Source organism: Toxorhynchites rutilus, chromosome 3 (genome assembly GCF_029784135.1).
Source record: "Toxorhynchites rutilus septentrionalis strain SRP chromosome 3, ASM2978413v1, whole genome shotgun sequence".
In the NCBI taxonomy this organism is placed as follows: domain Eukaryota; kingdom Metazoa; phylum Arthropoda; class Insecta; order Diptera; family Culicidae; genus Toxorhynchites; species Toxorhynchites rutilus.
Window position 1 is genome coordinate 137,876,814 of NC_073746.1, and position 144,179 is coordinate 138,020,992.

Here is a 144,179-nt window from a genome sequence, read left to right on the forward strand (position 1 = left end):
AGTACAGAGCAGTGTTGAGAATAACACCTGAAAAAGTGAGAAAACTGTTGGATTTAATTGCTCCACAAATATAACGCCAAGATACACTCATGAAGGATGCTAAACCTACAAGAGTGAAACTAGAAATGATGTGCCTTTCTTCTGGAATATCGTTCAGATTATTGTCGAAATTTTTTAAAATCTCGAAAGCATCCATAGCTAAAATAATTCCGAAAGTATGTGGTGCTCCAAATGGCAGTCTAAAAGATTTTTCAAAATTTGATTTATTTCGCCTTGACAGCAGCTTCGTGTACCAATTTGTGAAATAAAAATGTTAGTAGATTTGCAGGAGCAATTAATACGCCTCAAAAACTAAAATAATGAATGAAAATCTACTTTTTCTAAATCGAATATGTATTCTGTTTCTTAGAACAATACTTTTTTGCAAGTTTTGAGTGAATTTTGAATTAAAATCGTGCCCGATAATGATTTTATATTTAGATCCCCAAGAAAACTATTTTTAAAAAACGTGCCCCGTCAGCGTGCAAAACTAAATAATAACGATTCCGTTTAGAAACTATGAGGGTTTAATTTGTTCTTCCAATAATTTTCAAGTCTATAAATATCTTCGCATATTTTCAAATATCTTAAAAATAGAGAAATGTAAAGACAATGTCAAGATTTGGCATCCCTGATTCGAGCGCTAAAATCTGTTTTTGACGTTTTGAGGGATGCGAGTGCGAGTAAATTCAAAAAACTTTGAAGTAGCTCGCACACCGAATCACACATGACACTAGCTGGCATGATGTGTTCACACGGTGTGAGTAGCTGCACTGCAGTAACTGACTAGACCGACTCGTATGTTTACTCGCACCGTCTGAACCCGGCTTAAGCCGAGCGCGTTAGTACCAGTGCACCAATCCACCTAGCCGGCGTTATATAGTTTCGGCCGCCGAAGTGATCGAGTTAGCTGGTAAAGCTGCTCGCGACGATAAGAAAACCCGCATTCGGAACAGAACACATTCGGTTCGGTGGACATCAAGACAACAGGCAGTTGCAGCGAGTGGCGAGTGGCAAACGCAAAACGACATCAGGTAGCAGAAGAAAAAAGTTTGTTCTTTATACAAACTGCTTTGGTGGCAAATCCAGAACAGGGCGGCATCGAGGGCGTTCGAAATGGGTTTTTTTCAAAACCACGAGTACTAAGTTTTCTAAATTGGAACCATTCCATAAAACAAGGCGCTTTTCAGGGACATTAAACCTTCCAAAAAAGAGTTTAGGAAATACAGTTCAATGCTTTCTAAAACATACAAAATAATAATAAAACACAAATTGATTTTTTCATAATTTGTTTGCCAGGATCTGATGAGTATGTGAATTTGGCAGTTGTTCTGAGCTTGTTGATAGTTGGGGACTTTCCTGATTATTCAATTTTCACCAATTCTTAAATTGCTTCCAGATTGAAAGTACAGTAATTTACAATTAGTTCGACATTTAGCTAATTGGACGGACATGTAATGCGACTTATTTAGTTGGACATTTTTGTAAACATAGAGATCCAAATTATGACCCCACATTGAAAGTCGACACTGTACAACTGTCATCGCAAATGTTCAATTACAGGTTAAAATCGCCTCCAATGCGACACTGAGTGGCGCTTCGGCACGTCGCATTGAATGTAATTTACTGTACAACATGTCGCAAAGCTGGATGGGAAGACATTTTCCAACTGTGAAAGCTGTGGCGAGTGGCAACAAATCGCTAAACAGGAAGGTTTAGCCGAACAAGATGGGGATATCGAGTGATAACAAAAAGTGTTGTGTTTTTGTTGTTCTTTTCAGAACCATCAACATGTTCATAAAGAGTAAACAGTAAACTAATCCATTTTTCAGGTAGATAGGTAGGTATTCACGTAGGAGAAGAAAATAAAACAATATATTTAAAATATATATTTAACAAAAGCTGTCCCCTTTGTATAGTCCTACGTCACTCCGGTTATGTCCCCGACATTACCCACCCGTCTTTTTTTATTACAGAGTCAGTTTGGACCTAAGGCTAAAGTTACTTTGGATCGGAGTACGCACGAAAATTTGATTGTACGAATAGGAACAAACAATTTTGTTCGATAGAAGCTAACGAACTCGAACGAAGCAAGGGGGAAGCAATGTAACCACACCAATAGAACTCAATGTGGTTGTTTACATTCACTATTGCATACAATTCGTACGACCACTTTCCTGCATCCAGTGTCACCGCCGCCTAACTCAGTTTTAAAAACGAATTCGTTATTAGTAAAATAGTTGGGGAAATGAGGGTAAGACGGACATATTAAGAAGAACTTTAATTGTATCTTTGGAAGCTAATGTTTTCCAAAACTTCGAAATAATTGGCCAAATGTTTAAAAAAATTTGTTTTTCTATGTGTTTTACTGAAATTAAAACAAGCCGAAATAATTGATAATTTACGAAGTGCAAAAGTTTATCGCTCGCGAGTGGAATAATTTCGCTCTCTCTGTGTTTGTGTGTCCAGTAACTGAAATAGAACAAAAAGAGAAAGCAATATAAAAATGAGTTTAATATAATTCCCTTCACTGTCCATCATGCATTGGATGTGATTATGTGACTGTCCATTTCAACCCCACCGGTGGATTATTTCAATAATTCAAATTTACCACTTGCGAAAGAATTTCTTTTTCCGTACGTACCTAATATCGTTTCTCCGTCAACTCACAAACATATAACCATCATCGAATTCAATTTTGCAATTAAACCACTCAAAACGCTTAATATCGAAGCCGGAAAAGTTACATCCACACGCGTAATCATGTTTGATTTTCGGTTTTTGTTCCTCCATTCCACTTTTGATCGGTATTCATTGTCATAGGATGGTTTAAGGTGAAGGTAGAAGCTAGCCATTGTAGTAGTATAGGTTAACACAAGTGTAAAAATGGGGTAATAGTGATTGTGAGAGAAGAGCAAAGCACATGTAAATAGATCAATTCACTTATCAGACTGTGTGGCACTACATTGACACGAGTCTTTGAATACTTTTGAAAAAAAAAAATAACAATTCAATACTGAAGTTAAATGTAAGAACGATATGTTCCGATGAACAATTGCGAATATAAATATACATAGAAGGTGCATTTGCATATGAAGTAAAATTCTGATTATACGCAAGCGTAACATGATCAAATTTATAACACATGCGAATTGGAGCTCTTTTGGTATTAACAAGTTCTTCCGCATAGTAACTCGATATTGATAATTCCATAATATTTTCCTTCGTTGATCTTATTGTTTTCACATATTCACGTAGGAGAGCTTTAACCCTTCTGTTCGTTCGCCGAGGCATTTTGATTGAATGTAATACTTTTCCGTTTACTGTTTTTGAAAGCATAGGCAGCCGTGGCAGTGTTCCGAGCTCTGCATACATTTTTTTTATCCAATGTTAAAGTTGCTAAAACTTACATAGTTAAACGTAAAAATAATAATTGTATTGATATCAACACAATTTTTTTCTATTGATTATCATGACATGAAACGCTATGACTCAGGAATAACATTTTATTGAGTGGTTTTTATAACTGTTTCGATGATGTTGTCTGGCATCAGTGTAGAAAAAATTACGATGCTTTCACCAATACAAACAAAACCATTGTCGAAGATTGAACAATGAAAATTTATCTTTCAGAGCACTTGCTCGATTTTTCCGACGTTTTTCACTATACAGTGCGACAGCAGATGAAAACTTAATATCTTGTGAGTAATCGATCAGAGTTTGGTTGATATTACTTGATGGGAAGTGTGTGAAAACGATCATTTTCTTCACACTGTTTCGCAAAATTATTGATTTTCGGGCGATGGGTGAGGGAGGGAGATGAAAATTTGAGGCATTCATGTAAAGGGTGTGTCACATCAAATTGCATCACGGAAAAAACGCTGTAGAAATTAAATTTTTAGGAATTATATCTTCAGCTTTCGCTTATAATCAGATAAGAGTGTATTGATCACGTTGGCCATGCTTCACTGTTAATTTTTCGTAAATTTGGAAAAATGTCGCCGAACGAAAAAGAGCGTCGTGAATTAATCCTGCGCACTCATTTCGAGAATCCGGAGTTGTCACATCGGGACATCGGTAAGATGCTGGGAATCGTCCAATCCACGGTCAGCAGAGTACTAAAACGATACTTCGAGAACCTAACCATCGACCGGAAGGTGAAGAACGGCAAAAATGGATGCTCCGTCAGTGAAAAAGATCACAAGCGCGTAGTTAAGCAGTTTAGACGTGATCCGAGAAGTTCGGTCCGGGATGTCGCCAATAAGCTGAATTTGTCAAGTTCATTCGTCCTGCGGACCAAGCAGCGGGAGGGCCTGCGTACATACAATGTCCAGAAGGCTCCTAACCGCGACGAAAGGCAAAACATGGTGGGGAAGACGCGAGCCCGGAAGCTGTACACCGAAATGCTGACGAAGCCGCATGGCCTGGTAATGGACGACGAAACCTACGTCAAAGCGGACTTTCGTCAGCTGCCGGGCCTGTTGTTCTTCTCCGCAGAGGACAAATTCAGCGTTCCGGAGGAGATTCGCAAGCAGAAATTATCCAAGTTTGCCAAAAAGTACATGGTGTGGCAAGCGATCTGCTCTTGCGGAAAGCGGAGAGCCCCCTTCGTGATGACCGGCACGGTAAACGGGCAGGTTTTCCTTATGGAGTTCCTACAGAAGCGCTTACTACCACTATTGAAGCAGCACGAGGGCCCGATCATCTTCTGGCCGGATCTCGTCTCGTGCCACTATTCAAAGGACGTGTTGGAGTGGTACGAAGCCAACGGGGTCACCTTCGTACCAAAGGAAATGAACCCGCCGGAGCTTAGCCCAATAGAGAAATATTGGGCGATTATGAAGCAGGCCCTCCGGAAGAACCCAAAAGTTGTCAAATCGGAGGCGGACTTCAAGAGAAAATGGATTTCTGTTCAAAAAAAAACTACAACCTGACGTTGTACAGAACCTAATGGACGGAGTAAAGAGGAAGGTGCGAGCATACGGGCTTGGGCTCGAAGTATGAATAAAAAGAAAATGCCATAAGTTGTTTAATAGTTTTTATTTTACTGTCTAAAATTTTCAAAAGGATCGGTCTACTGGGCGACTTTCTACAGTGTTTTTTCCGTGATGCAATTTGATGTGACACACCCTTTGTTTACTGTAAAGGTTCCTCAATGTCGTCAGTATAAACCTACAGTGAAATCACCCGACACAGGGAATAAATATTGAGTATGACTTACCGGCTCGACAGTTGTCTGTTGTGAGAGGAAATGATGCCCAATGTATGGCTCACTAGTGCTGCCAGTATATACTGTCAACATCACTATTATACTGTCAACAGCGAGGGATAGGACGTTGTGTCTTTCACGCACCTCACAGCTAGTTTCCACCTTCACCATAAATTATCGCGATTAAGGTGAAGGTGGAAGCAAGCCTTTGTAGTAGTATAGGTAAAACCACGTGTAAAAATGGGGTAATAGTGCTTGTGAGAGATGAGCAATTTGTTTCGTTTGTTTTGATATTTGTACGTAAATAGATCTATTCACTTATCAGACTGTGCGGCGCTTCACTGATACGAGTCTTAGAATACATTTGAAAAAAAAAATAACAATTCAATACTGAAGTTGAATGTATGAACAATTGCAAACATAAATATATATAGAAGGTGTATTTGCATATGAAGTAAAATTCTAAGCGTAACATGAGCAAATTTATAATACAAGCGAATTGGGGCTATTTTGTTATCAACAAGTTCTTCCGCACAGTAACTCGATATTGATAATTCCTCAATATTTTCCTTCGTTGATCGTATTCACATACTCACGTTGGAGAGCCTTAACTCTTCTCATCGTTGGCCGAGGCATTTTGATTGAATGTAATACTTTTCCGTTTACTATTTTTGAAAGTATAGGTAGCCGTGGCAGTGTTCCGAGCTCTTCAATACAATTTTCTTAACCAATGTTCAAGTTGCTAAAACTTACATTATAGACCCATTAAACGTAAAAATAATAATTGTATTGACATCAACATAATTTTATTTTATTGATTTTCATGACATGAATCGTTATGACTCAGGAATAACATTTTATTGAGTGGTTTTTATATCTGTTTCACTTGTGTTGTCTGGCATCAGTGTCGAAAAAATAAAGATGTTTTCACCAATACAAACAAACCCATTGCGGAAAATTGAAAAGTTAACTATCAGAGCACTAGCTCGAGTTTTACAACGTTTTCCACTATTCATTGCGACGGCAAATGAAAATTAAATATTTGGTGAGTAATCGATTAGATTTTGGTTAATATTACTTGGTGGGAAGTGTGAGCAAACGATCATTTTCTTCTCACTGTTTCAAAAAATTATTGATTTTCGGGCGAGGGGAAACGGAGGGAGATGAAAGAAATGAGCGCCATTGTGGCAGCCATTTATGGCTAGCTTCCACCTTCACCTTAACATGCTCTGCTAATTTTTTCTATTCAGAAACATGACAAGAACATGTCGAATGCGAGAATTTACAAACAAAAATGTAATGAGTAAAACATAATTTTGTTAAGGGGCCTCCATACCAAAATGCCCTATATCAAACTATAAAAGATAGAAAGTTAACGTCTTCGACGAAAGTTCATATTTTAATAAGATCTAAAACTTTGTCGAATACACTACATTTGTTGACTTTAAACAAAATTAGGATTAGTTGTAATTTCATTTATAGATTTTTGAATTTGAGTTCCAAACATCATACACACCAGATGGGCCAACCAGAAAAGCCCGTCGGGCCGCAGGTTGAGTATCGCTGTTCTAGGGGATAAAAATATTTCGATTGTGGTGGGGTAAAACTCAAGGAAGGAATCGTTCGATTTCAGATGTCATCATTTTATTATTTTTTCTGTATCAAACCGAACCGATCTGGCGTAGTGGCGTAGTACATCCGTACCTCTCACGTTCAAGGTCAATTCTCACTTCCGACATTCTTCCGAAAATGGAATTGGAGTGATGAACCAGCCATTTATAGTAAATAAAATTTGTAAAGGGTCAAAATAGAATCCATGGACGTTCGCCTAGTAAGGAAACGTGAACATTTGAAAGTATTTATAACAAAAAAAAACTGTTGTAGACTACTCGAAATGTATAAAAAAAATAAATAAATTAAACACGAGTACAAACAAATAAAATACCACCATCATCATAGTCTAATGATAAAAAAGACAAAAGCACAAAAAAAAATTATAGGAGGTTGTGTCCAAGATACGACCGCATTGTTGACGTAGAACAACGCTGTTATTTTATATAAGTCGCTTATTTATTCTTCTTCTTGAATGGCATTAACGTTCCCTGTGGAACTTTTGCCGTCTCAACGTATGCATCTAGCGTCATTTATCAATACATAGTTGAGATTTCTTATTCCAAATAACACGTCTTGAATGTATTCCGAGGGGCAAGCTCTAGAATACGCGTGACCACAGTGCAAGTCGAAAGAAATTTCTTTGACGAAAAACCCCCCGACCAGAACGGGAATCGAACCCGAACACCCGGCATGATCATGTGAGACGCTAACCACTCGGCCACGGGTGCACTTGCGCTTATTTATACCTTCGGATATTATTCTATAATGTTATGAAACGTTAGAAACAACTGTTACGTTGTTGTTGAAAGTTGCATTACTTTTTCATGCTCGAGAGAAGCGCAGCTGTCACCCTTAGTGGAGGAAGTTTTGCAACTGGCAAGCGAAACCTAATCACATACAAAATTCCAGAACGACATTTACTTTCTTGGTGACTATTCAAGCGAAATAAACTCTTTTTGTTAATAACCTCGAAAACAGTAGCAATGCTTCATTATGATCAACATTAGCGCAAATGCAATCCTAGTTGAAGGCAGTTTTGCGACTGGCACGCGAACCTAAATAACTTATAACATTCCAATAAGACATTCAAGATGTTTGGTATTCCCTAAATATTTTTTGACACACAACCTCAACGTCTGCTTCGCCATAACGTCAGTTTAATGCATTGATGCATTCTCAAATGCACCAACGAAGCCCTTCTGATGGGGGAGAACAAACAATGTTAACTGCTTGGGAAAAGACTGAATTATGCCACGCAGCTTGTACTCTGCCCATCGATGCGAATTCGCTGATGAGTTTATCAAGAGCGGCCGCCTTCTCCACCAGCGAGGAGAGCTTGATTTTGGTTGCTGCCTGGGTAACGGCGTTTACATTTTCGACCAACGCGCCGAAATCGCCTACTTCGCTGTTGTTCGATGCGGTGTCACACTCGCGAAGGCTCGGTTCAATGCGAGCGCTTTTCACTGCACCAACATCGCGTGCATCATAAGATGACGCTTGCCTCGAAATTTTATTGCCCCTGGCAATGCGTTCGTTCTTTGCAGGGCTCGAGCCTGCCTTCCTCTTCTTCGTGCTCATCACACACTACGCGAAGCGTCCAATTTATGACGCGGAAAGAAAAACACAATACGAATAACACGAAAAACGAACAGAAAAATCAAACGACGATTTCCAAGTTGGATTACCACTGGTGAGGTCCAATCTTAGATCGAAGCGCAGCGAAAGCAAAGTGAACTGGATTACTCAACAGTCCGATGCCGAATGGAAGTTTGCCTCAGCGAGATCCACTGTTTATACTCTAGGCAAGTATTCCCCTTCATTCTTCTTCTTTTCTTTTTTTTTAACGGAGGGGAAATCCTACGATTTCCCCTCCGTTAATCGTCGATAAGTTGCTCGTTATTGACATCTCTGTTCGGGAATGTAGAGATGTTGCACACAAATGAACAGAACAAATGTATGGGAAAATGGAAACGCTTAAAGTTTTCATGAATTTAAACCATTTACAAACCAGGGGATTCTAATGTATAGCATAATAAACAAATCTTACGGAATTTTCGATTAGTTCAATGTGTAAATCGTCAAAATCCGTTCGCGGCAAAAATAGTTATTAACGTTAACTTTATTTCATGAAAACGTGACCTGTTTTCTGATTTGGCACCCTTAATGAAAGACGTAGTTCTACGTCAAAAAATTAATCCGTCATAGCTTCGTCATCTTACATACTAACATTGATTACACACCAGGTCAAAAATCTAAATCATGCTTCAAAAACTCTACAAATACTACGAAACATTCGAAGGCTTGTTGCTGTCTTTGCCTCATTGGGTAAGGTATTATACAGTCGATATCCCTTATAAAAAATTGAATTTTGGGTACACGACATTCGGAAGTTCATGGTTCTGAGGTCGCTTGCTTGTCTTGTATTATATCGATGCATGTCTTTTCCATACATTATAGTGTTTCGTAGGTAATTCGGCGTCATATTATTAGTCATTTTGTATATAAACGTGAGCGTGCAATATTTAATACGCTGACTGACTGACATCCATTGTAGGCATTCTAACATGAATCTCCGCGGAGTTCGTCGATCACATCTCAATATCAGGCGCATAGCCTTGTTTTGCAACATTTGCATTCTTTGCATCTGTCTCTTATTTGCAAGAAATAGTACAGATGCACAATAATCAAAATGTGGAGCGATCAGCGCTTTGTAGATCGTTATTTTGCTTTCAAAAGTCAAGAAACGATTTATTCTACAAAGCACTCCATATTTTTGAGCTGCCTTCTTTATAGTATAATTAATGTTCTCTTCAAAAGGCAGCGTTTCGTCTAGAATAACGCCAAGATATTTGATTGATGATACTCTTTTTACGGATTGCCCATCTATACTTATACTTAGACTGCCACTATCAAGACTGCGTGTCGATACTACCATGTATTTCGTTTTACTTATATTTAATTTCATTTTTTTCCATTTTAACCAGTCATCTAAGTTTTGTAGTTCAAGATTCATTTTTCTGTAACAGTCTTGCAATGTATCTGCCACAACAAATATCGCTGTGTCGTCAGCGAACAAAATTCACGTCGCTGTCATTTAACACCTGTTTGATGTCATTGATATAAAACAAGAAAAGTAACGGCCCCAGAACACTTCCTTGAGGCACACCCAGATTCACTGATCCCGCCAATGATTTACTGTCCCTATAACTAGTGATTTGTGTTCGCCCGCTTAAGTAGCTTTCAAACCACGTCAATACAGGTCCAGTTACATCATAACTGGAAAGCAGCTTTATCAATTTACACCGGTCTACTGTCTCGAAGGCCCTTTTCAAATCAATAAATACCGTCAAAATAACTTTCTTCTTCTCTATAGCCTGTTTCCATTTTAGAAGCAACAAATTAAGAGCCGTTTCACTCTCCTTACTTGCAATATAAAAATGCCCCCGACTTTCATGTATTTGCAATGCCGATTTCCCCTAGGCAGCTTGGTTTTGATGTCTCTGTTAGGGAACCGCCGCATGTGTCGTCAATTTCGACCAATCAAAAGTGGGTATTTCCGTTAGGATAGGGGTTGAGATTTTTCAATTGTTTGATAGTTAGTTTAATGATATATATTATTTTATTCAATATAAAAAATTGTTATGGAGTGCCGAAATCGATTGACGCAAAAATTTCATCAATCCATCATGAAATGACTGAGCAATAAGCGTTTGAAATTGGACAATTTTCGCGATGTGCTCGATTCTCGATTTTCAATTTGTACCCCAATATGTTCCCGAAAGACGTAATCCTACGTCAATAATCCTACGTCAAAAAACCATTTTGGGCGAGACGAATTTTTCAGGGTCATCTAGTTGTATATAAAAACGAATTTCGGATGAAAAAGCTTAGTTTGAGTTTGCTTAAAATTTAATTTATAATACGTTCATTACAATCTTTTTGTTTGTTTTATTACGCTTCCGTATTAAATTATATATGTTGACATGAGGATGGGTCGATTCAGCCGCCGGGACCGAATGATGACCAGCAGAGATCTTAGTTTATAACGATTGGTTCGTCGTCATTGTCAGCGGCTGAAACGCGCGCCTTCTTCGACGATGGACCTTCAATCTCTTCGATTTTTCGCTTCTCCGTGAAACTGCTGCTAGGGCCGGCGCCGACATCTGATTCGCCCTGTTTCTCCGATTCATCCTCAACAATACACATATCGTCATCATCATCATCATTGGCGGCTCCATTTGCAGCAGCTGCCGGAGCCTTGCCGTTGCCATTCTGTCCCGAAGTAGAAGGTTCCGTACCATCGGCGTTCTTTTCTTCATCCTCCTTCGGTTTGAGTGAGTCCGGATCAGCAATGATTTCAAAGTTAGCTTCGTCGCGGGCCGCGTCTTTGTGGATAATAGTAACCGTGAGCTCATAGTTCTGGACGAAATCGTCAACTTTCAAGATGCAACCGTCCACAATGTGCAGATCGCAAAGCTTCTTGTCGTTGTTGCAATCTGTTTCCCCTTCCTCCGATGATATCACAATCGTTCCCTTGCCGTCGATGATCACATCGGGATCAATCATGTTTAGCGCCTTGATGAGAATGTCGTTTCGCAATTCTTGGACGGTGACAACTTTAGTATCAACCTTCAGGGTAACTTCCGGTTTCGCTGCGCATACGTAACATTTTGGATTGGGGGGATTCAGTGCCCGATCGGGAACAAACAGTTGATTGCGAGCGTTCGGTCTGAGACGCATGTAAACCGATTGACACTTGTCAAACTCTTCCTTCAACACGCGAAAAGCGTGCATAACTACGACACCAGCCGTGATTGCATTGGTTGTGGCAATGGCCGGAATAATATTACCCGCCATTGATTTTATCTCGAAACGACTTTTTCTGGGGATATTGAAAATTTGCGCTCGAATGTTGGCACAAGCAGCCACGAAGTCCATCGCGTGCTTGTCATCCTTGTCCCACACGAGATGATCACCATCAGCAAGTTTGGCGAAATCATTTTTCAAAGCACCAATACTTTCCGCAAACACTTTTGCAGATTCAGCCAGACTGAGCACCTTTTGATCGCGTAGAACTGTATCAATCGGAGCCTTCTCGGGATTGTCTTCCAGCGCATTCCACATAGCTGGATTCGGCGGTGTGCGACTCTTCCATAGGTTTGACATACTCAAAAGATAATTGATATCGTCGTAGAAAAGTTTGTTAAAAATTTTCTCTGGATCATATCCACACTGTTGAGCCCAGGTTCGGGTATTCACACGATCTACGTTACCCTTATCATTTGCTTCAGCGGCAAGTGCACTTTCACCCGCTTCTGCTCCTGCCTCCGGGTCTGCCGTGTCCGGTGATACGTCCTCATCCTCGTTGCTTTCACCAAACAATTGACTGAAAACACACAAAATAGTGATAAATCTGCTTATCATTGTTTATACCGTATATCTTCTTACTTGAACAGATGTTTGGCCCACACAATGCAATGGATCGGTTCCGAAGGAGTGTTTCGGATCGTACAACCTGGGAATGTTTTTTGTGCTGCTTTCGGCGTACATTCGTAGCACTGAGTCATGCCTCGCTTGATCAATTCTACCTGTCCATTATAACCGGCGGTCCCGGACTCAATTAACGGTACATCTGCCGTTAAACAAAGCCGATTTACGTGATTACGAGCGGCACGGTTGTCCAACGCATTCAGAACCAGCTTAAACTGCTTGAAGAAGCTAACGCCATAGTTGGTGCTGTAAATTATGTTCAAATTAATCACAATGTCTTTTTATCAACGGAGAAAGAATATTACGTGGTAACACTGTCGTGATATGCTTTAATCTTTACATCCGGATTAAAACTGAGCGCGCTCTCACGTGCCACATTTGCCTTGGACTTGCCAACATGTTCTTTGTGGAATAGGAACTGCCGGTTCAGATTGCTCACATCAATCGTATCCAAATCAATCTGGAAAAGAAAACCGCTTTAGTTGACAAAATCCACCTGATGCCCTTCTGGTACACTGGGAACACTGGAAACCCAACTGTTTTCAGGTTATTCCCAAAGCTACCGCAACGATGACGCTAAGCATCAACAGCACTTACAATCTCTATGTCCTGAAATCCTGATAGAACCAAGTTTTTGAGAATCTCACATCCAATTCCTCCAGCACCGACAACCAGAATTTTGGAATTCGCAATCTTCTCCTGCAAATTCGGTTCGAAGACGCCCGCAAGTTGAGCCGCCATATTTGACTATTCACTTTGAATCGCTAGAAATGTTAGAACATTAATTCAACTATTCCGCTCTAAATTTCGCACCAATCAACTAACCAAAACAAAAAACGAGCTATTCCACAGATCGAGCTTTCGAAACAGAGCGTGTTTAAACTGCAACTTTGCGGAAGTTTGGTGATAAACTGAGCCGAATAAACAACGCACAGCCACAGGACACACTTGGTACGGGAGAAGGAATGGCTTGCAAACAAAACAATGTTTGACAGCTGCTGAGGATTCAAAAACTGAATGACTCATAATACAGGTATGCTTTAAATTTGATGCCTGACGGATAGAATCCATCTCTTATGCACTCTGCTCCATAGTAATAGAACCTCTTATTTTTTCCGTTTCCAGAGATAAATAAGAGCTCGCAATGGTGTACGTAGGATGGGATACAGGACACGTCTCCTTTATAAAAATAGCTTATCCTTTATTATTCCAATCAGGCGCAAAACATTTAACTCTCCTGTACTCGCGCGCAAAATCATAACTCGTATACTCGCGCACTGTGTTAAACTTCTCTGTAATATTGCTATTTTATATTTTGACGTAGGATTACGTCTTTCGGGAACATATTGGGGTACAAATTGAAAATTGAAAATCGAATGCTTCGTGAAAATTGTCCAATTTCGAACGCTTATTGCTCAATCAGTTCATGATGGATTGATAAAATTTTTACGTCAATCGATTTCGGCACTCCATAACAATTTCTTACATTGATAAAAATATAATTGAATGAAATTAACTATCGAACAATTGAAAAATCTCAACTCCTATCCTGACAGGAATACCCACTTCTGACTGGTCGAAATTGACGAAACATGTGGCGGTTCCCTAACAGAGACACCAAAACCAAGCTGCCTGGGGGAAATCGGCATTGTAAATACACAAAAGTAGGGGGAGCTTTTGCTCCCACCGAAATGTGTTCCCTAACAGAGACATCAAAACCAAGGTGCCCGGGGAAAATCGGCATTGAAAATATATGAAAGTCGGGGGTATTTTTATATTGCAAACAAGGTGAGTGATACGATTAATTATAGCAAATAAAATTTAAATTTGAAACATTAATGTAGGCTTCGCAGTTGTGTTAAAAATGACTTGATATATACAACGATTTATTTCAAACTTTTTCTAATATTTCTTCACTTTTCTAATTTTTCTCGCCGCATAAACTTTTTTTTTGGTGAAAATAAATACAACAAAACAGACAGCTTAAACCAAACGACCCGTTCTCGAGCGGGAACACACCTTGGTTTTAATTTATGAATTAAATAAATTAAATTAAAGGTGTGTTCCCGCTCGAGAACGGGTCGTTTGGTTTAAGCTGTCTGTTTTGTTGTATTTATTTTCACCAAAAAAAAAAGTTTATGCGGCGAGAAAAATTAGAAAAGTGAAGAAATATTAGAAAAAGTGATTGCTCTACATATAGTATTAGGTGTTGTTAGTCCAATTAAAATTCGCATTGGGATGGATAAACACCCCGAAAGTAAAAATTATAAAAGAAAATTACCTTTTCGATTTCAGACATGTTTTCTCTATAATAAAGTAACATGTTTTTAGTGATGAGAAAAAATGATGATTGTGTTCGGTATTGGTAAGTATCTTATATTACATTAATGAGTTTTTTTTTTTCATTTTTTCTATACCCAGTTCCTGGCTAATCGAGCGAGTGCTCACATGCCGGTCTACTTGGATAAATTCAACGATTTTATCGGTTTCCACGATGATTGGCCTACCAGTACGGGGTGTATCTTCGACAGCCAATACACCAGAACGAAATCGACCAAACCAACGCTGTGCTGTGCGAATCGTTACAGTATCGGGGATAAACTACACGATTTTTTTCGGCCGCCTTCGATGCAGTTTTACCTCGCAGGTAGTAAAAACGTAAAATATGGCGAAGCAAGAATGCTTGGTGGACTCCATCTTTGACGCGCTATAACTTGAGACTGAAAAGGACAATCACAACACCGTCAAAACGACGCTTGTAGTACAGATTGTCGTCTTTAAATAACCGTATACTATGACCCGATGCGATAAGTGCAACACAAGATATGTTTAAGTGTTGCCATATATTGACAATATACGACATTTCTTTTTCCCCAACCCAATATTTTTCTCAGCTAGTCACGAATGATTTTGACTCCGAAATTTGGAACTAAGAGATATGTTGGCATGTGTACGTGAATGTTTTCATAACAATTGCATGGTAGAATAACTGACGTAACGGAACGTGACGTGGATGTTGTATGTGAATCGTACTTATATCGACGAATGATATTGTGAACTCACTTGACTATTGGATTCTGAGGTCTTTTCAGCTTCCGATTCAAACCGTCGCTTTCTACAAAGGGTGATCAAATTCGTGGAAAACACGTTATAGCGAATTCGTTTTTGTTCAGTTTCAACCTCAGTGCCGCACCAACTGCTGTCAAAACGTTTTTTTATTTACTCAGTTTCGCACTCAGTGTCGCACTGGTTCGCCCCGAAAGCTGTTAGTTTCGCACTGAGATGTTTCACGGGTTGGCACTCGGGTTCACCAATACAACTATAGTGAACTGTCAAGTTCCGAGTATTGTTTTGGAAAATCTAAAAATAAAAACTATGAAGATGAAAAACCTGCTGCTTTTGCTTTTGTATTATTGGAATCGTAATCCAATTCGGATTCTGATTTTGAAAGTATATTCGAGCAGACGGCATTAAGCTACGTGTGCTTTCATTGGGAGGCGAAAATAATGATGGATATTCAGGTGGAATAAACCTGCTTTCAAAATCAAAATTATGAATGAAAATTTACTTTAACGTATCGAATATTTATTTCATGTGATGAAATAAGAGGTTTTTTTCGATATCACAGAAACATATTGAACGAAAACTATGGCTAATGATGATTTTATATTATAATAGTAATAATTTGTGGAAAAACCAGGAAATGCATCGACAAATGGTTAAGTAAGTGTCAGAGCTACATGTTTTAAGTAATAAAACAATATGAAGTGAAAACATTCATTCAAACTTTTATATTGCACTTGGCCCTGTTGATCTGATAGAGAATAATTTACCTCCCAAGCATTAATATCGCCATTAGACGTCGACACTGTACATTTATCGTCGCGAATATAAACAAATCAGACTATATAACGCACACCAACAAAACATCGCATTCGTGAAACTGAAAACGTTTTTTTATTACAGAGTCAGTTTGGCACTGACTCAGTTTTAAAAACGAATTCGCTATTACTGATCACCCCTTTAACTATGTTTCAAATGTCAAAATACAAATGAAAAACAAATCTCAAATACATTGAGCTGGTGAAATAGTTTACTAAAAACTATAACTTTGCTATATTTTTATTGTAATAATGATCGGTCTTAGCTTCCCAGAAGATGGATGACATTCTAAACGAATTCCCTGACGCTGAATTCCATGATTTGGAGATCCTGAAGTCAGAACATGACAGCAACGACTTTGAACATACCAAGGGAAACAAAGAATTGTCCGAAACATATCAAATAAGACAAAACAGGAGCGCCACGCTACTCATGAAATTTTCGACTGCATCGAACTGTTGAGAGCAATGCACTCGCACTACACTGCGCTACACGCTTTGTGGTAAAAGTGGGCGAATTACATCCTTGTACAACCGGAATAAGTGAATGACAGATGCTTCACCTTTCACCTTCACCTTTTTCAAACTGTACCACTCTTAGAAGGAAACCAACTTCAAGCAACACTCCATGGTCTACCAGTGACCTAAAATATCAACGAGAGTATTTCGTCATCTACCGATATTTTGTGTTAACGAATTGGCTTCCTCATTATGAGTTTTTTGTGTGTTCATGCCCAGATATGCGAACTCATAGCTCATATGAGAAATTCTCGCTCATTGTTGGATGTATTGAATTCTTCGTTGCCACCAGTAGAAAACGAATTCAGCAGAAATTTAGCATCGTTCGTTTTCGTTACAGATGCTAACAATAATAATCACTAAATATAGTACTAATTTTCTTGATGAACCAAATGAAGAAAACATTTATCCTTCCTGTACTTTATTAAAACATTACCAAAGACTTGAATTTATCGCCAGAAGTCAGAATCTGACTAACAACTATCCCTTCCATGATAAACGCTAGGGAACCACGCTATAGAGGCGACCCTTCTGGCGGCGAATATCATAGTAACATTCCTTCCCTTCCCCTGGTGACTGTAAGGACGTGGCCGGCGTCGTTATTGACCATTTAAAGCTCGAATCACCGATAATTGCACAACGAGAATGATTTGCTAGTTCCAAGCGTCATTCTGTGTGTTCTTTGTGCAATTTGGTTGGTTCAGGTCAATCACGGAGAGCAACTACGAATTGTACAGTCTACCCAAGCTCAAGCTCAAGCTCAAGAAGTATATAAGGTAAATCTGGTAAGTGCGGCTTGAACAGCACTCTATAGCGGCATGTTATCACTCTTATCAACATGTTGAGCCCCGCGTCGGTCCCTAGGGGCCGACGTTGAGCTTTTTGGTAGGAAAGCGCTGACTGACTGGGACTAACAGTTGCAAAATAAATAAATAAAAATATATGTGATTTGTTTTCGGATGTTTTACAAAATGTGACTTCTTTCGTAGTCGTATTTCTGACTTTTTTTTTTCTATTTATACAATAAGTATCTTTGGGAGCTGAGGCCGACACTAATATTGTGCAAACACCCTTGATACGAGCTGAATGGATAGCGCAGCAAGAAAAATTCGGGACTCAACATGTTAAAATTATTTTTCAAATATCTCTTAATGAAACCAAACTTCAATTGTTTGTTATTCACATCACAATGGATGCGAGGATCATCCATCACTCGCACTGGAAAATTACCAGGCTATGATCGCATTTTGCCGTTGAAAAGTCATTTTTCGACAGCAATCGAAAAACTATTGGCCCATCAATGTACTCTCTGTAACTGAACTTTCTACTATTGCCCTATGAATTAGAGACACGAAATTGTTGATTTCGGGCAAATTTTGACGTAGGACTACGTCTAACCGGAAGATATAGGGGGTGAAATGGAAATCTAGGCACTGAACAAGTAAGAAAAAATGCAAGATTTGGAACGCTTATAACTCGAGCATTTCTCAATAGATCGCAAAGGTTTTTGCATCAATTGATAGGAAATATATCTACGCATCTATCATAACGAATAACATTTCATTTTTCTTGAGATAAATAATTGAATAATTGTGAAATATCAAGCATTGTTAAAATGCACTATGTGCCCATTTTTGATTGGTCCATTTTGTGCTCCTCAAATCGTACCGACCAAAACGGGCAACCAGAGCAGCAGCGAAATAGAATGAAGCACGATTGGAAAGGAAAAAGAAAAAAATGAACGACACATTGGTCGCAGTCTCACACATGCGTAATTCTCGAGCCAGCCAGTCAGCTTAAAAATCCTCGCTCCGCTGCCGTAACGATCCATTCTTTGTGTGGACACCGACTGGACAACATCGTTGCTGGACGGGCTGGACGGCGAGGGATCGAGTGCCTTTCTCAAGGCAAGAGGGCGGAGGTGGTAGCGCTGGAGTAGAATGGAGTAGAGTTTTCAAAGGGCCTTTCTCAAGGCTAGAGACGAATGAACTGCAAAAGTTTAAAGTCTCTATAATACAATACCTTCCTTCCGTCACGATCATTCTCATTCAAACCGTACACCACATCGGTTCGCATCACAACACATCAACAAACCAACCCAAGCACCCATGTCTGGACATGGTAAAGGAGGAAAAGTGAAGGGAAAGGCAAAATCCCGCTCGAACCGTGTTGATCTGGAGTTCCCCGCAAGGGTAGCTAGGCCGAGCGCGTTAGTACCAGTCCACCTAGCCGGCGTTATATAGTTTCGGCCGCTGAAGTGATCGAGTTAGTTGGCAAAGCTGCTCGCGACGATAAGAAAACCCGCATTCGGAACAGAACACATTCGGTTCGGTGGACATCAAGACAACAGGCAGTTGCAGCGAGTGGCGAGTGGCAAACGCAATCACAAAACGGCATCAGGTAGCAGAAGAAAAAAGTTTGTTCTTTATACAAACTGCTTTGGTGGTAAATCCAGAACAAGGCGGCATCGAGGGCGTTCGAAATGGTTTTTTTTCAAAACCACGAGTACTAAGTTTTCTAAATTGGAACCATTCCATAAAACAAGGCGCTTTTCAGGGCCAAAAAAGAGTTTAGGAAATACAGTTCAATGCTTTCTAAAACAATATCCAAAATAATAATAAAACACAAATTGATTTTTTCATAATTTGTTTGCCAGGATATGATGAGTATGTGAATTTGGCAGTTGTTCTGAGCTTATTGATTTTCACCAACTCTTAAATTGCTTCTAGATTGAAAGTACAGTAATTTACACTTATCTCGACATTTAGCTAATTGGACGGGCCGGTAATGCGACATATTTAGTTGGACATTTTTGTAAACATAGAGTTCGGGGTCCAAATTATGACTCCTCATTGAAAGCCGACACTGTCATCGCAAATGTTCAATTACAGGTTAAAATTACCTCCAATCCGATACTGAGTGGTGGTAATGCGACGTGCCATTGAATGTAATTTACTGTAAAATATGTCACAAGCTGGATGGGAAGAAATTTTCCAACTGTGAAAGCTGAGTCGAGTGGCAAATGCAATCGCTAAACAGAAAGGTTTAGCCGAACATGAGGGGATATCGAGTGACAACAAAACAATAAACTCTTTAGATTGAAGATAATTTTGTGATCCTGAAAAGGACCCTTTTTAGCCTGCATGTGAATCCAACGAGCGAACAAATCGTAATGAATGTATTTTTTTGCCATCGCTCCCTTTTGACGCTCATTCGTTCGTCTCGTTGGACTCGCCCCTCTGGCTGAGTCTGCCGATTTGTCTCTATCCTGTGAGTGTGTACCGCTAGAGTATAAAACACGCGGACCCCAAAAAAATATCTTATTTTCTTTCAAACCGTAAACCCGTGTGATTGTACGGCATCGGCATCGTGGACGTAACAAAGGAGGACAAGTTAAGGGAAAGGCAAAGTCTCACTCGAACCGTGCAGGTCTCCAGTTCTCTGTTGGTCGCATTCACTGATTGCTCCGCAAGGGTAACTAGGCCGAACGGATTGGTGCCGGAGCACCAGTATACCTAACAGCGATTATAGAGTTTCGGCCGTCAGAGTGCTCGAGTTGGCTTGCAAAGCTGCTCACGACAATCAGAAAACCCGCATCAAGAACAGAGCAGCTTCGGTTCGGCGCTCATCAAGGCAACAATTAGTTTCAGTGAGTGGCAAAGTGTTTCTCCGGCATGTCGCATTAAATGTAATTTACTGAACAACATGTCACAAGCTGGATGGGAAGAAATTTTCCAACTGTGAAAGCTGTGGCGAGTGGCAAACGCAATAGCTAAACAGGAAGGTTTAACCGAACAAGATGGGAATATCGAGTGATAACAAAAACACAACACCAAAGGTTCTTTTCAACCCTCAACATATTCATAAAGAGTAAACAGTAAACTAATCAATTTTTCAGGTAGATAGGTAGGTATTCACGTAGGAGAAGAAGATAAAACAATATATTTAAAATATATATTTAACAAAAGCTGTCCCCTTTGTATAGTCCTACGTCACTCCGGTTATGTCCCCGACATTACCCACCCGTCTTTTTTTTCTGAGCATTAACTTCTGTCCTATAATTCCGTATCCTCGGTTGTGCATATCTCTCTGTTGGCAACTTCATCAAGAAACAAGAGTCCTATTGAAAACAGCTTAAAATATCCTCCGATATCTACTTGGTGTATCTGCATAACTTTCATATCCCAGGCTTTTCAAGTCATTCCATGCGCATGTAATATTTAATAGATTTAAGATGCGCTGATTGAGGCTCCAAAGTGCAAAGCAAATTGTTTTGAAATATGCAAATCGGGATGAAATGCAAAATGAAACACTCGCAAAAAAACTAGCAAAGAAGATAGCACTGGCGTCTTTCTGGATGATGGGCTCGCCGTAGAGTTGCGCCAGTTTGTGATACGTTCTCCTTCTCCATACTCCGTTTTCCTTTACACCACCGTATATTATTCTGAGCACTCGGCGTTCGAGAACACTAAGTGCTTGTGAGTCCTCTTCAAGCATCCATGCTTCGTGCCCATAGAGAACAACCGGTCGAGTTAGGGATTTCGTACCCTAACGTACGGGGTCGGAGTTTGTTGGACCTCAAGCATTTGCGGAGCCCATAGTAAGCACGACTTCCATTGACTATGTGTCTTCGAATTTCACGGCTGTTGCTGTTGTCAGCTGTTTCGTCGTCGTTGTTCACTGCACCGATGTAGTCCTCATCAACGCCGTCTTGGTCTCCTGTCTGCGCGCCGTTCAGGTGTCGTAGTGCTGCCTCCATCTTTCGATTACCTCGCGTTCGTTCATTGAGATGCATTCTTCCGTGTTCCTGCATATTTCGGTCCGCAGCATAAAGCATTTGTGCGAGGCGTTCAGTTTCTTGAAGAACTTCCGCGATTCTCGAGATCGATGAGGCAGCTCCATTTCTTCCCACTCTTTCTCTTCCATGCGGGCCGTTTTTCCCCGAAAGAGATGTGTTTGCTGCTTTTGCTTCAGTCTGTATCATTCCTCGTTTTGTCGAGTCGTTTGTTGTACCATGGCTGCGCGTTCTGTATACTTCTCGTTCAGAAGCCGTCGGCACTCGACGTCAAATTATTCGTTCGTTGTCCTCGTTCATACCCGATGACGGTCTCTGCTGGACTGCTAATTGCTGCTTTCAAGGTGTTCCAACATTCATCGAGGGGAGCAGTATCCAGTTCGTCTACCCCCGGTAACGCAGCTTCAAGACGCTGCGAGTATGTTGCAGCAACGTTCGGCTCTTGCAGTCGTCGTAAGAGGTACCGTGGTGAGCGCTGGTGTCTTATGTTATTGACGACTAAAAATTTAGAATGCAGTTTGATCATCACCAGTCTTAATCGATATTAGCTCCACGATAGGTTCATTGATGAAGTGCCAACCGTCGATCAAAACGTGGTCAATTTGTGTTTCTGTTTGCTGAGGTGATCTCCATGTGTAACGGTATTGGAAGCTGCATTTCCTCTAGAGACGGTGAATGACCTGAAAGCCGGCTGAAATAAACTTAACAAAATGATAATAATAATAATCACATATTTTCCTTCATTCTGTTCGAATTGATGTTTATTTCCTCTATACATAAATGTACTTAAAAACGAGTAATGACACTGTCGAGAATCCTTCTCCAAACCTAACTAATTCCCGTAACCTCCATTTGTTCGTTTTCATGGCACGCGCGATGCTTCAGCAGCACGCCTTTCCTCGTGAATTCCTTATCACAATCGGTGCATTTGAACGGCTTCTGGCCCGTATGCTGTATCATATGCCTTTTCTTGTCGGTTGGATACATGAAACTTTTATTGCAGAGCTCACACGAATAAGGACGTTCCTGTGTGTGGGTTCGAAGATGCAGCCGCAGATTTGATTTGGCTTTGAATTTGCTCGGACAGAGCGTACAAGCGAACGGTTTATTCTCGCTGTGAAGCAATGCATTATGATGTTTGAGGTAACTTTTTCGACTGAATCCTTTCTTGCAAATATGGCATACATGTTTGGTATGTTCTGGGATGCTGGAATGGAGTTTGACATGCGATAAAAGATTCGACTGAGAGCCAAAACTCTTTGGGCATACGTGACATGCGAAGGGTTTTTCTTTCGTGTGGGTTAATTCATGGTTTGCTAGAATCACACGATTGCCGAATCGTTTGCCACAAATGGCGCACTGATGATGTTTGAAAGCGAGTGCGCTTCTCCGATGTAGTTTCAACCCTCGCTCGGATGTATAGCGTTTGTAGCAAATTGCGCATTCGAAGGGTCGTTCTTCGTTTAGAGATTTTTGATTCTCATGCGTTAATTTTGAATGCTCAAGAAGAAGTTCTCTATTTTCAAAAGCGATGTCACAACCACAACAAACGTATTTTGAATCAGAATTCACAATAACATCTGCATCATTTGAGGTGCTGATGACTTTTTTCGTACTGTTGCAATCATGTTTTCGACTGACACAATCTGAGGGAGCGTCGTTGAGCTCCTTCAAATCTATTTTGCAACCAGTTTCTGCAATGCCTTTGGATATGTCAACTCGTTGTTTGAAAGGCTCCACAATTTCTTCATATACAATATGATAACTTATTTCAGCAGTCCCAACTATACCGTTAGTTGTGTTTATGCTATTCTTACTGGAATAGAAGTTTTTTTTCGTTCAACAGCATCATCCCTGATGTGCGTATACTCACGTTTTGTTACTGTCCAAAAGAATTCGCAATGCGGCATCCGACTCCAAACATTTATGTTTCAATTTTATCGCAGCTTGTAATTCGGCCACACAGGTACAACAAGCAACATCAGGCAGACCGTCGTTTTCCGATATCTATGGGATTTACTTTATATATGTTTGATAAGTTTGATGAGGATTTTGAATGTTACCTGTAGTCCACATATTTCGTTGATCATTGCAGCGAGCTGTTCGGCTCCTTCGAAAATCGAGACGGCAGCTTCCGCTATATCTTCCGCACATATTCTACAAAAGGTCATTATTCAATTTCAAGCGGTTTCTTGTATTTGTAAACAGTTGCTTCATTACGGTGCGTGGAGTATTTTTGTTTATCTGTCAATCCATACAAAATATCAAGGCGTTGCACTATAGGTGGACAGCAATGACAAAATTGGTGTTCGGCCCAAGCTAGGTAGTGCGGAGTGAATCAAAACGGCTGTCAAAAAAGATCCAATTGAAATGTCAAAAGAGATCCAACGATCAGGAGTGTTATTTTTCTTATGATAATCAACACTATAAAAGAGGTATTGTTGTCAAGGGCAAAAATAATTAAAATTATAAAATGAACGAATTACATTTTTCCGTCAATTGTTTAATTAATTATTGCATCTCTGGAAGAGCATCTCAGCCTTCCACTGAGCAACGCATTTTTAATATCCCCTTTCTTTGACATAACGTTTTCCCGAACGAATTAAAAACAAACGAAGTCAGAGTCACGTAAATGTTTACACCTGCGATTTGAAAATATTCGATAAAAAGTGGAAGGAAGAGATGCCAGATGATTTAAAAAAAAATCTGTAAAAACATGTGAATGTCTGTAAAAGTGTGCAAATCTATAGAAATGTCTTTTAACGTTAATTTTCACATATTCATTAATACTTTGTACAGCGCGATGCACGTAAGATTGTATTTTGTATATATATATATATACAGTCATTCCATGCCAAACCAATATAGTGGTTCTCAGATCTTCGTCAAAAGTGGTATTTTGTTCTTTATCGCAAAACATTAGACTCGTTTTTTTTAAAGTTTTTCATTTGGGTGCCCATTTCCATTTTAGGGTGATCCAAAAAATCAATTTCTTTCAACTTTTTCCCAAAATGACTTTTTTCAAAAATTTATAACTTTCGAACCACTTAACCGATTTAGATGATCGACATATCAAATTGAAGCCAATGAGCTATAATTGAAAAATATTGAACTTGCAGAGAATATGGATCATATTTTCGTAATTATTGATTGTAGTCGTTTTTTTATGTTTTCATGGGTTTGGACTAGGGGGCGCTATATTTTTAAATATTTTTTCTTGAATGCTGAGATTTTTTTACATAAAATATCTCGATATCAGAGATGTAATTTTTTTCGCTTTTGAAATATGATTTTTCAAAACTAATCGATGATTCGAAAAACAATTTTTCCTCATTTTTCCCACTACAAAAAGTCATAACTTTTGAACTATTGGACCGATTCATATCATCGACATATCAAATTGAAGCTTACGAGTTATTTTTCTTTGTAAAAATATTACTTTTGCGAAAAAAAAAAGAATTTTTGTTTTTGTAATTATTGATTGGGGTAGTTTTTCATAGTTTTCTCGGTTAAAGATAGGAGCGCTATATTGTTTTATATTTTTTATGGAAAGCTGAGGATTATTCACCTAACATATCTCTATATCAGAGATGCTATAATTATCGTTTTTAAATCATAATTTTGTAAATTTAACATGTTTTAAGTCTTCGATCAATATTCCTATGTGACTAAATTAGGCATATGCGACTAGAATCCAATCTTCCTGCAAGTGTGATATTTTTTCAAGGAAGGCTTGTTTTAGCTTATTGGCTTCAATTTAATATATCGATCATCTAAATCGGTTCAGTAATTCAAATGTTATGATTTTTTGCAGAAAATTATAGTTGGACAGAGGGGCAAAATGATTTTCAAATCACAAATCAGATGCACGAAAAAATTGCATCTCTGATATCGAGATATGTTATGTAAAAAATCCCAGCTTTCAAGAAAAAATATAAAAAAATATAGCGCCCTCTAGTCCAAAGTCATAAAAAAATAAAAACGACTACAATCAATAATTACTAAAATATAATAATTTTTAAATATTTTTTAATAAAAGGCTTGGTCATTAGTTTCAATTTTATATGTCGATTATCTAAATCGGTTCAGTGATTCAAAAGTTATTAATTTTCAATTGTCATTTTTGGGAAAAAGTGGTACAAAAATGATTTTTCGGACTACCCTAAAATGGAAATGGGAACCCTACTGAAAAAATAAAAAATACGGGTCTAATGTTTTGCGATAAAAAACAAAATTACCACTTTTGACGAAAATCTGAGAACCACTATATGGGTTTTGCACGGAATGGCTGTATATATACCCGGCAAACGTTGTTCTATGATAAAAAATATTTCTAGTGAGTATGTTAATTGTAAAATAAAAAATAACTTATGTGTTGTAAGTGCGTTTAAATGTTTCAACGATCTACACATACATACATACACATACACACACGTTGTTAATTTTTATAATCATTATAATCAGTATTTCTTCGTTGATATGTTGGACATCCACCAAGGCTTGCGGTCTTGTCGTTATTGAAATTAATAAGAAAATGCAGTGTATATTTTCCATTCGCCATGAAAGGCTATACAAGCTTTAGATCACCACACGGCCATGAACCATGTCTGTGGTAACAATATCGAACAGTAACCCATATTTCGTCATAAGCAGACCCGAAAGCAAATGTAAGTTGTTGAAAATAGAATAAAAATTGTTATTCGATGTCGTTAAATACTTAGAAAACATAGTCCTGACCCTAACTTAACTATTTTTCTATAAATCTCCTTGAATTTCAGCAAAACAATCTTATCCAGAACAGAAAATAATTATCAGAGACAATTTTCGTTCAAGATTTTTCCCTACCTGCAGAGGAAGCAATTTTTCATTAATTGGGAATAATCGTATCCTCTCTTTCGTCTGCAATGATGTCAGGGCAAAAGTTCTTATGTGTATGAGTTCCAAACTACATACACACCAGATTGGCCAACCAGAAAGTCTGCCGGGCCGCAGGTTGAGTATCGCTGGCCTAACGTCATGTGTATTGATATAAACTAAATATAATAACTTTTCTGTATTTAGTTGAAATGTAAATACATAGAAGTTATAAGATAGGTTTAAGAATTGAGTGTGATGAGTGTGAGTGAGAATGTGAGTGTGAACATTGTCAACATATCCTTATATCCCATCCTATTCCTGATAAAAATATGTCACCCTTCTAAACTCGAGTCTACCGCGAGTAATCGGTTTTCTACCTTATTAACAATAGAATTAAGGAAAATTGTTCATAGATATATAGATATAGTTAATATGTTTAGTTAAGAATTCAGCTCCATTAAACTTATGTGACTGAGATTGTAAAAATAAACGAATTAATGAAAAATAAGTTTTCTGTATTAAAACTATGGAAAATGTCATATGGTGAGTCGAATGTCTTTGATGTGATGAATAGAGCCTCTTATTTTTCAAAAACCTGTGAAATATTGTTGTATCCAAAAAGTCTACAACAAAAATAAAGTGTTTTACAGATATGTCTGTAAATTTACAAACATATTTGTAATTCTGGCATCTCTGGTGGTCTGAGAATTTATTGCAAGAAATCGCTTGAAGGCATGCATGAATTTGCTTGAAAATGAAGTGAATTGAGTCCGCACCACCTAGGGCCCAAGGAGCTGGAATTGACAGGTGGTTCGTTTTCGACAGTATGATGATAAGGCGTGGATGATGCGAGGGGATGAAAAATGACAGCGGCTTTTTTTGTTTATAAACAAAGTAGATCAAATCTTTATGCTACATAGCGGTCCCCACCAACATATACCTACGCTGGACTGGTTTCAATCGAACTAGCTGTTGTGTCTCACAACCCGAACGATCAGGCGAGTCTTCAGCTAAAGCAATACGGCACAAGCCCACCGGTTATTAAGAGCCACCTCTTTTATATACCCACTAGCAAAGCTCCCACAATCGCTGAGTTTCCAATCCCAGCAGCAACGGCAACAACCCTCACGTCCCGTAGAACAGCAATAGTGGAGGCGATCTGGCGTTGTGGTAACATCCATGCCTCTCACGCTGAAGGTCACGAGTTCAATTCTCACTCCCGACATTCTTCCAAAAATGGAAGTAAAAGTGACGAACCAACCAAATGAGTTGAAAATCACTATAATACAGATAAAAAAAAAAAAGAACAGCAATGCAGACAATAACTTGCAGCAGTCACCGAAACACTACAATGATGCCAACAGCGTAACCAAAACCAACATTTATGCGCAGCAAACACATAGCGGCATGCACTCCTCATTGCATGCCATTTGTTATCCTCTTTCTCGGAAAACTCTAGCCGTTCGTTTGGCCGCTGTCAATTCGAACTCAAGTAATGGCTGAACAGCAGTTCTGACATAACGTTCCACCTTATTATACGCCTTGGTTCGGCCATTGCTCGTGAAAAAAATAAATTTGTTTACAAAACAAATCGTGTCTATTGGTGACAAATGCATTCGTTGGAAAAATAGCTGCTCGCGCTTTACTGTAGCTAGGTAATTTTCTGGATGTCTATTATAACAATGTCTCATGATTGCTTCTATTTTTTTTTTCAGATATCTACAATAAGCGGTCGAATCATAATACAGTCGAATTTCACTCGTTGCACTAAGCTCTTAGCCCAATTTGTGAAAGACTTTCACTCGTTGGGCTGAACTGTCAAAGTCGAAAATCGATCGAGGGCCACACCGATTGTTTGTTGTTATGGGAAACGCAGAAAAGTTTTCACACCACTGACGTTTATTTCATTCGTGGTTGAGTTTCGTTCTAGGTTGGATTAATTGGTAAGTTCTTAATGAAGTTTGATATTAAAATTAGCGTAGATTTAATATACGTTCATTTCGATCGCCAGGCTCAAAATGGATGGTTTGCAAGGATCCAGTACGAACGTTAACCGGAAACGGAGGAGCAATTTCCTGACGCTGGTGGAGAAGGTTCGCATAATTGAAGATTTTGAAGCAGGAGGTGGTACGCATGACTTTCTTGGGAAGAAGTACGGCGTAGGATCTTCTACGGTCACGAGAATAATCCAAAAGAAAGAAGCAATTCGTGAGGCGGTGGACAAGTTCAAGGAATATGGTGTAAATAATCGAAAAACATTGAAAGAGCAGACGTTCCCTTTGCTGGAAGAAGCTATTTACATCTGGATTTTACAGCAGCGGCAGTCCAACATTTTGTTGACAGTGGATATTCTTAAAGCAAAGGCGGAGCTACTGTTTAAGATGTTCCAGGACCGGGGGCTCTATGCGGTGCACGGTTTTTCTGCTTCGGATGGCTGGATGCATCGTTTTAAGCAGCGGTTTGGATTGCGCGTGAAAGCCGTAACAGGAGAAAAGGCATCGGTAAACGTTGAAGCGTACCTAAATTTCAAGAAGGTTCTACAGAAGAAGATTCAGGAAATGCAGCTATCACTATCCCAAGTCTTTAATGCAGATGAATCTGCCTTGTTCATCAAGCTCCTAGCCACACGCTCTATCGTTACCTGTGATGAGACCGTGGCAAGCGGACGGAAGCAAAACAAGACAAGGTATACATTTATGCCTTGCTCCAACATAGATGGTTCCCTAAAGCTTCCGTTGTATTTCATTTGCACTGCTGCAAAACCACGAGGAATCAACATCGAAGAACTTCCCGTTTCATATAATCATTCCAAAAAGGCTTGGATGACCAGACTGTTGTTCCGTCAATGGTTCCACGAAGAGTTTGTCCCCGCTGTTCGAAAATTTTCGGCCTAGAGAGGATTGGAGCCAAAGGCATTGCTGGTTCTTGATAATTGCACCAGTCATTATGACGTTGACGAATCTCTACAGAGTGACGATGGACTGATTCAAGTGATCTACTTCCCACCAAATGTAACTGCTGAATGCCAGCCGATGGACCAAGCGGTCATCAATGCAATCAAGCGAAAGTATAAAAGAAAACTGATGCTCGCATTAATTCTGGAAAACGAACACTTAAGGTAAATTTCCAAATATTAAACATTAAATTTTTGTAATTAATTCCAAATATAAACACAAAACTATGCGCACGATAGTTTTTCGTCTGTGATTTTTCAAAATTTAAATTCAAATTCTAATTGAGGTTTTATTTATGTACTTTCCTCTTTAGTTTCGATGAACGATTGAAGAAGATTAATCTTCAACAGTGTATTTCGTGGTTGGCAACCTCTTGGGAGGAGATATCTGACAAAACTATACGTAATTCGTGGAAGAAATTGATCGATGGTTTGCCGGAGGATGCTGTTAATGTAGACTCGAAAGCGGCCGATGATGACTTCAAAGCGCTTGTGTCCAGGATTGACAGTTTGGCAGGAACAAAAACATCTGAGCAAGATATTGATCTGTGGATCAAAGATCAGGTGTATGATGCTGATCATAATCCAGATTGGGTAACCAGTGAAGTGTTCTCTGATGACGAGATTTTGTCATCAGTTCTCAAGAAAGATCAACCTGAAATGCAAGAAGAATGGTTGGTAGACACAGAAGATGGAAGTAATTCGTTTGATACTTCCATTACTAGTACCGGAGATCCTGATTTTGGCGATGCAATCAAGTCAATTGATTGCCTAGTTCGCTATATGAAGCATGATGTTGCAGAAGTATGCCGTTTGAACACGCTACGTTCGAAAATCACTGAAGTTGAATGGCTAAAACGAGCATGTTGAAGAACTCTACCATTTTGTTGAAAATGAATTTACGTGGTTTGTTTAATTTTGTTTGAAACGTTTAAAATAAATATTGTTTTTGTTGAATAATATTCGATTTTATTTATTTCAATGATTCATTTAAAATTTATTTTAAACCTAAAAACACCATCCACGAGCCCCTCGAAAAAAATTTTACGTTGTCAGAATTGACGTTTGTCTTCGATTTAGTTGGGCTATAGCCCAACGAACGGGAGCCCAACTAAAGATAGCCCAACGAGTGAAATTCAACTGTAGTGCAGAAGGATGTTTGGTACTTTCGTATTAGCGTCACTGGAGCCGAAATAAAATAGATAGCAATTTCATTGTACACACTGGCACTCAGATATCTTTTGTATTGTTGCTGTCTTGTTGTTTGTAGTGTTTTGTCATTTCTAATTGTTATGAAAATGTGATTTTATGATTTGCGGTATTTAAGTATGAACGCCACAGGAGCGCAATTTTCATTATGTTTTTTTCGTAATGAAATTTATTCTGAGAGCAACGTAGTGGGGATGTAGTCATCATCAATCGAGGATAAGGAACAGAGGCGGCCCTAAGCCACCGAGGTGACGCAATCCGAGTCGGCCGCCGACCCGCCCTTGGAAGCGGCGGCCTTTCGCTAGCAAACCTGTGTTCCATCGATTGTCCGGTTAGTTTGAAACATAGGAGACGATCCTTCAGTTAGGTCCGACCAAGCGTTAGCGAGCGTCGGACGACATACATTTGCCCGGTTAATTTTTGTACTGAAATATGAATGATATGTTTCGAAGCGAAACCTCACCGGGAAAAGGTATGCCGTCCGACGCTCGCTAACGCTTGGTCGAATCTAACTAAAGGATCGTCTCCTATGTTTCAAACTAACCGGGCAATCGATGGAACACAGGTTTGTTTGTGAAAGGCCGCTGCTTCCGACGGCGGCCGACTCGGATTGTGTCACCTCGGTGACTTAGGTCCGCCTCTGTTTCTTATCCTAGATTGATGGGGACTACGTCTTCCTTACGTTGATCTAAGAATAAATTTAATTAACAAAAACCAATTCATAATGGAAATTGCGCTCCGGTGGCGTTTATACTTAAATAGTACAAATCCCAAATACGCATTTTCGTAGCACTAAAAAATGACAAAACACTGCATACAACAAGGCAGCAACAATACAAATTATATTTGGATGCCAGTGCGAACAATAAAAATGCTATCTATTGTATTTCGGCTCCGATGACGTTAATAGGAAAGTATGTTTTTAGTATATCTTTTCGCTTCTAGCCGCGTAATCAATGCCTTCCTTTCCAATCAAGATGTAATTCTGAGTGGCTCCCATCGGCGGGGAAAAGAGTACTATCAGCTTACGGCGATGGTGACAAGAAATAACGCTGATTGTGGCTCCTCTAATTTCGCTCAGGGAGGAGGAGAATTCTATGTATATACCGGGAAGGAGACTACCAGATCCAGAAGATCCGGAATGAGCTGTTACAAGTAATTGGTTTTTGTATAAATGCTAGAGCAAAAGGAGGTTGACAATTATTGCAACAGGTTCGTGTTTACTTACTAAATTATAGCGAATTCATTTTTGTTCTGTTTCAACCCCAGTGCCACACTAACTGTTGTCGCAACGCTGATAAAGAATAATTTACCTCCCAAGAACTAATATTGCCACCAGACGTCGACACTGTACATTTGTTGTCGCAAATATAAACAAATCAGACTATATAACGCACGCCAACAAACCACCGCATTCGTGAAACTGAAAACGTTTTTTATTACAGAGTCAGTTTGGCACTAACTCAGTTTCAAAAACGAATTCGCTATTAGTTGTCTTTTGTGTTGCTAATTTGCCATATATTACAGGAAAGTAACCACCCAGTAAACATTAAATCGCATAACAAGCGTATATATAACATCATATGCCCTAAATTTCGGTAGGCATATAATGCACCTAACTAGCATATGCATGCAAAAGTGGAGGCCATATACATGCATGGCAAATGTTTACCGAATTAGTTTGGATGAATATGCAACTTTGACCGACTATAATAGCGATTATGTTGAAATTGAATTGCGATCTAATATGAATATATTCATGAATTGTCAACGCACCTAATATGACTTTTGCCATACTCATATACGATTTATTACAGACATAGAAAAAAAAACAAATGTAGCAAAATATTTTCGTAAAATTTTTATTATAGCCTCACGAATCGCCAATTTTATAAATGAGTATTTATATTTGTAGAAATAAAAATTATTAAATTTACTTGTGTTGTGAGTGGATAATAAATGTTCAAAATGGCACAGATTGATGTTTGGAGAAAACTGATCCGATGTGGGTTCGAACTCCTGTCGTCTGGATTATCATCCACCAGCTATCTCGCGCGGCTATCTAAAATTTAATTCAACAGCGGTTAAAACTCATATATATGATTCGATATGATATAACCTAATACATTCTATGCAGTAGGATCAGTCATTCCTGGTTTCCGAGCCATATAAGAGCCACTTTTTTTAAATTTAATTATTTTATTCTTTCGTATGTGTTCAGACATTGCTGTTATGAAATGATACTTGTCAATGTTAGAGCATTTCATTGACATTTCAATATGATGTAATATGTTCTTTATTAGGAGCTAATATGATTTACTGTTTCATGATTTTCTTCAGCATGCAACACGATTCACTGCAGTACTGAATCGATTTAAATTATACGCTTATACGACACACAAACTGCATCAGCGTAATATACGCATATGATGCGGATTAAATATATTTTATGACAATGTACATCATAAAACTGATTTTTATTATACCGAATTGCGACTTAATTTGATAATGATAATCGAGTTTTTACATTTTATGCGATTTCAAATATAAACGATACATACTTTGATTGATATTATTTGCGATTATGATTTATTCTGATTTCTTATAATACTTAGCACGTGCAAAATTATACGATTTAATGTTTGCTGGGCAGTTGTGTTGGATGTTTTAATCAAGGGAAATACTGAGCCTTGAATTTTGTGTTTTTTGTTTTGTAAACACCGTGGAAATACTGCTGATATTTGAGATATAAATTAGATTAGGACAGTGCACTATTTTTCACGAATATATTTTTGCACATATTCTATATATTTTTGTATTTATCTTGATCGCAACCAACACAAATTGAGCGCTGGCAGTAGAGATGGGCAGAATCTAGGTAGTGCGGACTGAATCAAAACGGCTGTCAAAAAAGATCCAATTGAAATGTCAAAAGAGATCCAACGATTAGGAGTGTTATTTTTCTTATGATAATCAACACTATAAAAAAGGTATTGTTATTAAAGGCAAAAATAATTAAACTTATAACAGGAAGTGGGTTATATCTATGGTATAACCGCAAGGGTGACGTAGGACTATCGTTGATTTAGAGATCATTTGTATAAAGTTGAATCTGAATTCATTCTGAATGAATGAATATTTGGAGAACTTCGAAAACGAGAGCGTTACGTTGGAGGCACAAGGTTTTATGCATCCAATATTGGATACGGAAATATCCTACTGATGGGGAAGAATAATCTTCAGAAGCTATCCTGTTGATTGCGATTGATTGAAAAACCACAAAACCAAATGTATTTGGTCACAGTGTTACATGGATAGAAAACATTCAATTAAACTCTTTCACATGAATATATTTTGAAAATTCCCAAAGGAACTGGCAGATTATTTTCAGTAACGATTAGATATTTCCACATTTTCCTCGATACTTGGAATGCCAACTCGATAACCACCTGTTAATAGCACTTGATTGAAACATATTTGGTCACAGTGTTACATGGATAGAAAACATTCAATTAAATTCTTTCACATGAATATATTTTGAAAATTCCCAAAGGAACTGGCAGATTATTTTCAGTAACGATTAGATATTTCCACATTTTCCTCGATACTGGAAGCCCACCAGTGGTTAATGCCAACTCGATAACCACCTGTTAATAGCACTTGATTGACACATATTTGGTCACAGTGTTACATGGATAGAAAACATTCAATTAAACTCTTTCATATGAATATATTTTGAAAATTCCCAGAGGAACTGGCAGATTATTTTCAGTAACGATTAGTTATTTCCACATTTTCCTCGATACTGGAAGCCCACCAGTGGTTAATACCAACTCGATAACCACCTGTTAATAGCACTTGATTGAAACATATTTGGTCACAGTATTACATGGATAGAAAACATTCAATTAAACTCTTTCACATGAATATATTTTGAAAATTCCCAAAGGAACTGGCAGATTATTTTCCAGCAATGATTAGATCTTTCCGGAACTTTCTCGATGCTGAATGGCATCCTAACGGAAAGAGTTCTGCGCGTGTATGTGTCGATCCTTCACCAGCACGTTAGGCAACGATATTGTCTTGTCGATGTCCTCACGAAAAATGAATGTGTCTCACCACCAGAATATCGCTTAAGTATGCTTTTTGTGTGTGATTGAATCGAGAGAAGGTGTGGTTTACAATGGCAATTTGGAAGGCAAACTAGAGGGGAATGAACTCTCTGAGCTCGGAACTTTCGGCGACTGAGCAATAATCGATTGCGGGCGCATACAATATTGGATACGGAAATATCCTACTGATGGGGAAGAATAATCTTCTGAAGCTATCCTGTTAATTGCGATTGATTGAAAAACCACAAAACCAAATGTATTTGGTCACAGTGTTACATGGATAGAAAACATTCAATTAAACTCTTTCACATGAATATATTTTGAAAATTCCCAAAGGAACTGGCAGATTATTTTCAGTAACGATTAGATATTTCCACATTTTCCTCGATACTGGAAGCCCACCAGTGGTTAATGCCAACTCGATAACCACCTGTTAATAGCACTTGATTGACACATATTTGGTCACAGTGTTACATGGATAGAAAACATTCAATTAAACTCTTTCACATGAATATATTTTGAAAATTCCCAAAGGAACTGGCAGATTATTTTCCAGCAATGATTAGATCTTTCCGGAACTTTCTCGATGCTGAATGGCATCCTAACGGAAAGAGTTCTGCGCGTGTATGTGTCGATCCCTCGCCGTCCAGCTCGTCCAGCAACGATGTTGTCCAGTCGGTGTCCACACAAAGAATGATCGTTACTGCAGCGGAGCGGGGATTTTTAAGCTGACTGGCTGGCTCGAGAATTACGCATGTGTGATACTGCGACTAATGTTTCGTTCATTTTTTTTCTTTTTCCTTTCCAATCGTGCTTCATTCTATTTCGCTGCTGCTCTGGTTGCCCGTTTTGGTCGGTACGATTTGAGGAGCACAAAATGGACCAATCAAAAATGGGCACATAGGGCATTTGGACAATGCTTGATATTTAACAATTATTCAATTATTTATCTCAAGAAAAATGAAATGTTATTCGTTATGATAGATGCGTAGATATATTTCCTATCGATTGATGCAAAAACCTTCGCGATCTATTGAGAAATGCTCGAGTTATAAGCGTTCCAAATCTTGCATTTTTTCCTACTTGTTCAGTGCCTAGATTTCCATTTCACCCCCTATATCTTCCGGTTAGACGTAGTCCTACGTCAAAATGAACTAACTTCATTTTTCCGTCAATTGTTTAATTGGCCATTGCATCTCTGAAAGAGAATCTCATATTGCAAGGTATCAGAACCTGACCGATCATCAACAAACTACGAATAACGCTTAGTTCACTCCAAGATTTTAACGTGGGAGCGTAATTCGACATTGGCGAATTTTGATACGTACATACATAGCAAAAGTGAAATGTTTTGAGGACTATTTTTTCTAACGTCGGTGAAAACAGTTTTGCTAGTGAAGCAATGAATGAAATCCGCGTAATTATGATCCGCTAGTACTGGTTATGAATATAACGGCAAAGCAATCTGCGCTTCGAGGTTTCTTTTCCGGTTGAAATGTAACGATGTATCTCTATCAAAAATGTACAGTCGCAAGCGCACTGAAGAGAGAACAGATGCATGCGATGCAATCCCTCGACGCCAGATCCTAAAGTGCAATCCTCAGCTCTCCTGCAAAAAGAATCGAACATGCTCCGCCAACGGATTGGACAGCACACTAGTTCGATTAAAAACAGCAGAGTGTATGCAACAGCAGTAAATTTGAAGCAGAATTTAAGAAGAAATTTAAGTGCTTGTATAATTTATAACTCTGTATAATTTCATATATATTTCTATAGTATTAAGTAAAATACAATGTACATAGTTATAGTTTAAGCATGTGTTGGTTTTTTGTCTCCGATGAAACGAGTCCCTCAATCTGCCACAGTGATGTGAAGTTCCATGCGAATGGAAAATCCCCGCTGCATCACTGCAATGAAGGCAGTCTGCATCGCGCCCACAGGGGGAATTTGGTTTCTCACGCTGGGCAATCCGCATAAAGGCTGCTTTGGTATCGCGCAGCGAGATTAAGTAGCAGTTTTTACAGTCCCCTGTATTAAGACGCTATAAAAATAATCCTGAAAATGTGTATGAAAGGTTTGCTACACTTTTCATTTTCAATAATTCAAACATCGTACTTACTCCACAGATACGCGAATCCTTATTCGGAACTAGTTTGTTGTCTCCTTAAAAATCGACCCAGCGCGTCTGTAAATACGTTTCCGAGTGAATACAATAAAAGCTAACGCGAATATTTTCACTCGTATTCGGGCAGCCTTACACTGAGCAACGCATTTTTAATGTCCACTTTCCCTGATTTCCCTTTCTCCGAACGAAATAAAAACAAACGAAGTCAAAGTCACGTAAATGTTTACTCCTGCGATTTGAAAACATTCGATGAAAAATGGAACGAAGAGTTGCCAGATGATTTTTAAAAAAAGTCTGTAAAAATATGTGAAAGTCTATTAAAAATGTGGAAATGTCTGTAAAAGTGTGCGGATCTGTAGAAATGTCTTTTAACGTTAATTTTTCCAGATTCATTGATGCTTTGTACATCGCGATGCTCGTGAGATTGTCTTTTGTATTATATATTATTGTATATTTTGTATATGTACATCTTTCATATATACAGCCATTCCATGCCAAACCGATATAGTGGTTCTCAGATTTCGATGAAAAGTGGTAGTTTTGTTCTTTATCGCAAAGCATTAGACCCTTTTTTTATTTTTTCGTTAGGGTGACCATTTCCATTTTAGAGTGGTCCGAAAAATCATTTTCCCCAGTTTTTCCAAAAACTGCCTTTTTTCAGAAATTCTTTACTTTTGAATCACTGAACCGATTTATATTATCGGCATATCTAATTGAGGCCAATGAGCTAGCTTTTCATTAAAATGTAATATATTGAAATTGCAAAAAAAAAGGATTTTGTTTTCGTAATTATCGATTGTAGTTTTTTTCTATTATTTTCATGGCGTTGAGGGTGCTATATATTTTTTATACTTTTCTAGAAAGCTGCGGATGTTATACATAACATATCTCGATTTCAGAGAAGCTTTTTTTTACGTTTTTGAGATTTGATTTTTTAAGGTAAACTGGTGGTCCGAAAAATCATTTTTCCCCTTGAGCACCCCTTTATTTGCATGAAATCACTGTATATACAGTAGTTTACATTTAATGCGACATTTAGCAAATTGAACAGACCTGTAATGCGGCACGTTGTGGGCAGAATACCACAAATACAATAAAATGAAGACAGCTCAAAAGCCTTTCCTTCATTGGATTTTGGGATAAGCAACAGATTTAGCCTTCCATTTTTATTTAAATAGATAGATAAAAGATATAGGAATGCGTTGTTTTGTCTGAAAATCCATTTCCACTTTCGAACAACGATAAACTTCGCTAGCGCATATATTGAATGGACTTAAAACGCGTATCATGATGTAATTTTCGGTTATATGGGAATTAATTTTTCAGAATTTTTTGACATTCCTTCTGAGTTTTCCGGAAACTTTCCGATTTTGCTCTCCACTATAATGGTCTACAGGAAGAGACGAACACAACAAAATAAAGAAGGCTAAAATCGGATCATCCCTCCTTCGAGGCCCGCTTACGAACATATTTGGCCTTCCATTTTCATTTATATAGATATATATAGGCTAACAGTGCGAGGTTGAAGGGATGCTCAAGGACTGGGATGAAACGGTTTCCGTTTTCGCTCGGATGTAGTCAATCTCAATATTACTCAAAGTTGTTCAATTAACCCTTTCATTACGGCAGTGTGCTCCGCCACAGTGCTACACGGAATACTGCGCCGAAAAGTATGCACATCGCGCTGGTATGATCGAAGAGCAGTATGAATTTCATGACGTATAAAGACGACGCTTGTACACACAGCTCGTCACGCGGATGTCGTTTATAGACGACGCTCGTAACGAAAGGGTTAAAGCTTTGAGAATCAACTCATTGTCGTTTGCTAAAAGATACCACTCTAGTAGAGTCATTTTTAAGGGAATTAGCGACGCACATGTTGCACCGTATGTTTGCTAAAAAATGATTCGGCGGCAGCGCTAATTCGGTTTACCTGGTTTGTCGTCGGCTGTTCTCGATATTCTCTGAAAATTACAATTACACGTTTTACCAATCTCATCGATAGTTCTCAGAGGTTCTCGACTCTGTTCCCTCACTGTCATGAAATTTTGAAGTATAGTATAGATACATTTAATGCAATTTTTCATTCATCGTGAGGAATCGTATTATCTGTTTCGTCTGCAATGATTTCAGGGCAAAAGTACTTATGAAATCATGAAAAATGCTGACGTATACAATTTATTGTTACCAAACAAAACACTAATAGAATGCAAAAGATACTGAAGTACTGTCGTCGGCCACTGAGCGATACTATGCTCACGACATCACTGCAATGCGACCTATTTTGCGCACGTAATCACTGTGGTGACACCGGCAGTTAGGCGCTAGTTTGCGCACATAACCATTATTACTCAAAAAATAGATCTAACGTCATGTGTATTGATATGAACTAAATATTTTTATTTATGTATTAAAACTATGGAAAAATGTAATACGATGAGTCAAATATCTTTGATGTGATAAATAGAGCCTTGTATCCAAAAAGTCTGCAACAAAAATAAAAAAAGTTTTACAGATATGTATGTAAATTTACAAACATATCTGTTAATCTGGCATCTCTGGTGGTCTGAGAATTTATTGCAAGAAATCGCTTGAAAAAATCCATAAATTAACTTGAAAATGAAGTGGATTGAGTCCGCACCACTTAGGGCAGAATGGTTCACTTTAATGAACCGTTCAGTGACCAACCGTTCACTTAAGTGAACTAGTTCTTTTGAGCAGTTCACTCACTCTTTCGTACATTAGAGGGATATGCCATATCATGTATAAAAAAGTGTGAGATGTTATGTAGGAATGTTCTTTTCATTCAGAAAATTAGCAATAATTATATGTCCGAATTTTGTTAAAAATATCTTAGCAGAATATAAAATCAAACTATGATTTTGATTTTTTTTTTAATTTTCAGCACAAACTAGCGTTGCGCTGCTTTTCTTCAATGTTTTGCAATAACTGCTATAGCAAAACTACCAAACCGCGAAAGACTTTCTCGAAATGATCGAGCACAATGTGATATAATATAAAAACATTTCGTATTAGCGGCACAAATTTGTATTTACTGTTGAAAAATACTGTTTGAGTCGTTTCGCTTTCAACTGTATTTTTTTGTGAGGTAGATTTGCATATCTTACTGATCTATTACCCTCAACTTGAGAATATGAAATTTAATTTTTAGTTGATAAATAATCGAACAATCCAATTTTATATTGCGTTTTATTATGAAAGCGACAATACCGACATCTTATTTTTGTTATTTCATGGGGCTATCGCTTGTTTCCATTCGTTAATTTGAGGACACAGTTCAGCCAGCGGTCAGTTCGTTCTGAACTGTATACACAGTTCCGCCAGCGGTCATCGTAAACTATCGTAAACAGTTCGTTCTGAACTGCATACACAGTTCATCGTTCACCGTACAGTTCGTTCTGAACTGAACTGTATACACAGTTCAGCCAGCGGTCTTAGTACACAGTTCGTTCTGAACTGGGTAAGCAGTACATGTGAACAGTTGCCCAGTAAAAAAGAACGACCGTTCGTTCACTCTTTTTGGTGAACTAGTTCTTTTGAACAGTTCATGAACGGTTTGCCCATCTCTAGTAGGCAGCATAAAGTAGGGCTCGCGCTCAGGGGACCCACGTATTGTTTACTGTTTGGAATCATATGTTCAACATTTGATTACGTTGGATAGTTTTTTTTGGAAGACGATGTTTGGATACCCATTCGGAAGCTTTCTTGGCGATTTGCAATTAAAATCGCTGCTGCAGGACCGCGTGGAGCACTTCATTTTAATTTTCAGGTTATGATTTCCATGCTCTTGATTTTTAATGCTTGCTACCAAAAGATAGCCGCATAGGACCCCACCAGATTTTTCACTTGCATCATTTAGCTCACTAAAACACTTTGGAGTGGGCTTTTATTCCAATCGAACAGAATGTAAGCGCACATTTGAACCGAATTAACAGACAGTTAGGTAGTATCTGTTTCGTTTTAATTCAATTGAGAATGTGAGGTGACATGTTCTCCACATTACTTTTTATAATTTATTTCTTCCGTGTATCTTATCGTATTTTACTAAATCTTAAGGCCCATTTATACGTTGCTAGTAGCTGACTTGACAATGAGCAGCTACTGACCCGGTGGACTCGCTTGACAATTGGTTGACTCGCCTTGTCCGTTCACATAGTGTGAGCTGCTGGCGAGAAACTAGATACTACGGCACGGGTTTACCTGGGATGCCAGGCGATTTTTCAAATGTCCATCAAATAGTCAGAAACAGCAATCAGGTCCGAATTTGTCAAATGATTGGTCCGAAATCGACTTCTTTATTGGTAGTTTTCATCTTAGGTTTTCAGTTGAATGTATCATTACACAATTTTATAGAGATTACAGAGCAGTGTTGAGAATAACACCTGAACAAGTGGAAAAACTGTTGAATTTAATTGCTCCACAAATACAACGCCAAGATACACTCATGAAGGATGCTGTACCTGCAAGAGTGATAATATAAATGACATTGATATGCCTTTCTTCTGGAATATTGTTCAGATTGTTGTCGATATTTTTTAGAATCTCGAAAGCATCCATAGCTAAGATAATTCCGGAAGTATGTGATGCTTTAAATGATAGTCTAGAAGACTTTTTAAAATTTTATTCACACGCGTCAAAAATTAAAATAATGAATGAAAATGTACTTTTTTAAATCGAATATGTATTCTGTTTCTTAGAACCTTACTTTTTTTCGCAAGTTGTGAGTGAATTTTGAATGAAAATTGTGCCTGATAATGATTCTATATTAGACATTCTCCAGAAAACTATCTCAAAAAGAAAGCGTGCCCCGCCAGCGTGCAAAACAGAATAACAATGATTTCGTTAAGAAACTATGAGGGTTTTATTTGTTTTTCCAATAATTTTCAAGTCTATAAATATCTTCGCATATTTTCAAATATCTTAAAAATAGAGACATTTCTTTACATTTGGCATCCCTGATTCGAACGCTAAATTCTGTTTTTGACGTTTTGAAGCATGCGAGTGCGAGTAAATTCAAAAAACTTTGAAGTAGCTCGCACGCCGGATAACACATGACAATAACTGGCATGATGTGTTCACACGGTGTGAGTAGCTGCACTGCAGTAACTGACTAGACCGACTCGTATGCTTGCTCGCACCGTCTGAACCCGGCTTTAGAGTAATTTCCGCTAAGCGTGTATATGTTATTGAAATGAACTGGCATCCCTGTCTGGAAATAACACACAATGTTTTTATTTTGATAGAGGCTAAACGTTTTTGAAAACATTTTGTTGAATCGTGAATTAATTGCGCGAAAATGGGTACGAAACGCAAAAATATGGAAGATGAAATGTCCAGGTAAAACAGCAAGCAATACTATGTAGGTCATCTATCTAATAAGTATTCCCTTGTGTCAGGTTCGAGGCAGAAATATCAAAGACATCAGGTCCTGCGGCAAGTTCTATGTCATCGAATCCTTTCATTCCGTCCCAAGTGCGCACTGTAATTGGGTCGCAAACGTACAATCAGGTGCAACAGAAGCTGGCTACAGTACCATCGCGTATTCTGCCACCACCTGTTCCTCCATTTCTGCCCACTTACACGACCCCAACTCCTCAACACGTCCCGGAGAAGTCATACTCAACGGAACCTACGCCAGCGGTTGTTAGTAGTGCGCCAAAGCTATATAATGCTCGACCTACGGTTGGGACACTGTCTAAGGTAGATGCCCCCTCAAGTAGTTCCATAGGACCATCTATTTCAACTGCTCCAGTTCAGTCGGTAAGCGTAAGCATTCTTACTCAACTGCGGTACGAATATTTAACATTTTTTCATCAATTGCCAGTATGATATTGCAAACATCCAGTTTGAAGTGACCACTAAGATTAAGAAGCAGAAAACCGAAAAATCTGGCCCAAATCCCATAGCAGAAGAGGCTATCAAAGCAGCGCGAGCATCTTCCGCTCTGCAGTCGTTCGGCAATTCCGATCGGAGAGGAAAGAAGGATCGAAAGGTATGTTTTAGAAAGAATAAATTATATATTAATTAGAAATAATCGATCCAATCTACAGACCGTTCGCGTTGCTGGTGGGCAAACCTGGGAGGATCAATCGCTTGCCGATTGGTCAGACGACGATTTCCGCATCTTTTGCGGTGATCTGGGTAACGATGTGAATGACGAATTGTTGACGCGTACCTTCAATAAGTTTCCCTCCTTTCAACGTGCGAAAGTTATTCGCGATAAACGAACCAGCAAAAGCAAAGGTTATGGTTTCGTTAGCTTCAAGGATCCCCAGGATTTCATTCGGGCAATGAAAGAAATGGACGGTAAGTTATTTCCAAATTGATTTTTGTTTTTCTTGTCACGCCTTTCGAACATATATTCATACAACAAGGATTTTTACATTTATTTATAAATGCGAACACTGCGGAACGTAAAACGCATAATATATATTATGAAGCGATAAATAAATAAATCTAATGCTAGCATTTCGTTTAGGAATTTGATGGGTCGTTTTTAACCCATTGGTCCCCAACCATAGGACACAAATAGCTGGGGTATGTTGTACTGTCGCCGTGGAGGGCTGGGCTTTGCTGGGAGATAGACACTGCTATCGGTGTATTCGTCTTCCTTGTAAACGCTTCTACCAACTTCGCCCTGTTGTGCGTTGGCCAGTGGTTCTCCATATCTGGTGCCATACGGCAATGTTCTCGGCTGATCGAGGCCAATATTTTCCTCCCTTGGCTGCAATCTGATTTCGTCCATCTCCTGTTGACGACTTCGTTGCATTTGCTGCTGCTGATTTTGTGCCTTCTGTATTTTGGTGTAGTGATTGAGATAGTACATGGTGAACGGCATTCCGGAAGCACCCCAACCTCGTGACATAAAAACGTCCTTCTTGATTGGAGGCAGCAATGAACTGCCGTTGCTCTTACTGATGTTATTGGTGCTGTTGCTGCTGCTGTTGCCGAAGCTGGTTTCTTGCTCTTGTGGTCGAGTTGGCCGACATTGTGACGAAATAATCAGCAAAGCGAAGCACAAACAAAAACAAGTTGAAAGTCGAATCTGGAATGAAAGGATGTTCTATTATTATCACAGTGCTGACTCATGAACACTTCAAGGAGAGGGAAGGATCAGAATAACAACAAATGGATGCGTGCCGGCAGGAAGCTGGAATGACCCAATTTCCCCCCCGATTTTAGGAGTTTGAACCGAAAGTGACAAATTGTTTTTAATTTGATTTGTTTGCCATTCAGGAGATTCTAAAGGACCGTTCGTTCTTTTAATTTGATTTTGTTTGGGAAATCAACTGGATTGGATCTTGACTGGATGATTGAACCAAAACATGAAGTATTCTTTTAATCCGAGTAACGCTAGCACACGGCATTTCTTACGCGTTAAGAGTTATTGGACGATGTTGGGGAGGTTTGGTCTAAGAAGAATGCGTTTGGGTTCGAGGTTGAAACGGTTCTATTTTTGTCTTTTTAGAAAATATCCTCTATTACAGGATGAAAAAAAAACTGATATTTAAACCATTATTTCATAATTCATAATTAGAACCACCCAAATGACTATCATTTTTGGGATACGAATCGAGAAAACAAGATGGATTCCGGAATATGTCCGTTTGAATTGTTAATCTGATTTGGTGATCGATTCACACAATATTGTAATTCGATGCTTCCTGTTCGTGCGATGACGGGATAATCTATCTCTATCTATCTTGTACTCAGAAGGCGTGGTTCATAAATTACGTAACGCTAAAAATGCGGTTTTTGGACCCCCTTTCCCTCCTATTTAACAATAAGTAACGCAAGAAAAACCCCATCCCCTCATGTTACATAACGCTAACATAATCTGTGCACCAATCAAAGTCGTTTGAAAAATTTCCATAAAATTTCAGATTTCATTAAATAACTAGCTGACCCGGCAAACTTCGTCCCGCCCAAAATTTATTTTTTGTTACCAATACCAATGGGTCCAATCCAGCCTGAGGGCATCCGTATACTAGCACATAGGATTTGACAGCGTCAAACATGTCCGGGTCGCAAATGCAATTTGCGACCACTGTCACTCGCGAGAACTGCCAAACTCTCAAGCTGGTGTAAAACAAGGCACTTAACATACTACCAGGTGGGTCAAAACGTGAAGTGGTTTTCTGCAGCCATTTAGAAAATACACAAAAGTAAATTAAGACGATTGAGCACAATTTGTGGAATATACTGATACTTTATGAAATACTCATTGCTATATTCATTATATTCATTACGTTTTACGCTGCAAGCGTTTCATTTATTGTCTTTGCGTTGAAGGCACCATAATGATTTGCGCCATTTGGAAAACGAAATTAAGGACGAAATTAACACACTTCTAGAACAAAAAATAATGAATGAAAATTTACTTTTCTGTATTCAATATGTTTTCTATTTTTTTTTTTTTTTTCAAAAAACAATTCTTTTTTTAGTTAGCGAATGGGCGCACCTTGTTCCATAGATTTGCCTTGAGTTCGCCGAGTAATTTGATAGGTTTGGCAATGACAGCTAAATTTGTAGCACATCTTGACTCGCGGATCATATCCCCTTGCCCGGGGCTTGGTCCAATCGGAGAACTGTTCATTGATTCATCTTCTAATTGACCCTTTACAATTTACTTTTAAGATAAATTTCCTAGGACTTCTACCGAAACTCGCCATTATAATATCAGATTATTTTCAGACACTATTCTTGTTCAAGATTTTTCAATCACTTGCAAATAACATGTTTCTCCGTTACATCGAATAAATGTATGATAAAGAAAATATGATAGAATGAAGATCGTCCTAAATTGGATAATCCATCCATTTCCATTTATATCGATAGAAGAAGATATAGGAGTGCGTTTTATCACATTAAAATCCATTTGCACTTTCGAACAAAAATCAATATCGTTGGCGCAAACATCAAATGGACTAACAACGCTAATCACTATGTAAATATAGAACATATAGGAATTGAATTTTCCGAATTTTCCTGTTTCTCTTCAGAGTTTTCAAGTGTCATGTTTGGTTGAAATATGTGTAATATTTTTATGGGATCCCCCCTCCATTCCAGAGGAGGGAGGGGTGTCATACCATCATAGAAACATTTCTCGTACTCAATAACCCTCATATCCATATCATCATATCCATCATATCATATAATCTTGGCTCCATTTGCTTGATTAGTTCTCGAATTATGCAGAAGTTTGTGTTTCATTTGTATGGCAGCTCCCTTCCCCTTAGAGAGAGAGGAGTGTCGAAGCACCATACAAACATTTCGTGCCCTCTAAAACCTTCACATTGGTTCCGTTTGCTTGATTGATTCTCGAGTTATGTAAGTGTCAAACCACTATAGAAACATTTATTGCCCCTTATATTAGTATTATTCATTGATCCTCGAGTTCTGCAGCATCCTTGGAATGAGTAACCAAATGGTCATCTGGATCCGATCGTATCTAACTGGTCGTAGCATGTCAATCAAAATTGGAGATCATGTTTCATCACCGTTTCCGCTTTGGTCTGGTGTTCCGCAGGGCCCTAGGACCATTTTTGTTTCTGCTGTACATGAACGATGTCAACTTCACGATGAAATGTCTGAAACTCTCGTATGCCGATGACCTGAAGCTCTACTACGTGATACAGCAACCGCGAGACGCATTATTTATGCAACAACAATTGGAAGCTTTTGCCGAATGGTGTCTAAAGAATCGTATGTCGCTTAACGTGTCGAAGTGCTTCGTTATTTCATTCTGGCGTAAACACACACTCTTCTGCTTTGACTAGATATTGGCAGGCGTACAACTCATACGCGAATCAACAGTCAAGGACTTGGGGATTCTGATCGACGCTAAAATGAATTTTAAAGATCACGTCACTTCGCAATTGAGCCAAAAAAATTAAGGACGTTTACTGCCTAAAAGCCTTATATTGTTCAATTGTGCGTCCTATCCTGGAATACTCATCTATTGCTTGGTCACCGCACTACCAAAATGGAACACAACGCATTGAATCTGTTCAAAGGAAATTCATTAGGTTTGCACTTCGTCACCTCAGCTGGAGGGATCCTTTGAATTTGCCAAGCTACACAAGCCGATGTAAGCTCATCAACCTGGAACTATTGGACGCGAGACGCAAGGTATCGAAAGCATGCTTCGTTGCAAATCTCTTGCAGGGCAATATCGATTGTCCTATACTGCTCAGTATGCTGCACATTAATACCCGTCGTCGTCATCTACGATCACACTCATTTCTCATCACACCTATGGCCTACATGAACCAGTGCGGAGTATGTGTCGTGTTTTCAATAAGTGTTACTTTGTGTTTGATTTCAATGTGTCACAAGAATCGAATAAGCGCAAATTTAGACGATTTTATTGTTAGTTTACGGTGTTGTCAGTTTTAAAATTTGTGTTGTTAGTTTAAGTTAGTTTGAGTACTAATGTCATTGGGATGGAAATCATCTGTTGGCAAATACAAAAAAAATGAAATGAAATCCCCCCTGAGGGAGGGGGAAGAGTGTTAAACCGCCATAGAAACATTTATCGATCCCTAAAATCATTTTATGCCAAGTTTGATTCCATTTGCTTGATTAGTACTCGAGTTATTCAGCCCCTCTCCCCTTCAGAGAGAGGGGGGATTGTCAAACTACTATAGAAACGTTTCGTGTCCTCTAAAACCTTCACATGTCAAATTTGGCTCCATTTGCTTGATTAGTTTTCGAGTTATGCAGAAATTTGTGTTTCATTTGTATGGCAGCCTTCCCCCCTTAGAGAGGTGGGAGGGGTCTCGAACTGTGTCTATCCACCATAGAAGCATTAATTGCACCCTAAAACCTCCACATGCCAAATTTGGGTTTGTTTGTTTGATTGATTCTCGAGCTGATATTTGTGTTTTATTTATATGGCAGTTTTATTTATATGGTACCCGAATGCGACATTTACCCGTATGCAACAGTTAGCCGAATGTAACAGTTACCCGAATGTAACAATTACCCGAATGCGAAAGTTACCCGAGTTATGCAGAAATTTGTGTTTCATTTGTATGGCAGCCTTCCCCCCTTAGAGAGGTGGGAGGGGTCTCGAACTGTGTCTATCCACCATAGAAGCATTAATTGCACCCTAAAACCTCCACATGCCAAATTTGGGTTTGTTTGTTTGATTGATTCTCGAGCTGATATTTGTGTTTTATTTATATGGCAGTTTTATTTATATGGTACCCGAATGCGACATTTACCCGTATGCAACAGTTAGCCGAATGTAACAGTTACCCGAATGTAACAATTACCCGAATGCGAAAGTTACCCGAATGTAGAATCTACTCGAAAGAATAATAATATAATCGAATAATACGCAAATTTTTTTATTAGGAAGTTTTTGTATATTTCTGATCAGTGTTATTTAAAGATCATATTTGTCTTGTACGTTCATTGCGATTCAAAAAGTACTTTTCGTGGGTTGTGCAATTTGAGAAATAGTGGCGTTGAATAAAATCCTTTTCAAAATAATGAAAAGTGAAAGAATGCAGTTTTAGAACGTATTATGAAGTTTTTCCATCCATATGGATGACGTTGCCCGTTAACTTAAAAGAAAGCTCACAACTTGTGTACATACTTATTATGGCACTGAAGTGCAATTTTGATTATGAATTTATTTTTTTCGCAATAAATTCATTCTGAGATCACTGTAATGGGGGCGAAGCCCCATTTAACGAGGAGAAGGAACCGAGGCGACCTCAAGCCGCCGAGGTGACGCAATCCGAGTCGGCCCGCATACGTTTATCTGGTGCATCATGTTTGAAACCAGGCAATCAAAATGCACGGCATGCATAATTAACCGGGCAAACGTAATGCACCAGGTAAACGTATGCCGTCTGACGCTCGCTAACGCTTGGTAGGACCTGACTAAAGGATCGTCTCATATGTTTCAAACAAACCGGGCAATCGGTGGAACACAGGTTTGCTTGCGAGAGGTCGCCGCTTCCGACGGCGGGTCGGCGGCCGACTCGGATTGCGTCATCTCGGCGGCTTGGTGCCTTAACCTTGTTCAATGGAGACTTCGCCCCATTATATAAACTGCGCTGCGGTGGTAAATACGTAAGTACCATTTTTTTTATCTATTTTCACATTTTCATTTAATTTTTTTATGTTAAAGTTACCTGCTTAATTTTCGGAATATTTCATAACCCATGCTCATTTTTGAATGATCACTTGCCCTTCAAGAGCAATACGAAAAGGAAAGAAGACGGCATATCAATTGTGCCTATACTAATTTCTAAAAATGACACAGCGAAGTCTTCAACATCTTTTTCGAATTTCCTCATTACAAATCTCAAAAAAAAGTCGTGGAGGCCCTGAACCGACCCTCTGTGTTTGCTTCGTAGTTATTTAACACGTTCACTCATGTGCTTACTATCAATTGGGGGAACGCTTTTACGGCTTAGGGGGTCTGAGCAGGGCCAGCCATTCCATGCCAAACCGATAAAGTGGTTCTCAGATTTTCGTCAAGAGTGGTAATTTTGTTCTTTATCGCAAAACAGGGGTCTACCCTATTTTTTTATTTTTTCATTAACCCATTTCCATTTTAGGGTGGCCGAAAAATCAAATTTTTCCATTTTTCCTCAAAAATGCCTTTTATCTAAAATTCATAACTTTTGAATCTCAGAACCGATCTAGGTGATCGACATATCAAATTAAAGCTAGACGTTTTTTAAAAAACAGGAAGTGGGTTATATCTATGGTATAACCGCAATGGTGACGTAGGACTATCGTTGATTCAGTGATCATTTGTTTGAAGTTGAATCTGAATCCATTCTGAATGAATGACTAAATGAATATTTGAGGCACTTCGAAAACGAGAGCTCTTTCGCTTGCATGTTATTTTCAATGCCAAGAGGAACTGGAAGATTATTTTACAGCAGCGATATCTTTCCGGATTCTTCTCGAAGTCCACCATCAGTGGTTAATGCTAACTCGATAACCACCTGTTAATTGCACTTGATTGAAAAACCACAAAATCAATTGTATTTGGTCGCAGTATTATATGGATAGAAAACGTTAAAATAAACTCTTTCGAATGTAATTTGCAATTCCAAGGGGAACTGACAGATTATTTTTCAGCAACGGTCACTTCTTTCCGGATTCTTCTCGATAATCAGCAAACGTAAAGAGTTGCGCGCGTGTATGTGTGTGTGTGTGTGTGTGTGACGGTTGCTCCGACGTCTCAAGCGGAACCAATTTTCGATGCTGGTATTCTCTCGGTCGTTTTCTCTTCTCTTAATGATAATGAATCCCTTGATCCCTCGCCGTCCAGCTCGTTCAACTCGTTCAGTAACGATGTTGTCTTGTCGATGCCCTCACGAAAAATGAATGCGTTTCACCACCACAATATCGCTTAAGTATGCTTTTTGTCCGTGACTGAATCGAAAGAAGGTGTGGTTTACGATGGAAATTTGGAAGGCAAACTAGAGGTGAATGAACTCTTTGAGTTTGAAACTTTTGGCGACTGAGCAATAATTGAAAATTATATGATTTTCGCAACGCGAAACATTTTCCATTGCGCGCGCGAACTGTATTCGATGCGAAAATATTCTACTGATGGGGGAGAATAATCTTCAGAAGCTTTCCTGCTAATAAGTTGCACATAATAGAAAAATCACAAAACCAAATGTATTCGATCGCAGCAGTACTATGTGGATAGAAAACATTAAAATAAACTCTTCCGCTTGAACATAATTTTCAATTCCAAGGGAACTGGCAGATTATTTAGCAGTAACGATGACATCATTCCGGATTCTTCTCGAAGTCCACCACCAGTGGTTAATGCTAACTTGATAACCACCTGTTAATAGCACTTAATTGAAAAACATTTGGTCACAGTGTTACATGGATAGAAAACATTAAAATGAATTCTTTCGCATGAATATATTTTTCAGTTTTCAGGGGAACTGGCAGATTATTTTTCAACAACGATTGAATCTTTCCGGAAATTTCTCGATGCTGAATGGCATCCAAACGAAAATAGTTCGGCGCGTGTATGTGTGTGTGTGTTGGCTGCTCCAATGTTTCAAGCGGAACCGTTTGTGGCATAACTCTCCTCCTGATGGATTCCCTTCTGGCCTAGGGTGCACAAACAGGCTCTTGGTGACACCGTTCATCCGCGCTTTCATGATAAACGAAGAGCTTCACCACAACATCGACAACATGCTCCAATCGCTGTTCAATTATAACTGAGTGAATTTCCGAGTGGCGCTCGCTTATATACCGATTGGTGATTTCAATAGCCTGTTTTGAAAGCAATTTTAAGACTATTGAAACAAGTTTTTGGATCAAAAAGTAACAAGTATATAACGCGTAGACATTTTATCTTTCGAATGAAGTGTTAATCATACCATTTCGTTCAGCTGTTTAGGAGCTATTAACGCTCAAAATCTCGGTCTCCGGCGTAACGCTTTCGTTTTCGAAACTTTGATTTTACACCCCGGTATAGAAATGAAAGACGTAGTCCTACGTCAAAATATTGAACTTACATAAAAAATGGATTTTATTTTCGTAATTATTGATTGTAATCGATTTTTATTGTTTTTATGGCTTTAGATTAGAGCGCGCTATATATTTTTATATTTTTTCTTGAAAGCTGAGGATTTTTTACATAACATATCTCGATATCAGATATATTGTGTGCTTCCGTGGCCGAGTGGTTAGCGTCCCACACTATCATGTCCGGGTGTTCGGGTTCGATTCCCGTTCTGGTCGGAAGATTTTTCGTCAAAGAAAATTCTTCCGGCTTGCACTGTGCTCACGCGTATTCTAGAGCTTGCCACTCCAGAGTACATTCAAGGCGTGTTATTCGGCATAGCAATCTCAATCAAGTACTACTTATAAAAATGACGCAAGTAGTGCTACGTTGAGAAGGCAAAAGTTCCACTGGAACGTTAGTGCCATCCAAGAAGAAGAAGAAGATCTCGATATCAGAGACGCTATTTTTTTCGTTTTTGAGATATTGGTTTGAAAAATCATGTTTCCCCCTTTATCCAAAAATAACTTTTTGTAGAAATTTATAACATTTGAACTACTGAACCGATTTAGATGAATGACATATAAAATTGAATGAATTCTTGTATAAACAAAAGGTGAAAAATTGTTATTTCGAACCATCGATCGAGGGGATGTGGGGGTAATACGGACATGTTAAGAGGAGCTTCAATCATATCTTTGGAAACTCAAGTTTCTCAAAACTTAAATGCAGTTTCTTGCAATTCAATATACTGTTTCTCGACTTCATCGGCCAAACGTTTCACAAAAAGATGTTTTTCAATAGTTTAATTATATTTTACTGAAATTAAAACAGACCGAAAAATACAACATTTTTTTCGATGCGGGTAATATGAACATTAGGGTGGCAATGAAAATGGTCATCTCGAATTTCAAAAAGTTACCCCAAAAAATATTCACCAACACGAAAAAACACCCTATGCAAAATATCAGCTCAATCGGACTTAAGGAAAAGTTACGCAAAGCGGTCAAAGTTTGAGTTTTTTGAAAATCAAAAAATCACCCAAGGGGGGAAATCAGGGTTTTAGAAAAAAAAATTGATGCCAAATGTCTTCAAACTGCATGAAACGTCGAGATCTACTGTCATCTAGAAAAAAATTGTCAAAAATCGACACTCTTTTTTCCGGAATAAGAAGCAAAACGTATTGTTTTGGGTGCCAATAAAAATAGTTATTACGATTTTTCATTCGGAATTTGCTGCGAAATGTTTATTTACACGATAATATACCCAATGCAAAATATTAGCTCAATCGGACTTCATTTATTAGTGTGGCAGACGTTAAAATTAAAGTTTTTCGAAAACCGTAAAATTGCCGTCAACAAAACTATTTTGTTGCACTGAAGAAGGCTTGTGACGAGCTGGACTCCCATCCCCTCCGGAACATCGTGAGGAGTATGCCAAAGCGTTGGCGAGACCAGAGGTGTTCATATTGACTATTAATTATTTGTTTTCATTTGTTTTTATTATTTTTTAAAAGATAAACCATTTAGTGGGTTTTTTTATGTCATGCCCTACAAGTACCCATTCAGTACCCATTCTAAAATGGCAAAATGGTCTACTATTTCCTACTTTTACGTAGTATTGACAGGAATACCAAAAAGATTGAACAAATTTTTAATTATTAGCATACTTTGATTTCAAATGGGGGAGGATTTTTTTTTTGCGCCCATCAGTGTAAAGTTCAAATTGTGCGAATAAAAATCTTCAATGAAATTAAGGCAAATGATGTTGGTTTGACTGATTTTGGGTGTTTTCACGCAACTAGTAAATGCTTTGTTATTCGGTATGGTTTGTTCGGTTTTAGAAATCACCGTTTTTGAATGAAAAAATTCGAGATTTCAAGTAGATGTTGCATTTCTCATTGCTTGAGCTCACTGTCATCATATTCCATCCATAATTAAGGCTTTCTTCAGAATATTGCCTTTTCTTGCACAGATAAACTTTACATCTGCTTCGCGCGAAGGACAACAGAACAAAAAAAAAACAAACTGCACTGCGTAAAACGGTTGCCATAGTAATCATGTGGACAAATCAACATCAGTGAATCGGACAAACCATGATCAGAATTGAGGTCATCGAGATGCATTAATTACATGATTTAGATAAGGTACACCGGGGCAAGTTGGAAAATGATATATAAATATATGAGGGGCTTAGAATGAAAGGGGTGTAAGTGATTTGATCGATTTCTCTACATCGACTCTATCTTTGGGTCATAACATAGCTGCAAATACATTCCCAGCTGTATTTACCAATGTGGAAAATAGGTCGGAACCTCATCTATCGGATTCTATAGCAAACTTAAATTGGAAAGTTTTTGCAGTTGAGTTATTAACTAAATAAAAAGTTGATGAAGAGAAATCGATCAAGTCACTTACACCCCTTGCATTCTGAGCCCCTCATATAATATACAAAATTTCAAAAACAAGAATCATTCATATTTCGTTCCTCAGTATGTTCTACATAATTTATGAATACACAGACATGATATAAGTCAAATTTGTTAATTTAGAAACTAGGGATTGTTCAAATAATAAGTAACGTAATTTGTTTACTATTTTAGACTTCCTGTTCTCTACATAACAAGTAACAAATGTTCATTTGCAAAAAATTGTTTACACTTATTTGCAGTCTTCAGAAAACAAACACAGCGCTGCGCTTGAGTTTAATTTTCATCAGGGCGCGCTCAAAGAAAACTCGTATTCTCTCGTGGTGCGAAGAGCACAAAATTCATAAGCACGACAGCGCGAAATATACCGGGCGCAGAACTCAGATACTAAACATTCCTTCTCACTTGTGTGATACGCGTCACGCACACACACATACACATCAAATTCTAGCGCCCGATTTGTCTTCGTTCGTTCTAAGCAAAGCATAAAAACAACAGCGCGCCCCCATTTAAACCGTATAAGCTTGTGTGAAGAAAAGTACCTCAACAGAGAGAGCAATCCAATTAAATTATTTATTGAACTATCAAAACTATCGACATCTGATCCTGCATCGATTGGGTCTGATCTATGGCTACGAATTAGGACAAAATATGCAATTATTACTACAAATAGCTACGACAGACTACTCAATTCTCATCATTATCATCTCCCAGGACCAGCATGTAATTACTTCTCAACCAAACACATTCGGGAGACATCACGAATCTGAAGAAACCCAGGCAGAATTAAGTGAGGCTTAATCAAATTGATCAAATCACCGATCACAATCGTCTGCAAAACGTTCATGAAGTTGTCCTTGACCAAATCCAACAGCATGAAGGTAGAACTAGGACTCGACAGGGCTCGTTTTTGTGTATTGAAGTACCCAAATTCCTTATTTTTGAAGTAATGTCTTCACATTCTTCCGCAGCAGACGAGCCCCAAATCATTGCTATCCAATATGTATCAATATTAATTAAAGAACATAAATTGAATTGATTTTCACGAATATTACTTACCTGTCCCGAATTTGAGTTAATACGACCTTCTTCTGTGAAGAAATCAATATCGGAAAGTAATGCCGTGCAACTCAATTAACAACTTGGTAATTAGGCCAATAAAGTTATATTTACATTGGACCTTATTCCCGTATCCACGTACACCTACGTACACTACGCTTACATCTCACTTCACTTTGGTGTACTCATTCCCGTTTCGTGAAGTGTAAAAATGAACTTCGTGTAGAAAATGGAGTGGATACCAAAATGACCCTGTGTTCATTTCCAATGTCGTTTCCAATGGCACGTTTACATTAGGGAGATCTATAGCTATAGATGGATTTATTCACACGAAAATAGATATAAACGGGTGAGAACATATATGATACACTTGCTCAAGGTATATATAATCACTATGAATAGAATAAATTCAGGCATATGTAAACGCTGGTGAATTTCTCACTGGTGAAAATCACTAAAGTTGGATGCAGTTCTACTTCAGGTGAATACATTCACCGAAAATATGAATATATTCAGTATATAAGTTCGCGTTAGTGTAAACGGTTGATGCGATTTCTATTAATCTCATCATATTTCTTCACATGAATATATCACTAGTCTAGTCCCACCGTAAGAGAAACGTCAGTTGTATTTTGTTTTGTTTATCCTCGAGTTGTGTTGATACACCCAGAAAATGGATTACTAAAAAAAGCTTCCATCTTTTTTAATGCAAACAGTAGAATGTACATATTTTCTGTAAATATTACCAATCGTTTTGTAAAATAAATGTCAGATGCAATACACATCCCTACCAACGACTGATTCATTTTACTTCGCGGTATTAGTAACGTTTACGATTGTCATTACTGGCAACCGCGAAGAAAATGGGCCTTATTCCCGAATACACTACACGTGAAAACAATGTGTAGTGAGTACAACCTTATTCCGGATTACACGCCACTGTTCCAACTTACCCCACTCTACAGGACAACGGGAAACAATGCATATGCAAACTAAACATTGAAAAAACTGACATTTTCGATACATCCTGTGTGAATCTATATTTTTTATCGAAAATCATCTGTCATACCTTGTATATGCTGCAAACAGAATTCAATTCAGTGATTTTTTAAGATAACTTTTAAGTTGAACTCCGAAAAAATCGTTTCAACCTACCCCGTTGTTTCTTATATAAATCTGATACAAATGGTATGCAAGCATGATATTTACAATATTTGTATAATCCAGAAAAGTTCGAAATACGTACCAAATAATCATCTGGTGATTGATTAAAACTTACTTCAAATGACGGGCGAATTTCCACTAATTAAAGTTGGACCTTTATAACATGTGAATCCGTGAAAATATCCAATAGAACTACTGTAAATTATGTGAAAGACAATTTTATTCATATGTTTGGATACATTTGAATACCTGATTTGGCACAGGTACGCTGAACTATACATTGTAACAAAGTTAGGCATTGGTATCCATTGTTCAGCAATTTAAAAGAAAAGAGACATTCACCCTTTTCCCAACAATGTAACATTACTGGCCCTAGTAGCGAAAACAAGCATGCCTCGTTTGTAAGCTCTTCTGAGAAAGTCAACCGTATCGGTGCTTTGCAGAGCTTCATACCAACTGTGCTTTTCCAGCGATCGATCTTCACTATCCTAAGATTATGCATGCTTCCGGTTTGAACAGAAATCAGATAGTAATTCCCCCGGACAGCCGCGTGGGCATGTTTCGGATAATGTGAATAACACTTTTTTTCCTTTCTGCAACAGAACCTAACGTTCGTAGGGCCAGCGTTGGAAGAGAAAGCAACTGATGCAGACATTAACTGAGGGATTTTCCCACCCATCATCAGTAATGAACGAAGCGCATTATGATTCATACCTGCCAAATGTGGGCAGCAAGGAATATGGAATAACGATAAATGCTCCCATGCCCCAATTGAGTTGGCGTGTACTGAAGCTAACAATGTGGTTCTGTTCGCACGGTTCAAGATTAACTCCTTTCTGCCGGGCTGCAAAGCTCTTCGATGTGTAAATCAAAAGGATATGTTTACTTTCAGAGTGAAAATTTAAAGTTGAAAGGATCTCCCGTGTTGTCGTAGAAACGATGTATAGATATGAAACTATGGTCAGGACTTATTTAATCATTTATCGTTAGCATTTATCGTGCTTATCTGGATGTGTAATGTAAACAGCATCTATTTATATATCCCCGTGGGAAAATGTGATTTGATGTGACGCGTCTCGTGGGATTTTTTTTTCTACGGATTACACTAAAAGTGAAGCATGTTGGAAGGCTTATCAACATTATAGCCAAGGGATTTTTTTTTGTTTTTTTCGTCTTTACTGCTTGCGGGGTAGCAAAAACACGTGATTTTGGGTTTCGCGCGAAATTTAAGGTGCTCATCAATAATATTGTTTCATGATTGATGTGATGGTGTCTGAAGACAAATGAAAACAAATAAACTGTCTATCCCTGCTCGCTACACAGCTGATCCAATCCTATCGGAGATGAGTGAGTGCGAACAGTTTCGCGGCCGACTGAAGAACGCCTTGTCGTTCCCTTTCGCGGCCGTGTGCTGCATTGATACGATGTGTTGGCTTGAACGACACCTTCGGTTCCTGCTGCTGTACGACCACACGTTATGTTTGGTAGACTTCGGTCCCCACTGTTTTCGAATTCGAGAGTGTAAACATCGCGATGCTTACAAAACGCCGCTTTGTTTGAACAACAAAAACTCATCACTCATCTCGGGTGAAAAGCATTGAAATCTCGCGAAAAAAGGAATCTAAGAGCACGGGGCGATTGACTGTACCCGTGTTCTGAAGTACGAATACGGGAGTCACGACCACTGTGGGAACGTTCGAGCTGTTTACGAAAAGAGCGCGAGATGATAATTTGTTGGTAATTAAGCAAACGCTGATATCAGTTTGATTTATACCACTGTTAAAGAAAAAAAGGAGCGAAGAGGTTATTGTGGGTTACATTCCTCTCTGTAGTTCCCAAGCGCCAACAGCCGGCTCTGTCGTGTGGGTCGGGGTTACAAAAACAGTTCGCGGATTCACAGCGCCTGGTGTGGATGGTGTTGTGTCTGAACAAGGCGTTGACAATCAGTGACAATCAGTTGACACGGCATAGCTACGATGGAACTTGGACTGTCCCTCCCACGTACACCACGCGTGAATCATTGGACAAATTACCTCCATGCAACATCATCACATTCATATGCTAGCCCTTTCTTCCATTCTCTTATCAGACGACAGGAGGATGCACTGATAATCACCCGGCGCTAGCAGTCAATCGCAACACGAAGATCACAGTTCCGTCTCTGATTGTGGGTGGCATCAGCGGACGTGATTGGGAATGATTAGTTTGACCGCTGAACGGGGTACTAAATCAGCACTAATAATTCGCATCCGGGATGAATGATGCTAATTTCTTGAAAATTAGCGTGGGCGATGCACCGTACATTCGTGCTTAGGTTCACGTGTATTGTTGCGTCTATCAAAGGAGTGATTATGAATGAATTCTAGAGAAATCAATCTGTTTGAAATTGATAGTTATGGATGAGTGCCAATTTTTACGCTAGCTTGATCAATAATATTCATCAACAATGATTATTGCTAAAAATAAAACTGACTTTTTCGAAAGAAAGTCAAACATTCTTGATAAAACAAAGTCGGCAATGCACCCGGGGATAGAGGAATTGTGTTACTAGCATGTGTCAGATGCATAATAAATTAGGTCACGTAGCGTTTTGAAGCAAAATCATTGACCCACTAATTTCATCAATAAGTTTGTTAATGTTTTGCGAAATTTACGTCGATAAGACATTCAGGGATTCTCAGACATTCGGGCGTAATTGAAGAAATTAATTCACCATCAATTTTTCCCATTGAAAGGGATATCACGATTTATAGCTGAGTACTACAACAATAGTCAGAGTACATTATAGCAGATAGATTAACTTTAAACAGATCATATATAGTGTTTAGAGATCAATTGAAGAAGAAAAAATACATTGAGATGATCAAATAATTTGATAAAGAAAAACCAATTCATTAGTAACTATGAACAGTGTAATTTTTCTTAGTAGATTACATTGTTCCATTCACTATTTATTTTACATTTGCTTTTTTTTGTCAAAATTTGCTAGTATCGAAACCTATAGCTCATACACTCCTTCGTATTGTTCAATCGTTTTAGCGCTGATCATTGCGATCATCTTTCGGAGAATTTTTCAGGATATATGGAAGAATCATGCTATCTTCTTCTTCTTCTTATATGGCACTAACGTTCCTAGAGGAACACCGCCGTCTCAACGTAGTATTACTTGCGTCATTTTCATTAGTACTTAGTTGAGATTTCTATGCCAAATAACACGCATTGAATGCATTCTGAGTGGCAAGCTCTAGAATACGCGTGACCACAGTGCAAGTCAGAGGAAATTTCTTTGAAGAAAAATTTCCCCGACCAGAACGGGAATCGAACCCGAACCCCCGGCATGTTAGGTTTGACGCTAACCACTCGGCCACGGGAGCACATATGCTATCTATGAAACGCAAATTTCTGCATTACTCGAGAATTAATCAAGCAAACGAAACCAAAGGGCCTGGCCGGGTAAGGAAGTAAAAAGTGCCCCCAAACCAAATCACTAGCCGTATGGCAAATATTGTAAAGGATATTAAATAAGAAATTTTGGCGGTTTATTTGAACCCCTATCTGGTTTGACGTAGGATCTATAGTGAAAAACGTACTTTTCGTTAATTTCACGCCATCCTCAAAAGATCCGAGATAAAAATTTGAAAAAAATACTGAATGTGCATCTTACTACGATGTATCAAAAAAAATTATCAAAAAAAAATTTCATCAAAAATTTTAGTACTAAAAAAAATAATGAAATCTTGAAAATTTTTTTTTTGGGATTTAGAGATTCAGTACTACTCTAATTCATATTTTAATGTGTTTCTACGGCTTTTCTAGATATGTGTGATTTTTTTCAGATTTTTTTCAGTGTTGCGCGGTATCAAAAAATTTTTTTTTTATGTTTCCAAAGAGTGGTTAGGTAAGGGAGTAAAAAGTGCCCCCAAACCAAATCACTAGCTGTATGGCAAATATTGTAAAGGATGTTAAATAAGAAATTTTGGTGGTTTATTTGAACCCCTATGTGGTTTGACGTAGGATCTATAGTGAAAAACGTACTTTTTCGTTTATTTCACGCCATCCTCAATAGATCTGAGATAAAAATTTGAAAAAAATACTGAATGTACATCCTACCATGGTGTATCAAGAAAAATTATCAAAAAAAATTTCATCAAAAATTTTTGTACTAAAAAAATATTAAAATTTTGAAAATTTTTTTTTTGGATTTAGAGATTCAGTACTACTCTAATTCATATTCAAATGTACTCTTACGGCTTTTCTAGATTTATAAATATCTTCAAACTGTTTTTTTTTTCAAATATCTAATACTAAAAATAAAATGAAAAAAAATACACAGTACAAAAAAATGTTATAGATTTTCTGGCATTTCGAAATTTTGAAAAAAAAAATATAACTTTGAGACCCACTCCTGCTCAAATTTTTATTTAAATGCGTTCGTATGTGTCTTTTTTCTACATGTGGCGTAATTTTTCCTGAATTTTTAAGAGCATTGTGTGACACAAAATAATTTTCTTCATCGTCTGCATTATTATTTTTATTTTTTTGAAATCGATTATTTTATTGTATTCGTGGTTTTCAATTGAAAGATTAAAATAAAAAAACAAATCGAATTTGTGGTCTCAAAGTTATATTTTTTTTCAAAATTTCGAAATGCCAGAAAATCTATAACATTTTTTTGTACTGTGTATTTTTCTTTTTTATTATTTTATTTTTATTATTAGATATTTAAAAAAAAACAGCTTGACGATATTTATCAATCTAGAAAAGCCGTAAGAGCACATTTAAATATGAATTAGAGTAGTATTGAATCTCTAAATCCCAAAAAAAAATTTTCAAATTTTCATAATTTTTTTTTAATACTAAAATTTTTGATGAATTATTTTTTTGATAATTTTTCTTGATACACCGTGGTAAGATGCACATTCAGTATTTTTTTCAAATTTTTATCTCGGATCTATTGAGGATGGCGTGAAATGCACGAAAAAGTACGTTTGTCACTATAGATCCTACGTCAAACCACATAGGGGTTCAAATAAACCGCCAAAATTTCTTATTTAATATCCTTTACAATATTTGCCATACAGCTAGTGATTTGGTTTGGGGGCACTTTTTACTCCCTTACCTAACCACTCTTTGGAAACATAAAAAAAAAATTTTTTGATACCGCGCAACACTGAAAAAAATCTGAAAAAAATCACACATATCTAGAAAAGCCGTAGAAACACATTAAAATATGAATTAGAGTAGTACTGAATCTCTAAATCCCAAAAAAAAAATTTTCAAGATTTCATTATTTTTTTTAGTACTAAAATTTTTGATGAAATTTTTTTTTGATAATTTTTTTTGATACATCGTAGTAAGATGCACATTCAGTATTTTTTTCAAATTTTTATCTCGGATCTTTTGAGGATGGCGTGAAATTAACGAAAAGTACGTTTTTCACTATAGATCCTACGTCAAACCACATAGGGGTTCAAATAAACCACCAAAATTTCTTATTTAATATCCTTTACTATATTTGCCATACAGCTAGTGATTTGGTTTGGGGGCACTTTTTACTCCCTTACCCGGCCAGGCCCTTTGGCATGTGGAGGTTTTAGGGGGCAATAAATGTTTCTATGGTGGTTAGACACTCCTCTCCCCTCTCTAAAGGCAAGGGGCTGCCATACAAATGAAACACAAATTTCTGCACATCTCGAAAACTAATCAAGCAAATGAAGCCAAATTTGGCATGTCAAGGTTTTAGGGGGCACGAAGCGTTTCTATGGTGAATAAACGCTCCTTCCCCCTCTTTAAGGGGGGAGCTGCCATACAAATGAAGCATATAGGACTTGGCCGGGTAAGGGAGTAAAAAGTGCCCCCAAACCAAATCAACAGCTGTATAGCAAATATAGTATAGGATATTAAATAAGAAATTTTAGCGGTTTATTTGAACCTCTATGTGGTTTAACATAGGATGTATAAAGAAAAACCTACTTTTTCGTTTATTTCACGCCATTCCCAAAAGATTCGAGATAAAAATTTGAAAAAAATACTGAAAGTGCAAGAAAAAATATCATAAAAAAAAATTATTAAAATTTGAAGTACTAAAAAAAATATTGAAATTTTGAAATTTTTTTTTCAGTGTTGCGCGGTACAAAATTTTTTTTTTTATATTTCCAAAGGGTCTGGCTGTGTAAGGGAGTAAAAAGTGCCCCCAAACCAAATCACCAGCCGTATGGAAAATATTGTATAGGATACTGAATAAAACATTTTGGCAGTAGTACAATATATTTGAGTCCTTATATGGTAAACCATAGGATCTATGGTGAAAAATGCACCTTTTCGTTTTTTTTCACGCAATTCTCAATAGCTTTGAGACAAAAATGTGGAAAAAATACTGAAAGTACATCTTACTAAGGTGTACCGATAAATATCTTCAAACAATTTTTTTCATCAAAAAATGTAACAATAAATTTTTTTTGAATATGCGGTACAAAAATTTTTTATTTTTTCTGGCATTTCGAAATTTTGAGAAAAAATATAACCACTTCTGCTCTAATTTTTATTTAACAGCATTCGTATGTGTCTTTTTTTCTACATGTGGTGCAATTTTTTCCAGAATTTTTAAGAGCATTGCGAGACACAAACATAATTTTCTTCATCGTCTGCATTGTTATTTTTATTTTCTTGAAATCGATTATTTTATTGTATTCGTGGTTTTCACATGTAAGATTAAAATAAAAAAAATATAATTTGGATTTTTTTAAGTGTTCTTCTCATTTATCCGAATTATCTTTCCACAAGGACTTTATTTTTTCTCACAGAGCTCTGTCGTTCTGCTGACTCCTATGAATTTGGTAAACCATCTGAATCCAATTCAAAAATAATCTCAAAATTCCCTACAACGAGAATGATTTGCTAGTCCCAAGCGTCATTCTGTGTGTTCTTTGTGCAATTTTGTTGGTTCAGATCAATCACGGAGAGCAACTACGAATTGTACAGTCTACCCAAGCTCAAGCTCAAAATAAACTAAAAATGCCCAAAGGCAATTTTTTTTGCGCAATCCCCTTAAAACTTCAAGAAAAAATTACTCCACATGTGGAAAAAACAAATACGAATGCATTTAAATAAAAATTAGAGCAAAAATGGGTCTCAAAGTAATATTTTTTTTTAAATTTCGAAATGCCTGAAAATATATATAAATTTTGTTATATCGCGTGAAACTCTCTAAAAATTCCGAAAAAAATCATACATACCTAAAATAGACGTAGGAAGATTATTTGAATACAAACTAGAGTAGTACTGAATCTTAGATTAAAAAAATTAATTTAAAATAAAAATAAAAATTAATTTAATTTTTTTTAGAATTTTATTTTTTTGGTGAAGAAGTTGTTTGAAAATATTGATCGATACACCTTAGTAAGATGTACTTGGCGTGTAAGATTGAGAATGGAGTGAAAAAACGAGAAGGTGCATTTTTCACTATAGATTCTATGGTGTACCATATAAGGACTCAATTATATGGTACTACTTCCAAAATGTTTATTTTGTACCCTATACAATATTTTCCATACAGCTGGTGATTTGGTTTGGGGGCACTTTATACTCCCTTACCCAGCCAGACTCTTTGGAAATATAAAAAAATCGTACCGCGCAACACTGAATAAAATCTGAAAAAATCACATAATCCCTAAATCCCAAAATTATTTTTTTCAAAATATCAATATTTTTTTAGTACTTTAATTTTTGATAATTAAAGTACTAAAAACTTTGATCAACCATCTTCAGCTGCGTCTACGAAGCAGCACAAACTCATCGGTTCTTTTCAGGGCCACTAAAACTTTCAACTAATAATTTTTGACTGAAGGCATCTTCGTACATCCCTGATGTACAGCAACGCGCCGACGATTTAACGGCGAGGGCTGAAGCTAATGAAAGATTCCACCTAGTTCGTGTGATTGGTGAAGTTGTTTCCTCAAAAAGCTCAACTTGATCATTCTTCTCAAGAAGGACGAACCAAGTCGAAGTGTTCGATGAAACGTAGAAGTGAAAATCAATTAAACTCAATTTCTGTAGAACAAATATTTATACGCCGAAAGGTAATTTAGATAGTACCCATTGATCAATAGAACTCTCAATTTAGAAATTATTTCTGTTAAATTCTAAGAGAGTCCAGTTCAGGTAGGAGTGTAGGAGAAACCCAAAAACGTTCTAATGATACATTGTTTGTTCAAATCTAACCAACAAATTGTAAACCGCAGGAAAATTTTATTCGATTCCGTGAAATAAATTGGATTAAAATAACGGAACTTCGTTTCTGCTGTTGCTTCGCAACAGATGTTGTTTTGAATTATAGAGGTTTTATGCTTTCTCAGTTCAATCGACTCTAGCCTTAAAAAAGACCAATTTAAAAAATCAATCTAAACAACTCGGCCTTGAGAAATACCATTTGGAAAGCCGTGCTGCCTGTTTTCGGGTTGAAAAAGACGTAAGGTATTATTCAGCGTTCAGAGGTGTGTTCTCCGGTGAAAAACTGAAGCTGAAAATTCGTTTAGATTCGGTTCGGATTCTCTGTTGCCGTTCTACGTCTTCTGAGATGTTTCGTTCTGCGTCGGAGATGTAATTTTGCTAAGAGATACTGAAAAATACTTATACATTCAAGAAGATGCATATTTCAATTTCAGTGCTCAAATTGCTCAAATTGCTTCGCGAATCGTTGGCGCTAATCACTCAGTAAAAGCATTCATTTATCGACCCTTGTCATTGCTATCAAATATTTGTATCAAAGAGTTTTATTAATAAATTTCTTTAATGTTTGTTCTCGCCGACAATCACTCTTCTTTTTTTATTTTTTTTGCGGCCCGCGACACCATGACTAACCCTTGTTTGTGGCCCCTTTGGAAAAAAGGTTGAGTACCGCTGCTATAGACCACCCTGATAAATGATTAAATTCAACATCAACCGTCTCTTAATCATAATTACTAGGCCAGACCCGAAATGTTATCTCAATTACTCAAGTAGTTTAAGCTCACTAATTGAAACATATAATTATCACCCGAAAGTTTGCCACTTCGGTTCAAGTTTGCAGACCATATTGTGCGAGAGCTTAATCACCTAACGAAATCTTTTATCCTTCTCGATTTGCCCCGTACATTTAACGACACTACACTTCTTGTATGACTATTAATCTCACAGGACACGCAACTATGACTATAGTGTTCAGAAATAAGGGTAACAGGCAGTAAAGTTTATTAAGAAGTTTGAGTAGCGTTTTTTCTCAGAAAACAATTGCTAGACATTGGAGCTGGTAACCGTCCGCTGTTCTATCATAACGAGAACATACTTTTTGGTTTGATAGTACCCTTTGATCGCTCCAGAAAACTGATCAACCAACTGCGGAAGACCCAAAAGTTTACAGGTAATTTCGGGAGAGATTTCGTTGTAATTCCCCTCACGCATTAGAGTCTTGAATTTCGACAGAACGCGCATCCTTCGGTTGAGGGGGCAAATACTTCGACCGGTCTTCACACTTGCTGGGGATGAACTCGTCATCGTAAACTTTGTGGGCGGCTCAAGGATTCACCCACGCTATATAATAAATCAACATTATTCGTGGATACATTTCGTGGCTTGAGACGTTCGATTTGGAGCAGCGGAAGCAGTAGTAATACGGCGTTGCTTCGGATGAGAATGTTTTGATTCAGAATTGTCGGGTTTCTTCTCCTCGGAAACGAACGACATTCCAAGGGCATGCACTCGTTACGTATGAGAGAGTTGTTCTGACGTTTGAAACATCTATGACACCTATCAGGCTTCTGTTGGCGACAATGGAATCTAGTTCGAATTACGAACTTTAAATTTACAATTCATCCCTCTAACAAACATCGTTGTGCATGTCGTATCAAATATATGTCGAATGTAAAATATTCAGATTATTAACGCGAATAATAAAATATCACATTTTCCCATGCTTGCCATGTCCTCGTTTAGAATAAGTGACATAAATTTTAACTAGCGTGTTGCTCAAAAACATGCCTGTTTTTCAAACACCTGAACTCTGCAAATCAATTGGCACTACCGAAATCATTACAATCGCAAATCGTGTTCTGTAATTCCCAACCGCGAGTGAATATTCATGCTGCGCGTTGGGAAACAAAAACACTTCTCGGATACACAGATGTCTCTGCATATTAGGCCTTCGTTGGACATGCATGAGTTGGATGACTATATAAGTTCTGCATGCAAGATTACCTTATCCACGGTGAACGCCATAGCTTTTTTTTCCCGTTTTCAAATATATTACAAACGATGAGATCCTGGCGAGGTCGATGTTTCAATTATTAAATTAGTCACTAAATTATTATTCACAGCCGATTGCCGTATTTCACTTCACTTTTTGGGCATCAATTCCTTTCCTTTCACGGCGGGGACGCAAATTGGGCGCGAACTACTTCCTGCTATCCTCATGCGAACAGTTCATCCAAATGAAGGCACTGCGAGAGTGATTTATGCTCCCGTACAAAACACATGTTCAATAAATGTTCTTTCGCGGGTAAAAGAATACCTTGATTCGTTGTCGTTACAGAGTCGACCGTTTCGTTCGAAGTTCGAGATTCGAATGTTGGCCGTCTTGGGGAGCGCGCGCGCTTTTTATCAACACCCCGTGTGTTCTGCGTGTTGATGAGAGGAAGGCTGCAGGATGACCTTTTGCTCTAGAAGGATGCTGTTATGTGGGAAGGGGGAAGCGAAAGAGAGGGTCTAGGGATTTTCCAGGATTAAACTTAACCGAATGGATTATCTGTCTCGGTCGAAGAAGTGTTTACGAATCTTAATCGCGGGAACTAGTATGATGACACCCACTTTCAACCCTTTAGTAGTGCGTCTCACTAGTTCACGGGAGAGATAGTGTCAAAGTCACAGTAAATAGTATTATTAATTATTCGGATAGTATCAATTTTCGGGAATTCATTCATTTTGTAAATTCTAACCGAACTAGAAAATAGACATTTTTTGTTTATTTGTTTTTTTTATTACAATACTTTCATGAGACTTGACGGAGACGTGTTTCGTTTAATTATTTTGCAGTTCATTAGGCAATCTAACCAACTGTGTACAAGTATAACATTGAAACCTTCTTTTTCTTATTATAAAATAGCTCTGCACCCGGTGCGAGCGTTGCCGCGCATATTCATCCATCTTGAACCATTCATTTTTTCTTTTATTTTTTAATTTTCCACGAAGATTTTATAGAAAATATGGAAAAATATTATTTTAACTGTTAAAATACTTATTCAAAAAATTATTTCATATTAAAAGAAACAGCAAAATCATCACTAGAAATCACTAGAAATATTGGGAATCGGGCCATGTTGCAATGACGTGAAGTCAAAATAAATAAGTCAAAGTTGAAAATTTTTATCAGTTTTTATATCACCAAGGATGATATATTTACATTAGAATACTGACCCTAGAGTTTGACTGCACAGACGATCTCACTCATAGAATCTACCTTCATAATAGTTTTTCTATAGATGTTATTTCAAAACTCTGCGGAATTAAGTAAAATAATACAAAATTCGATTTTTCACATTATTCATTATGGGAAACTTTATGAAAATTATTACCGTTCAACAATCATGTTTTTGTAATTTTGGTCGCATACATTTTATATTGTGTATTATGAAATAACAAATCATTCACAAACAATGAAGATGTTAGGCATATCCACTTCGTTTAACATGCGATCGACTCTACTCAGATCGTATGCTCTTAAACATTGCCTCGTTGCAAAATCATTCATTATTCAAGTATTATATTCTGTGGATTGGTAGCTTATCGAGAATTTTCTAGAGCGTGATAGAGAAAAAAAAATACGGTGAAATTTAAACCATTACAGAGTCATTGATTTTTTTAATGTTTTGGACTATGCCCTCAATTTTTAAAATACACTACTTAGCACAATTCTAATCATTGGATCAAATAAAGAGGGGTTAATGTTGGGGACATAATTAGAGCGATTTGGGACCACACCAAGCACTGTCAAATTAAATAACTAAGTAATAATTAAATAACTTAGTGAATATTTAAGCAAATTTTCAGTATCTCTCAGCGAAATTATATCTCCAACGCAACCTCAGCGATGCAAATTTTCACATTCAGTTTTCAACCAGAGAACACAGTTCTCACAGCAGTAAAATACCTTCTTCACATCTGACTTGAAACGCGCTGCACTTTGACTCGCGGCAAAAAAAAACCTTTGAAGGTTAAAAAATCGTAAATTCTAATTTTACACATGGTGTTGGCTGATCGCTGTCTAGTGGAAAACTAAAAATACAAGAGGGAGTATTGAATTATAGAAATATTAAACTTTTGCTGTCTGTTCGCCTCTAGCACTAGGTTTAAAGGTTTAAAAGATGCCAATTTAGAAAATTAACCTAAATGTCCAGTCTTGAAAAAGGCCATTTTTCAAGCTCTCGCGAACAAAATACCTTTTTTGTGGTTTTCGAGATATCAGGAACTAAGAGACTTCAGCATTTTTATATAATTTTGAAAGGCTGTTTTTTTCACATAAAACATCAAAATCATAGGAGCGCTTATTTTATCGTTTTTGAGATATATTAGGTTGGGGAAAAATAAATCCATTATTTGAAAATCAAAGCATTAATTAATATGCTTCGGATTGTTCGATTTGGGTAAAAATACACCGTGGTGTTATAAATTTGTTGCCATTCTAAAGAATGCTTCATAATGCTACTCTCATAGAAATCTTGGTAAAAAATCTCTAATAATCGATTTTTGCAATCTTCTCTTGATTCCGATTTCTCGACACTCAGAATGTTTTGCAATGCGTGTAAAAGGTTGTAATCTCTTGGTGTCAGGTCCGAACTATATGGTAGATGCAGTAAAACTTCCCAACCAAACTTCCGGAATTTCTGGTGAGTCAATTTTGGCCGTTTCCGGTCAAACAGTCCGGTTGTTGATAGTAGAGATCTGAATTTAGTGTTTGGCCATACGGACTCAACTCATAATAAATGATTTCCTTCAAGTCACACAATAGAATCTTCCTGGACTTTATTCCTAGTTTGGCCACCGTTTGAGCTGCTCCACCACGATTTGATCACGATCGTTTTCGCACAATATTGTCGTGTGTGACCCATTTCTCATCCCCAGTCACCAGTCCTTCAAGAAATGGGTCGATTTCATTCCATTTGGCCAAGGCAAATAGGCAAATAATTCCATCTGTCCCCCAACGCTTTAAAAGGTTTTCATGTATGGAGGCAGACATCTCTTTCTTTTTTCTTGTTTCATCTTTTTTGGGATTGCACCCAAAAAAAGAATCCAAACGACGACAACGGGGATCGAACCAAGGCCGGCTAAGACGCAAGACTATTTTACACGACCACGCTATCCACATGGCTAATGATGCTTTAGCAATTGTTCAGCAAATACGTGATAATATTGCACCTGATTATAAATGGAAAGGTTGGAAAGTGTTTTCTAAGAGTAAAAAAGGAGCGCATGAAGGAGAACAATATCTATCTCGGTCTGGGCCGTGTATATGGCAAAGTATGCGGACAGCTTATTTGTCTTTTGTTTCGTTCGCTCGTATTAATCTTATATTACTGTACCATGTATATTATACAAATGCTTACCAGTATTTGTGAGTCATTACATTTTCTGTTATGTTATGTATCGTTTAAAGTCATAAATCGGGATGACAATACATGAGCCAAAAATCAATTTGGGTGTGGGCGATGTTACTAACATGCCAACTAACTTCGATTATTTCTGTGATTTTATCGACATTCTCGACAGCGGTCCAGCCTGTGTGAGGTGCATCTTTAACATAAAAAAACAGGAAGTGGGTTATATCTGTGGTATAACCGCAAGGGTGACGTAGAACTATCGTTGATTTAGTGATCATTTGTTTCAATTGGATCTGAATCAATTTTGAATGAATGAATAAATGAATATTTGGGGGACTTCGAAAACGAGAGCGTTACGTTGGAGGCACAATATTTAGCAAAAGAAGCAATCACACAAAAGTTGTATATTACATAATACATTGCTTGTGTTGAGATATGATTTGTATTCCATTGCATCAAATCAGTCTACATAATTTTTGCGTTCGCTCATTCTATCTCACAACACCCATTTCTCGTTTGAGAAATTGTTGAGTAAACATCGCTTGCCAATGCGCGTATAGCGGAATTCCTTCTTAAGATTCATTGCACCTCTAATAAATTGCCGAAAGACGTGGTCTTACGTTGATCGAAAAATCACAAAACCAAATGTATTTGGCCGCAGTATTATATGGATAGAAAACATTCAAATAAACTCTTTCGCTTGAATGTAATTTTCCATTCCAATGAGAACTGGCAGATTATTTTCCAGCAACGATGACATCTTTCCGGATTTTTCTCGATGCTGGATGGCAACCAAACGAAAAGAGTTCCGCGCGTGTATATGTGTGTGTGTGTGTGGCGGCTGCTCCGATGTTTCAAGCGGAACCGTTTTTCGATGCTGATACTCTCTTGGTCGCCTTCTCTTTTCCTCCTGATGAATCGGCTTTTCTGCTCCCTGACATGGATTTCGGACGTTTTTTCGAGCTTCGTAAAAATAAAACAAAGAATTTTTTTACCATCCATTACATAATTATTTGTTCATCTATCAACAAAATTGAACGGTGAAAAAATATTTATAACGAGAATAGTTAAGAGTAGATGAAGTGAGGGTTAAAACGAAAAGTTATGTCATGGCGTACACGATTCCAGCCCTTCTGGTTATCTGAAACACAGATTCTGAATCAGTAAAGATGCCGCTATCACATAAACCTTGGACAAGTCAAAAACATGTTTTTTTGAAAAAATGGCGGTCGTTAGAAAAACAAAATGCGGTTTAAAACGTCTTTTCTTACGTTTCCCGATTTTTTTTAAACAGTAAAATTTGAAAAATATAACTTTTAGAGGTTCATGCAATAGAGAGATGCTTGCAGATTGTTTCCATATAAGGTCGACATGAATCGGTTCAGTGGAACTTGAGATGTCGTGTACGCCAGTTTGAAAAAACTAGTTTCGAGAAAAAGGCTTTTAAAGTTCATTGTTATGGCCGTACCAGATTAGATACCGCATCACTAATATGGCTCTGGCTCGGTTAATAATAGGATTTTCGATATATCCTTTCTAGGGGATATTCTTGATTGCCTGAACTACAGAAATATGAAGAAAAAAATTTAGATTTTTTTCAAATTTTTAAACTAGAATACTGCTTTAAGTATGCTTTTTGTCCGTGATTGAATCGAGAGAAGGTTTCCGATGGCAATGTGTGAGGCGAATGAACTCTCTGAGTTTGAAACTTTCAGACTGAGCAATAATCGATTGAGAATTATATGACTTTCGCGATGTGAAACATTTTCTGTTGCGCGCGCATCCAATATTGGATGCGAATATATCTGAGCTTTTCTGCTAACTGCACTTGATTGAAAAATCACAAAACCAAATGTATTTGATCGCAGTATTATATGGATAGAAAACATTAGAATAAACTCTTTCGCTTGAATGTAATTTTCAATTCCAAGGGGAACTGGCAGATTATTTTTTAGCAACGATGACATCTTCCCGGAATTTTCTCGATGTTGGATGGCAACCAAACGAAAAGAGTTCCGCGCGTGTATGTGTGTGTGGCGGCTGCTCCGATGTCTCAAGCGGAACCCTTTTGCGATGTTGATATTTTCTTGGTCGCCTTTCCAGTGGCATCACTCTCCCTTCTGGCCTTAGGTGCATGATCAGGTTCTTGGTGACACCGCACATCAGCGCTGAACGAAGTTAGCTTCACCACAACAGCGACAACATGCTCCAATCACTGTTCAATTATAATTGAGTAGATTTCCGAGCGGCGCTCGCTTATATACCGATTGCTGATTTCAATAGTCTGTTTTGAAAGCAATTTTAAGACTATTGAAACAAGTTTTTGGATCAAAAAGTAACAATTATATAACGAGTAGATATTTTATCTTTCGAATGAAGTGTTTATCATACCATTTCGTTCAGTTGTTTAGGAGCTCAAAATCTCAAAATCTCGGTCTCCGGCGTAACGCTTTCGTTTTCGAAACCTTGATTTTACACCCCGGTATAGAAATGAAAGACGTAGTCCTACGTCAAAACCATAACGATTCCTGTTAATTGCTACTTTCAAATAAGTTCTATTTTCATTCATTCGAAAGCCTCTGGTGTTTGACAACAATAAATTTTGTGTAACAAAATGATCATCAACATCCTAGAACAAGTGAGCATAGATGCTATAACGAAACGGTTATTACCATCAATTGCATGTTGGCGTTATGATGTCCATGACAAGAAACCGCCAATATGAAATAACATATTAATTATAGCATCTCAGTTCGGCGCCACGCGTAACACGCGTCAGGTTGCAAAGGGGGAGAAACCAAAAAGGAAGGCTGTTGGTACGAGTTGCTAAACAAGAACGGACGCGTCAAATTAGAAGTACGTGATATTACCACCAAAATCTCGTGATTAATTCTCCAGATAGCTCTCTTGGAGTGTAGGATTTGAATCATAACAAAGCCGTGGTGAATCGCAACTGGTGGCTAATAATTGAAGTCCTTGGTGGAAAGAGGTGTTAATTTATTTAGGAAGAAAAAGAAAAGGTTGGGTGTAAGAGGCGGCTCCATGGGCACGGCTTTTCAATTGGGTGTACGGAGAGTATATTGAGTGCCGTTGAGAATCGTGTTAATCTGAGCAGCTTCCTGTCAAAAAAAAGTTGAAAAATAAGGTAGCTTCCACAATGAAGCGAGAAACTTTCCTATCTCACGTCACTCGCCGCGTGGAACAAGGGGGATTTTCTTACATCAGTGCAGCATTTTGCCGAGGAAAGAGTTCAGTGAAGTCGTTGCTTGTCAAAATTTGAGCCGAGGTGATTCACACTCGCTTTCAAGCACTGAGAAACAATAAAGGGTGGTGTGGGGATCAGATTTTGTATTTTTTTTTGTGGATATACGCAATGTCAGAGCTTAAATTCTAATTTGTTACACTGTTTCGTTCCAGGTCGCTATGTTGGCAGCCGTCCCATTAAGCTACGCAAAAGCACGTGGAAAAATCGAAGCGTTGAGTCCGTACGGAAGAAGGAAAAAGAGAAGCAAGCACTGCTCAGCCTGTTCAATCAGAATTAATCTCTGAATCTTTCAACGTAATGTTAGCCCCGATGACATGCCCTTACACATTCTTTCCTGATGGGCCATTGTTTTGACATGATTGGATTTACGGAGCATCAACCGAAAGCTTGAATGATTAAAACAGAACTATGTCATCAAAAGTCAGAACATGCTTAGTGTGAATATTGAAAATTATAAAAACTCACCATTTCACACCTTATACATATAATTATTTTTTTTAGCTTTTGTTATCAAATATCACAACATTCAGCGGGTAGACAGAAATAACGAGCCTGGTGAAATTTTGTCAATGTTCAGTGGTCATAATTCATCGGAAAATAAACTTAAAACTGGTCGAATTTGACGGGAAATTCGTTTTTTATTAGTCTATTTCGAACTTTGTGTGGCCAAAGATGTTACGGATTTTCGGAAGATAAGCTACCATAACTGAATTATTTTCCTAGCATGAAATTTAATTTACATTTTTATGAGTTCCAGAAACTTTAATAATTTACAGATTGAATGCCACCCGAAGAAAACAATCGTTGAGGAACAATCGAAATACAGCCACCTCAATTCAGAAACTGACTATAAAACCAGCTAAACTTCCCCGTCGAATGCAAGAGGGAAATCTTTGAAGATGAAAAATGAAAATCGACTCTCTTCTCAGTAGCTTCGCTTTGACTAGGACTACTTCGGCATTCGCCGTCAATATGCCTCGAATTGACTAGAAATGAATTGACGAGCGTTAAGAACGAGGATGACTGATGAGCTATTCTAGAAAATGGCAAATATTCTAATTGACGTGACTAATGAATACAAATCTGCCTCTTAATTCAATCTGACATCAATCCACACTACTACTCTCCCTGACACGAATCTCGTTACCCTTATCTTATCTTAACGTCCCTTTCAAATGAAACGAAAACTTGATTTCTGATGCAGAAAAGTAGTTACATTATTAATGGACTTCCGTTTCAACTTACCCCGTGTTTCAACTTGCCTTGCCTTGTGTACCCTAATCCATTCTTTCACCAATTTTGCATTAGAGTAGATGTTGGTTTTTCCAGTTGAAAATATGATCTTGATTTGTTCACTTTTTTGGATGCTCTAATTCAGCACATCTGTGTCAAATCAGGTATTCAAATGTTTCGAAACATATAAATCAAATTGTCCTTTCATGATTTACAGTATTTTCAAGGATTCACATGTTTTAAAGATTTATAAAGTCCACCTTCTATTGGTGTTGATGCGCCCCTCATTTGAGCTAACTGTTAATCAACTACCTTTTCTGGATTATAACACTTGCAAATATTGTAAACATCATTTTTGCACACCATTTGTATCAGATTTATATATCTGTATCTCGATGACCTCAATTCTTATCATGATTAATCCGATGCACTGATCACTATCATGAAGCAATATCCCCTATTCAGACACAAGTGCTTCCAAGTTTTGAAGACAAACGGGATGGTATGAACCTTAATCATACGGATAGAATCAAATTGGTAGAAAAATTTTTTAAAAAAAACTGGAAGTGGGTTATATCTGTGGCATAACCGCAAGGTTGACGTAGGACTATCGTTGATTTATTGATCATTTGTTTGAAGTTGAATCTGAATCCATTCTGAATGAATATTCGGGGGACTTCGAAAACGAGAGAAGCTTTCTTGTTAATTGCACTTGATTGAAAAATATATATATATATGTGTGTGGCAGCTGCTCCGATGCCTCAAGCGGAACCAATTTTCGATGCTGTTACTTTCTTAGTCGCATTTTCAGTGACATCACTCTCCTCCCGATGGATTCCTTTCTGGCCTTAGGTGCACAAACAGGTTCTTGTTGACACTTGGCTTTCATGATGAACGAAGTTAGCTTCGCCACAACAGCGACAACATCCTCCAATCGCTGTTCAATTATAACTATGGATTTTCGAGTGGCGCTCGCTTATATACCGATTGGTTATTTCAACAGCCTGTTTTGAAACTACTATTGTCTACTACTAAGACTATTGAAACGATTTTTTGGATTAAAAAGTGGCAAGTGTATAACGCGTAGACATTTTATCATTCGAATGAAGTGTTTATCATACCATTCCATTCAGTTCAGTTCAGGAGCTATTAATGCTCAAAATCTCGTTCTCCGGCGTAACGCTTCCTTTTTGGATGCTTTGAATTTACACCCCGGTATAGAAATGAAAGACGTAGTCCTACGTCAAAAATAATTCTGGCCCAAAATGTTCTCTGGGATTTCTACTTTACTGTAGTTTTTGTTCCAGTTTTGTCCGATGCTCCGCTCCAAAGTTGCAAGCCATAGTGGACCTAAGTCTTTGCATAAGGAGCGCGGATCCAAAATTTAAAATGCGTTTTCTCGAAACTAAGTTTTTGGAAACCGATTTTGATCAAATAGTTTTTCCCAGATTTTTCCACTAAATTTCCTGTCATCGTACGTAGGATTTTTTTGATATTTTGAAAAATAAAATTTTGGTAAATGTTTTTGTCTCGATTTTTGAGGAAAAAACGCATTTTTTTCAAAAAAATGTCGCCATTTCGTCAAAAATCAATACTTTGAAAAAATCCTACGTACGACGACAGGAAATATATCCAAGATTACGTTAAAAAATTATTGGTTGAAATCGGTATACTAGAAAAACTTGTAGAACTCCCACCAGTTTACAAGGTTTTGGCTCGGTTCAACAAACCGGTTGCGGCTATTCAAGGGACAGTCCAATTGACACCTTTTTTTTGTTTGTTAAGTAATATATACCAAATAAAACTGATATCAGATTAATCATAGTATTTTATTTTCTCGATGGAAAAAATCGCGAAAATTGCATACTTTTCATGATGTTCATAGTTTAGCGGAGAGGGAGGCAAGTTGGCGACGTTAAGCTTTGGCGAGCTTTGGAGCTTGGAATTTTTTTCTTTTTTTAATGTTGATTCTGATCCTTATAGTCTGAAGTGTTTTTTATCATATTATCTATTGGATGGGCAAAAAAACTAAAAAAACTTGTCCACCAAAAAACTTTGCGCAAAAAGTGTGGAATTCGCCATCATGCCTCCACGTGGGGGCAAGATGGCGAATGCCTGGAGGTAAGTTGGCGAATATGGTTTGGTCACCTAACAATCAACAAAATGTGACAATTATTGATTTATAAGACAGAAGGACATAAGAAGTACAAATAAGTTCAATGTACACATAAATCACACACATATGGTTTGTCAGGATACATCCAATAACTGCATTCAGAATGTGCTGAATTGAAAATCTAACCTCTATGTCTGGATATTTTCGTCGATAGCGTCTCAAAGTTGATTCTGGCACACCGAACTGTTTGAAGCACCCAGAACAGACGAACCTTCTTCTACAGCTTTCATAGCATTCTCCAAACTGGTGTCCGACCAACATTGGTCTCTTTTTCGGTTATAAGTTCTAACCTAAGTGGTGCGGACTCAATCCACTTCATTTTCAAGCAAATTCATGCATATTTTCAAGCGATTTCTTGCAATAAATTCTCAGACCACCAGAGATGCCAGATTTACAAATATGTTTGTAAACTTACAGACGTATCTGTAAAATACTTTTTATTTTTGTTGACTTTTTGGATATAACAATATTTCACAGGTTTTTGAAAAATAAGAGGCTCTATTCATCACATCAAAGATATTTGACTAACCATATGATATTTTTCCATAGTTTTAATACAGAAAAGTTATTATATTTAGTTTATATCAATACAAATGACGTTAGACCAGCGATACTCAACCTGCGGCCAGGCAGTCTTTCTGGTTGGCCCATCTGGTGTGTATGAAGTTTGGAACTCATACACATAAGTACTTTTGCCTTGACATCATTGCAGACGAAAGAGAGGATACGGTTATTCACAATTAATGAAAAATTGCATTCTCTGCAGGTAAGGAAAAATCTTGAACGAAAATTGTTTCTGATAATTATTTTCTGTTCTAGATAAGATTGTTTTGCTGAAATGCAAGGAGATTTATTGAAAAATAGTTAAGTTAGGGTCAGGACTATGTCATTTTCATTCTATTTTCAACAACTTACATTTGCTTTCGGGTCTGCTTATGACGAAATATGGGTTACTGTACGATATTGTTACCACAGACATGGTTCATGGCCGTGTGGTGATCTAAAACTTGTATAGCCTTGCATGGCGGATGGAAAATATACACTGCATTTTTTTTATAAATTTCATCAACGAGACCGCAAGTCTTGGTGGATGTCTAATATATCAACGAAGAAATACTGATTTTTATAAAAATTAACAACGCGTATGTATGTGTATGTATGTATGTGTAGATCGTTGAAACATTAAAACACACTTACAGCACATACGTTATTAAGTGGTCCGAAAAATCGTTTTTTTCCACTTTTTCCCAAAAATGACAAAAGAAAATTAATAACTTTTGAATCACTGAATCGATTTAGATGATCGACATATAAAATTGACCTAGCCTTTTATTAAACAATATTTAACTTGCGAAAAAAAAATTTATATTTTAGTAATTATTGATTGTAGTCGTTTTTTATTTTTTTTATGAGTTTGGACGCTATATTTTTTATATTTTTTCTTGAAAGCTGAGGATTGTTTACATAACATATCTCGATATCAGAGTTGCTATTTTTTCGTTTTTTAGATATTATTTTTCAAAAAAAATCATTTTTTCCCAATTGTCCAAAAACAACTTTCTGTGAAAAAATCATACCATTTGAACTACTGAACCGATTTAGATGATCGATATATTAAATTGAATCCAATAAGCAAAATTTGAAAAAATATCACACTTGCGGGAAGATTGGATTCTAGTAGCATAGGTCTAGTTCTGTTACATATGAATATTGATCGAAGACTTAAAACATGTTAAATTTACAAAATTCTAACTTAAAAACGATAATTATAGCATATCTGATATCGAGATATGTTAGGTAAATAATTCTCCGCTTTCCATTAAAAATATAAAAAAATATAGCGCTCCTATCTTTAACCGAGAAATCTATGAAAAACTAACTCAATCAATAATTACAAAAAAAAACAATTTTTTCGCAAAAGTAATATTTTTTCAAAGAAAAATAACTCGTAAGCTTCAATTTGATATGTTGATGATATGAATCGGTCCAATAGTTCGAAAGTTCTGACTTTTTGTAGTGGGAAAAATGGGGAAATTTTTTTTTTCGAACCATCGATTGATTTTGAAAAATCATATGTCAAAAACGAAAAAAATAGCATCTCTGTTATCAAGCTATTTTATGTAAAAAATTCTCAGCTTTCAATCCATATTAAAAATAGGATCCATATTATCTGCAAGTTCCATATTTCTCAATTAAAGCTCATTGGCTTCAATTTGATATGTCGATCATCTAAATCGGTTAAGTGGTTCGAAAGTTATAAATTTTTGAAAAAAGTCATTTTGGGAAAAAGCGGAAAAATGATTTTTGGGATCACCCTAAAATGTAAATGGGCACCCTAATGACAAAATAGAAAAATACGAGTCTAATGTTTTGCGATAAAGAACAAAACTACCACTTTTGACGAAGATCTGAGAACCACTATATTGGTTAGGCATGGAATGGCTGTATATATATACAAAATACAATCTTACGTGCATCGTGATGTACAAAGTATTAAGGAATATGTGAAAATTAACGTTCAAAGACATTTCTATAGATCTGCACACTTTAACAGACTTTTCCACATTTTTAACAGACATTCACATGTTTTTACAGACTTTTTTTAAAAATCATCTGGGAACTCTTCCTTCCACTTTTTATCGAATATTTCCAAATCGCAGGAGTAAACATTTACGTGACTCTGACTTTGTTTGTTTTTATTTCGTTCGGGAAAACGTTATGACAAAGAGAGGGGACATTAAAAATGCGTTGCTCAGTGAAAGGCTGAGATGCTCTTTCAGAGATGCAATGGTTAATTAAACAATTAACGGAAAAATGTAGTTCGTTCATTTTATAATTTTACTTATTTTTGCCCTTGACAACAATACCTCTTTTATAGTGTTGATTATCATAAGAAAAATAACACTCCTGATCGTTGGATCTCTTTTGACATTTCAATTGGATCTTTTTTGACAGCCGTTTTGATTCAGTCCGCACTACCTAGGTTCTAACCATCTACAATAAAAAACTAAAAGTTAACATAATGTTGCAGTTGGTCAACTTGCCCCCAAGCGACTTTATCAATAAAAAGTTTAGCTGGAAAAAAATCATGATTGAAACTCGCCGGAAACAAACAGATTATGTACAATAGAGTACCTTTATCATGTATAAATTTATTTTGAAATTTTAACTTTCCTCATAAAGTAATAATGAAATTTGAAAAAAAACGGAAAAAAATAACAAAATCACAATTTTTCACATTTTTATTTTTCACTTTTTTGTGATAACATTTTCGGCAGAGTTACCGAGTACAAAGTTTGGCCTTGTTGTGATGCATCTTCAGTAAAACTAGGTGGCGCTACCTTAATTATAACGGGTCAAATTGGTTTTCAAATTTTACCGATTCGTCATCTTGCCTCCCTCTCCCCTACTGCCCCCTCAATACAACGCACAAATCCTACATCGGTGAAATTAATTGATTCTCATAACACATTTTAAATCAAAGCAAACATATTCAATTTTTTTGTTTAAATAAAAAAAAATAAAAATGACACATAGCCTGGTCCGTGAGAAAATTCTCTCCGAGTATACTGTACCCGATAATGAGGAGAATTTTGAATTTAATATTCTGGTATGTCCAATAATCTTTCGTCAGAACCATATACGTTTCATTCTAAATCTCCAGAAATACAACGGTCTCAGAAACAGCAAAATGGAGCCTCAGGGCGAAGGAAAAGCGAAACTTGAGAACGGATATCGATATGAAGGAGGATTCAGGAAAGGACTACCCCATGGGAAGGGCCGTTTGGCGTTACAGGAAGGTTTGCGCTACGATGGTCATTGGCGGAAAGGTCTTAAGCATGGAATGGGTCGTATCTATTATCCGGATTGTTCATGGTATCAAGGAGAATTCAGAAAGGATCTTCGAAATGGCTGTGGCACTTATTACTACCCGAATGGAGCGAGATACGAGGGTAATTGGTTCAGGAATAGACGCCATGGGATGGGATGCTATAAGTTTAGTGTTGGAAATATTAATGTCAATGGTACTTGGGTGGATGGTGTGGCGAGAGGACCAGTGGAAGTGATTATGGATGGATGCAGATTTCACGGATACTGGGATGGTTGTTGTCCCAGGGGACCAGGATATTTTACCTTCAATGCCAAGGTTATGGTGAAGGGTAAATTCTATGTTGATGAGATAGAAGGATGTGAAGAGAAGAAACTGATTTGGCAGCCTGAAGCTTTTGAAACTTATGAATACACGAAGTTACCACTAGAACCAATTCCTTTTCCTATTGAAGGGTCTGATATATCGGAAACTTCGGATGAAGAGGATTGTAAATCTCATGGGTCGAGTGTGACACTAAGTGATTAAATTTTAATATTCGCTTTCTTCAGATTGGTTAGAGAATTTTATTAAATAAACGAATACGTCTCCGTCTGTTTTCCTACAATTAAATATAATCTAAATTTATTTGAAGCTCATGAGTATCATGTATATATTATTGTGGATTCAATAAATTGAATGATCAAACGCTTATACTAAACCTACTACAAAAAATTTGGAAAAAATCTTCGAGGAGTTGATCGAAAAGTGACACGAGTAAACTGCAGGCGGAGGGATTGTTTCGAACCTTTGGATTCAATCCTATTTTTTTAAGCAGGACTTCGATGTCGACGACAAAGAAATCGTGAGTGAGTACTCGCGCGCAAAATCATAGCTCGTATACTCGCGCACGGTGTCGCAGCCCGAAAGGGAACTTCTCTGTAATGTTGCTATTGTGTATTTTTAGGCGTTATTGGTATTTATTTGAAGAAGAGGATATGAATGAATGAGGAAACTCCAGAAAATATGTTTTTTCAGTGTTAATAGTCATCTAATCCAGCCTCCACAAACCAGAGTAATTGTAATTGTAATTGTAATCAAACATAAATAACGAAATTCGACTTTTTTCCTGTTATTCATTGAAAGTAAGCAACTGAATATAATTCATGAAAGTATAAAGTGTTATGATATAGAGTACCATCCATATATATTATTTATACCTTCTGTTATAACTAATGTTATTCTTTATTTTGCATTCATTAACCTTGCCCAGAGTAAATGTATTATTTGAAATCTGCCAACACTTCCATGAACAATAAAGCCAGTTTGCATTCAGTTGATCTACAAGACAGACATGTTTTATTTGGCTAAACCGAAAACTAAACATGGTGTCAGAAAGTCTTGAGTAGAATCGAAGAAAGAACATTTTAAATCATTACGTCTATTCGTCGAAATAGGCAGAAAGAGTTCATGTGGGAACATGTATACCGGCAATCAACACGAAAACGCAGACGGGGACGCAGTAGGGCAGAGCGCCACAATCAGTCACAGAGAAGCGGCAGCTGCTGCTGTCAATGTGTTCAATAACAATGTACCATTTCCCGAACCACTATCACTGACGGGGAACGTTCGTCAAAACGTGGATGATTTTATTGACGGTTTTGAGGTTTATCTCGTAGCATCGGGGCTAGAGAATCGTGAAGAACGAGTGAAGGTTGCTACGTTGAAAGCAGCACTTGGTATAGAAGCGCGAAAGATATTCAATAATTGGCCTCTCCGACCGGAAAAGAAGCAAAGTGTCGCAGCGTGTTTGGAATCGTTAAAGAAGTATACGGTACCAAAGAGAAATGTAAAGTTAGCTCGCTATGAATTTTTGCAGTGCAAGCAACAATCACCTGATGGAGTGAATGATGGTGAAACACTGGCTCAATTTATAAACAGAGCAAGAGCACTTGTAAAGGATTGCAACTGGGGCGATTTGGAGGAAGAAATGCTTCGTGATATAATAGTGGCCGGGTTGCGCGATACGCGATTGAAAAAATCTTTTATTGACAAAACCGAGTTGATGGCGACTGAAGTGATTGAACAGTGTATGTCAGAAGAAACGACAAAAGCAGAATTGGATAAAAACAAGTGGTTTGAAGAAGAACATTCAGTTAACAAAGTGTTTCACGTGAATATAAACAAAAACAATGCGCGTTTTGTGGAAAGCCTTACCACCGTAAATTGCAAGAGTGTCCAGCACGAGACAGCACATGTTTCTACTGCCATCAGCGAAATCATTTCGAAATAATGTGTAGAAAAAAGCAAGAAGAAAGTACATCGAACCGCGAAGGAAACAACTCAAAGCGTTTTGGCAAGAAGGTGGCTACCATCGGAGAAGCCGATTCGAGTGACAGCTGTGAATCAAATAATGAACCATGCGAAGAAAACATTGATACCATAGAGTTTTTGTATAGCATTCAGCAAAACCGAGCCGGTTTGCTGAAAGCAAAGCTTGCTTTCTGTGATACCGGAAGGCAAACATACTGCATTCTCGACACTGGTGCGACATGTAATGTCATAGGACTACCGTCACTACTCGATATTTTAAACACGAAATCGGTGAAACTCGATAATCATCAAGCTGTACTGAAAGGATTTGGTGGATCTGCTATAACCACACTGGGAAGAGCAACTGTAGATGTGAAACACGGTGGAAAACGCTATAAAGCAGTGTTCAATGTGGTGAAATTTAATCAACAACCGATTTTGTCTTTGTATACGTGTAAAAAACTGAAACTAATAAAATTGTGTTACTCGGTTGTGGAAGAACAAGAAATGGTTGCGAAAAACATGGTGGGACGTTATCCTGAAGTGTTCCAAGGTATTGGCAAGCTGGAAGGTAAAGTGCATTTAGAAGCCGTTCCAACGGTGAAACCAGTTGTACAGTCAGCGCGACGGATTCCAGTCACACTGCGGGACGAGTTACACAAGCAACTCGAAGAAATGGAGAAGCTGGAAATCGTAGCAAAAGTAGTGGAACCAACTGATTGGGTAAGCAATTTAGTACTGGTGAAGCGTAACAACAACATAAGAATCTGTATTGATCCAATTGTGCTGAACATCGCACTCAAGCGTCCACACTATTAAATTCCTACAATTGATGAGCTTCTACCTGAACTGACTAATGCCAAAGTATTTACCACCGTGGACGCAAAATCAGGTTTTTGGCAAGTTGAACTTGACGAAGAGAGTTCACGACTTACGACCTTCTAGACGCCTTTCGGGCGATATCGTTGGTTAAGTATGCCATTTGGGATTTCTCCAGCACCTGAAATATTCCAACGGAAGTTACACAAGGTCACTAATGGATTGAAAGGAGTGCGCGTGTTGGCTGATGATGTGATCATTTTTGGATGTGGAAATACTTCAGAAGAAGCGCTAGCGGATCACAACAGAAATCTAGACGCGTTTCTAAGGAAAATGAGTGAGAAGAACGTGAAACTTAATAAAGACAAAATTCGTCTATGCCAATCCAATGTAAAATTTTTCGGGCACATTCTCACTCCAAATGGAGTTAAAGTAGACCCAGAAAAGGTTCGCTGTATTTTAGAAATGCAACAACCGCAGGACGTTGCCGCTCGTCTCAAATTCCTTGGAATGATCACATATCTCACCAATTATTTACCCAAGTTGGCTACAGTAGCAGAACCTCTACGTAAGCTTACAATCCGTGATAGGAAGTGGCAGTGGGAAAACGAGCACCAAAATTCATTTGACGCTCTGAAGACCGTGGTGACCCAAGCGCCTGTTTTGCAATACTTTGATGTCCGCAAAGATGTAGTTATACAATGTGATAGCATTAGTGTGGGCTTAGGAGCAGTCCTCCTTCAGGACGGTCAACCGGTTTGTTACGCCTCCAAAACTTTGTCCCAGACAGAGCGAAGATACGCTCAAATAGAAAAAGAAACTCTCGCCATATTATTTGCCTGCAGAAAGTTCGAAATGTATATTATAGGCAAAGACGTTACCGTGCAAACTGATCACTTGCCTTTTTTGCGTATCGTTCAGAAGCCATTGAGTGGAGCACCAATGAGACTACAGTCAATGCTATTGGGGTTGCAGAGGTATAAACTGAAATTACAGTTCATACCCGGAAAGGAGGTAATAATAGCTGATGTGCTGTCACATGCTGCTATCGCTGAAGGTGATCCTACCATGAGAGAAATTTATGATATCTACACCATGGACATGGACTTCACCTTTAAGGAGTTGGAGGAAATCAACGCTATGGAGTACATCCCAATCTCGGATTTTCGCCTACATCCAATTCGTAGAGCATCAACTGATGACGTCGATGTCCAAACGATCATCAATTTCATTATCGAAGGATGGCCATCATCAATTAATGGCCTTCCGGAACGGTTAAAGGTGTATTGGAAATACAAGGATGACCTCTACACTCAGAACGGGCTTGTCTACATGAACAACCGTATTTTGATACCAGTTGGCATTCGATCAGAAATCTTGGAAAGGCTGCACGTTTCTCACAGTGGAATAGAAAATACTATCAAACTAGCTCGTGACACAGTTTTCTGGCCTGGTATAAACGATCAGATAAGACAGCGGATTCAGAGTTGCTCCGCATGTATCAAATATTCGGCTAATCAACAACACCAGCCTATGCAGACACATCAAATACCAAGCTATCCGTATCAAAAGTGAGTCTTGATCTTTGTGAACAGCAGATCAAGGGAAAGAAGCATATCTTTCTGGTGACCGTGGATCATTTCTCGGACTTCATCGAAGTTGACGAAATTGCCGGTGAAGCTTCAGCGCGAGTTATAGTGCAAAAAGGTCGGAGAAATTTCGCTCGTTATGGGACTCCCATGTTCGTTACTACTGATTGGGGACCTCAATTCGACAGTGCAGAATTTAGTATATTTTCTAATGACCAAAATTACGCATTTCAAAGACAGGAAGTAGTTAAAGAAGCAATCAAACGTAATCGACAGGTTGCTAAATATTACTACGACCGCACTGCAAAGCCGTTGCCACCATTGCAGATTGGTCAGCCTGTTTTGACGTAGGACTACATCTTACATTAAGGGTGCCAAATCAGAAAACAGGTCTCGTTTTTATGAAATAAAGTTAATGTTAATAACTATTTTTGCTGCGAACGGATTTTAATGATTTGCATACCAATCGAATAGTAAATTTTCTAAGATTTGTTTGATATGCTATACATTACAATCCCATAGTCTGTATATGGTATAAATTGATGAAAATTGGAAGAATTCCCATTTCCCCATACATTTGTTCTGTCCATTTGTGTGCTTTCCCGAACAGAGCTGTCAATAACGAGCAACTTATACATCCGCTAGAATAGAAACAGTCGGAGACGAATGAATCGTTGTTTAAATTCAAACAAACAAAGAAAAAGAAGATGAAGAAGAATAGAAACAACGAAGGGGGATAGCGTAAAGAGAATATTTGCGAAGTAAGTAGGCTGTCGCTAGCGTAGAAGAATTGCGTCTCTTCTGAGGAATATTCTCAGAATCTTTCTGCTGTGAACGCTAGCGAATATTTCGCTTGAAGTTTATCGCTGCAACTGTGTCCATCTGTTAGACGCGTGTTTGATGCTTGTTGAATGGCGATGCACGGAAGATGTCTCTCGTTAAATACTAAATGCAATGCGTGCATTGATATAAAGAAACAAATTGCAACATATGACCAATTAGTGTATTGTTCTCGCAAAGGCAAGAAAGAATCGTTGCTTCTCGAAGCCACGCAAGCCATTAACACTTTGCAAGGGTCCCCGGAACTTTTTACTAAATAGTTATTTATAAACTTTCGACATATTCGCAAATGATTTCCGAAATGATAAACCAACAAATTAAAAAAAAGATTGCGTAGTTCTACGTACTAAGCGGTCGTGTCTCGCATACAACCCCTCGAGTTTTTGTAAAAAAGAAACCTGATGACAGAGCATGGACGCCAGCTGTAGTTCGTGACACTTTCAATGATCGTTCAACTATAGTGGAAGTTCAAGTACGGAACCTTCGACGTGATAACATAATGGTTAAATCCTTGCCGCTGCAAGAACAACATCACCAGGTAGAACATTCTGACACACAAGACGAACCACACTGCTCTAAACCGGAAACGCCTTATAGCACTCCACGAGCTTCGCCGCCAGTTCAACAACCGTCCGCTGAGCAGCCGAAACGGCAGATTCGTTTGCCGAAGCGTCTCGAGGACTATGAATTATATCAGTGAGCTTAATTATGAAAAGGGAGATGTTATGATATAGAGTACTATCCATATTTATTATTCATACCTTCTGTTATAACTAATGTTATTCTTTATTTTGCATTCATTAACCTTGCCCAGAGTAAATGTATTATTTGAAATCTGCCAACACTTCCATGAACAATAAAGCCAGTTTGCATTCAGTTGATCTACAAGACAGACATGTTTTATTTGGCTAAACCGAAAACTAAACATAAAGAGCTATAAAATAACATCAAAACATATTAATCGATTCTTTTTTCATTGGTGTAAGAATCAGAACATACCATAACTGCATGCTCGAGACAAACATATTTTTTCACATTTCTTGCAGTTGTGGCGTGCTTTTTGGGTTTTGTTTCGAATGTATAACGACTTTCTAAATAGTCACCAGATGATAAAGATTTTGGAATATAAAGATTGCATATTTCTAATATTCTTTGTCTCTTTTGGTAAACTAAGAGTTGAGGTGAAGGTGGAAGGAAGCCACAAATGGCTGCTACAATGGCGCTCATTTCTTTCATCGTCCTCCCTCACCCATTGCCCGAAAGCCAATAATTTTGCGAAACAGTGTGAAGAAAATTATCGTTTTCGCACACTTCCCGTCAAGTAATATCAACCAAACTCTAATCGATTACTCTTGTGATAATAAATTTTCATCTGCCGTCGCAATGTCTAGTTAAAAACGTCGGAATGCTCGAGCTAGTGCTCTGAAAGTTAAATTTTCATTTTTGACGTAGGACTACGTCTTTCATTTCTATACCGGGGTGTAAAATCAAAGTTTCGAAAACGAAAGCGTTACGCCGGAGACCGAGATTTTGAGCGTTAATAGCTCCTAAACAACTGAACGGAATGGTATGATAAACACTTCATTCGAAAGATAAAATGTCTACGCGTTCTATACTTGTTACTTTCTGATCCAAAAACTTGTTTCAATAGTCTTAAAATTGCTTTCAAAACAGGCTATTGAAATCACCAATCGGTATATAAGCGAGCGCCACTCGGAAATCCACTCAGTTCAAATTGAACAGCGATTGGAGCATGTTGTCGCTGTTGTGGTGAAGCTCTTCGTTTATCATGAAAGCGCGGATGAACGGTGTCACCAAGAGCCTGTTTGTGCACCTTAGGCCAGAAGGGAATCCATCAGGAGGAGAGTGATGCTATAAACGGTTCCCCGGGAAGATCTCGAAGCAGCCGCTACACACACACACATACACGTGCGGAATTCTTTCCGTTTGAATGCCATTCAGCATCGAGAAAGATCCGGAAAATAATCTGCCAGTTCCTCTGGAAATTTAAAAATACACTCATGTGAAAGAGTTTATTTAAATGTTTTCTATCCATGTAACACTGTGACCAAATATGTTTCAATCAAGTGCTATTAACAGACGGTTATCGAGTTATCATTAACCACTGGTGGGCTTCCAGTATCGAGGAAAATGTGGAAATATCTAATCGTTACTGAAAATAATCTGCCAGTTCCTCTGGGAATTTAAAAATACATTCATGTGAAAGAGTTTATTTGAATGTTTTCTATCCATGTAACTCTGTGACCAAATACATTTGGTTTTGTGATTTTTTCAATCAATCGCAATTAACAGGATAGCTTCTGAAGATTATTCTTCCCCATCAGTAGGATATTTCCGTAACCAATATTGTATGCGCCCACAATCGATTATTGCTCAGTCGCCGAATGTTCCGAGCTCAGAGAGTTCATTCCCCTCTAGTTTGCCTTCCAAATTGCCATCGTAAACCACGCCTTCTCTCGATTCAATCACGCACAAAAAGCATACTTAAGCGATATTCTGGTGGTGAGACGCATTCATTTTTCGTGAGGACATCGACAAGACAACATCGTTGCTGAGGGTGCTGGACGGCGAAGGATCGAGATCTGCCCTGAAACGCAAGCAGTTTGTTTGAAACTGTGAGGGAGCACAGAGAAGCCTATCCTTCAGGAGAAGAGAAGGTGACCATCGAAGCAGACGCTACACACACACATACACGCACGGAATTATTTCCGTTTGGATGTCATTCAGCATCGAGAAAGATGCGGAAAATAATCTGCCAGTTCCTCTGGGAATTTAAAAAAACATTCATGTGAAAGAGTTTATTTTAATGTTTTCTATCCATGTAACACTGTGACCAAATATTTTTCAATCAAGTGCTATTAACAGATGGTTATCGAGTTAGCATAAACCACTATTCTGGTGGTGAAATGCATTCATTTTTCGTGAGGACATCGACAAGACAACATGCTGGACGGCGAAGGATCGAGATCTGCCCTGAAACGCAAGCAGTTTGTTTGAAACTGTGAGGGAGCACAGAGAAGCCGATCCTTCAGGAGAAGAGGAGGTGACCATCGAAGTAACCGCTACACACACATATACACGCACGGAATTCTTTCCGTTTGGATGCCATTCAGCATCGAGAAAGATCCGGAAAATAATCTGCCAGTTCCAGTATCGAGGAAAATGTGGAAATATCTAATCGTTACTGAAAATAATCTGCCAGTTCCTCTGGGAATTTAAAATTACATTCATGTGAAAAAAAATATTTTAATGTTTTCTATCCACGTAACACTGTGACCAAATACATTTGGTTTTGTGATTTTTCAATCAATCGCAATTAACAGGATAGCTTCTGAAGATTATTCTTCCCCATCAGTAGGATATTTCCGTATCCAATATTGGATGCATAAAACCTTGTGCCTCCAACGTAACGCTCTCGTTTTCGAAGTCTCCCAAATATTCATTCATTCAGAATGAATTCAGATTCAACTTAAAACAAATGATCTCTAAATCAACGATAGTCCTACGTCACCCTTGCGGTTATACTATAGATATAACCCACTTCCTGTTTTCAATTTTCCGCAATGGTTTTGTTTGTATTGGTGAAAGCATCGTTATTTTTTCGACACTTATGCCAGACAACATAATCGAAACAGCTATAAAAACCATTCAATAAAATTATATTCCTGAGACATTGCGTTGGTCTGGGTCTATAATGTAAGTGTTAGCAATTTTAACATTGTTTATGAAAATTGGCTGCCTCTGCTATCAATAATAATAAACGGAATAGTATTACATTCAATCAAAAGCCTCGCCAACGAAGAGAAGGGTTGAAGCTTTATTATATTCACGCGAATATGTGAAAAAAATACCATCAACGAAGGAAAATATTAAGGAATTATCAACATCGAGTTACTGTGCGAAGAACTTGTTAATACCAAAAGAGCCCCGATTCTGATAAGTATATTGATCTATTTACGTACAAAAATCAAAACAAACGAAACAAATTGCTCTTCTCTCACAAGCACTATTGACGAATTTCATGTAAACTCGACTGGCCGTTGGCAGCACCATCTCAAATAGTAGTGAAACGTTGTGGGTGTAAAGACATGGGTTATTTAGGCAACTTTGCATACTTGAAATATTCGAAAAATAATTAGACTACTTTTTGGAAAAAGCCAATTTTTTTTTTCTTATTTTTTTACAAAAAAATATAACTTAAAAACTATGATACATACAAAATTCATGTCAATGTCAATGAATTGTAGGAAATTGTTTAAATTTTTACAAAAAAATACGAAAATTTTTTTGGAAAAAAAATTCGCTGAAAAAAAAGTTATTTTAAAAATTAAAATTCATTTTTCTCAAAAAAGTATTTTTTTTTAATTCCCAAAAATATATATATAACTAGAGATGAACCAGCCTTTGGCTGAAAATCTCTTTAATAAAGAAAGAAAAAAAAAAATATATATATATATATAAATAGCCCTTACAATTTCCAACAAGTTGTCCATACATCGGAAGATGAGCCCTTTTACAGGGAAAAAGTTTTTCGAACAACAACTTTGTTATATTTTCTTTGGAAAAAATACAACTTATCCTAATTTTCTTTAAAGTCAAGATAGCGATATAGTGTATTGGACAAAGTTTTAGATCTTATCAAAATGTGAATTTTTGTCGAAGACGCCAACTTTCTACCTGTTATAGTTTTTGGAATATAAGTCATTTTTGTATGAAGACTCCTGAAAAAAATAATGTTTTGCTCGTATCATCTTTGTATGTAACTTTGACATTTTTTCAAATGGAGAAAAGTTAGCAGAGCATGCTAATTGCAATAATTTATACAAAAAAATGTTACGAATTAAACATTAATAGTTTTCAAAGAAAAAAATTAAATAGTTGTTGTTCGAAAAACTTTCTCCATGTAAATGTGCTCATCATCCGATGTATGGAAAACTTGTTGGAAAAAATATTTTTAGAAAAAAAATTACATTGAAAAAAATATTTTGAAAATTAAAATTCATTTTTCTCGAAAACATATGCTTTTAAAATTCTGAAAAAGTAGATATAAATAGCCCTTAAAATTTCCAATATTTACATGGAAAAAGTTTTTCGTACAACAACTTTTTCATGTTTTTCTTTGAGAAAACGCTATTAATGTTCAATTCATTACTTTTTTATGTATGAATTATCGCATTTTAAATGCTTTGCTAACTTTTCTCTATTTATAAACATGTCATGAAAATGTCAAACGTGAGAATTTACACCAAAAAAAATTATAGGAGGTTGTGTCCAAAATACGACCGCATTGTTGACGTAGAACTACGCTGTTATTTTATATAAGTCGCTTGTTTATACCTTCGGATATTATTCTATAATGCTGTGAAATTTTAGAAACAACTGCTTAGTAGAATAATCTCTGAAATGATTTTTTCATTGTAGAATCAGTTGACGATAATTGATTGATGATTCATTCTTGCCCTCGCAGAACAATCGTATGTCGCAATTTATTTCATGTCAATGCATTGAAAATTTACCTCGAAGGCTATTCCGGTGGCCTTTTTCGAAATTAACATAGACTCGGCTACAGTCGATTATATACATGTTGCACCAGCACCATTATTCCATATCTCATAACTACATCAATATATCTTTGGCACCGCATGTAAACAACAACAATGACAACACTTGCAAGTATCAAATATCATGCTACATGTTATTTAGTATTGCCTCAAAGGAATCGCACCTCTAGATATCGTTCGTACAAACTAAGCGTAAACCAAGCGCCAAACAAGCGTTCACCATAGCATGCACACAGAGCCATACATTGGTGGCTTGAAACTACTAGCAATATAAACATTTCTCATCATTTTGCGCTATTCTCAAAAGAAACGCTTCTGTTAATATTACTGGCCTCGAAAAGAGTTGCATTACTTTCTCATGCTCGAGAGAAGCGCAGCTGTCATCCTTGGTGGAGGAAGTTTTGCTACTGGCAAGCAAAACCTAATCACATATTAAATCCAGAACATTTACTTTCTTGATGACTAAACAACAGAAATAAACTCTTTTTGTTAAAAACAACCTCGAAAACAGTAGCAATGCTTCATTATGATCAATATTAGCGCAAATGCAATCCTAGTTGAAGGCAGTTTTGCGACTGGCACGCGAACCCAAATAACTTTGACATTCCAGTAAAACATTCAAGATGCTTGGTATTCCCAAATAATTTTTTGGTGCACAACCTTAACGTCTGCTTCGCCATAACGTCGGTTTAATGCATTGATGCATTCTCAAAGGCACCAACGAAGCCCTTATGAAGACGGAAAATAAACAATGTTAACTGCTTGGAAGAAGACTGAATTATGCCACACAGCTTGTACTCTGCTGTAACACCCATCGATGCGAATTCGCTGATGAGTTTGTCAAGAGCGACCGCCTTCACCACCAGCGGGGAGAGCTTGATTTTGGTTGCTGCCTGGGCGTTTACATTTTCGACCGACGCGCCGAAATCGCCTACTTCGCTGTTGTTCGGTGCGGTGTCACATTCGCGAAGGCTCGGTTCAGTGCGCACGCTTTTTACTGCACCAACACCGCGTGCATCATTAGATGACGCTTACCTCGAAATTTTATTGCCCCTGGCAATGCGTTCGTTTTTTGCAGGGCTCGAGCATGCCTTCCTCTTCTTCTTGCTCATCGCACACTACGCGAAGCGTACAATTTATGACGCGGAAAGAAGAACACACTACGAATAACGCGAAAAACGAAAAGAAAAATCAAACGACGATTTCCAAGTTGGATTACCACTGGTGGGGTCCAATCTTAGATCGAAGCGCAGCGGAAGCAAAGTGAACTGGATTACTCAACAGTCCGATGCCGAATGAAAGTTTGCCTCAGCGAGATCCACTGTTTATACTCTAGGCAAGTATTCCCCTTCATTCTTCTTCTTTTCCTTTGTTCACGGAGACTTTAAATCCCACGATTTCCCCTCCGTTAGTCGTCGATAAGTTGCTCGTTATTGATATCTCTGTTCGAGAAAGCACTCAAATGGACAGAACAAATGTATGGGAAAATGAAAACACTTAAAGTTTTCATGAATGTTAACCATTTACTAACCAGGGAATTCTATTGTATGGCATATTAAACAAATCTTACGGAATTTCCGATTCGTTTAGTATGCAAATCGCCAAAATCCGTTCGCGACAAAAATAGTTATTAACGTTAACTTTATTTCATTAAAACGTGACCTGTTTTCTGATTTGACACCCTTAATGAAAGACGTAGTTCTACGTCAAAATGTTACGAGCAAAACATAATTTTTTTCAGGAGTCTTCATACAAAAATGACTCATATTCCAAAAACTATAAAAGATAGAAAGTTGATGTCTTCGACAAAAGTTCATATTTTAACAAGATCTAAAACTTTGTTGAATACACTACATCGCTATCTTGACTTGAAACGAAATTAGGATAAGCTCTATTTTCTTTTCAAAGAAAACATGAAAAAGTTGTTGTTCGAAAAACTTTTTCCCTGTAAAAGTGCCCATCTTCCGATGTATAAACGACTTGTTGGAAATTTCAAGGGCTATTCAAATATATATTTTTGGGAATTTAAAAAAATACTTTTTTGAGAAAAATGAATTTTAATTTTTAAAATAACTTTTTTTTCATCGAAATTTTTTTCCAAAAAACTTTTGGTATTTTTTTATGAAAATTTAAACAATTTACCATATGTCATCCTTTGACAATAATTTTGTATGTATCATAGTTTTTAAGTTATAAATTTTTGTTAAAAATTAAGAAAAAAAATTTGGCTATTTCCAAAAAGTAGTCTAATTCTTTTTCCAATATTCCAAGTATGCAAAGTTGCTTAAATGACCCATGTCGTTACACCCACAACGTTTCACTACTATCTGAAATGGTACTGCCAACTCCTAAGACGAGTTGGCATGAAATTCGTCTATTATCCCATTTTTACACGTGGTTTCACCCATGATGGTGGAGTTAACAGGTGGCTCGTAATTTACACTATTTAGAAAAGACGTTTGAGGAATGGCAAGACGAAAAACTTGGATTTGTTTATGTTATTACTTACGTTGGTATGGTTACATTTGATTTCGTCGAAGGTATTTGAAGCAGTATAATAAATAAACAGTTGTCGTTGAAAATAGTAACCTAGTAACTTTTATGCATATGCTTCCGCCAGCTGGCTCGGCTAATGTGATTCAGGGAGTGCTTTGATCGTGGTACCGCCACTGGCGCATAATTTGCAGCTTTGTTTTTTGTGCTGGTTCATAACGACAATCAACCGTGCCGGCGAAACTGTAGTCAATGTTTAGTGTTGTTTGGATACTATCTATGTAAAAAAGTTCAAACTTACGGGATACGTCCGAACGGCAATTCTGACATTATGTTTTACCTTCCACTTCACTTTCCTTGGTTTCACCTATACTAGTACACTGGAGAAAAACTTTAGTAAATGCAGCTACCAAATCTTTAGTAGTCGAAACATTTGTAAAATGTACAAATTTTTTGTAAATATTACAAAAACTTTGATAAACTGATGTCAGATGCAATGTTCACCCCTACCAATGATTCGTACATTTTACTTCATAGCATGTGTAACCTTGATTATTTTCATTTTTGGCAACTGTGTGTATCTTCTTCTTCTTCTTCAATGGCACTAACGGTCCTAGAGGAACTTCGCCGTCTCAACGTAGTATTACTTGCGTCATTTTTATTAGTACTTAGTTGAGATTTCTATGCCAAATAACACGCCTTGAATGCATTCTGAGTGGCAAGCTCTAGAATACGCGTGATCACAGTGCAAGTCGGAGGAGATTTATTTGACGAAAAATTCCCCCGACCAGAACGGGAATCGAACCCGAACACCCGGCATGTTAGTTATGACGCTAACCACTCGGCCACGGGAGCACCACTGTGTGTGTGTATGCAATCGCCATTTCTCTAATGGAAGCGAAGCGGTACGGAGGTAAACATTTGGTTGTATTATGATTCATTTTATCTAAATATTTTCCTTTTTTAGCTTAAAATCGTAGAAATCCATAGCAACGGTTTCACGCAGCCGTAAGTGTTCAGATACATCAGAGCCAAAAACGGCGGTTGTCGCCGTGCACAATTTATTGATGATCCGATTATTGTTTGATTTTTCCCTTTATTCTATTATCCACAGATCGCAATCAACAGCAGCAATGCATCGCCTCTCGACCGATTCGTTGTTCCAGGAAACGATGGATATCGGTTGGGCCAAGCGTGCCGTCAGCAGCGAGGAAACCAACAACAACCGTTTTACATTGAGCAATCAACAGCTACCGATTCGGACAACATCGACTCGGATGGAAGCAGCAGCAACAGCGCAGATTGTCGGTGTTATTCCATATACTGTCTGCAGTAAAAACTCCACTAGCTGATGAACGATATGCTACGGCGAAAGTATCACAATTTCAAACACATCATCACGACAACATTAATTCTACAGCAGTACTTGGCAACGGCACCCAGCGAAAACCATCATCATCACACAGAGATCCAAATCCATCGTCGACACGGCAGAAAAAAAGCCTAGCGCCAAACCAAGTCAACTGCCCCTACTGGCATGTTCCCCTCGGACAACAACATCAGCATAGGATCGGAAAACAATAGTCCACTGGAAAAAAACTGCGATCTCTTCGTAGGTATTGCCCATTACAGATTCCACCGTGAAGAAGTATTTTTCTGACATCGAACTCTAGGGAGGAGGTATTGGAAAATCGAAAATAATCACATCTAATGTGCAGCGGTTCTAAGCTAACATGTGGCTGAGTGGAGAATTTCTTATCAAATTTAACAACAACAAGTACGACCAATGTGACTGAACTGAATGACTATTCACTATGCAGCTTCCATTGGGATTTCCAGTAAAAATAGGTAAAAGCTCAATTATTTTTAAAATATTTGGCACTATGTTACGCAATTCGTTCTATTTTATAGAAATACCGCTGTTCCATGTGTTGAACGCGGTTATCATATTTGGCAACGTATTCGAATAAGAGACACCCGTGACCAGTGTGAGCCACATCAAAGAAAGCGAAGAGCGTACGTCATGCATTATCGAGGTTTACTGTTTCGATGTCCCGTTTGAGTACGTACGACGCGGTGTCGATTTCTAGCGTCAAATCATCTTCGAAGATGAGAACGAATCGATGTAATTTGCGATCCAGCAAAATTTGGCAAGTGTCCGAAAAAGCACACTTTTGAGTACTGTGATATCCAACTCGCTCGCTAAAAGCATGCAGGAAAAACTTTTCAATATTTTATAAAAAATAGGAAAGGATTAAGAATATTAATAAAAATAAAAATATTTTAAATAAAAATTTTATTGAACCAATGGAGTGCCAACAAATTACCCAGTACTAAAGCCGAAATTGAGCCAACATTGGACTTACAAACCATAGTTTTGTTTGACATTTGTGTCTACAAAATTTTTTTCCTAGTATGTACCAATGATTAGTAGGGTAGAAAATGACTAGAGAATTGGTAATATTTACAAAAAAAATGGTCATATATACTAAATTTTCCTCTTAGTGTACTATGGCTTCCTTCCACCTTCACCTTAATACCTTGTTTTGATGGGACAGAAAAAGGAGGGGTTAGACATCAATTGAATATAGGCTACCCAAAATCAAAATCAATATGGCGTTATTTGTTTACCAACATATCATTTGCGAGGATTGAAATCGTTGAAATCACGGAGATAGTAAAAATAAAGAAAAATGCACTGCTGTATTTCTAACTGCATGAGCGATTTTCATATTTCGGTTTCACATGGAAGTGTTCACATTTAACATGGAGTTTAAAGTTAGCCACTATTCGACTATATAACCTGACCGAGTTGTAAACAACAGTAATTGACAGAACCAAAATGTCAGTGAACCGCAACAATATTGGGTATACTGGCAATATGGGGGATTTGACGTTTTAGTTATACCCCTGAGAAAAAGATGAAATAAAAGGATTTCTAGGAACTTTCCGCGACTTGTTTTCTTGTCGATATTGTTCAGCCCACATATTATAAAAAATATCCCTGAAACTGTAACTGTAAAACATAACCATAAGCCACCGATTAGTTTAAAGTTTGCAATTGACAATTCTTCCATAAGTGCAATTCTTGTATTTATTTTATATACGAAAGTCAAACATTTATGTTTTCCTTTCGCACGTATGAATCTATCGACGAATATATATGAATCCGTTCAATCCGGTGACAAAAAAAAAACTTAAATCAAATTAGAATAGTCCGTTAATGATCTTATATTCAATAAATATTCCACACCACTAACATTGATTACTACATTTCATTGAACAATATTCTAAAATGGGAAAAAAGTTACTCCTATACTCGCGTCGGTGTCACTGATCGAAAGTGGTAAAAAAGAGACACCTAGGTAGAGAAAATCGCAAAGTCGTAGTGTTGATGTTTTCTGAGAAATGAACGAATTATTGATTTCTTGGTCTCACAGATCTATGTGCGAGTATAGGAGTGTTAATCTATTGTTTAGTATAGGCCCAAAATAATGAAAATTCAATGCCACAATCATTCAAATTCTCGAGTGCAAATGAACTAATGCCTTCTAAAAACAATCGCCCTTATTCCAAGCGGCGAGTGACGTGAGATAGCAAATTTTTATTGCTCCATAGGGCGCTTGCAGCATATGTATTAGTGATCTGTTGGACAGGCAAAAGAAATCACTGCATAGGATTTATATGGATCGACAAGATTGAGCTTTGTATAAATAAATATTTTAGCGAAATAGTTACAAAAATTAAGCGCTACACTATAATAATAACATGCGAACATATGTGTCCCTATTTTCTTATAAACATATTTTACTTCTTCGCAGAGCATTCAGGTACCCGGAATTAATATCTGAGGATTGGTTGATCTTTCTGGCTGAATATGTTCTTAATTTCAGTATAATTATCTGCGATTAAGGATATCTGCACACGAATATTCATTATAGTTTACTTCAACACGAGACCAGCATTTCAGGGCAAAAAGCACAAAGCCTGAATGGGAGCACACTTCACCTAATCCTGCTATACAATCGCAATGTGCAATTTTCATTGTTTCTGTGAAACTTTTTGAATAATCAATCTGCTTCCATGGATATGGATCATAGCCATAACATAAATTTCTATTCTTCTCCGCGTATATGGCTTTGACGCTAAAAGTAAATATTTTTATGTAAATAGATATATATATTCGCATGTTATTAATATAGTGCAGCGCGTAATTTCTATAACTATTTCGCTAAAATAATTATTTAAACAAAGCTCAATCTTGTCGATCCATATAAATCCTATGCAGCGATCTCTTTTGTCTGCCCAACAGATCACTAATACATATGCACGCTGCAAGTGCCCTATTGTGGAAGCTAACTTACTTTTCAACATCTTTTTGATACCCGAGTCGATAACATATGAGGACACGACTTCAAATCTCACCTAGTGACAAACTATACCCAGCAAACATTAAATCGTATAATTTTGCACGTGCCAAGTCTTACAAGAAATCCGAATAAATCATAATCGCATATAATATCAATCAAAGTATGTATCGTGTATATTTGAAATCGCATAAAATGTATAAACTCGATTTTATATACCATTATCAAATTAAGTCGCAATTCGGTATAATAAACATCAATTTTATTATGTACATTGTCGTAAAATATATTTAATCCGCATCATATGCGTATATTACGCTGATGCAGTTTGTATGTCGTATAAGCGTATAATTTAAATCGATTCAGTACTGTAGTAAATCGTGTTGCATGCTGAAGAAAATCATGAAACAGTTAATCATATTAGATCCTAATAAAGAACATATTACATAATATTGAAATGTCAATGAAATGCCGATGCACTCGAAAGTTTTAACCGCTGTTGAATTAAATTTCAGATAGCCGCGCGAGATAGCTGGTGGATGATAATCCAGACGACCGGAGTTTGAACTCACATCGGAGCAGTTTTCACCAAACATCAATCTGTGCCATTTTAAACATTCATATACCACTCCCAACACAAGTCAATCAAACAATTACTATTTCGTGAGGCTATAATAAACATTTCACGAAAATATTTTGCGCCATTTGGTTTTTTTCTATGTCTGTAATAAATCGTATATGAGTATGGAAAATGTCGTATTTGGTGCTTTGACAATTCATGAATATATTCATTAGATCGCAATTCAGTTTCAACATAATCGCTATTATAGCCGGTCAAAGTTGCATATTCATCCAAACAAATTCGGTAAGCATTTGCCATGTATGTATATGGCCTCCACTTTTGCATGCATATGCCAGTTAGACGCATTATATGCCAACCAAATTTTAGGGCATATGATGTATATATACGCTTGTTATGCGATTTAATGTTTGCTGGGTAGTCACGCCATTCGCCTACGGGAATGCAGTGACTTGAGCCATCTCACCTCATTCGCCGCGCGGAATGAAGGGGAATATGTATTCCGATCGCTTGAAGTTCTCCAGAATTTGAAGTAAAAGTCACTTTGTTGATGAATTCATTCCCCCGGATGACCCCGAGACAAAAATCTCCGTTAATTACTAAGAACAAATGTGAGCAAGTGAAACTGATAAAAAGCAAGCGAATGAAGCCGAGACAAAAGCCCTATTACCTTGACGATATTTTCGACCAATGGTTACAATTTTATGGAATCTATATTTCTCAAAAAATCCACGTACTGAAACGTCTTATATATATATTTTTTTTGTTATATTTATATTTATATTTATATTTCACAATGTCTTCACAAAATCAAATGTCTTCACAGTAAGTGAAATTAGAGATGGGCAAACCGTTCACGAACGGTACGAACGAACTAGTTCGCCGAAAAGAGTGAACGAACGGTCGTTCTTTTTCAAAGAACGGTAGTTCTCCCCACGAACTGATTGCGAGCGAACGGTTTGTGAACGAACTGATTCCGAAAGAACGATTTGCGAGTGAACTGTTTGAGAGTGAACTGATGGAGAGTGAACTGCTTGTGAACGAACTGGTTCAGAACGAACTGTTTGCGAGTGAACTGTATTGGAATGAACTGATTGAGAGTGAACTGTTTGCGAACGAACTAGTGCACCTGAACTGATTTGCGCTGGACGGAATAAACAAATATAACGGGAACGTTTGTAAGATAAATAAAACGATATTGTCATGATGAGCAAAATGCATCTAACGCAGGGTTTATTTTGTTAATGTATACTCAATTTTGTGTTAAAAATTAAATTATATTTTCGTAGTTTTAAAAACAAAACTATATATTTTCAATTACATGTATTCTATCAATTCCGCGTAACATTCATATATTTCCTGATTATCAGAAAAAAAAACTGGGGGAAGCTGGGGCGATTCATGGATTAGGTAAACATAAAATCTTATAGTGAGAGCAAAGTTTTTTCGTTGCTTTCAATTCATTGTTTGGCCTATTGCGTATACGTGTTATCGTGATTGTTTGTATGATTGATTGTTAGTGAAAATCACTGCTGATTTTTTCCCCTGAATGAACATTATGAAATATGATCTCACATGGAACCTGTGTGTTGTCCAAAAAGAGAATATGAAAAATTGCACATATTTTGTGCACATCAAATTATTACATAAACTTTTGTCGACCGATAAACATATTTTCACATACAGTTTGCGACTTTTAAAGAAGAAGCAGCTTATCTTTCCTCACTAAATTTCAAAAATATAAATCCCATACGTACACTATCCAATCCAACGATATCAATTAATAGCTGTTGGGTTCCAGCTAACATTCTATGTTGTTCTTAATTGACGAATTTACGCAAAGCTGAATCAGCTCATGCGACATCTACATCAGAGCTCAGAACCTACATTAGAGCTCAGAACCACAAAAGTGAGGGTGTTTGTTTATTTTACGCACTGAAAAGCAATATTCGGTGGTGATTATTCATTTTATTTCAATTTAGATTCACTTCAGCCATTGAATGTCGTCAGTATATGGTAAGAAAGTTGGAGTTTTGTTTATTATGATGGTTTCAACACGCTTTTTGACCAAAGTCATAGATAATCTTCGAAAATTTTATGTTTGATAATGCATATCGGTTATTGATATCGATGTCATATCAAATTGGCTGTTATCATTGATTATGTAGGGGCCGATACGAGAAGACTTTGCAGTATTTTTAGCGCAAAACACTCTATTCATCGTTAACTTAGTTGAAAAAAATAATTAAAGTTACAACACTTATAACAAGCCATTCCTCGTAATACACATAGCACATTGTAAAATGATGATTTTCTAACCTTTTCAGCGTGGAAAGAATACAGAAACGGGGAAATTTGAAGATAAATTCTGATTTTTCTAGAAAATTTGAACGAATTTCATACCAAAAAAAACAAAACATCCTCATTTTACTCGCTGCGCCATCTGGTTGTAAATCCAACATAAATTCGTCAATACTGCTGAACGAAAGAGCGAAAGAACGGTTCAGAAGAACTGATTCACTTAGATGAACGGTTAATGAGTGAACCGTTCATCAAAGTGAACTGTTTTGCCCATCTCTAAGTGAAATGTCTTCAAAATGAAGACATGTCATCAAACCTGGCATCTCTGTCGTTATTCAATGGAGAATGGGTACGCTGCCATTGTATTGAACGACACTGAAACAAAAATAACATGTATTTTTGTAAGAAACGAATTGATAGAGAATATATTCACTTGTGTTCAGTTCTATATTGAGAATTCGAAGACCTGCATAATATTCTATGTTAATGTTAGATATTTCCTTCACAAATCACAATTTTGAATATAATACGGTTTAAACTATAGTGGCAACGGTGAACATGCTTCTATACAGGGCACCTATTCATTCTTCTAACGCAGCCTATATTTTAAAAGTCAACGACGTCAACACACAAATTTGCGGGAAAACGGTGCAATCGTATATAACTCAGTGAAGACGATAAATGTGAAAATTAGTATCGTTGTCTCCACCTCGTGATATCGTTTTAGTTTTTCCATTATATTCCCAAGTTCTATAATTTCTGAATTCATCACATTCATTTTATCAACGTTCGACAGGAGCACAACTTCATCCGCACAGAAATGTCCCCGAAACCAAAGAAGCTGTATGTTTTTAAGAGAGGTAAATTGAAATTCGCTGATTTTGATTATAAAAAAAATGTGTATTAATGCATTCCAAAAATATTGCTAGATGGACGCAAGGAGGAGGTTCATTTGGACAAGATTACTTCTAGGATTCAGAAGCTTTGCTATGGTCTCAATATGGACTTTGTTGATCCGGTAGGTCGGCTCGATTTTTCAATTTTTGCTTTCATTCTCACTGCCGAATAAATGAAATGACACATTAGGTTGAAGCTGTTGGAATAGCACATTTCGTTTCAATGCGTCATTTTCAAATGTTTGCATGAAATACGAATATTAATCTTTTAATTGCTTTCAAAGGTCGCAATTACGCTGAAGGTGATCAATGGACTTTATTCGGGTGTGACCACTCAGGAACTAGACAATCTGGCAGCAGAGACGGCTGCTACAATGACGACTGTCCATGCGGACTATGCTCTTCTTGCAGCTCGAATAGCTGTATCAAATTTACACAAGGAAACGAAGAAACAATTTTCCGGTGAGTACTTAAAGATCCCAAATTAGTTTAAACAACGACAAAATAATTCAATGGAACTCTTTTAGATGTAATGAGCGATCTGTACACGATGGAGAACGAGTACCTCAAGAAAAAATCGCCAATGCTCTCGGACTTTCACCATAAAGTCATTGTGGAAAACGCCGGCCGGCTTAATTCCGCCATTATCTACGATCGGGACTTCGGGTATAACTACTTCGGTTTCAAAACCCTCGAACGATCCTATCTGCTCAGAATCAAGGGAAAGATAGTGGAGCGTCCGCAGCACATGCTGATGCGGGTGGCTGTCGGAATACATGGCGAAGACATTGAGGCGGTAATCGAAACGTATAATTTGCTGTCGGAAAGATACTTCACACACGCTTCCCCAACGTTGTTTGCCGCTGCCACACGCAAACCGCAGTTGTCCTCGTGCTTCCTGTTGACCATGAGTGAGGATAGCATCGAAGGTATTTATGACACGTTGAAACAATGTGCGCTGATTTCGAAATCGGCTGGGGGAATCGGTTTGAATGTGCATTGTATTCGAGCGAAGGGAACCTATATTGCTGGCACGAACGGTGTTTCCAATGGGCTCGTACCAATGCTGAGGGTGTATAACAATACGGCTAGGTATTGCGATCAGGGCGGTAACAAGAGACCGGGAGCATTCGCCATATATCTTGAACCGTGGCACGGAGATATATTTGAATTTTTGGATTTGAAGAAAAACACTGGAAAGGAGGAGATTCGTGCCAGAGATATGTTCTACGCTCTGTGGATTCCGGATCTGTTCATGCGGCGTGTTGAAGCGAACGAGGAATGGAGTCTGATGTGCCCCCACGAGTGTCCTGGATTGGACGAAGTGTGGGGTGATGAGTTTGAGAAACTGTACACATCGTACGAAGAAGCGGGACGTTTTATTCGCAAAGTCAGGGCTCAGGAGTTGTGGTTCGCTATTATCGAGTCACAAGTTGAAACTGGAGTTCCTTATATGTTGTACAAAGATGCTTGTAATAGAAAAAGTAATCAGCAAAACGTCGGTACCATAAAGTGTTCTAATCTGTGCACCGAAATCGTGCAGTACTCATCCAAAGATGAAATTGCCGTGTGCAATTTAGCTTCAATCGCGCTTAACATGTTCGTGAAAGCTGACAAAACATACGATTTTCACAAGCTGAAAGAAGTCGTGAAGGTAGTCACAAGAAACTTGAATAAAATCATCGATGTCAATTACTATCCCGTCCCGGAAGCTGAAAGGTCGAACAAGCGACACAGACCGATTGGAATCGGTGTTCAAGGAATGGCCGATGCATTTATTCTGATGCGATATCCATATGAAAGCGAAGAGGCCCAAAAGTTGAATCAACAGATATTTGAAACCATATATTACGGCGCTTTGGAAGCTAGCTGCGAATTGGCTGAAAAGAATGGACCTTACGAAACGTATGAAGCTAGTCCTGTCAGCAAAGGGATTCTGCAATATGACATGTGGGACAAAGCGCCATCCGAATTGTGGGATTGGACTGCTTTAAAGCAGAAGATTGCGAAGTTTGGTGTTCGAAACTCTTTGTTAGTGGCGCCAATGCCTACGGCCTCAACTGCCCAAATACTTGGAAACAATGAATCGTTCGAAGCGTATACCTCCAATGTCTACAACCGACGTGTTTTGTCCGGTGAATTTCAAGTAAGTTCAATCTTATCTGGGTGATTACTGTTAAAATAATTGCTTTATCTTTCAGGTTGTGAATCACCATCTTCTCAAAGACCTAACTGAGCTGGACCTTTGGGACGAGGACATGAAAAATACCATCATCGCAAACAATGGATCTATACAGCATATTGAGGAGATTCCACAAAACATTCGTGACCTCTACAAAACCGTGTGGGAGATCTCGGTGAAGACATCCATCAACATGGCAGCCGATCGGGGTGCCTTCATAGACCAATCCCAGTCCTTTAACATTCACGTAGCGGAGCCCAATTACGGGAAATTGACGTCGATTCACTTCTACGGTTGGAAGATGGGACTCAAGACTGGAATGTATTATTTGCGGACGAAGCCTGCTGCCAATGCGATACAATTCACCGTTGATAAGAGCAAGTTGGCGACGAGAAACCGGTTGAATGGTAGTCCAGCTTCCTCCAGCTTGAACGAGTCTATGAGGGAGGACCAAGCTAATACATCACTACGAATGTATGATTCAAGCGCTGATAGCAGCCGAAAAATGGCCGAGATGGTGTGTTCGCTTGAAAATAAGGATGATTGTATGATGTGTGGATCGTAAAGTTATTGTTTAGGTAACCTGTTAATGTTATGTTTCACTTGTACATATTATAACTATCTATAGCCGATATTAATTCACAACGTTTATTCTGATTATTCTAATAAATAACTTTTTTGTGAGTGTTGATTAGACCTACTTTTTTATCTTTCATTCATTTGAATTCTATATCTTATGATCCATCCAGTATTGACCGTATACATATTATCGTTATTTTTGGTAGGGGAAGTGGGGGCATAGTGGTCACCCAAAGGAATATGCTCATTTCCAGCGCCCACGTACTGATTTAAATCTCTTTTTTCGAAGAATATTATAGTTCAACTCATTGTTTTTCGAGATAGCAAACGGCTTTTACTATAAAAATTCAAAATAGTTCACTTTTCATCATTAGAAAAAAAAGGTGAAAAATCGAACGTTTTTTTTTTGCTTGGAGGTAAAGTGGTCACCCGCATATATGAAGCTAAATGGGATAGATTTATGCGTTTTTGACGTAGGACTACGTCTTTCATTTGTATACTGGGGTGTAAAATAAAAGTTTCGAAAACGAAAGCGTTACGCCGAAGACCGAGATTTTGAGTGTTAATAGCTCCTAAACAGCTGAACGAAATGGTATGAGAAACACTTCATTCGAAAGATAAAATGTCTACGCGTTCTATACTTGTTACTTTCTGATCCAAAAACTTGTTTCAATAGTCTTAAATTTGCTTTAAAAATAGGCTATTGAAATCACCAATCGGTATATAAGCGAGCGCCGCTCGGAAATCCACTCAGTTCTAATTGAACAGCGATTGGAGCATGTTGTCGCTGTTGTGGTGAAGCTCTTCATTTATCATGAAAGCGCGGATGAACGGTGTCACCAAGAGCCTGTTTGTGCACCTTAGGCCAGAAGGGAATCCATCAGGAGGAGAGTGATGCTACAAACGGTTCCCCGGGAAGATCTCGAAGCAGCCGCTACACACACACACATACACGCACGGAATTCTTTCCGTTTGGATCGAGAAAGATCCGGAAAATAATCTGCCAGTTCCTCTAGGAATTTAAAAATACATTCATGTGAAAGAGTTTATTTGAATGTTTTCTATCCATGTAACACTGTGACCAAATATGTTTCTATCAAGTGCTATTAACAGATGGTTATCGAGTTAGCATTAACCACTGGTGGGCTTCCAGTATCGAGGAAAATGTGGAAATATCTAATCGTTACTGAAAATAATCTGCCAGTTCCTTTGGGAATTTTCAAAATATATTCATGTGACAGAGTTTATTTTAATGTTTTCTATCCATGTAACACTGTGACCAAATACATTAGGTTTTGTGATTTTTCAATCAATCGCAATCAACAGGATAGCTTCTGAAGATTATTCTTCCCCATCAGTAGGATATTTCCGTATCCAATATTGGATGCATAAAACCTTATGCCTCCAACGTAACGCTCTCGTTTTCGAAGTTCTCCAAATATTCATTCATTCAGAATGAATCCAGATTCAACTTCATACAAATGATCTCTAAATCAACGATAGTCCTACGTCACCCTTCCGGTTATACCATAGATATAACCCACTTTCTGTTTTTTCGTCCAAATTTGTTCAAATCATATTTGTTATAGTAGGTACATGTATGAAATAAGCTTAGCCTTTTCACCTAGAGTCTCAATTTAAATTTTCTCTTGCATACGAAAACGTAGTAAGAAACACACAACGTTCCGCATAATGAGGCTTGGTTCAGTTAGAGTGGCATATTTATCCAGGGTCAAAGCCACAAAAGGATCTTCTTCAAGAGCAGAATGTGATTAGGTATATCAGCTTTAGTAAACAGAACATTGTAAGTTGTTATTCACCTATGACCACTTTGCCCCCAAATATGAAGATCATTTCTATGCTCATTAATCGCTGAGATTAAACAAAATATCTGTTCACCTCTCCTAGAATATGTGAACAGTCGTCCAAACTGATGATTTGTCCAACATATCAGATTGAATTAACTAAATTTCATGAGAAATTTCTTAGATGCCATGGGCGCAGAACTACGGCCGAATGGCTATCGAGAGAGTAATTTCTGTTTTTATTTGTATTTTGACATGCGACAGCTCTACTGAAGTACAGGGTGACTCAAAAGCCATTAAATTCTTCAAACATAAGGTGACTATCAATACGGCATCTATAGTCAATAGTTATACTACCAAACAAGCAGGTGACCACTTTGCCCCCCATGACCAATTTGCCCCCACTACCCCTATATATAAAATGACAAACAGAAGCCGTAGCCGGTGGAATTTCGAAGAAGCAAATTAGCTCGGTTGCTCGGTCACTTAGGGCTCGTTATCATGTACTGTAACACTTAATAAACGCAAAAGTGCATTTTTCTTGTATAAATGGGGAACCAAATGAGAGAAAAATAATCCATTGAAAAGCGGTTTTCCGCCTCCTATTTCGGAGTATTTTGGAATTGGTACAAGTGGTAGGACTAAATAAAATTATAGAAGATTGTATCCATGACACGACCATATTGTTGACGTAGAACTACGCTGTTGTTTTGTTCAAGTTATAACTTAGGATATTATTTTAGAATGCTGCGAAATTTTAGAAATAACTGTTCAGTAGAATGGTTTGGTCGCCCTAAAATTGTTTTTTTTATTGTAGAATCAGTTGACAGTCACATGCATTGAAAATTTACTTCGAACTCTTTTTCGGTGACCTTTTTCGCAATTGACATATACTCAGCTACAGTCGATTTCCGCACTATTTTTAGGTACGGGTTATGAAACACGCCCGTACGCACATGAATATCCATATTTCGATGGATTGAAGCAACTAAATATACATACACTTATCTTCGTTCTGTCTCTTTTCCGTTAATATTGCTGGTCTAGGTTAGCTTAGCTGTCATCCTTGGTGGAGAGAGTTTTGTTACCGCTATGCGAAACTAAATCACAGACCAAATTCCAGCACATTTATTTCCTTGGAGAGCAGACGATAGCCTAGCTTGATGATTCCCCACACAATTGTATAGCTCAGAACCTTAATATAATGGTGTCAGATTGATGCAAAGATTGCAATGCTAGAGACATTATGGAATGAATAACTTGGTCACGTCCACAGCTCAACCCGAAACGAAGGCATGTGATGACGCAGAACAAGAGAGAACAAGCGATGTTCATTGCTTTGAAAACAGAACGAGACTGAAAGTTTGCTTATTCTATTCTATTCTTTGTTTTTGAGAGGCTTTAAACTTTGTAGTTCATTCGCCTCTAATAAAGTATGCCCCAGCGAGATCCACTGTTTATACTCTAGGCTAAACTGACCAGACGTCCCGCGTTACGCGGGACAGTCCCGCATTTCAACAAAATGTCCCGCGTAGGATTACGTCCCGCGAAACGTCCCGCATTTGGCAAAAGGAACGAAAATGTCCCGCGATATCAATATATTTCAGTATTACAATTTGATCATGTTGATTTTCTTAAATGGATGAACCTCAAAATAAAACTTTCATTTGTCAGACTGTTCAAGAGCGCTTCCAATGCATTCAACGATTAATACGTTGAGCTGTTTTCATCGTGCCGACAGTGGACTTTTTGTTTAGAGAGTGTTAACAGGAAACGACAACAACAAAATCGGAAAATAGATTTTTATAAGGATTTGATTTTTATAAACATTTATTTTTAAGATTTTTATAAAGATTTATAATGATTTTTATAAAACCAGGGACCAACTTGAGTCGAACGAAAAGTTCATCTTTGGTCCTCTAGCTCGGTCAGGGATTAACGTGTTAAATAAGCCGGAAGAACTAGTGTATGCTGGACAGGAAGAGGTAGGGTTGTTTAATAAAGTATCGCAAATGAACAGCCTTGAATAATTTTTGTTGTAGGCTTAATAAACGTATATTTTTGTCATGCCAATCGGAAAATATTCCATTTTTTAATGCATACGTTAACACTAAATTGGATGAAAAATGGATTGAAATTTTCGAGCATTCCATTCGGTAATTTGAAGACAATTAATGAATTTGAATCGTGCTTGCCAGGCTTAAATGCTATAACTGAGTCAGTGATTTTCAGGCGTAAACAAAATCTAAACAACAGAAAAATTACAACTGAATAACGATACTTAGAAAGAAATAATACAGATCAGATTTAATTGCGAGGACACATGAACAGTGTTTCACGAATAAATGAGACTCGCTAAACTATGGTTTATTTTCACATAACGTATATACATAACGTTTTGTTATTTGTGTCCCGCGTTAGACCTTTGACCATCTGGTCACTTTACTCTAGGCAAATATTCCACTTCATTCTTCTTCTTTTCCTTTGTTCACGGAGACCTTACATCTTACGATTTCCCCTTCGTTGCTCGTCGATAAGTTGCTTGTTATTGACAGCTCTGTTCGGGAAACTCACAAATCAGCAGAACAAATGTATGGGAAAATGGAAACGCCTATAGTTTTCATTAATTTCAACCATGGTGTGTACACCAAGGGATTGTGATGTATAGAATATCAAACAAATCTTAGGGAATTTCCGATTCGTTTGGTATGTAAATCCCCAAAATCCGTTCACGGCAAAAATAGTTATTAATGTTAACTTTATCTCATAGAAACGTGACCTGTTTTCTGATTTGGCACCCTTGATGAAAGACGTAGTTCTACGTCAAAAAGAAAGAGATGTCTGCTTTCATACATACAAACCTTTCAAAGCGTTGGGGGACAGATGACATTATTTGCCTATTTAACGTTTCATGGCACGAAATGGCATGTTCTTAGGTAACTAACAACTTCCAGAAAAAGTTATATGGGTCTATCCCAAGCAGTGGCGTCGACTTGGGGGTGCGGAGGGGGCGGACCGGCCCCAAGTACACGATTTTAGGGGTGCAGAATGAACAGAATTTATATTAAGATATTGGATGAATATGATTTCCGATGGGGGTGGGGGTTTAAATCAACTCTTCATTTTGGAATGCTTCGATGTCGTTTTCATTACCAATTTCCGTGAAAAGCTTCATGTCGTCTGCATACACTAGTACATTTATACGCTTGAGAACGAAGGAGATGTCATTAACGTACAGAATGAAAAGAAGAGGACCAAGAAGAGAGCCTTGTGGGACATCCGAAGTGACTTTTACTGGATTTGAGAGAGAATTTTGAAAATGAACAATTTGTTCACGATTTGTTAGATAAGAATCCGGCCAGTTTAAGAGTCCTTGTTCCATTCCAATTTTCTGCAATTTGAAGAGTAGTAATGTAATGTCGATGCGGTCAAATGCTTTACTGAAGTCAGTATAAAGAGCTTCTACGTGTTTGCCATTTTCCATTGCATTCAGAATAAAAGTCACAAATGCCAACAGATTAGTTGCAGTTGAGCGGCCTTTGAAGAAGCCATGTTTCATACACGGTACTTTTTAATTCACTATTGCTTCGAATAGTTTAGGAATGCAAGAGATGATGGCAATTCCACGATAATTACGTACGTCAGGTTTAGCGCCTGATTTAAAGATAGGTACCAAAAAAGATTGTTTCCATTTTTCTGGGAATATTCCAGTTTGTAGTGACATATTGAAAATGCAATATGAGGGAAGGGTGAGTTCCTCAGCCAGGTTCTTCAGAAATACAGGTGCTATTCCGTCAGGTCCTGGTCCTTTCGTTCCATCTAATTTCTATAATGCATGGCATATTTCTTGTTGTAAAAGATAGTTTACCGATATGTCATTTGGATATTCCGGTAAAAATAAAAAGTAGTCCCGATCGCGATTTTCTTCGGAAAATGTGGTATATACTTCCTGAAAGAAATTTGCAAAGAGATTAAAAATTTCGTTCGAAGAATTCCCTACATCTTCATCGAGAAGCATCTGCGATGGAAAGTTATTGCTTTTGGGCTTAGACTTTACGTAATTATCTTCAGACATGATTTAACTTTTGTTTCGACCTTTCTATTATACTCTTCGTGTGCACTTTGAATGGCAAAATTTAGTTCTTTGGAAATATTCTGATATTCCAGCAAATTTTGAATACTTTTGTCTGTTTTATAAAGTATGCCATTCTATGGCTTGTAGGCTACATTTGATTGCTTCAAAGTTCGTCTTGGTGTATTCCGGTACTTCTTCGTACTCCCAGTCGATGGGCAGTTGTCTGTTATGTACAAAGATTGAGTATTCAATTGCTGTGTGAAATTTTTCATTTTTCCAAAGGGGAGTCATGGACTCATTCACACAAAAGTCGTCGGTGATGTTAGTAAATAATAGATCTAAATAATAATTTTGGGAATGTTTAACGTGATTTATATGATGATTAGACTGAGATGTGCAATTTCGTCAAATATATAATGAAGGGTTTCATTTTCCCAGACGACTGAAAGTAGAATGCATTCTTCATCGTTATCGGGAATGAAGTCTACTTTATTTTGATTGAAGTCGCCATAGATATGCGATTTGACTTCTGGCTCTAGTTTTTCTGTAATTCGATTTGCCAAATGTTTGACAAAATAATTCATACGACTTTTTATTATATTTGCGTGTTCGGGTGGGAAATACACGGTAGCGAATATGTGCACTTCGCCAGCTATAGATAATTTTGCCCAAACATGTTCAAATTCTTTATGTTTTTCGGTTATAAGTTCTTCAGAAGCACTCCGGGTGCAAAAGCTTCACTCGACGCCTGATCCCAAGGCTCATGTCTCAGCCCCCTTATTTATAATTTTTATGTGAAAGATATTGACGGTTAAGATAGCTTGCAGATGACGGTGTGGTTTCCGTAAAGGATCCACATGTCGAAAACTTGCATAGACCATTGCAAAATTCCTTAGACAACTTGTCTACTTGTGCAAGGAATTTAGGGATTGAATTCTTGTCGCAGAATGCGGAATTGTAGTGTTTACTCGAAATTGCAACTTAAGCTTTTGGTAGAAATATTATCCAATCATTGACCTTCAAGTACCTTGGGGTCTTGTTTGATTCTAAATGCACTTGGAATACTCACATTACGTATTTGAAGCAAAAATGTCAAAAGAGGATCAACTTTCTCCGCGCGATTTGCGGCACGTGCTGGGGAGCTCATCCGGGAGATCTCAGAACGCTTTAAAAAACAACTATTATTGTTATTCTGGAGTACAGCTCTTTCTGTTTTCTCTCAGCAGCTAAAAGTCACCTTCTCAAATTGGAACGAATTCAATATTATTGTCTGTGTATCTATAGAATACGCGTGACCTCAGTGCAAATCGGAAGAAATTTCTTTGATGAAAAAACCGCCGGCCAGAACGGGAATCGAACCCGAGCTCCCGGCATGATAATGTGTGATGCTAATCACTTGGCCACGGGATTGAGTGCTCCGCCATCAAACGGTTAAATAACATCCATACATCATGTTTTTATTATATCTTACTAATGTTTAATGTGCAGCCTCTAACACATTTAACAGGATATAGTTCGCGATGTCCATCCCTAGCATTCCTTCGTCTCATATCCTGAACTCCAGACTGCTGCGAGAGATGCAACAAATTCTGTGATTCCGGCCAAGTCAAATGGTTTCCACTCTCGGGCTGCGAGGATCCAAAACATCCATCCCACAACAATACACAGCGCCTCACACAAACATACACAGCCTGCCGATGATGTTTTGGGAGCCTGTGAGAGAGCATCAACACGTTATACTACGCTAGTAGAATACCAGTCTCCAAGGCGAGCGGTTTTCCGTGGAGACCAGCACATGCATGCCGCAGGATTCAGTGCAGTGAGTTTCGCCTCTATTGACGGGTTTTCCGGTCAGCTGTTGTCGATTTTTATGTTCCCTCACGCCTCGGATTGTGTCTCGCCGATGTTTACCAGTGTTGCATAATTTAGGTGTTATTATATTCGCAGGGAATGTGATAAATTGCTATATGTGGGAACTACTATCCCGCTGCTCTACTGATACGCAAGCTGGTGTTGTGGGAGAGAAAATGATTATCCTTTCGAAGTGCTACACGTACCTAAGTGAATAAATGAGTAGCTAAAGTAGCGGAGAATACGAGTGGACTTAGTGTGTGTTGAGGATTGTTCAAGGATTGGGTGGATGCAGTGTTGTCGAGTGCGCTAGAATACATTGGATACTGATAAAGGGCTGCAGGTTTGTAAACATATTAAGTGCGTTGCAAGTCTTTCTGCATCCATGGATGCTAAAAATTACTAGAATTCGTTATAAATTTTTGTTCTTTGTATGCCATTAGAGGACTAGACTCTGCAGAATACACGTACCTGCATGCTGAAGCTGTTCAGTTCTGGCCTAGGAATTGTCGAATTTGTTTGTTTGTTTGTCTGTTTATTGTCCTATAGCGTTAGATATACATGTTTTTGAAAATTTGCTACCTCTGGGTTTGAAATTGGTACAGTTATAGTTATAAACTAACTATTCTCTACTGTTCTATACTATTATAAATAAATTCAATTTGTTCGGTTCCAAAAATTGATGCAGCCACTTTTAAAAATTGATTGACCTGCTTTTGACTGCCGGCTAATTCCTTCTTCATGTGCAATATCTTCAGCGCTCCCATTAGTGTCTTCGAAACAATTTAAAACTCTTTTTTGGTCTTTATTTAAGAGACTTTCAACCTAGGTTGGTTCGTCTCTGATATATTCAAACTAATACACTAATACACTTTTTAATGATAACACACATTTTAATTAGAAAAGATGCTCACATATTCTTATTTCCAAAAATGTTATACATCAATCTGTTATATTTGGACGTTATTTGCCGCGAAAAAAATGGAAAGGAACCTGTATTTAGTTCTACATAATTTTTAGTAGCTAATATTCCTTTAATTGTTTCATTTCCCAGTATATTTACAGCATTTGTTCTATTACTTTTACTACTTGGTTTATACTTAGGAAAATTTCCGCTTACAACTGATGCTTGTTTTTCTAGGCATTTTTACAACTATTAGTCTTTCGATTTGTGATATTATAACCACGTCAATAAAAATAACTCAGATGACGATTGTATCGCAATTACTGTATTTTTAAAGGTTCGATGAAAATGAATGAATTTAACTTCGAGATTATTTGCGAAACTTATTTGTTTATTTTTTAACCATTGGTATAATTTTGATTTTTGAACATTAAGGTTTCTTAAACGCCAATTTAAGAAACCTCTATGTTCAAGATTTTTTCTTCCAATCTTCTATTTTCAGGGAAATGATGAGAAAACGAAAAACTGTCAAACAAAAACATTGGCCAAAACCAGAATTTTTCTTCCTGTAGGAATCTCAATCCATTTCCTACATCACAATGTGTGTTCTTTTCCAAAGTAATATTGTAGAAATTATCACACATTCTTGTATTTTATTATTAGGTGTACCGGTAAGTTTCTTCGGTTTTACAACAGATGGCGTAACTTGATTATTATTCCAATGAATCAAATTTTCAGACATTCGTTGGAAAGCTACTGTCATTGCGCGTCTTTTTCAGCATATGTCAAAAATTTTAAGCGTAGACAACATAGTTTATTGCCACTTCGAATATGTCGAATTTCGCACTAACGAGAGTTTTTTTTTTGCGGGGAGTGTTACTTCATTATTCCAATATGAAGAAAAAAGCTGCGGGAAGTCATCGCATTTTGGTGGAAGTTTAAGGTGACCATGTTCCAACTGTGCGAACGTGTCAGACGTGGTTTGCACGGTTTAAAAGTGGCAATTTTGACTTGCAAGGCGAAGAACGATCCGGACCGCCAAAAAAGTTTGAAGATGAAGAATTGGAGGCTTCACTCGATCAAGATCCGCCACAAACGCAACAAAAACTACGAAACAAGAAGAACAGATACACAATGCTCGGCCGCATGTCGCGAAACCGGTCAAAACATACTTGGAAACGCTGAAATGGGAGGTCCTATCCCAACCGTCGTATTCGCCAGACATTGACATTGCTGTCTACAAATGATTTCCTATTATAATTGTGATTTTTTGTCGAAGTATATAAAAAAAGTATAGAACTATAGTTAAGTAAGAGTCAAGAATACGCCTTATAAGTACTCATAAAGCATAAAGTAATTTTTTTCTTTCAAAATGTAACGATGGAAAATTGCCTTCGAGCGTGCTAATCTGATGGAGTACCTTTTTTTCACGCGAATTTGAAACTTCAATAAACGGTCGACCTTCGATAACGCGAAACACTCTGAAATAGATAGAAGAAAGAAAGAGTAAGTATTATAAAGTAGAAAAGTTTAAAAGGGGACTCCAGTATATTTATTACGGTACAAAAGTACAAAAATCAGGTGAAATCAGGATCATTTCAGGTGAACCAATCAAAATTAAATGTTCGTCAGGATATCAGAAAACGTGGCAAAAAGTTTGGGAAATCATGAAAAATCAGGAAGGTTGGCATCTCTTGCTGTGCGATATAGGACGAAATGGCCGAGGTATAAGCATTCGAAAATTTTTCATTTTTGTTCATGTTCATTTTTTAGATTTTCGTTTTACACCCTAATTTCCTGTCAAACAGTCACTACGCTAAAAACAGCATCGAAAATGTTCAATTGGAATAAAACTTTACGTTCTCAATGCATGAAACTATTCGTTGTTCCAATTGTATGTCACACAATACTCATATAATGTAAGCAATAATACTAGTACTGTATATTTTGCAAGAAAATCGAGACATTCAAGTCAACAAAGCGTCATTTGTTGAAATTGTAATTCAAAGGAAAGAGTGGAGATTTCAATGTCGAAGAGCAAAATTGATAACATAGTCCACATTACTCGGAAATTTCTGTATGTAAATTTTCACGATGATCAGATCAATATTTTAAGTACAGTCATATAAATGCTAAAATTTACATATGACAGCCTCCTACCCCATTCGAGATAGCATAACTGATAGCACTACTACTAGTTGCACTCGAAGAATCCTTATGTTCCTGTTTTCACTTCAATTAGTTAAGGGGGGACCCCTGTCTGGAAGGTCGGAAAATAATGAAATTTCGTGATTTTTTCGGATGTTAGGAATAAAGTGAAGTGTTCGGGTATTTTGATTATTGTTGAGGGTATATTTGAAGATTTATTTTCCATTTTTTTGAGTGCACGAATAATGTGCGATTCACATAGCACGTTACGGAGAAGAACGTCTACGTTCCGTCAACGTCTCCACCAATTCACACATGCAGTCAATGCTTCCACCAGCACCGTCACGTCAAATGCCAAACGAATGATTTATTTAATTTTATTCATGGTGTCGCCACCTACAACAATTTTAAATTGCAATGCCCTATTTCAAAACAGCATGCCTAGAATCAGTTCTAAATTTTGAAAAATTCAATGAGAATCATTGAATTCAATTATTTAAATGCTTAAACCCCGTAGTCCGACCCTTATGCAATAATAATAATAAATAGAATAATTCTTTCAACTAGTCGCGAATGATTTTCACTCCGAAATTTGGAGCTAAGAGATATGTTGGCATAAAAAGTACAGTAAGTTACTTATAAAGCGATATGCTGAGGCACCACTCAGTGTCGCATTGGAGTCGGTTTTGACCAGTATTTGGACATTTGCGACTGGTGGCGACTTTCAATGTGGGGCATAATTTGGGCCCCGAACTCAATGTTTACAAAAATGTCCAACTAGAGGTAAAAATGTCTAATTAAACGTGTTGCATCACAGATCTTTTCAATTAGCTTAATGTCGATGTAGATGTAAATTACTGTATAACCAAATCAAAACAAAAGCCGAGACACAAAGCCCAGACAAAAACCAAACGAGCCGTCCGTCTCCGTCAATTAAGTGCGATTCACATACAACATCCACATCACGTTCACGTTCCGTCCCGTCACGTTGCGTCAATTATCTTTCCAAGCAGTTCTTATGCAAACATTCGACTTGCCGTTGCTGGTGTATGTGAATGCTTCAACAGGAATTGCATGGAAGAATAATTGACGCAACGTGACGTGACGGAACGTGAACGTGACGTGGATGTTGTATGTGAATCGCACTTTATTCTTTTCTACAAACCCTGCCGGTCGTTTTCGTTGAACGTATGCTGACGGGTCGTTACGTTGCTGGTGTATGTGAATGTTTTCATGAGAATTGCATGGTAGAATCATTGACGTATCGTGACGTGACGGGACGTGAACGTGACGTGTATGTTGTATGTGAATCGCACTTAATGATTAATACCTGTTGACAGCTGGATGCGGAAAGCTGCGTTTGGCTGCACTGCTTGTATCTAGGTTACACGTGCGTTATAAGGATGGCTTTCGCCAGAATCCGCGTTGACGGTATTGAGCTTCCTATTACGAAATGGGGGAGTAGGTATGACAATATGGGTTTTGCAGAAGAAATGAACACACTTTTAAAATCAAAATTATGAATGCAAATTATTTTTCCCAAATCAAATTAGTACTCTATGCAAATAAAAATCATGTTTGCTTGTAAATAAAAATCACTAGTGAAAAAATATCATACAAAAATTGTTTCTAAACATAATTTTATATTAGAATGGTAAGTTTTGGTGAGAATATCTAAAAATTCATAGACAATAGATTAAATAAGGGTCAGAACAACGTGCTTCTAGTAGGTAAATAACACAAAGAAAAAACTTTCATACAAATTTTAGCATTTTAGAACTGCCTTAGGGCCAACTAATCTGATATAGAATAGTTGGCCTCATACAAACGAACGTCGTATCCAGATGTCGACACCATTCCGCCGTCAACGCGAATTACAACCGGAGAGAAACTGATATCACATTTAGGAGAGTTCACGTTTTCAATTGACAGTAGCGTTCCTAATCGGTGTCTCGTTCACCAATCATGAGCATCCTCGGAGGAAAGTTTCGCTGCTTCTCGCAAATGACGGGATGATCTGAGAAAGAGGGAAAGAACCTCTGAATTTATCCGTAACGAAAATCGAGAAAGAAAAAACAGTAATGTTTCTGAGTATAGAAATCATGGCATGTGTGTGTTGGTGAATGGTTAAATTTTAAAGGGAGCGCGTATTTAGAACTCGGTTACCGGCGAATGGAATTATGCTGTACTTTTCATGCACAAATGAAAATTGGATGCTCCCAGTACATTTATTGAAATTTTAGGATCATTAAATCATTCGAACGTCTCTTGATTGAAGCGTTTGAGAGATATAAATATGTAATTGAGGCTCGTGGGAAGTGATTTGATTTTTTTTATCACAGATAGCAATAGTCAAATCCATTTTCATTGCAGTCGTACCATGTTCAGAACATGACTGAACAGCCGGCGGTTACACCCATATTTGTTTTCGGTGGAAACCAAATTCAGCCATAATCTATATTTTAGGCCAAATTTTCCACAGTTGAAAAAAGCAGAAGTTCCCAGGAAACAGAACAATTTAACGGAGCGAATTAAGAAGTTGATGCAGCAACAATCATTTGCTATAACAGGGTAATTCAGCATAACTGTCATCGATTTGAAAACTGTCTTGTACAAAGTGGGTAAATTGTGCACACATTTAAGTGGTTTTATTGATGAAATGTCTTCTTCTTCTTGGAAGGAACTAACGTTCCCAGTGGAACTTTTACCTCCTAAACGTACGTATACTTGCGTCATTTTTATCAGTTGTACTTGGTTGAGAATAACACGCCTTGAATGTATTTTGGAGTGGCAAGCTGAAAAAATGCATATTTCAAATCATAATCCGAATGTAGGATGGACAGGCGGCTAGGAACCTCTCGGACGTCCAAACAACATATTTTGAAGATGGACCTTGGATCTGAACCTTACAAAAAAAACAACGAGTTCACGGTCTTACTTACAAGCAGAAGGTGGCAAGTGTACAAAAACGAAAAACGAAAAACGAAAACCGAAAAACGAAAAACGAAAAACGAAAAACGAAAAACGAAAAACGAAAAACGAAAAACGAAAAACGAAAAACGAAAAACGAAAAACGAAAAACGAAAAACGAAAAACGAAAAACGAAAAACGAAAAACGAAAAACGAAAAACGAGAAACGAAAAACGAAAAACGAAAAACGAAAAACGAAAAACGAAAAACGAAAAACGAAAAACGAAAAACGAAAAACGAAAAACGAAAAACGAAAAACGAAAAACGACAATAGATTAAATAAGGGTCAGAACAACGTGCTTCTAGTAGGTAAATAACACAAAGAAAAAACTTTCATACAAATTTTAGCATTTTAGAACTGCCTTAGGGCCAACTAATCTGATATAGAATAGTTGGCCTCATACAAACGAACGTCGTATCCAGATGTCGACACCATTCCGCCGTCAACGCGAATTACAACCGGAGAGAAACTGATATCACATTTAGGAGAGTTCACGTTTTCAATTGACAGTAGCGTTCCTAATCGGTGTCTCGTTCACCAATCATGAGCATCCTCGGAGGAAAGTTTCGCTGCTTCTCGCAAATGACGGGATGATCTGAGAAAGAGGGAAAGAACCTCTGAATTTATCCGCAACGAAAATCGAGAAAGAAAAAACAGTAATGTTTCTGAGTATAGAAATCATGGCATGTGTGTGTTGGTGAATGGTTAAATTTTAAAGGGAGCGCGTATTTAGAACTCGGTTACCGGCGAATGGAATTATGCTGTACTTTTCATGCACAAATGAAAATTGGATGCTCCCAGTACATTTATTGAAATTTTAGGATCATTAAATCATTCGAACGTCTCTTGATTGAAGCGTTTGAGAGATATAAATATGTAATTGAGGCTCGTGGGAAGTGATTTGATTTTTTTTGATCACAGATAGCAATAGTCAAATCCATTTTCATTGCAGTCGTACCATGTTCAGAACATGACTGAACAGCCGGCAGTTACACCCATATTTGTTTTCGGTGGAAACCAAATTCAGCCATAATCTATATTTTAGGCCAAATTTTCCACAGTTGAAAAAAGCAGAAGTTCCCAGGAAACAGAACAATTTAACGGAGCGAATTAAGAAGTTGATGCAGCAACAATCATTTGCTATAACAGGGTAATTCAGCATAACTGTCATCGATTTGAAAACTGTCTTGTACAAAGTGGGTAAATTGTGCACACATTTAAGTGGTTTTATTGATGAAATGTCTTCTTCTTCTTGGAAGGAACTAACGTTCCCAGTGGAACTTTTACCTCCTAAACGTACGTATACTTGCGTCATTTTTATCAGTTGTACTTGGTTGAGAATAACACGCCTTGAATGTATTTTGGAGTGGCAAGCTCTAGAATACGCGTGAACATAGTGAAAAAATGCATATTTCAAATCATAATCCGAATGTAGGATGGACAGGCGGCTAGGAACCTCTCGGACGTCCAAACAACATATTTTGAAGATGGACCTTGGATCTGAACCTTACAAAAAAAACAACGAGTTCACGGTCTTACTTACAAGCAGAAGGTGGCAAGTGTACAAAAACGAAAAACGAAAAACGAAAACCGAAAACCGAAAAAAGAAAAACGAAAAACGAAAAACGAAAAACGAAAAACGAAAAACGAAAAACGAAAAACGAAAAACGAAAAACGAAAAACGAAAAACGAAAAACGAAAAACGAAAAACGAAAAACGAAAAACGAAAAACGAAAAACGAAAAACGAAAAACGAAAAACGAAAAACGAAAAACGAAAAACGAAAAACGAAAAACGAAAAACGAAAAACGAAAAACGAAAAACGAAAAACGAAAAACGAAAAACGAAAAACGAAAAACGAAAAACGAAAAACGAAAAACGAAAAACGAAAAACGAAAAACGAAAAACGAAAAACGAAAAACGAAAAACGAAAAACGAAAAACGAAAAACGAAAAACGAAAAACGAAAAACGAAAAACGAAAAACGAAAAACGAAAAACGAAAAACGAAAAACGAAAAACGAAAAACGAAAAACGAAAAACGAAAAACGAAAAACGAAAAACGAAAAACGAAAAACGAAAAACGAAAAACGAAAAACGAAAAACGAAAAACGAAAAACGAAAAACGAAAAACGAAAAACGAAAAACGAAAAACGAAAAACGAAAAACGAAAAACGAAAAACGAAAAACGAAAAACGAAAAACGAAAAACGAAAAACGAAAAACGAAAAACGAAAAACGAAAAACGAAAAACGAAAAACGAAAAACGAAAAACGAAAAACGAAAAACGAAAAACGAAAAACGAAAAACGAAAAACGAAAAACGAAAAACGAAAAACGAAAAACGAAAAACGAAAAACGAAAAACGAAAAACGAAAAACGAAAAACGAAAAACGAAAAACGAAAAACGAAAAACGAAAAACGAAAACCGAAAACCGAAAAACGAAAAACGAAAAACGAAAAATGAAAAGGATGATGTCCATTATGACCACAACGTTTTTGTTGCGCGCTGTCTAGTCGTTTGAGTTTGTTATTATGATAGATCTTGAAAATTTGTTATGTCTCATTTGATTTGTTCTGCTATTTTTAAATTCTTTTCTTCCAAGTTTACATTGTAACGCACCAGTAACATTTTTGTACAGCGACTGGAACAAGAATGTTACGATACGAAAGGCGTATGAAGTCAACCCGTTACAACAAACTGGCGAAAGTGCTCCACTTATTTGGCACTGCCCACTACTCAACTGCTTCGTTTGTTTTTGTTTCATCCACTTCCATATCTGTAGGGGCATTGCATCTTTTGGATGCAGGGTTGCGGAAACCCAGAGTTGTCGAAAAACTTATAACAATGTGTTGTGGGCGTGTTTCCTTTCTAAAGTTATTCAGCAAAGTGATGTATTGCAAAGCTTTTTTTCTGTGATTTCCTGATATAAATAGCTTATGTTTTTTCTTATGTTTTTTACGAGGGACAGAATACTACCGTGCCCTTTGCTCAGTGGAAAATGATGGTAACGCATTTACCTCACTCGTGGATTGCTGTGAATCAATAATCCTTTTACTACACACGTTGAAATTATCTTCTTGGTGAACTTCAAAAAGGAACAAAAACAACGGTTACATTAGTTGAACGTGACCCTAACGACAGTGTAATTAAAGAAAGATAAATGATTTCAATCTGGCGATCATTTTTTGATATAAAATCGCACAATCCTAATTTTTTCTCAAGTTCAATTGCATAAAACTGGTATTTTCACGGAGTGAAATTGTGCCGCAGGCTTGCCATCGATCCCAGAAATTAATGCACGCTCCCAAGTATGACAGTCTCAAGCCACTCACTTTCCATTCTCTTTACTGGCAGTACCTACTCAAGACGCGTGGTTATTAATAACACTGGGAGAAGAGGTAATGCAAAACAAATGGTAATATAAAAGTCAAGGTGGTCAGTCGTTAGGTAGTTAACAGAACAATCATTTCTCTCTGTCGTGTAGATCCCCAAAATGCGTGGAAAATATGATTTGATGTTATGTCCAGATCTGTTTGCCGCGGTTTCAATCATTATCAGTGACATGCAAAGTCACATTTCATAGCCGTAACCCCGCCTCAAATGATTCCTTTTCAGGACGAATGAGTAAAAAAGACGAACCGTTGGCTAAAGCTGCGATTTAATTCAATTTCGTTGCCTCTGCTCCTGTTGAAAAGAGGGGAAAAATTGATTGATTTTTTTATCGCACCGAGAACACAAGGAAAAGGTTTTCTCATATTTTCTTTCCGAGAAGAAATTATCCTGTCGCCGAGGTATGATTCCATCAAGAGGCGGAGAAAGCCATTAGATTTTTTTCTTTACATTTCATCTGGGGATATATCATGGGCGAAATGTTTTATGAAAATGGTGACTATTTTTTTTAATCAAGCTCATGTTTCGAGCTATATTGATCATATTTGTTAACATGGAAAAGAACAAGTTAAAATTGAAATGCGAACGTCCCTGTACTACACATATATGAAAAAGTGAACTAAGTTTTAATGTCCTTTATAAGTAGATGCTGCTTCTGGAGTTACTTGTAACATGAATATAATTTTACAGAAAACTGTCAGCATCCGACTGTTGCGCATCCGAAGCAAGAATGCTAATGATTACTCAATTTCGCAGCATTATTGAACATTAGAGGTTTGTCTAATGAGCAAATTTGATTCAGAACTAATGATAGCTGCTGTTTCCTTTCCATTATCGAACATAAAGAAAACTAATGTTTTTTCGTGAAATGAGCATGTATTCAACTACCATTTGTGGTATCCTGATAAGTACTTGTATCATAATTACAAATTTCAACTACATTTGAGCGTCTGGAAGAAGGACTACTTGTGTTGTCATGCTGTTATCGTAACTACAGGTGCACCTCATTCAGGCACCAAAACGAACAACACACCAAATACGCGAACCAACTGCTTACCACGTACGCATAGCCCAATTGGCCAACGGTTCCAGTACAGCTTAAAGCGTTTGTTGGAAAATTGGTTCTCACTTACGCTGTTCTAGGTTACTAGGTCTATTGATTTGAAAGTTAGCTAGTTATTGGGCTTTAACCGGCTGGTGTTTGCATGCATTGGCGGCCGCATGTGACGCCTGCATAGCTATATGGCTATGAGGAAATCGGATACAGTCATGCTGTACCAGATCAAGTTTTAAGGTGACAACATCTCGTACGGCAGCAGCTAGAAAAGAGATAAAATTGCAATTGCATTGCCGAGATAAGGGAGTGACATTGCGCATGGAGGTTATTTTCGTAATTGGTACAAGAAGTATCTATATCGATATGCAGATTTTGGTACCTTTCACTGTTAACAGATCGTTGCTCAACACATGTTCTGAGGGTTGATCGGTGACATGTACACGCATTGTTCTGCAAGACTGATTTGTAATTTTATTTCTCATGGTATGAGTGGCAGCTATAGCTTTTTTGGTGCGCATGTTCAGTATGCAATATAAATTTGTTTGATGATGTTTATTAGGGTGCTAATGAATGTATGGGAAAAAAGCGACCCTAAAATTTCAAAAAGTGACCCTATACAACATGTTCACCACCTCGAAAAAACACCCTATGTCAAATATCAACTCAGTCGGACTTAAGGGAGAGTGGCGCAAAGTTTGAGTTTTTTGGAAATTGAAAAATGGAAATTGAAACAAGGTATGACAGATGACTTTCGATAAATAATAAAGGTTCAAACTGGATATTCCGAAAAATATCAATTTTCAAAATATTAAGTGTTCATAGGTATTGTTTCAAGTTGGTATGTAGAGCGGGGTAAGTTGAAACGTTGAACTATCATGGGTATGATGGGCGGTTTTGCTTCTCAAATTATCTACAACTGATTTATGAAACACTAAAGGGGCTAATATCCGAAACAATAAAATCAAGAATACGCTTCAAGCCACTCAAAACTGTCATTAATGAGCTTAATGGGATCATTCAAATATTCAAATATTACGTAACCCACTTAGGAAGGAACGAGGGGATGCCTTTTGGAATCTGGTTTAAAAATAAATCCAAATAAGTCCGAACAGTTCCATTTATACCATTTATTGCATGTTATGTAGAGAAGAGGGAATAGAAAATAGCAGCTAGGTTACCAATTTTCACTGTTACACCCTCTAGATTGATAAAACGGATGATTTTGGAATGTTTTGGATTTGTGGTATGCAATCCGTAGTTTTTCAAGTCCATCGTAAATATAAAATTCCCATTGTACCAGGTTAGGTGAATGTAACAATTGTTAAATGTATTCGTGTTGTTTTTGGTATGAAACTTGTGAATCAGTAACTCATTATGGGATGATGCGTTATCGTTGAGCCAAACTCATCCATGATTTGTTTCCCACAAATAAATTGCTCTATCGAGTGGAAGATAGATTCTGTGTTTGGGTGAAATCGACGATGTTTGTTAGGGTACTGGCTCGCCTTCACTGGATTGATTCATGTGTTAAATACTCATGTCTCGTCACCCATAGTTATTCGCTTGAATTGTTCATGGACAGCATCAAAGATTGTTTTGTGCCGAATTTTTTGCGAAACTCATTTAGTCCGGCATAAATCTCGTTCCAAACCCAAACTTTCTAGAATAACACTCAACAGATCTGACTGATTTGCGGTTAGTCTCAACTATCTTCTTCAGATCCAAAGAATTCAGTTCACATTTAAGGATTGATTCAGTTGAATGAGGCTGTCCAACAGAGTGTCCAAACTTTGATGGATGCTATCCGAAGAAAAGTACGAAAATTCAGTAAAACTGTAACGGAATAATATTTTCAATCATTATTCCTGGAAAGGACAATAATTTATCTGCATTCTGATATAATTTTTTTTCCTTGCAACTGGTTTTGTGATTCCGGATTATAAATGAATCAAGCTAATCGATATAACCCATATTAGGCCAAGCGTTCGAAAAATCGAACAGCCATTTTCATAATTTTTCATGTCTTTGGAAAGCAATCACCTGGTAATGTTTTTACACCGAAAGACAGTTTAATTTATTAGCTACCACTTACCATCAATTTCATTCAATTTTGTACGACATTATTGGGCAATAAATTCGATTTACAGCAAATATGTCTGGAAGGTGTTTTCAATTTCAATAAAAAACCTCAATAAAATACAAAAATATGTGAACTTTTCTATAGTATTAGTTTGATAAAAGAATGTACATTGTGATGTAGGACAGAAATCATTCGATTGGTCCTCCTACAGGAAAATAACAGCTTTGGTTCATCTTCTTTGGTTTTGCAATAGGCAAAATGGATCAAAGAATCTGTATAAAATTTTGTGTGAAAAACAAAATGAAATGTGCGAGCACATTCCAAATGTTGATTGTGACATCTGGTGAACCTACCTTGGAGCGAAACAACGATTATCGAAGCTCGAACAAAATATTCTCGGAGGGTCGAAAAGATGTAAACGACGCAAAGCGTGCCGGAAGCCCGAGCATGTCAACAACTGAACACGAATATAAATAATCCGTGGGTATACAAAAATCGTGATACTTTTAGAATAGCTTTTGTAGATAGAGTTGTTGTTGCATTAGGGTGGCAGCGAAAATGGTCATGTCAAATTTCAAAAACCAACCATGTACATTTTGTTTATTGGCCCAAAAAAAATGATCTGTGCAAAGTTTCAGCACCATCGAACATCGGAGATCTGGCGTCATCTCCAAAAAAAATTTTTTGGCCGGAAATCGACCTTTTGGGAGCCTTTTTATTTCGAAATCATGTTTTCCTTTTTTTTATATTCCTTTATATGGACGTAAAAATGAGATTGCGTACGTGGGTATAAAATTAGTGTCAGGGGGAAAAGGAAGTGCGGATTGAAGGCAGTTGAATGAAGAGGCAGATTTGTATTCATTAGTCGCGTCAGTTCAAATAACTATTGACTGGACTAGTTCACAAGTCATCCTCGCTAGTCAACGCTAGTCAAGTCACTTTTTGTTGGCGGCGACTGCTGGAGCAGTTCTAGTCGAAGCGAAGCTACTGAGAGTAGAGTCTGTCTTCATTTTTCACCTTCGAAGATATCGGGCCCTGATTCACACAATTTTTTTAGAATTTAAAAAAATTCGTTATTGAGAAAATTGAATTTCGATTTTTGAAAAAGAAATATTCAATAAAAATTTAAAAAACATAATTCTTTAAATATTTTTTTTATAAAAATTTAAACGGTTCCCTACATTTCTTTCTGTGACCAAAATTTTGTAAGTCTTAAAGTATTCTCCTAAGACGAGTTGGCGTGAAATTCGTCATGTGTTGAATTCACCGGTCGATGCAGTTTTCGTTTCTCAAAAAATTTCAGTTTCTTAAAAATCATCTAAGCTTTTTGTATGTTGATATATAAGCTAATTAACCCTTTCACTACGGCAGTGTGCTCCGTCGAAGTGCTACCGTTGAACGGCAATGCGCCGAAAAGTATGCATATCGCGCTGGTGTAATCGCTGTGCAGTATCACTCTGATGTCGTCTATAGACGACGTTCGTAGCGAAAGGGTTAAACATATTGGCATACCCAATTTTTCCAAAATTAGTTTGGACTGTCTCCTGCGATACGTCTGGCATTAAGACGTTGATGAGATTTGCCTGATGTGCCATCAATCCGAAGAAAATATGCAGCACATTATGGGATGCTGCCTCGTTTTGGTCAACACAGTCAGCACCGAACGCCACAACGCCGTGGCCCGCATTGTCAATAGACAACTGGCGCTCCTATGTGGTCAATTGGAACGTACCAAATTACCGACTTGTCCTAGAAATGGCCGTTTCATGCTGTACTGGGATCGCGCTTTCGATCCGTTTCAAGCTGTACTGGGATCGTCCTCTCGATCCACCACAACCGACCAGATATCATGGTATACGACAAAAGCGATGGACAAGTCCCCATTATTGATGGCGCTATTCCACTGAACCAAAATCTGGAGGAGACTCGCGGTCGCAAAATCTGCAAGTAACGACGATTGGCCGAAGGAGGTCCAAAGAATTGTTCCAGTCGTTCTATCTGGAACTGGAACTGTCCCGAAGACGATTCTGAAAGGGAAAAAAGTGTTGAATATGGAGAAGGAATTGGTCGGTATCCAAAAGTCGGACTTCTTTAGTATCTGTGCGATTGTCCGACAATTCCTTGGTCTGGACCAAACCGTACGGGCATACATCAAGAAGCCCGGAGGTAGGTGAAATGTTCTGGTTAGGTACGTCTAGTCAAGAAGTGTGATAACTCTGCCTGAACACGAATGGTTTGCTCATTTCATTCCTTTTTTTTCAATATAAAAACAAGTTTTTCTTATTGAATAATCAATTATTATAAATTTTTAATGTTGATTTGAGTCAGGTGTAAATGTCACGAGATAGAGAAATAAAATTATTGGTCAAATCAATCAATTGTTAGCAATTGAAGTTGTCATGTCTTATTATCTTTCTGGTCTCGTGTGCGTGTGGCTCTCGTGGTAGATGACATAGTGACTTCGATGCCAATCACAACTCAAGGGAGCTTCCTGGCTTGATTTCAGTTCCGAAACTTTTAGGATATTAACATTCCTATTCCCATTGCATGTAATTTGACATTTCAATTTAGAATTTAGAATAAGAACAAGCAAATACGCCTTGATAGTGAATGTAATTATGGTTTATTGTATTGTTCCTCAAATATCAATTGTTCGTATGATAAAAAAATCTATTTCAATACAAGTTTTTTTTTATGTCGCCATATAGCCACAAGCCATCAATGCAAACAAAATCGAACAACGCCCAGCTAGCGTCATTTCAAGCCTGTTAATCGGAAGTGATGGAAGCACAAGTCGGGGCATCAAGTTGGAAATCAATTAATTCATATGCCAAATACAGTTCCGCGTCTGCTTCAATATCAATTATCCACCCAGGAAGTAATGATAACCGGCAAACCAAAACAATGATGGAAATGGTGCGAAAATGTGTTGATTTGGATGGATGAGTGCGCAGCCTTGTGCCTCAAGTATTCCTCTTCGATTTTTACGGTAGCTGAGTGTCTTCTTGCTGCGTTTTGTCGGTCCTCTGTAGCTAGAAGAGACATTTATATACAACTAGCTGACCCGGCAAACTTCGTCCCGCCCAAAATTTGTTTTTTGTTCTCAATACCCTCAAACATTCACGTTTTCTTACTATGAGCAAGTTCATGGGTCTAATCGCAGAACTGTTCATTGATTGATCTTTCAAACGACCCCGTTTAATTTACCTTTTACTATAAAATTCCTAATATTTCTAACAAAACTCATCATTATAATATCAGATTATTTTCAGACACAATTCTCGTTCAAGATTTTTCAATCACTTGCAAATAACATGTTTCTCCGTTACATGGAATAAATGTTTTATACAGAAAATATGATAGAATAAAGAAAGCCCTAAATCGGACAATTCCTATTAAAATCCATTTTTCGAACAAAGATCAAATATTTCGTGCCCCGTAAAACCTTCACATGCCAAATTTGGCTCCATTTTCTTGATAAGTTTTCAAGCTATGCAGAAATTTGGGTTTCATTTATATGACAGCCCACCCTTAGAGAGCGGGAGGAATGTCTAACCACCATAGAAACATTTATTGCATCCTAAATCCTCCACATGGCACACACCCGAGTAATGTGGAAATTTGTGTTTAATTTGTATGGCAGCCCCCCCTTAGAGAGGGGGAGGGGTCTCAAACTATCACGGAAACCTTCCCCGGCTCCAATAACCCCTACATACCAATTTTCATGTTGATCAGTTCAGTGGTTTCCGAGTCCATAAGAATCAGACAGACAGACAGAAATTCATTTTTATATATATAGAAGATATTATTACCTTACCTATCTCTGTTGGGGCTTTTCTGAACATTTCTATAGCACTGTTTGGTAAAAACGAATCAAAGCGTTGCAAAGCCTTTACCTACGGTTCTCACTGCTTCTGGACATACGCTCATAATTGACATACCGAAAATTGAGGGAACTGAATTTGAGAATATTTAATAATGAAAGTCCCTCCTCATTCCCCTGCATAGGCTTGAGTTGGTCGATTATCTAGGTAATTAAATAATAATTAAATAATACATAACCAGTTTTACAGAAAAAAAACGAATGATTTAATCTACAGATATGAAATCACCTCTCTGTGATACCAGTGTTTCACTAAGCTTCATCTATTCTATCGTTTCATTGAACATGCTTGAACGAAGTAAACAATAATTCTTTCAGTTCAGCCAATTCACAAGAAGAAACACGTGCTACCCCGTCAAGCCATCCCACATCATCTTCTGAGTTCACTGTAACTTGACTGCCAAATTTGTCAGACAACTTGTTCTAATCTCCAGATTAATCAAACATTTGGCCCGTTAATTGAATTTCAGGTTGTAGTCTTTCCGTTCATTCTGACGGTTGTCTGCTTGATTCTTCAAAAAAAGCTCATTGGTCTTCTTAACACGACAACATTTGCTCTCTCGATCTTCAACCAAACGACAATCATAGCTGTGCTTCTTTTTATCAAGATTTGCATATTCAATTCCACAATAAGAACAAACTCTACTATGTTTCAATCGTTATCACAATTCAGAATTCTCATAGCTGCATTAACGCACGCGTGCTCAAACTTATGTAGACTACATTCTATTTTCTTTTTTTTCTTTTAATTTCTATAAACATATAAAAAAATCCTTCATTGTCATTGAAACGAAGGTGGCAGTTCATTTTCCATACATATACAATGCAACTCGTAAAAAATCGTTAAAAACTACTTCGTCATTTACAGTCTCACTATTCAAATCACATTTTTGACATGTGAAATACATTGCCGTTTAAAATCCGATAATGTGGTTGCCTTTTTAATGTGCCTAGGCATCGAATTGAAATAAGTAACACCTTTGAAAAACAGGGAGTTCTGTGACACTTTACTTTAAAAAGATTGGTATTCTTACTTCGTCAGCATTTCTAGTATTATATCGATGAATATCACTTCCTCTTTCAATTCGATCAAACAAATATCGAGGCAACAATCCTTTTATAATTTTGAAAACAAACACCATGGTCAAATATACTATTCTTTGCCTCACAGATAGTCTTTGAAGCGTGTTTAGCATGAGAGCTGAGGAATTGATTCTATTACAACGCAGAATCAAACGCATTACTTTATTTTGTAAACGTTGTAACCTCAAAATTTGTGTTGCGTTAGCAAGGAAAAGAATGGATGAACAAAAGTCTATGTGTGGCGATATTATCGATTTATATAGTTGAATCTTACTTGAAATTGTCAACTCATTTCTTAAACGGCACATGATACCGTATTTTATTGCATTTTTTTTATGACATTGTCTATGTGAGACTTAAAAAGCAGTTTGTCATCTATAGTAACACCAAGATACTTTATCTCTCTAACACGATCAAGTGTCTCACTATTTATCTTTAAAAAACACTCGGTGTTATAATATCTCGAAGAAAATACCATGTACTTGATTTTTCCAACATTTAATTTTAATTGCTTATAGTTCAACCAAATATTGAGAGAATACAAATGGATTCCAATTCTCTAGCTGCTATGAACAGAACTGTATCGTCAGCAAATAAATTTATATCGCAAATACGTAAGACTCGTTTCATGTCATTTATATACATTATGAATAAGATAGACCCTAGCAAGCTTCTTTGTGGAACACCAAACGTACTAGCTATTGGTTCAGAAACAGAATTAGCAAAAACATTCCTCTGCATTCGATTACTCAAATAACTTTCGAACCATTTATATGCCGAACCCTCTAAACCAAAGCGACGTAAAGTTTGTAACAACAAGGACCTGGAAATAGTTTCAAAGGCGCGCTTCAGATCCAAGAATACTGCAAAGACCGTTTCTTTGTTCTTGATATATTCCTTCCATTTAGCTAACACCAAATTCAAAGCAGTTTCACAGGAATGTGATTCACGATATTCCGACTGCTCTGGTGCTACAGTGATAGACATTCGTTCTGCCGCACTTGAAACACTTACAAAACGACTAGGAATGTTCTTTTTATCGGGATACTTATTTGCTGTAGTGATAGTACATTTAAGTCACTTTTATTGAAAGGACGTGCGTAACAATCACACACACAAGGCGACATCGGTGGATATAAACATTCAAACGTCGTTTTTTCCCCGAGACATACGTTTAGCCGCAGGGCAAAAAAGAAACAGTTTTCGCATAATCACCAAGCCTTTATCCGTGTTTTTTGAAAAAATACTTGGGAATGTTCAATTTACAATATAAATATTAGATGTGCAACGTAAGAAGTTGGTCAGATTAGTGATTTACGTAGAATTTAAAGGAATGGCGAAAGGTATTCTATTGAAGGAAGAGGGGCGGAAAATAATAAAGATATTCAGTGAACAAAAGTTTTCTAATCGCTCGATCGTAACAAAAATTGGTCTATATAAGAAAGTGGTACGGAATTTCTTTAAATAGTGTCAGAAATATGGGATATAACGACCAACAAATGGGAACACCAAAGTTACTTTGCGTCTTAAAGGTCGAATAAGACACGAAGCAACCAGGAAACGATGTCCTGCTCATACATTAAGGAAGAAGCGGTTGTTCCAGTAACGAAGAGGCATATTGCGCGCATCTTGAATGAGTCACCAAACATCATGTGGAAGAAACCTCAAGGGAAGCCGAAACTGACCGCCACCCATAAGCAGAACCATCTCATTTTCGCCCGACAATACATGGAATGGAAACTAGAATGGAGAAATTTGGGGGCGGAAATTTGACAGTGTGGGGAGCCGTTTCCTATCACAGCAAGCTTCTCATTTGTTTCATTTTCACCCGAATGAACTCTGAAAAGTATCTTCAATTACTGGAGGACGTTTTGATTGGCCATATTGAGAATAGCACTACCGAGGATGTCGTTTTTTCAGCAGGATTATGCATAGATCCACGTTTCCAAGCAATCGAAGGCATGGTTTGCCGAGAAGGACATTCCACTTCGTAAATGACCTGCTGGCAGTCGATTGCAATCCCATAGAGAACCCATGGAGAATCTTGGCCGAGATGGTCTATGCAAACGGATGACAATTTGACAACATTTCCAGTCTCAAGGCTGTAATTCAGGAATGTTGGGCTATAATCAATATGGCAATACTTTAAAAGCTGTCTGACTCGATGCCAAATCGAGTTTTCAAAGTCATCCGAAATGGAGGTGGACATACTAAATATTAGCTACCGATTGGACTCGAAATTTGCCGTACAGATTTTCTTTTATTGAAATTTTAGATTTTCAATTCAGTTTTTCATCCACTGGCCGTGGATGAAAAAAATTCAGTTTACATCCACTGGCCGTCGGCTGTATTAATTTGTCAGGTTCATTTACCAAATCAATACTTTCATTGATAAGTTTTTCTCATTGCAAGACCGAATAGCTCAAGTATGGCGAAGAATGAGCTTGAGCTTGAGCTTGGGTAGACTGTACAATTCGTAGTTGCTCTCCGTGATTGACCTGAACCAACCAAATTGCACAAAGAACACACAGAATGATGCTTGGGACTAGCAAATCATTCTCGTTGTGCAATTTTCGGTGATTCGAGCTTTAAACGGTCAATAACGACGCCGGCCACGTCCTTACAGTCACCAGGGGAAGGGAAGGAATGTTAGTATGATATTCGCCGCCCGAAGGCCAGAAGGGTCGGCTCTATAGCGTGGTTCCCTAGCGTTTATCATGGAAGGAATAGTTGTTAGTGGGAATGGTTAAAAAAAAATCAGGATTCACTGCGGTAAGTGATGTGATTCAAAAATCTTAAATTTGAAAATTTTTAAATTTTTAAATTTTTGATTTTAAATTATAGAATTTTTAAATATTTAAATTTTTAAGTTTTCAGATTTTCAGATTTAAATTTTTTATTCTTAGATTTTTGGCAGACTTATCTCACTTCTTAACTAGGCGAACCTAGCCAGAATTTTCACCTGCCCCCGGGCTTCTGAATGCCAAAGGGGGACTAGGCTCTGCGGAATGCACGTATCTGCATGCTCGTGCTGTTTTAGTCCTGACCGAGGAATTGTCGGACAATCGCGCAGGTGCTAAGGATGACCGACTTTTGGATGCCGGCTTTGGATAGCGCTTCCAGAAGTGTCTTCGGGATAATTCCAGTTCCAGAGAGAACGACTGGAACAATTCTTGGGACCTCCCTTAGCCCCCACAGTTCCTTGAGCTCCACGGCCAATGGTCGGTACTTGCAGATTTTGCGACCGTGGGTCTCCTCCAGATTCTGGTTCAGTGGAATAGCGACATCGATGATGGTGACTTTGCGGTCGCTCTTGTCGTAAACCATTATATCTGGGCGGTTGTGGTGGATCGAGAGGTCGGTCAGAACAGTGCGATCCCAGTACAGCTTGAAACGGTCATTTTCCAGGACAGGTGCAGGCAGGTACCGGTAGTTTGGTACGTTGTCTTCCAGTAGAGCACATTGGAGCGCCAGTTGTCGATGAACAATACGGGCCACGTTGTTGTGGCGCTCGGTGTAGGCTGCGTTGGCCAAAACGGGACAGCCTCCCATAATGTGCTCTATGTTTTCACCTGGTTGATGGCACATCCGGCAAATGTCATCAACGTCTTGATGCCAGACGTACCGCCTGCAGTTTCTCGTCGGCATTATCCTGTCCTGGATGGCTATCATGTCGGCTTCTACTACTGAAGAGAGTTCACCACGCGTTAGCCACAGATTAGATGCGGCCTTGTCGACGTGTGGCCGGTCCAGTTGATGGGGGTGGGCACCATGCACTGCCTTCTGCTTCCAAGCTGCAATCTTCTCCTCCACTGTCTGCAGATTGCAGTTGAGTTGGTACTCCGCTTGCGCCAAGTGCAGAGCGCTGTATCCTCTGTCGGCGGCGCAGACAGCCCGGTATAGCGCGTTTTGGTTGGCGCGTTCTGCGAAGTACTCGCGCAGTTGTCGTACCTGGGCAACACACAGTGCAGAAATGTCGACGATTCCAAGTCCCCCTTCTTTGCGTGGTAGTGAAACTCTCTCCAGTGCCGATTGAGGATGGTGCATTCCGGCCTCTTTGAATGCTTTCCTCATCCTCCTCTCAAGGTCCTCTAGGTTAGTTTTGCTCCATTTGACTACACCAAAACTGAAGGTCAGCAGGGGAACCGCGAATGTGTTGATCGCGCGTACCTTGTTCCCCGCGTTGAGGAAAGTCCTCAGGACACAGTTCACTCGACTCAAGAACTTGTCTCGCAGCTCCGTCTTGATGTCGGAGTGGCGAATCCCGGTGAGCTGTCGGAATCCAAGATATTTATAGGATTCGCCACGAACCATGTCTCTTATAAACTCGCCGTCATAGACCTCGTAGCCTCCGGATTCGGTAAGTTGTCCTTTCAGCAGGTGGACACAGCGACACTTGTCGAGGCCGAACTCCATACAGATGTCCCTGCTTATGTCTTCGACAACCCGGATAGCTACACCTAGACGCTGACGTGAATCAGCGTAGACCTTGAGATCGTCCATGTAAAAGGTATGGGTCACTTCTTCGTGGGCGCCGTCGCCATACCTTATTTTATAGCCATGACCGTTTCTATTGAGCGTCCTACTGAGGGGGTTCAGTGCCAGACAAAACCAAAGCGGGCTGAAAGAGTCGCCTTGGAATATCCCCCTCTTTATCTGCAGCGTTCTAGACTGCAACACATTTTCCCCATCACTGAGGTGCAGAGACGTACTCCACTGCCTCATCGCATGCTGCAGGAACCTAACGACGACGGGATCAATTTTGTAGAGCTCCAATACCCGGACGAGAAACGAGTGAGGTATGGAGTCATAAGCCTTCCTGTAATCGATGTAGGCCATACTTAGGTTCCGCTGGTTATATACCGCCTGGCCGACTATGGCTGCGTCGATGATGGCCTGGTCTTTGCAGCCATGCGTATTTTTCCTGCATCCTTTCTGCTCTTCTGCGATGATGTGATGCTGTTCGCAGTGAGCAGAAACTTTGGCGGTAATTATGCTGCTCAGTATTTTGTACAGACTCGATAGGCACGTTATCGGTCTGTACTTTGATGGGTTCAATGTGTTGCTGTCTTTCGGGAGGAGGAAGGTGACGCCACGGGTGGCGAATTCAGGAAGGTTGTGTGGGTCACGTAGCACCTTGTTGAAGCACTCAGCTATCTTTGGATGTGCGACGGTCAGCTTCTTGTGCCAAAAGTTCTGGACACCATCGGGGCCCGGTGCTGCCCAGTTCCTCAGGTACCGCGAGGCTTCGCGGACATCGTTCTCTCCGACGATGATAGCTGGCATCTCTCCTCCTCCCGTCTTAACCACATTTGCCCGTCGCGATGTTCTACTGGGGTCTCCCAAATACCAGCCCAGAAGTTCGTCACATCGCTAATATCTGGCAAACCTTCGCGGTAGTCGGGCTTCTCGTCGCTAATGTGGTCGTAGAACGCTTTTTCGTTATCTCTGAACATCCGATTTTGTTCCTGGCGCTTTGCAGAGTCAGAGTAACGTTTCAGCCGTTTAGTTAGGACGCTCAATTGCTGTACCAGTGTGTCGAGTTTTTCCGTCAGCTGGTGAGCTCCCAGCTGGCGAAGTTCAGTAGGCCGCACGATCACAGCAACTTGGCGACATAATTTCGCCGATCTGCTGCCTCTTTTGTACGCCATCAGTCTTCCAATTGCGGCGCGCTTGTTTAGGATCCGTTGCTCCAATCTCCTTCGCCATGGAGGCTCACGCCTTTCACGGAGATGTTGGAGCAGTCCGCCTCTTGGCCTAATACGGTATCCTAAACTTTTGGCGGTCGCCACAGCAGCACAGTAAACTTTCAGTTGCAGCTCCTCCATGTTCTCAGCATCAACCAAGTGCAGCGGAAGAACGTGCTCGTTCATGAGCTTTACTGCACTTGTCAGCCTGCGGGAATGCTGCAACTTCGGGATCCTGGGGCGCGACAAAGGGTCCGTGTCGCGGAACTGTGAGATCGCCTCGTCGTAATGGAAGACCAGATCGCGTAGTAGTTGTTGATCTGGCTGTGGATCTTCCGGCTCAGGGGGTTGTTGTACTGTGGCCTCCACTGGTGCTGATTCGCGTGCCCCACTCGCGAATGAATTGCTCAGCCGTACTGAACTTCGTCTCGACACATCGCTTGCTCTGCTTGTTCTGGAGCTTAGTTCTCTCTGCACCTGCTGCTTGATCTCGTCGACTTGCGTTTGGGAGAGCATATTGTTGCGTACAATCGCTCTACGCCTCGCGTTCATCGCGTTTTGGTCAAGCCTCCCGACGAACTCTGGATACGCTTCCTCGAACATTGCGAGTATTCGAGGGCGACCGCTCATGTCCGTCTCCAAAGCAGTGCAGATGTAATAGGCGCGGATCACGAATTCATTCATTTCATGTGTCCACATGATCCGTCGCCTAGTAGTACCCACAAGTGTGGACGACTGTCGTCTGACAGTCGCAACACGCCTCGTAGGCGCAGCGTTTCGTTGGTGATGTCGATGGCTGCTGTTTCCGTGTGGCGGTAGCTCTTCGGGTTGAACCCGGCTGGTGGCCCGCTCTTGCACATCGCCCTCCAGCCGCTGGCCGCTCGCTCTTACACCCGTTCCAGGACCAGCTCCAGTTCGGGGACCCTCCTCGGGCGATCGCATTCTGAGTATTCTTCGTGAACGTAGCTCCATTTTCTGGGTGTATCTCCTTTGCCCGGGAGACAGCGGGTTGGCAAGGCCTCCATGACCCGGGAGGCCTTCCCCGGGAGAGATATAGCGCTCTGACTCGCTCGCACCCCCTCACTTAGCCACTTTCGACACCCGTTCTCGGAGCCAAGACCAGGTGTGTGTTTCCAGTTCACGCCCGATCTAAAAATGTCGTCATATGATCTTCGTGGAGGCGTGAGATAGGAACATTTGAGACCAACAGGTAGGCTCCTACCCTAGTGTTGATCCCCATTTGAGAACCAAAAGAAAAATTAGATTTTTAGAATTTCGATTATTTTTGTTTTTGTTTTTATTTTTTATTTTTAGTAATTAGATTTTAACACGTTAACCACGACTTTTTCCTGCTGCGCCCTCCAATCAGCGTGCATCAAAATCCCCCCTAGGGACCAACGCTGGGCTCTACACAACGACGGAGAGCTATATTTGGGAAACCTGAGAAGGTAACCGAGAGCGTAAAAATAACAATAAAAACGACTGTAATGATAATGTAGATCACCATATAACTTCCTTGATCAAGTATATTCGGTACAAATCTCGATATTGAACTAACGCTGGCGATCATGCGAAGAAGCTTCCATGATATATTACGCTTTGAAAACATTTGGTCCAGTGTGTGTTTTATCGAAAAAAACATACTTATGTTTATGTAAAGTATTTTGGGATAATGTTACATTCAGTAACAATGTTTTACGATCGATACCAGGTGTCTTGGCCAGATTCCAGACCAGTTGTATTGACACCATCTCGAATTCTGCATGAATCTTTTCACTGTTGGTCGAGCATTTTCAAACACTTGTAACCCGCGACGCCGGGAAAGCGCACGAGTTCGTCGCTACCGGAGGGTTTGCGCAGGTAAGCGGTTGGCTTAAGCGCCACTCCCGCGAGGGAGACCAACCGCCGTGTTTTCGTTTGCCCGGCAATGAGACACCCCAACACCTGAGGGCGGGTTTATCCTTTTTTTCCAAACCCCGGTTTGTTTCGCGGCTTGCACCTGCACTGCGAGGGACCCGCGACACCGTTTGTCCGCGTTCTCCAATTCAAACAGACACTACGGCTGTTTCCAATGAACACCGTTTATGCCAAACTTCTCATCATTGGACCTATCCAATGATGGCAAACACACCCACCTTGTAGTTTTCAGAGAACGAGGTGCGGGGGTTGTAAAGTTGTCCACAACAGAAGAGGAGCCCCAACCCTGGGCTCGTGACCTATCTGAAAATTATTCGGGTTTTTAGGCTACACCGCAAGCTAGTAAATGCACAAAACTTCCGTCTAAAACTAATAATTGGTTATCACACAACATTTATTCAGCTAACTCAACATATATCCCACAAGTTTTAATTATATTTACAACATTTACTTCGAAACTTCCAATTAACGAAAAATAATAACTACACGAACATTTTTATTTAACTATTACGGGATTCGAACATCGGACCCATTGATTCAAGTCCAGCGATTAAAGGGTGTGTCACATCAAATTGCATCACGGAAAAAACGCTGTAGAAATTTAATTTTTAGGAATTATATCTTCAGCTTTCGCTTATAATCAGATAAGAGTGTATAGATCACGTTGGCCATGCTTCACTGTCAATTTTTCGTAAATTTGGAAAAATGTCGTCGAACGAAAAAGAGCGTCGTGAATTAATCCTGTGCACTCATTTCGAGAATCCGGAGTTGTCACATCGGGACATCGGTAAGATGCTGGGAATCGTCCAATCCACGGTCAGCAGAGTACTAAAACGATACTTCGAGAACCTAACCATCGACCGGAAGGTGAAGAACGGCAAAAATGGATGCTCCGTCAGTGAAAAAGATCACAAGCGCGTAGTTAAGAGGTTTAGACGTGATCCGAGAAGTTCGATCCGGGATGTCGCCAATAAGCTGAATTTGTCAAGTTCATTCGTCCAGCGGACCAAGCAGCGGGAGGGCCTGCTTACATACAAGGTTCAGAAGGCTCCTAACAGCGACGAAAGGCAAAACATGGTGGGGAAGACGCGAGCCCGGAAGCTGTACACCGAAATGCTGACGAAGCCGCATTGCCTGGTAATGGACGACGAAACCTACGTCAAAGCGGACTTTCGTCAGCTGCCGGGCCTGTTGTTCTTCTCCGCAGAGGACAAATTCAGCGTTCCGGAGGAGATTCGCAAGCAGAAACTATCCAAGTTTGCCAAAAAGTACATGGTGTGGCAAGCGATCTGCTCTTGCGGAAAGCGGAGCGCCCCCTTCGTGATGACCGGCACGGTAAACGGGCAGGTTTACCTTAAGGAGTGCCTACAGAAGCGCTTACTACCACTATTGAAGCAGCACGAGGGCCCGACCATCTTCTGGACGGATCTCGCTTCGTGCCACTATTCAAAGGACGTGTTGGAGTGGTACGAAGCCAACGGGGTCACCTTCGTGCCAAAGGAAATGAACCCGCCCAACGCGCCGGACCTTCGCCCAATAGAGAAATATTGGGCGATTATGAAGCAGGCCCTCCGGAAGAACCCAAAAGTTGTCAAATCGGAGGCGAACTTCAAGAGAAAATGGATTTCTGTTAAAAAAAAACTACAACCTGACGTTGTACAGAACCTTATAGACGGGGTAAAGAGGAAGGTGCCAGCATACGAGCTTGGGCTCGAAGTATGAATAAAAATAAAATGCCAAAAGTTGTTTAATAGTTTTCATTTTACTGTCTAAAATTTTCAAAAGGATCGGTCTACTGGGCGAATTTCTACAGCGTTTTTTCCGTGATGCAATTTGATGTGACACACCCTTTATTCTACAAAGATTATGCTTGGTCAAAGAAAATCCGTTCTCGATGGCCTGCGTTGCTCTTTCAAGCTACTCCTTCTTCCAACGTTTTCTGTCCATCCTCTTTTTGTAATTCAGCGGCATCTGGAATCAATTAGACCAAAGAAAAGTCTCAAACCTGTAGGACCAATTCACCCCACAGAAACGTGTCTATGTCACCCCACACAACACGCAAAAATTAAAATGAAATTAATTTCATTTACTGTTATCAAACTTACAGTTGCGCTACATCAAATTGTTCCTCTTCTGTAGGCGAACAAAACTTTACTGCACAATACACGAAAAGTTTGTTTAATCAGTGGGAAAAACCTTAAAACCACGATCGGAAAACTCACATTTTTTGACGCTCAAAGTACTTGATGTATATATACTACCGTTTCCCTCTACTTGTGAAGTTTTACCAAAGTTTTTTTTACTTTAGGTACATACGGTTCAACAATAGAAGGAAATGACATTATAGAAAATCTAAGTTGAGCCGTAGTTTTTAAGATAAAGGTGGTCCAAATCACCCCATATGACCAAATCACCCCGTGTTACCCTACATGCATTGGACTGATCGAAATAAAAGAAATATGAGTTTCTGTGGATCAGTAACGAACAATCATCTCAATAAACGCCTTATCGGTGGTCAGTTATTCCGCGAAAATATCACATTTCTGTTAATCGCACAGTCATATAACCTAAATTGGACAACAGTTTCGAAATCGTGACCTAAATATTGGCGCCGAACGACGTTTACCCGACACTCATACCATCGCGGTCATGGGATACATGCAATTGCAGATACTTGATTATTCGTATCGCTCTCTTTATAAAGGCCCAGCCTTTGCTGAAGTATGGGGCACCAACAACTTTGCGTCGACAATAAATAAAAGAGAAAAATAAACATTACAGCGCACTTAATAAAAATGTCGAAAAATCACTACCGATGTTGCTTATTTTTCAGAGAGATAGAAACCAACAAAGCTCCCTGACGAAAAAAATACAAATGTGTGGTAGCCCCTAGCGACAGCTATTGGGCCTCGTCTAGCGCCAATGCTAGATCGCACGGGGTTCTACATAGACTTCGGCGAGAACCTCGCGTTGAATCCCCGCAAACGATGGTTTTTAGACTTACCTTGATTCGTGTGCTTGGAGCGAGCTGGCGGAAGCACGGGGTCGCAGGGAGGTGGTCTGGCGGTGGCCAAACTTGTTTTTCTATACATTTGAGCTGAGCCGCATACAGTCGAGCCTTTTTCGAGTTTGGTGTCGGAAATCTCCTCCACTGCTGGCTGGCTATTATTTATTTATTTTCGTAAACTTGATTATGCACAAGCGTGCTTTTTTCTGCGATAGTGCTTATGCGAGAATTAAGTTTCACATGCAGTTCGGTACGACAAGCGGTTTAAAATCTGTGTCACGTTTGACCATTTTTTTTCTTGCTCCTAGCTCGTTGGACATGTTTCATGTGTCACACACTCGAACGGTGCTAAATGCTTAGCCCAGCATGTTTCATCCAAACTGTGCTGAAAGTGGGCTTTTAATATGAATTCTTGAAAAAACGAGATTAACCGTTACTAAGCGCTATTTGCTACTTTCTAATTTCGCAACTTATTCCACCATGTATTCTCGTTACTTGGCGCGCTTCTTGTGAACAGTTCCATTTCAGATCGGCAGTGGAATTTATGCTTCCAACGATTGATTGACTTGTGTCGTTTTATTGAAAAAATATTCTTTCAAAAAAGATTTTTATCACGAAACAATGCTTTTGCTTCGTTTGGGATTTCTTTTTGTGTGAACTCAAACGCCGGTTCCGAGTCGCAACGGATGGTATCGTAAGGTTACTGAATGGAAGCGTTGTTTTTTTATTGCGTATCAGTATCATAAACAAGAATCATTTCGGAAGGACGTTTCGTAAACCAGTGCCCAGCTGCTGAGTGGCATTTGTGGACTTTATTATTCTTTAGGACTCAATGCCAAAGTGAGGGTGAGCCGACTGCGTGTTAGTCACTTGCTTTTTCATCCATTGCCCATGGCATTTCTTTTACTAGTCCATTGGAACTGCCTTTGACCATCGCACGTGAGGGACACTAATTAAGTGCTGGTTCAAAGGCAATGTTGGGTAATCAGAGTTAGGAGGGAAGATATACGGTGAGAGTTCAAGGAAAAGATAACAAATCAATTTCCGACACATTAGACCGTCTGGAAATACTTTCAACGCGGTTTTTGGAGCACGCATCGTGTTCAGGAGTGTAAGACAAACTATTGATCGATTCTAAAACAAGCGATTAACACAGTTTAGGTTTAGTTTGAGGCATGAAATATGCTAAATCCCTGAAACAGTTGCTCGCAGCATTATCGTTGTGCGTGACGACACTGACCGGTCAGCAGTGCGTAACCCCGATTATGATAGCTTGTGCGTTTTGATAAAGACAAGGCAACAAAAATTACCGGCGAGTGAAATCGACAGTTGTGACCCTCGATGAATCAGCACAGAAACGGCAAACAATGAGCGATCGAACGCTTGGAGAAAGGTGTACTACGTATTTACCAACGCTCAAAATTTCTCCACTCGTGTATTGTTGAATTAGCAGGTCCTTCAGTTCTAGGCCGGTTATTTTTTGTTTGTTTACCGTTTATTGATTACCGGAGATGGAGGATATTAAAATGAATCATTTTCTTAGTTTTTAGCGATAAATCATGTTGTGCTATGGACTTTTGTAATGTAATATAAACTCACAAAGATCCTAGTTCAGAATAACCCTTCACGAGATATTCCTTCGGATAATGAGGTGACCATCATCATTATTTTATTTTTTCATAAAACGAAGAAATTGTTGTCTTTTGTGTGTATGTGTGTCCGCAAACATAGCGAAACGTGAGATTGAACAAAAGCAGAAGAATTTTTGATTGAATAAAACAAAGTCATTCCAAGGGGTATAATGTAGAAACCTGAGGTAAGCTAGGGATAGCTCAATAGGAGTACTTGTAAATTCATCTTCTCAACAGATCATTATATCAATACTTTTCTGTGTTGCGCGGATCTCATTGCAGATTCAGGTTGACAAGTTTATACCCCAGGTTGAATGTAGGGCCTGAAGTATCGACTGGAATTAGGCTTAGGTTTGCTCAGCTGTCTGGTCTCGGAAACGATTAATAGACCGTTGTAGGGTATCCAGTGAAGCGTGAATTCCTTTGTAAATTCAAGACTAATGCTGATATAGGTATTGGGTTCAATTCCTGATCGGTTAAGGATTTTTTCGGGTTGGAAATTTTCTTGACATGCCTTGGGATATGTAAAGTAATGGGCCTAAAGTATCGGCTAGAATTAGGCTTGAGTTACAACTCGGAAACGATCGCAATTGCAGGCCGTGGCCAGGGATCTTATAAAGCGGGATTTCCCTGGTAAATTCATGGTTAATACTGAAAAGGCATTTGGTTCAATTCCCGATCGGTCTTCTTCGGTCTTCCCGGGTTGGAAATTCTCTCGACATGCCATGGAATGAATACTTTAGATAAAGGCTTGAATTGTTCTTTCGATTAGTAATCTATGTCTGTGGTATAACCAGTCCGTTTTCTTTTCAATTTAATGTGCTCACTGGTTAGTATGATGTAATAAAGAAATACAGTAACTCAATTATTATCAATAAGATAACTCGTCCTGCTCAAACCTTTGCAGGGGAATGAGGTGGGACCATCATCATTAAAAAAAATAATTGTGTTCTCGAATTTCGGTGATGGCATCGGATTCTGGGAATTATCGTGCCATCACAATCCTGAATGGGGCCTACAAAATTCTGTCTCAGATCGTCTTCCGCCGTCTATCGCCAATAGTAAGTAGATTTTTGGGAAGTTATCAGGTCGGATTCATGCCCGGTTGCTCGACGACGGACCAGATTTTTACACTGCGACAGATCCTCCAAAAGTGCCGCGATTACCAAGTCCCTACATACCACGTCTTCGTTGACTTTAAGGCCGCATATGATACAATCAACCGACGACAGCTATGGAGGATCATGGACGAACACGGCTTTTCACGAAAGCTGACAAGACTGATTCAGGCAACGATGAACGGTGTGCGGATCTCAGGTGAGCTGTCGGAATCATTTGAGAATCACAGGGGACTCCGACAAGGCGATGGACTCTCCTGTCTGCTCTTCAACGCGGCGCTGGAAGGTGTTACGCGGAGAGCGTGCTTCAACATGCGGGGCACGATTTTCAACAAGTGTAGTCAGTTTATTTGCTTCGCCGGCGACGTTGACATAATCGGAAGAACACATGCGAAGGTAGCCGACTTGTATACCCGACACGAAGCAGGGCTGATTGGGCTTGGGATCAATGCGTCTAAGACTAAATACATGCTAGCAAGAGGCACTGTTCGCAACAGAACTATTCTTGGTAGTAGTGTTGTGATCGACGGCGACGAGCTCGATGTGGTAGAGGAATTTGTCTACCTTGGCTCGTTGATAACAACTGACAACAATAACAGTCTTGAAATTCGAAGACGCATAGACGCATAGGCTCCGCAAATCCTTGGGGTCCAACAAACTCCGACCCCGTACGAAGTGTACCATGTACAAATCCCTAATTCGACCGGTTGTTCTCTATGGGCACGAAGCATGGACGATGCTTGAAGAGGACTCACAAGCGCTTGGTGTTTTCGAACGCCGAGTGCTCAGAACAATATACGGTGCTGTACAGGAAAACGGAGTATGGAGAAGGAGAATGAACCACGAACTGGCGCAACTGTACGGCGAACTCGGCATCCAGAAAGTCGCTAAGGCTGGACGAGTGTTTGGAGGTTCGTATTCCAGTTTTCAATTCTAACGACTCA

The 144,179-nt window shown here is 38.3% G+C and overlaps 8 protein-coding genes and 2 long non-coding RNA genes across 12 annotated transcripts; 7 read left to right on the forward strand and 3 right to left on the reverse strand.

Moving 5' to 3' along the window:
* Nucleotides 1–10,753: 10,753 nt before the first annotated feature.
* LOC129775993 (SUMO-activating enzyme subunit 2) lies at nucleotides 10,754–13,337 on the reverse strand. Its single transcript, XM_055781330.1, has 5 exons — nucleotides 13,178–13,337; nucleotides 12,950–13,116; nucleotides 12,658–12,812; nucleotides 12,311–12,598; nucleotides 10,754–12,248 (listed from the first exon to the last, which is right to left on the reverse strand). The coding sequence occupies exons 2-5, from the start codon at nucleotides 13,091–13,093 to the stop codon at nucleotides 10,898–10,900; spliced, it is 1,938 nt and encodes a 645-aa protein (XP_055637305.1). The 5' UTR covers nucleotides 13,094–13,116; nucleotides 13,178–13,337; the 3' UTR covers nucleotides 10,754–10,897.
* Nucleotides 13,338–22,280: 8,943 nt separating this feature from the next.
* LOC129777330 (zinc finger protein OZF-like) lies at nucleotides 22,281–23,798 on the reverse strand. The gene is made up of 3 exons (XM_055783558.1): nucleotides 23,611–23,798; nucleotides 23,421–23,554; nucleotides 22,281–23,363 (listed from the first exon to the last, which is right to left on the reverse strand). Exons 1-3 carry the CDS (start codon nucleotides 23,716–23,718, stop codon nucleotides 22,376–22,378), a joined length of 1,230 nt encoding a protein of 409 aa, XP_055639533.1. The 5' UTR covers nucleotides 23,719–23,798; the 3' UTR covers nucleotides 22,281–22,375.
* A 4,450-nt stretch (nucleotides 23,799–28,248) lies between these two features.
* On the forward strand, nucleotides 28,249–29,298 carry LOC129773516 (tigger transposable element-derived protein 2-like). Its single transcript, XM_055777129.1, has 2 exons — nucleotides 28,249–28,347; nucleotides 28,416–29,298. Exon 2 carries the CDS (start codon nucleotides 28,423–28,425, stop codon nucleotides 29,296–29,298), a length of 876 nt encoding a protein of 291 aa, XP_055633104.1. The 5' UTR covers nucleotides 28,249–28,347; nucleotides 28,416–28,422.
* On the forward strand, nucleotides 29,290–30,381 carry LOC129777636 (uncharacterized). Its single transcript, XM_055784014.1, has 2 exons — nucleotides 29,290–29,522; nucleotides 29,672–30,381. Exons 1-2 carry the CDS (start codon nucleotides 29,437–29,439, stop codon nucleotides 30,225–30,227), a joined length of 642 nt encoding a protein of 213 aa, XP_055639989.1. The 5' UTR covers nucleotides 29,290–29,436; the 3' UTR covers nucleotides 30,228–30,381.
* Nucleotides 30,382–30,503: 122 nt separating this feature from the next.
* On the forward strand, nucleotides 30,504–32,436 carry LOC129777637 (uncharacterized). Its single transcript, XR_008743272.1, has 3 exons — nucleotides 30,504–30,519; nucleotides 31,512–31,778; nucleotides 32,094–32,436. It is a non-coding gene; the product is annotated as an uncharacterized LOC129777637 (long non-coding RNA).
* Nucleotides 32,437–42,005: 9,569 nt separating this feature from the next.
* On the forward strand, nucleotides 42,006–73,501 carry LOC129778224 (RNA-binding protein 42). Of its 2 annotated transcripts, XR_008743403.1 has the most exons (6): nucleotides 42,006–42,161; nucleotides 42,221–42,584; nucleotides 42,649–42,816; nucleotides 42,875–43,130; nucleotides 73,024–73,308; nucleotides 73,373–73,501. XR_008743403.1 is itself a non-coding variant. In XM_055784995.1 (5 exons), exons 1-5 carry the CDS (start codon nucleotides 42,121–42,123, stop codon nucleotides 73,146–73,148), a joined length of 954 nt encoding a protein of 317 aa, XP_055640970.1. In that variant the 5' UTR covers nucleotides 42,006–42,120; the 3' UTR covers nucleotides 73,149–73,501. The 2 variants fall into 2 exon arrangements, 1 of the variants encoding a protein (XP_055640970.1); XM_055784995.1 differs by having other exon boundaries at nucleotides 73,024–73,501.
* On the reverse strand, nucleotides 43,136–66,596 carry LOC129778225 (uncharacterized). Its single transcript, XM_055784996.1, has 2 exons — nucleotides 66,212–66,596; nucleotides 43,136–43,869 (listed from the first exon to the last, which is right to left on the reverse strand). Exons 1-2 carry the CDS (start codon nucleotides 66,230–66,232, stop codon nucleotides 43,321–43,323), a joined length of 570 nt encoding a protein of 189 aa, XP_055640971.1. The 5' UTR covers nucleotides 66,233–66,596; the 3' UTR covers nucleotides 43,136–43,320.
* Nucleotides 73,502–79,758: 6,257 nt separating the features above from the next.
* Nucleotides 79,759–80,838, forward strand: LOC129779792 (radial spoke head 1 homolog). Its single transcript, XM_055787494.1, has 2 exons — nucleotides 79,759–79,890; nucleotides 79,945–80,838. Exons 1-2 carry the CDS (start codon nucleotides 79,807–79,809, stop codon nucleotides 80,635–80,637), a joined length of 777 nt encoding a protein of 258 aa, XP_055643469.1. The 5' UTR covers nucleotides 79,759–79,806; the 3' UTR covers nucleotides 80,638–80,838.
* Nucleotides 80,839–94,619: 13,781 nt separating this feature from the next.
* LOC129779389 (uncharacterized) lies at nucleotides 94,620–95,936 on the forward strand. 2 transcript variants are annotated; one of them, XR_008743639.1, is made up of 4 exons: nucleotides 94,620–94,637; nucleotides 94,692–94,732; nucleotides 94,839–95,572; nucleotides 95,636–95,936. It is a non-coding gene; the product is annotated as an uncharacterized LOC129779389 (long non-coding RNA). The 2 variants fall into 2 exon arrangements; XR_008743638.1 differs by having other exon boundaries at nucleotides 94,839–95,936.
* A 5,473-nt stretch (nucleotides 95,937–101,409) lies between these two features.
* On the forward strand, nucleotides 101,410–104,744 carry LOC129775542 (ribonucleoside-diphosphate reductase large subunit-like). The gene is made up of 5 exons (XM_055780387.1): nucleotides 101,410–101,832; nucleotides 101,902–101,990; nucleotides 102,153–102,330; nucleotides 102,396–104,014; nucleotides 104,070–104,744. The coding sequence occupies exons 1-5, from the start codon at nucleotides 101,793–101,795 to the stop codon at nucleotides 104,613–104,615; spliced, it is 2,472 nt and encodes an 823-aa protein (XP_055636362.1). The 5' UTR covers nucleotides 101,410–101,792; the 3' UTR covers nucleotides 104,616–104,744.
* The last annotated feature ends 39,435 nt before the right edge of the window (nucleotides 104,745–144,179 follow it).

Excerpts from the sequence above, each read along its gene's own strand:
- LOC129775993 (XM_055781330.1), bottom strand. The coding sequence starts at position 13,093 with ATGGCGGCTCAACTTGCGGGCGTCTTCGAACCGAATTTGCAGGAGAAG. Across the intron at positions 12,599-12,657 it reads TATCACGACAGTGTTACCAC|CACCAACTATGGCGTTAGCT; the intron begins GTAATATTCTTT and ends CATAATTTACAG. Across the intron at positions 12,249-12,310 it reads TGGGCCAAACATCTGTTCAA|TCAATTGTTTGGTGAAAGCA; the intron begins GTAAGAAGATAT and ends GTGTGTTTTCAG.
- LOC129777330 (XM_055783558.1), bottom strand. The coding sequence starts at position 23,718 with ATGACCTTTTGTAGAATATGTGCGGAAGATATAGCGGAAGCTGCCGTC. Across the intron at positions 23,555-23,610 it reads ACGAAATATGTGGACTACAG|ATATCGGAAAACGACGGTCT; the intron begins GTAACATTCAAA and ends TAAATCCCATAG. Across the intron at positions 23,364-23,420 it reads CTTTTGGACAGTAACAAAAC|TAAGAATAGCATAAACACAA; the intron begins GTGAGTATACGC and ends CTTCTATTCCAG.
- LOC129773516 (XM_055777129.1), top strand. The coding sequence starts at position 28,423 with ATGGATGGTTTGCAAGGATCCAGTACGAACGTTAACCGGAAACGGAGG.
- LOC129777636 (XM_055784014.1), top strand. The coding sequence starts at position 29,437 with ATGGACCAAGCGGTCATCAATGCAATCAAGCGAAAGTATAAAAGAAAA. Across the intron at positions 29,523-29,671 it reads CTGGAAAACGAACACTTAAG|TTTCGATGAACGATTGAAGA; the intron begins GTAAATTTCCAA and ends TTTCCTCTTTAG.
- LOC129778224 (XM_055784995.1), top strand. The coding sequence starts at position 42,121 with ATGGGTACGAAACGCAAAAATATGGAAGATGAAATGTCCAG. Across the intron at positions 42,162-42,220 it reads ATGGAAGATGAAATGTCCAG|GTTCGAGGCAGAAATATCAA; the intron begins GTAAAACAGCAA and ends CCCTTGTGTCAG. Across the intron at positions 42,585-42,648 it reads CAACTGCTCCAGTTCAGTCG|TATGATATTGCAAACATCCA; the intron begins GTAAGCGTAAGC and ends ATCAATTGCCAG.
- LOC129778225 (XM_055784996.1), bottom strand. The coding sequence starts at position 66,232 with ATGGCGTTCACCGTGGATAAG. Across the intron at positions 43,870-66,211 it reads TGGCGTTCACCGTGGATAAG|ATTCGACTTTCAACTTGTTT; the intron begins GTAATCTTGCAT and ends CTTTCATTCCAG.
- LOC129779792 (XM_055787494.1), top strand. The coding sequence starts at position 79,807 with ATGACACATAGCCTGGTCCGTGAGAAAATTCTCTCCGAGTATACTGTA. Across the intron at positions 79,891-79,944 it reads ATTTTGAATTTAATATTCTG|AAATACAACGGTCTCAGAAA; the intron begins GTATGTCCAATA and ends CTAAATCTCCAG.
- LOC129775542 (XM_055780387.1), top strand. The coding sequence starts at position 101,793 with ATGTCCCCGAAACCAAAGAAGCTGTATGTTTTTAAGAGAG. Across the intron at positions 102,331-102,395 it reads AACGAAGAAACAATTTTCCG|ATGTAATGAGCGATCTGTAC; the intron begins GTGAGTACTTAA and ends GAACTCTTTTAG. Across the intron at positions 104,015-104,069 it reads TTTTGTCCGGTGAATTTCAA|GTTGTGAATCACCATCTTCT; the intron begins GTAAGTTCAATC and ends TTTATCTTTCAG.